General features: G+C 63.6%; 3 protein-coding genes across 7 annotated transcripts; all 3 read left to right on the top strand.

Moving 5' to 3' along the window:
• Window positions 1-725: 725 nt before the first annotated feature.
• Window positions 726-29,060, top strand: LAMB2 (laminin subunit beta 2). Its single transcript, XM_054034074.1, has 34 exons — window positions 726-829; window positions 940-1,017; window positions 2,785-2,954; window positions 3,324-3,459; window positions 4,246-4,319; window positions 4,750-4,938; window positions 6,145-6,208; window positions 6,540-6,742; window positions 7,068-7,188; window positions 8,408-8,596; window positions 8,731-8,910; window positions 9,390-9,502; window positions 10,296-10,375; window positions 10,555-10,690; window positions 11,014-11,169; window positions 11,616-11,743; window positions 11,913-12,033; window positions 12,732-12,924; window positions 14,062-14,205; window positions 14,632-14,863; window positions 16,170-16,333; window positions 18,747-18,971; window positions 19,540-19,757; window positions 22,925-23,021; window positions 23,115-23,487; window positions 23,657-23,841; window positions 24,179-24,420; window positions 24,951-25,154; window positions 25,703-25,847; window positions 26,143-26,350; window positions 26,553-26,694; window positions 27,357-27,533; window positions 28,236-28,395; window positions 28,493-29,060. Exons 2-34 carry the CDS (start codon window positions 990-992, stop codon window positions 28,627-28,629), a joined length of 5,334 nt encoding a protein of 1,777 aa, XP_053890049.1. The 5' UTR covers window positions 726-829; window positions 940-989; the 3' UTR covers window positions 28,630-29,060.
• Window positions 29,061-35,366: 6,306 nt separating this feature from the next.
• On the top strand, window positions 35,367-66,694 carry USP19 (ubiquitin specific peptidase 19). Of its 4 annotated transcripts, none has more exons than XM_054034456.1 (26): window positions 35,367-35,458; window positions 39,471-39,748; window positions 43,298-43,426; window positions 44,425-44,558; window positions 44,882-45,256; window positions 45,990-46,239; window positions 46,535-46,691; window positions 46,790-46,861; window positions 47,424-47,539; window positions 47,885-48,099; window positions 48,796-48,997; window positions 49,083-49,216; window positions 51,621-51,779; window positions 51,855-51,965; window positions 52,269-52,379; window positions 52,562-52,663; window positions 52,915-53,055; window positions 53,938-54,056; window positions 54,157-54,294; window positions 54,621-54,940; window positions 55,628-55,738; window positions 56,261-56,477; window positions 56,754-56,906; window positions 57,453-57,616; window positions 57,700-57,878; window positions 59,528-60,511. In XM_054034456.1, the coding sequence occupies exons 2-26, from the start codon at window positions 39,607-39,609 to the stop codon at window positions 59,750-59,752; spliced, it is 4,176 nt and encodes a 1,391-aa protein (XP_053890431.1). In that variant the 5' UTR covers window positions 35,367-35,458; window positions 39,471-39,606; the 3' UTR covers window positions 59,753-60,511. The 4 variants fall into 4 exon arrangements, with proteins under 4 accessions (XP_053890431.1, XP_053890432.1, XP_053890430.1 ...); XM_054034457.1 differs by having other exon boundaries at window positions 47,891-48,099; XM_054034455.1 differs by lacking the exons at window positions 35,367-35,458; window positions 59,528-60,511 and adding an exon at window positions 65,723-66,694 and having other exon boundaries at window positions 39,509-39,748.
• A 24,863-nt stretch (window positions 66,695-91,557) lies between these two features.
• On the top strand, window positions 91,558-107,589 carry LOC128840533 (G-protein coupled receptor 22-like). 2 transcript variants are annotated; one of them, XM_054034633.1, is made up of 2 exons: window positions 91,558-91,629; window positions 105,739-107,589. In XM_054034633.1, the coding sequence occupies exon 2, from the start codon at window positions 105,752-105,754 to the stop codon at window positions 107,012-107,014; it is 1,263 nt and encodes a 420-aa protein (XP_053890608.1). In that variant the 5' UTR covers window positions 91,558-91,629; window positions 105,739-105,751; the 3' UTR covers window positions 107,015-107,589. The 2 variants fall into 2 exon arrangements, with proteins under 2 accessions (XP_053890608.1, XP_053890607.1); XM_054034632.1 differs by lacking the exon at window positions 91,558-91,629 and adding an exon at window positions 91,636-91,781 and having other exon boundaries at window positions 105,739-107,588.
• The last annotated feature ends 7,036 nt before the right edge of the window (window positions 107,590-114,625 follow it).

Below are 114,625 nucleotides of genomic sequence, written 5' to 3' on the forward strand. Positions count from 1 at the left end.
GCAGCTCCCCTGGGCCCGCGCCCACTGGTTCCCCACGTCTGTGCCCGGCAGCTCCCCTGGGCCCGCGCCCACTGGTTCCCCACGTCTGTGCCCACCGGCTCCCCTGGGCCTGCACCTGCCGGCTGCCCGGGCCTGTGCCCGGCAGCTCCCCACATCTGTGCCTGGCAGCTCCCTGGGGCCGTGCCCGCCGGTTCCCCACATCTATGCCCGGCAGCTTCCCGTGTCTCTGCCCGCCGGCTCCCCGCGTCTGTGCCCACCGGCTCCCCTGGGCCTGCGCCGGCCAGTTCCCCGCGTCCGTGCCCGGCGGCTCCCCGGGGCTGCGCCTGCTGACCAGGGTCGCTGGAGCGATGTGTACGGGGCTGAGCCGGGAAACCAAACTGCAAACCCCGATAGGATGGAAACGCGCCACGCCAGCGGTGCTGCACCCCCAGTTCCAGCACCTGGGCTGGGCTGGGCTCCCTGGGCGGGGCCGGCGGCTGCCTGCAGGGGAACTGTCCCTGCCTGCGCCCCCCCCCCGCCCCACTGCGCCCCCCGCTGCCCCGGGCACCGGGACACACCGCTGCCGGGCCGCACGGGGCCCCTTGGCACGTGCCTGGACAGGCCCTTTCTGAAGCCCCGGGGCCGGGAAGGGAGCAGCCGGGGTCCCGTTTTCCCTTTGGCCCCCCTACGAGGCGCCGCCCCCGGGAGCCCCCGGCCGGCTCCTCCCCTGGCCGCGGCCCCGGATCCCAGCGGCGAATCCGCCCCGCACTTTCCCTCCGGCCGCTCGCCAACTTCGCCAACTTCGGGCCGGGCAGAGCGGGGCCGAGCCGAGCCGAGCCGGGCCGGGCAGGTGAGCGGGGCCGAGCCGGGCAGGGGAGCGGGGCCGGGTGAGCGCATCCCCGGGGGAAGCGGGGATCCGATCCGGCCCGGCCCGGCCCCGCTCACCGGCTTCTCCCGCAGGGTGAAGAGGAGCCTGGGGCGAAGGACGAGCGGGACCCGAGGCTGCCCCGATGAGGCTGTGGGTCTGGCTGCTGGCAGGTGAGTCCCGGGGGGGCACCGGGAGCCAAGGGGCCTTGAGTGATGCCCAGCCTGGCCCCGCCCCGCCCAGATGTGCAGCCTGGCCCCGCCCCGCCCCGCCCCAGATGCGCTGTCTCCTGGGGGGGGGGGGTAGGAAAGCTGTAGGTTGGCTAGAGGGTGGGGGGTTCCTGGAACATCTGGGGCAGGGCAGCTCCTCCCCTGGCCCCTGCCCCTCAGTTGCCCATCCCCCCATCCCCCCAGGTCCTGTGGGCCCCCAGTCCCAGCGGCCCCTGTTCAGATGACACATGCCCTCCCCCCTGTGCACCCGCATGGGGCACCGCCCAGACAGGGGGCAGTGGGGGCTGCGGTGGGGCTACCAGGTGGGGGTCGCGCTGGGTCATTCCCCGCTGGCACTCCTGGGGCTCGTGCTTCATCTTTGGCCTGTCCCCCCGGGGCCTGGCCCCATCCCCTGCAGGGAGCTGAGGGGCGGGGAGGAGCTGCAGGCCTTTGGGGTGAGCCCTGGGCCTGTTCCCTGAGCCGGGACTCCTGGGTCCAGTCCCAGCTGTGCCCTCTGCCTTGCCCCTCTGCCACCACTCCCTTGTTACTCTGTGCCCAGTGCCAGCTGCCAGCCACCCCTCGCCCCCAGTTTGGCCCCCGAGTTCGATAAAGTACCAGAACCCTGCCGGGCTGGCTCTGTGCTGCCCCCTTGCCATGACCTGGGGGGAGGGGTGCATGCTGTGCCCGTGCTGGGGGGCGGTGGGGAGGCCACACCCCAGGGCAGCCGGTTCTCATCTGTCTTTGAAGCTCAGTGGTAGGGGATGGGGCAGGGGAGGGGGCAGGGGAGGGGGCTGGCCGGAGCTGGCTGGGTGCCCAGAACGCAGCCTGCCCTGGAGGTGGGGGGGGCAGGGTGAGCAGCCCCCCAGCCAGAGGGCAGGGAGTGTGCTGGGGCACGGAGGGCCAAGCTCCTCTGCAGCCCTCCCCATGAGCAGTAGCGTCGCAGGTCGGGGAGAAGGGAGCCCGGATTCCTGGGTTCCTGGCTCGGCAACCTCCTGTCCTGGTCCCTCTTCCTGGCTGGGCAGCCGGTGCCCTGCTTGGGGCAGCGCGGTCGGGGCCCTGGGACCCTGGGACGCAGACTCAGGGCCTTGCTGTAGGCAGCAGCCCCCACCCCCAAAGACACCCCTCCCCTGGCTGCCTGCCCGGCTGGGCAAGGACCCGGCTATTTCTAGCTGGCAGCTGTTTCCGCCCCGGCCAGCGGAAGGGGCTCGGCCTGTTCCATTCCTGGCCCTGCCTGAGGGGCAGGGGCAGGTGGCCAAGGGGGGGCTCAGAGCAGCCTGGAGCCAGACCCTCGGCACAGCCCCCACCCCCGTCTGTGTGACCGCCCGCCCCGGCTCCGGCCCTGCTCTGCGCCAGGGAGCCCCAGTTCCTGGGTGATGGCAGAACAAAGGGAAGCAGCGCGGTCCCGGTGCCCATCAGTGCCTGTACCCCCACAGTGCCAGGGCAGCCCCCCTCCGCCCCATGCATACTCCCCACCAGGGCAGCCCCTGTCCCACGCTGGGGCACCGCCCTCCCCCCCGTCCCCAAGCAAAGGCAGCTGGGAGCCCTGGGCTCCCCAGGAAGACGAAGCAGCATGGACCCACTGTCCTCCATGGCTGGCAGGGAGGTGCCCCACTGCCCCAGGACAGGGCACGGACCCCCAGCTCCCTCGCCCGGGGTGGGGTGCAGACCCCGCACTTCCCTGCTGGGGCAACCCAGAGCTGCTCCCCTCTCAGCTCTGACCTCTCTCCACAGTGCTGGGGGGGGGCCTGTGCCAGCACCCCGAGCCCCCGCATGGCTGTTCCATGGGCAGCTGCCACCCAGTCACCGGGGACCTGCTTGTGGGCCGAGCGGAGCGGCTGAAAGCCTCCTCCACATGCGGGCTGCAGGGACCCCAGCCCTACTGCATCGTCAGCCACCTGCAGGTGGGGCGGGGGTACTGTGGGGTGGGGGCACTGCAGGGTGGGGGATGCTGGGGCAAGTAGTGGGGTGGGAGAGGCGGCAGGTGCCAGGCGGCAGGGGGCGCTGGGGCGGGGGGCCTAGGGCAGGCAGTGGGGTGGGGGAGGTGGCGGGTGCCAGGCGGCGGGGGGCGCTGGGGCAGGCAGTGGGGCGGGGGAGGTGGCGGGTGCCAGGCGGCGGGGGGCGCCGGGGGCGGGGGCCTAGGGCAGGCATTGGGGAGGGGGAAGCGGCGCAGGGCACTGTGGGGTGGGGGGCACTGTGGGGCGGGAGGTACTGGGGCAGGCAGTGGGGCAGGTGCCAGGCGGTGGGGGGCACGCTAAGCGGCTCTGTTGCAGGAGGAGAAGAAGTGCTTTGTGTGTGACTCGCGCCGGCCCTACTCCCCCCTGACCAACCCCGTCAGCCACCGCATCGAGAACGCCGTCCCCTCCTTCCTCCCCCACCGCAGGAAGGCCTGGTGGCAGTCGGAGAACGGTGAGCCCCGCCCTGCCCCCAGCCCCCCTGGCTCAGCCCCCCGGCCCCCCAGCCCCATCCCCCAGCCCCACCCCGGCTCAGCCCCCCAGACCATCCCCCAGACCCCCACCCCGGCTCAGCCCCCTGCCCCCTCAGCCCTGTCCCCCAGGCCACCCCACTCTGACTCAGCCCCGCCACTGGCTCAGTGCCCCACCCCCTGCTTGGCTCAGCCCCTCTGCCCCTCAGCCCTGCCCCCAGGCCCTGCCCTGTCACCCGACGTGGCCCCCAGCTCCCTTGCAGAGAGCCCCATTTCCTAGACTGCCTGGCCCGTGTATGTGGGGCTGGGCTCTGCCCGCTCCCTCAGGAGCCCTGACCCGCTCTGCCCCCCTGGGCCAAGCCATCCCCATCCAGCCCCTCGCGGGGCTGGGCCATGGGGTCCCCCCACCGCAGAGACAGGCCAGGCTCCGACTCCATATGGCCCATGTTCCCCTAGCCAGAAGAGGGGCCGGCTGCCAGCATGGGGCCCATGGGGCCGGCTGCAGCGGCCGTGTGGGTCTGGGGGTCCCTGGGGCCCTGTCCTTCCCTTCCCTCCCACGCAGGGAAGTGCTGACTCACTGGCCAGACCCACTCTGGCCTGGCTCTTTGCCGCCGGGCCCCCTGCCAGGCGGAGGCGGCCAAGTCCTTGGCAGCGACCAGGATCCGAGGGGGCCTTGCCCCGGCCCCACAGCAGCACCAGTGCCTGGGACAGATGCCCCCGAGGACACCCCGGGGCCTGACCCCACAAAGCTCACAGCCCCGTCTCCGCAGGCGTGGAGCACGTCAGCATCCGCCTGGACCTGGAGGCCGAGTTCCACTTCACCCACCTCATCATGACCTTCAAGGTGGGTCCCTGTCTGGGGCGAGCCTGGGGCGTCCTGCGGGGCCAGGACACCCTCCTGCGGGCATGGGGCCCCTCGCCCAGACCCGTCCTCCCCGGGACATGGGGGACACGCCATCCTCCTGCGAGCTCCCCGCCCTGTTCCTTTGCATTACCCCATGCCCCACCTCGCCCTCGCCATGCTGGGGGCTCACTGCCCTCCCCTGACACCCTGGGGGCTCACTCCCCTCCCCTGACACCCTGCCTGCGCCATGCTGGAGGCACACAACCCTCCCCCAACACCCTGGGGGCTCACCCCCCTCCCCTGACACCCCGCCCGCGCCATGCTGGGGGCACACACCCCTCTCCCGACACCCTGTGGGCTCACCCCCTCCCCGACGCCCCGCCAGTGCCATGCTGCAGGGCACCCAGCTCCCCCATGTCTCTCCCCCTAGACCTTCCGCCCGGCGGCCATGCTGGTCGAGCGCTCGGCAGATTTCGGCCGCACCTGGCAGGTTTATCGCTACTTCGCCTATGACTGCGCCTCGGCCTTCCCCAGCGCTGCCCCCGCGCCCCTGCGCAGGGTGGACGATGTCATCTGCGAGTCCCGCTACTCGGACATCGAGCCGTCCAGCGAGGGGGAGGTGAGTGGGGGGCCTTGGACGTGGCCCCGCCTGGCCCTGGCCCGTGTCCGGGGGTTGGGCGAATGCTGCGCTGACCGCGAGCCTTTGAGATCCTGCGCGGGGCGTGGACGTTTCCCCGAGAGCGACTGGGCAGAGGCACTGGGGGTCAGTCCTGCTGAGCTCTCGCATGGGAACGAGAAGAGGAGAGGCGGGAAATCAGTGAGTCCCCATCAGGGGTGGGAAATGGGGCTTCCCCCAGCTCTCCTCTGGGGTCCTCCAAGAGAGATGCTGGGGGAAAACCTGGCTCCTGGTGTCAGCTTCATCCCCTCCATGTCCTGGGACCCCAGCTTCGCCATAACGTCACTGGGCCTTCGCCGTCCCGGTCCCGGTCCCGAGGGCCGACCCGATCCCAATCCCAGTCCCAGTCCCGAGGGCCGTCCTGACCAGACAAAAGAGGAAGCCAGAGGACGTCACCTCCACCGGCTCCAGCTCGATCCCAAACAACAAGGGGAAAGGAAACCTGGCCCCACCCGCCCACCCTATGTGTTTTTCTTCACCCACCTTCTGTGTAACCAGATGACAGGTTTCAGAGTAGCAGCCGTGTTAGTCTGTATCCGCAAAAAGAAGAACAGGAGTACTTGTGGCACCTTAGAGACTAACAAATTTAAATTTGTTAGTCTCTAAGGTGCCACAAGTACTCCTGTTCTTCTTTTTGTGTAACCAGAGGCTCCCTGGGGGCCCGGGGAGAGGCCGGTGGAAGCCGGGCTCGGAGCGCCTGGCACTCGGCTGCTCGGTCGTCTGGGCCTGTTTCCCCGCTGGCCCGGGAAGTCAGTAGCCGAACCAGAAGCTGCATTTTCTCCTTGCCGGCCCAGTCTCCCCGTCCCCTCCTGGGCGCTTTGGGGGACGGCTCAGCCCCAACCACGTCCCTTCTCCCCGGGGGAGATGCTCAAACCTGGGAGCTTTTCCTTCCAAACCTCCCAGCTAATGGGCGATGGGCCATGCTGGGCTGGGACTGCTCCCCTGGGGTGCGTCTGGTCCGGGGCCCGAGCCAAGCCAGGGGCTGGGCCAGCCCGTTCCTGGTGTGCCGCTGGCAACGCCGGGCAGCACCCTCGGGCCCCGTGGGGCCCGTGAAATGAGCATGACAGGCCTGTGCCCCACCCCCGCTGAGGGCCCCTGGACTGTCCCGCGGCCGGCACTGGGACTGAGGGGCCTTTCTCCGTGTTTCAGGTCATCTACCGAGTCCTGGACCCAGCCATCCCCATCCGAGACCCCTACAGCCCGGCCATCCAGGGTGAGTCCAGCTCACGTCACGGGTCTGCCCCAGCGGGACGACGCTGGGAGATCCCGGCCCAGATCTCAGAGCACCACGGGCGTGGCCTGGGGGGGGCGGAGGGGGTCCTGGGGTGGGGTGGGGGGATCCTGGGAGTGCGGGAGGTCCTGGGGAGGGGCAGACGGATCCAGCCCCTGGGCCTGTGCTGCTCTGCTCTGTTCGGGGTAATTGCGGCTGCTGCTGCTTTGCACCCTGGGCTCCCGGGGTCCCTCCCCACACCGGGCTCCCCTGGCTGCCCCCTAGGAGATGGGCTGGGTCCCCCCACCCGGCAGTGCGTGATGTCTGCCCCCAGATCTGCTGCGCGTCACCAACCTGCGGGTGAACCTGACCCGGCTGCACACGCTGGGCGACAACCTGCTGGACTCGCGGCGGGAGATCCAGGAGAAGTATTACTACGCCCTCTACGAGCTGGTGCTGCGCGGGAGCTGCTTCTGCTACGGCCACGCCTCCGAGTGCGCGCCCGCCCCCGGCGCCCAGGCCAACGTGGAGGGCATGGTAGGAGCTGCGCTGCCCATCCCCGTGACCTTCCCCCACGCTGGGAACGCCCCGATCCGAGCCCCTTGCTGACGGGCGTGGGCTGGCTTGGCCCGTGGTGGCTGTGGGTCTCGGCCCCCTTCGCAGCTGGCAGGGCGTGGCCCGGCGCGGTGTGGCCCCCTGTGTGCAGAGCGGAGTGTGAGAACTGAACGGGCCTGGAGGCCATGCTCCCCTGGGAGTGTGGCTGGGGCAGCAGGGGCAGCGCTGCGTGCTCTGGGCCCGGGCTGGGCGGAGCTTGGGGCTAGCAGGGCCGTGGCACGGCTCTCACGCCCCGCCCCCTTGGCAGGTGCATGGCAGGTGTGCCTGCAAACACAACACGCAGGGCCTGAACTGCGAGAAGTGCGACAGCTTCTACAATGACCTACCCTGGCGCCCGGCCGAGGGGCGCAGCGCCAATGCCTGCAAGAGTGAGTGCCGGGGGGGCTGGGCTGGGGGCTGGTGGCGTGGTTGGGGGCTGGGCCCGGGGCTGGACGCCGGGAGGCATAGTTGGGGCCCAGGCTGGGGGGGCCGGGCTGGGGGCTGGACAGTGTGGCTGGGGGCAGGGTGGCAGGGCTGGGGGCAGGGCTAGGGGCTGGATGCCAGGAGGCATGGTTGGGGGCTGGGGGCCGGGCGGCGTGGCTGGGGACCGGGCAGCATGGTTGGGGGCTGGGCTTGTGGGGGCATGGCTGGGGGCTGGACAGTGTGGCTGGGGCCAGGTGGCAGGGCTGGGGGCTGGGTCAGGGGATCGGCAGCATGGCCGGGCGGTGTGGCTGGGGTCTGGACAGCGTCGTTGGGGGCCAGGATGGGCACCAGGCTGCGTGGCTGGGGGCCAGGCGGCATGGCTGGGGTCTGGACAGCGTGGTTGGGGGCCAGGATGGGCACCAGGCTGCGTGGCTGGGGGCCAGGCGGCATGGCTGGGGTCTGAACAGCGTGGCTGGGGGCCTGGCGGCGTGGCCAGGGGATGGGCGGCATGGCTGGGATCTGGACAGCGTGGTTGGGGGCCAGGATGGGCACCAGGCAGCGTGGCTGGGGGCCAGGCGGCATGGCTGGGGTCTGAACGGCGTGGCTGGGGTCCGGGCGGCGTGGCCAGGGGATGGGCGGCGTGGCTGGGATCTGGACAGCGTGGTTGGGGGCCAGGATGGGCACCAGGCAGCGTGGCTGGGGGCCAGGCGGCATGGCTGGGGTCTGAACGGCGTGGCTGGGGGCCGGGCGGCGTGGCCAGGGGATGGGCGGCATGGCTGGGATCTGGACAGCGTGGTTGGGGGCCAGGATGGGCACCAGGCAGCGTGGCTGGGGGCCAGGCGGCATGGCTGGGGTCTGAACGGCGTGGCTGGGGTCCGGGCGGCGTGGCCAGGGGATGGGCGGCGTGGCTGGGATCTGGACAGCGTGGTTGGGGGCCAGGATGGGCACCAGGCAGCGTGGCTGGGGGCCAGGCGGCATGGCTGGGGTCTGAACGGCGTGGCTGGGGTCCGGGCGGCGTGGCCAGGGGATGGGCGGCGTGGCTGGGATCTGGACAGCGTGGTTGGGGGCCAGGATGGGCACCAGGCAGCGTGGCTGGGGGCCAGGCGGCATGGCTGGGGTCTGGACGGCGTGGCTGGAGGCCGGGCGGCGTGGCTGGGGTTACCGGACGGCACCGGTGTCTCGTAGGGTGTAACTGTAACCAGCACTCGCGCCGGTGCCACTTCGACATGGCCGTGTACCTGGCCACGGGCAACACCAGCGGGGGCGTCTGTGACGACTGTCAGCACAACACCATGGGCCGCAGCTGCCAGCTCTGCAAACCCTTCTACTACAGGGACCCCAGCCGGGACCTGAGGGACCCCGGGGCCTGCCGAGGTGAGGGGCCCCGGGGCCGTGGGTGGAGAACTGAGCCCTGTCTCGGGTAGGGGGGCAGGGAGGCCTTTCCCGTGGGGGAGGGCAGGGCCTGGGGTGCTGGGCCCGTCTGACTCTGTCTGTTTGGGGCTCCGCAGCCTGTGACTGTGACCCAGTTGGCGCCCTGGACGGTGGGATCTGCGATGCCCACGACGACCCGGCGCTGGGGCTCCTGGCTGGGCAGTGCCGCTGCAAGGAGCACACGCGGGGCCCACGCTGCGACCAGTGCCAGCCGGGGTTCTTCGGGCTCAGCGGGGACAACCCCCAGGGCTGCCAGCGTGGGTATCTCCGGCCACATGGCCAGCTGCCATTCCTGCCTCTGCCAACAGGGGGCGCTCGGGGGAGTTGGGTGGGGTGAGGGCTCTGGGGGGAGCTCCCAGCAGGGGTCTGGGGGGCAGGACATGGGGCTGGCTGTGGGGGGAGTTTACAGCAGGGGGAGGTGGGGCAGGGTGCTGTCTGGGGGGGCTCCCAGCAGGGGGCGCTGGGGGGGTGGGGCAGGGGGCTGTCTGGGGGGGCTCCCAGCAGGGGGCGCTGGGGGGGTGGGGCAGGGGGCTGGCTGGGGGGGCTCCCAGCAGGGGGCGCTGGGAGGAACAGGGCAGGGGGCTGGCTGGGGGGGCTCCCAGCAGAGGGTACTGGGGGGGCAGGACAGGGGGCTGGCTGGGGGGGCTCACAGCAGGGGGCGCTGTGGGGGCAGGGGGGGTGAGGGCTGGGGGGTGGTGCTGGCCAGTGCCACCCTCTCACCCGTTCTCCATGTCAGGCTGCCAGTGCCACCCCCAGGGGACAGTGTCGGATGGGACCCAGTGCGACCCCGTCAGCGGCAACTGCTTCTGCAAGCGCTTGGTGACCGGCCGAAGCTGTGACCAGTGCCTGGTGAGTGCCGGCCTTACGGGCAACGCCGCTCCACGGCTGCTGCCTCAGCTCCCCAGGGTGTGTCACTGGCCGGGGGTGCCTGAGGGCTGCCCCACTGGACCCCCTTCCTGGGGCTTATACACCCTTAACCCACCCCCTAGACACTTGAGTAACACAGGGAAAACTGAGGCACACCCACAGTATTCCGTCACACCAGGGGGCAGGGCCTAGGCTGACTGGGTGGGGTCAGGTGAGTCGGGTTGGGCGGGGCCTGGTGGGTTAGGTGGGTCGGGCCGGGCTGAGTAGGGGTCGGCCTGGGCGGGGCCTGGTGGGTGGGGTGGGGCCGGGCTGGGGTTGGGCAGGTCAGGCTGGGTGGGGCTTGGCCGGTGGGGTGGGGCCGGGCAGGGGTCAGGCTGGGTGGGGCCTGGTGGGTGGGGCGGGGCCGGGCAGGGGTCAGGCTGGGTGGGGCCTGGCGGGTGGGGCGGGGCCGGGCAGGAGTCAGGTGGGTCGGGGCCTGGCGGGTGGGGCGGGGCCGGGCAGGGGTCAGGCTGGGCGGGGTCTGACGGGTTGGGCGGGTCAGGGTGGGTGGGGCCTGGCGGGTGGGGCGGGGCCGGGCAGGTGTCAGGCTGGGTGGGGCCTGGTGGGTGGGGCGGGGCCGGGCAGGGGTCAGGCTGGGTGGGGTCTGACAGGTTGGGCGGGTCAGGTTGGGCGGGGCCTGGGGGTGGGGCGGGGCGGGGCCGGGCAGGAGTCAGGTGGGTCGGGGCCTGGCGGGTGGGTCGGGTGGACCGGTCACTAACGCAGTCTCTGTCCCCAGCCCGAGCACTGGGCTCTCAGCCACGACCTGCTCGGCTGCCGCTCGTGTGACTGTGACGTGGGAGGTGCCCACAACAACCAGTGAGTGGGTGCTGGGCCTGGGGCCCACGGCCTCACCCCGGGCATGAACCTGTGGGGCTGGGGAGCTGCTCACGGGCGGGGCAGGGCCACTCTGCGGGGCTGGGGGGCGGTGGGGGTCACACCCTTATCTGTGGGCAGCGGGGCTTGGCGCTCCCGCTCTGACGCCGCTCTGCTGCCAGGTGTGCCGCCGAGACGGGGCAGTGCCACTGCCGCAGCCACATGGTGGGCCGGACCTGCAGCCAGGTGGAGCCCGGCTTCTACCTCTCCCGCCTGGACCACTGCACCTACGAGGCGGAGGAGGCCCGGCTGCGCCAGGTGAGGGGGCGAGCCCCGGCCTTCTGCAGCCAGCGCACGGGGTGGGGCTGGGCCTGCCCGGGGAGGGCCCCCTGGGGAAGCCTGGGCTGGGGGTGGGGGACGAGCCCCCAGCAGCACCCCAACATCTGGGCCAGGGATCCAGAGCCCTGGGAGCCGTGGGACTGGGACCCCGGCTGCCTCTGAGCCCAGCTCCCAGGCCGGCCTGGGGCCCAGCCCTGCCCCCGGCTGTACCCGCTCAGCAGCCAGCGGGGAGAGCGGGGCCAGGCGGGGCCCCCTGGAGACTGGCGAGAGGAGGGGCCATTCCTGACGGCTCCTTCGCGTAGGGCGTGGTGGTGGAGCGGGCACAGCCCACGGACCGGCCAGCCACGTGGACGGGGGCAGGGTTTGCCCACGTGCCAGAGGGCGGAGCCGTGGAGTTCCTGATCAGCGACGTGCCCGCCTCCATGGAGTACGATGTGGTGATCCGCTATGAGCCCCAGGTTAGCCCCGGGCCAGCGCCCCCCAGCTCCCACCTGGAGCCCCGGGCCACTGCCCCCCCCGCCCTCGGGCTCCCGCCTGCGGCCCCGGGCCACTGCCCCCCCCGCCCTCGGGCTCCCGCCTGCGGCCCCGGGCCACTGCCCCCCCGCCCACGGGCTCTCGCCTGCGGCCCCAGGCCACTCCCCCCACCCCCGCTGCTTGGGCTCCCGCCTGCGGCCCCGGGCCACTGCTCCCCCGTCGGGCTCCTGCCCTGGGCCACTGCTCCCCCGTCGGGCTCCTGCCCTGGGCCACTGCCCCCCCCTCGGGCTCCTGCCCTGGGCCACTGCGCCCCCGCCACCCGTGGGTTCCTGCCTGCAGCCCTGGCTCAGCCCTGCCTCCCCCCGGCTCCTCCCTCCGGCCCGAGGCCCATACCCCCTGCCCGCTCTGACTGGCCTCTCCCGGCTCTCAGCTCCCGGAGCCGTGGGAGGAGGTGAAGCTGTGGGTACTGCGCCCCGGGCCCATCCCCACCGGCAGCCCCTGTGGGAACACCATCCCTGCTGACGACCGGCTGGCCACGGCGCTGCCACCCAGGGCCAGGTGAGCGAGTGGGCGGGGTGCCCGGGGGAGGAGGGGGTGGGGTTGGGGTTGCCCCTGGTGCTGGGGCCAGGCACGGGGGAGGAATTAGCCTGGGGGGTGCTGGAGTGGGGGGTGCGCCCATCCCGGGGCTATGCTGAGGCCAGCTGAGCCGTGGCTCCCATTCCCGCAGGTACGTGCTCCTGCCCCAGCCCGTCTGCCTGGAGCGCGGCGTCCGCTACACCCTGCGCCTGGAGCTCACCCGCTACACGTCCCGCCAGGCGGTGCCCGGTGCCAGTGTCCTGCTCGACTCGGTGAGCCCGCGGAGCTGGGGGGAGGCCAGGCTGGGTCTGGCTGACAGGCCAGGGGGATGGGGCCACAGCGGCTGTGGGTGATGGGGAGGGTGCGGGGCCGCGCTGGAGGGAGGGGAAACGGCCCACACCAGGCCCGGCTGTGTGCCGGTAGGACAGGGCCGTGCAGGGGGAGGGCCAGGCCAGGCCCGGCTGTGTGCCGGTAGGACAGGGCCGTGCAGGGGGGCAGGGGACAGGGCCGTGCCAGGCCCGGCTGTGTGCCGGTAGGACAGGGCCGTGCAGGGGGGCGGGGGACAGGGCCGTGCCAGGCCCGGCTGTGTGCCGGTAGGACAGGGCCGTGCACGGGGGCGGGGGACAGGGCCGTGCCAGGCCTGGGTGTGTGCCGGTAGGACAGGGCCGTGCACGGGGGCGGGGGACAGGGCCGTGCCAGGCCCGGCTGTGTGCCGGTAGGACAGGGCCGTGCAGGGGGAGGGCCAGGCCAGGCCCGGCTGTGTGCCGGTAGGACAGGGCCGTGCACGGGGGCGGGGGACAGGGCCGTGCCAGGCCCGGCTGTGTGCCGGTAGGACAGGGTCGTGCAGAGGGGCGGGGGACAGGGCCGTGCCAGGCCCGGCTGTGTGCCGGTAGGACAGGGCCGTGCAGGGGGAGGGCCAGGCCAGGCCCGGCTGTGTGCCCCAGCGCTGGCTGACCTCTCTTCCCTCCAGCTGGTGCTGGTGCCGCGCTATTCCTCCATGGAGATGTTCATCGCGGGCGACGCAGGTGCCATGGGGCGCAGGGAGGCCTTCGAGCGGTACCGCTGTGATCAGCACGCCTGGGCTGTGGGCAAGGCGCCCACCAGCGACGTGTGCACCAGCCTGCTCACCAGCATGTCGGCCATCATCCACGGGGGAGCGCTGCGTGAGTGCCCCGTCTGCCATGCGCTCCCCGGGCAGCGCCAGCCAGTCCCAGGATGGGAAAGACGCTTGCTGTCTGCTGCCCTGGTTCTGGGGTGGGGGGTGGGGTTTTCAGGTGGTCTATATCGAGGGGGGTCCCCAGTTCCAGACACTGTATTCTGGAGGGTCCCCGGTTACGGGCAATGTATTCTGGGGGGGTCTCCGGGTCTGGGTGGTTGTCACGGAGTCCCCGGGCGATGCTGGAGCTGCTCCCTACGAAGCCGGGCAGGGCTCTGGTGAAGTCTCCTCTCTCGGAGCAGACTGTCCCCAGGGCAAGAAGCTCACACGGCTTCACCTTCCTGGGTCTGACCTTGGAGCATTCAGCATCTTCTGCCCCTCCGTGCGCTTCCCACAGCGAGTCCGCCCAGGCGGGGTCCTGGGGAAGCCAGAGGGTCCTGCCCCCCAACTCCGCAGTCAGACGTGACTCTCAGCCAGCCAGTAAAACAGAGGTTTATTAGATGACAGGAACATGGTCTAAAACAGAGCTTGTAGGTACAGAGAACGGGACCCCTCAGCCGGGTCCATTTTGGGGGCAGTGAGCCAGACACCCCCGTCTGCCCTCACTCCCCATCCCCAGCCAGCCCCAAACTGAAAACTCTCCAGCCCTTCTGCCTCTGGGCTTTTTTCCTTTCCCAGGCCAGGTCATCACCTGATCTCTTTGTTCTCCAGCACCTTCAGTTGGCACCTTTGCAGGGGCAGGGCCCAGGCCATTAGTTGCCAGGAGACAGAGTTGCCGGCCATTCTCTGTCCAGACAGTATCACAGGGGACCTCTAGGGCTCTGCAACAATCACACACCCTGATCCCCCCACCTAGATACTTAAGAAAGGCACAGGGGAAACTGAGGCACCCACACAGTAGTCAGAGAAAACATTATGAACATTCCCACTTTCTCACACTGGTGTATTCTGGGGGGTCCCCAGTTCCAGGCAGTGTATTCTGGGGGGGTCCCCGGTTCCGGGCAGTGTATTCTGGGGGGGTCCCCGGTTCCGGGTGGAGTATTCCAGGGAGGGAGGTGCGCCCGGTGCCTGGGCTGGGATGCCTGTGCAGAAGCTGCCCCCGTCCCTCTGCCCATGGGTCACGTGCTCGTCTGTCTGCCCCCAGCCTGTCTGTGCGACCCCCAGGGCTCGCTGAGCGCTGAGTGCGAGCCCAACGGGGGGCAGTGCCAGTGCAAGGCCAGCGTGACGGGGCGTCGCTGCCACCACTGCTCCCCGGGCACCTTTGGCTTTGGGCCCAGCGGATGCCGAGGTGAGTGACGCCTGCCCCTCCCCCGACAAGGGCGCCCCACCCCCGCCCTGCCCGCCCCTCCCCTGATGAGGGTTCCCCCCCCCCCTCGCCCTGACCACCCCTCCCCAGCCCAGGGCTCCCAACCCTCCCCCTGCCCACCCCTCCCCCAATGGGGGCGCCTCACCATGACCACCCCTCCCCTGACAAGGGCTCCCTGCCTCTCCCCCAACAGGCTTCCCCAGAGGACAGGTCCTAGGCCTTCCCCTCACACCTGTTTGGGGGACTCTGTTCTGGGGTGAGGGTCCCCGGTTCCCAGGAGATGGATTCTACACTGGGGGCATCTCTCCCACCTGCCCTGTACCCCAGTGAGTGCCCTGGGGCTCTGGCCAGGCTGGGTGGGCAGTGCCCGGGCAGTGCCCAGCCCCTCTCACGGCCTCTCCCTTGCAGCCTGCCAGTGCAACAGTGACGGGGCCCTGAGCAGCTTCTGCGACAGCTTCAGTGGGCAGTGCCCCTGCCGGCCGGGCGCCTTTGGGCCCCGCTGCGACCGCTGCCAGCCTGGCTCCTGGGGCTTCCCCCACTGCCAGCCCTGCCAGTGCAATGGGCACTCGGAGGAGTGCGACCCACGGACCGGCAGCTGCCTGCACTGCCGCGACCACACGGATGGCGACAGATGCCAGAGGTGACGGGCCGCGGTGCCAGGGGCTCTCCTGGGGCAGGGGCCACAGTGCTGGCCAGGTTCTCCCAGGATGGGGGCCGTGGTACCAGACGGGTTCTCCTGGGGCAGGGGCTGCGGTACCAGGGAGAACATCCGTTCCCCCCCACCCAATGGGTGGCAGTGCCAAGGGGCTGGTGTCAGGAAGCATGGGGGAGTCAGGGCCCTGCACCCCCACCTCCTGTGATTCACTGGGACTCTCAGCCAGCCGGTAACAGGAGGTTTATTAGACGACAGGAACACAGTCCAAAACAGAGCTTTTAGGTACAGAGAACAGGACCCCTCAGTCCGGTCCATCTTGGGGGACTGGGTGCCTAGACCCCGACCCTGGGTCTCCCTCCATTTCCCAGCCAGCTCCAAACTGAAACCCCCTCCAGCCACGCCATCCGGCTCCTCCTCCAGCCTTTGTCCAGTTTCCTGGGTAGAAGGTGTCACCTGGCCCCAGCCCCCTACCTGGGTTCACATGTTACGTGCTCAGGTATCGTCCTTAGGGTTACCATATGTCCGGTTTTTCCCGGACGTGTCCGGCGGGAATTGCCAAAAAGCCGAACATGTCCGGGAAAAATACCGGCCGGGCACTTCCCCTCCCCGGCTCCAGCTGCTCTGCTCCGGCGGCGCAGGGTCCGGAGGCAAGGGGGCTGCCCGAAGCCCGAGCGCTACCGGCTTCACGGTTTGCCGGGCAGCCTCCAGACCCTGCGCCCCTGGCTGGGCGCTTCCCCTCCCGGGCTCCAGCTGTGCTGGGGAAGCGCCGGCCGGGGGCGCAGGGTCTGGGGGCTGCCCAGCAAACCGTGAAGCCGGTAGCGCTTGGGCCGCCCTTTCCGCGTGGCTGGGAGGGAGGAGGGGGAGTTAGGGCGGGGACTTTGGGGAAGGGGCGGGGTTGGGGCGGGGCCGGGGGAGGGAAAGGGGTGGGGCCAGGGCCTGTGGAGTGTCCTCTTTTTTTATTTTTTAAATATGGTAACCCTAATGGTCCCTCACGGAGAGTCTCCCACCCCCATGCAGCCAGTCCCAGTAAAACTCCCCTGCGACATGGGTCAATCCGCCCCGCGCCCTGCTGCGGAACAGCTGGGCACAGAGTTACACGGACGGTTCATACCCCGGCTGGTGCTGGCTCCGTGGGGCCGGGGCTCTGACTTGTTGAGCGGCAGGAAGGGAGGGTGGGGCGAGGCCACACGGGCCCCCCTCAGGGAAGGGGTGCAGTTGGGTGTCCCCAGGGCTGGGGGGCCTCGTGCTCTCGTCTGGGCTGCCCCCGGGCTCTCACTGCCTCCCCCCACAGATGCGCAGCTGGCCACTACGGGAACCCCACACTGGCCTCGGGGGAGCGTTGCCGGCCCTGCCCCTGCCCCGATGGGCCCGGCAGCGCCCGCCACTTCGCCGCCTCCTGCCGCCAGGACAGCCGCTCCCGCCAGGTGATCTGCAACTGCAACCCCGGCTACACAGGTGAGTGCCCCCCGCTGGCCTCGGGCACCCGCCGGCAGCACCGCTCTGGGGCCTGGAGTGCCAGCCTCTCCCTGCCCGGAGCTGGGCCAAGCCGCTCCCCAACCCCCGTCTGCCCGGCTCCTCCGGCCTGGGGCCCCTGTCTGCCCGGCTCCTCGGCCCTGGGGCCCCCGTCTGCCCGGCTCCTCCAGCCTGGGGCGGCACCAGTGGTGAGCGTGGCTGTGCCAACACCTGGCAATCTGCCCGGCTGCACTGCGGACCCCCAGGGCCGTGGGGCAGCTCAGCCCCCTGCAGGGAGGTGCCGGGCTGGGGGCACTAAGGGGCATAGCCCTGCACAGCCTTTGTCCTCCTGGGCCTACAGCTCAATGCTGCTCTCCCGGCCCTCCCCCGCTTCCTTCCCCTCCCCCGCTTCCTGGCCGTACCCCCTTCCCCTCCCCCGCTTCCTGGCCGTACCCCCTCCCCCGCTTCCTGGCCGTACCCGCTTCCTTCCCCTCCCCCGCTTCCTGGCCGTACCCCCTCCCCCGCTTCCTGGCCATACCCCCTTCCTTCCCCTCCCCCGCTTCCTGGCCGTACCCCCCTTCCCTCCCCTCCTCCACACCGTTGTACCCCATCACAGAGTCCCCGAGCGATGCTCTGGAGCTGCTCCCTACACACCTGGGCAGGGCTCTGGTGAAGTCTCCTCTCTCGGAGCAGACTGTCCCCAGGGCAAGAAGCTCACACGGCTTCACCTTCCTGGGTCTGACCCTAGAGCATCCAGCCTCCCCTGCCCCACCGTGCGCTTCCCGCAGCGAGTCCACTTGGGCGGGGTCCTGGGGCAGCCAGAGGGCCCTGCCCCCCAACTCCGCAGTCAGCCGTGACTCTCAGCCAGTGTAAAACAGAAGGTTTATTAGCCGACAGGATCACAGCGTAGGGCAGAGCTTGTTAGCACAGAAATCAGTGACTTTCAACCAAGACCATCTTTGGGGAAGGGGAGCCCAGAGCCAGGGCTCTGCCTCCCCCTGCGCCCCAAGCGAGCCGAGACCGACTCGCTTCCAGCTGCCTGGCCCTGCCCTGCCCGTTGCGCCTCCTCCGGCCTTTGTCCTGCTTCCCAGGCCAAGAGTCACCTGGTCGCATCCCCCTCCTGGGTCTCAGGTTAGGAAGGGCATCGGCCATCGCCTAGTGCAGGCGGCTGGAGCCGCTTCACGTGCCCTGAGGGCCTCAACAAAACTCACACCCCCAGTTCCCACCACCGAGGCATTGGTGCAGCATGCAGGGAAACTGAGGCACACCCAGTATTAGCACAGGACAGTGAGACTTACATGCAACATAACAAGGTGAATAAACCCCATTTGGTCACACCCCCATCTTCCCGCATGGCTGAGCCCCCTTCTCTGCCCTCCCCCCACTTCCTAGCTGGGCCCCCTTTCCTGCGCTCCTGGCTCCGTACGGTCCCTGGGAGGAGCCCCTCTCAGTGTGCCAGCCCTTCTCGGGGGTTAAGCCTCTGGGCTCCAGCGCCTCCTGGAATCACACCTCTCAGAGCCGTCAGCAGCCTGGCTCTGCCCTGGGCCCCCTCCGGGAGACCACTCCTGCTGGACCCCCCGGCCCCCCAGAAGCAATGCCCCCCGCATCTCTAGCCTGCAGTGACTCTCAGCCAGCGTCACACAGGAGGTTTATTGAGCGTCTGGACCCAGCCCAGGCAGTTCTCAGGGCCCTCGGGCCTGGCCAGTGTCAGCCCCGGCCAGCTGGGTCTGTCCCCATCCCCATGGGCTCCGGCTGCTCCTTGTCCCACATCCAGCCACCCCCTGCTTCCAGACGAGCCCCCATATCCCCTGCCCCACAGCCCCTCCTCCCCCCTTTGTCCCCCCCACTGGAACCGGCCCCTTGCTCCTCAGCCCTCCCACTGGCCAGAGCTGGGGGAGCCTCCCGGGCACCAGTCGCTGGGTCCCCCATCTCCAGGCCATTGTCTGGGATCCTGGCTGCTAGGCAAGGTCACACCTGGTCCCCTGGAACAACAAACCCTTTCCCGCCGCCTCATTACACACGCAGCACACAGGGAAACTGAGGCACACACCATATTCCTGCAAAACACTAAGAGAACCCCCCAATTTGTCACAATCTGTACCCCCTTCTCTGCCGCCCCCCCCATGGCCAGACCCCCTTTCCTTCCCAAGGAAGCCCCGAGACGATACTTTCTCACAGGGATCCTGTTTCTACTTAATGAGGGTATTGCTGGCTTCTCCAGCCCAGCATCTACTAGCTGGTGGCCCTGTGGGGGGCAGGATGGGGGGAGCGCTGCCCAGAGGGGATGCTGGCTGGCCTGGGGGGCACTGCCCAGAAGGGGCGCCGGCCAGGCTGGGGGGTGCTGCCCAGAGGGGGACTGCCAGCCTCTCCAGCCCACAGTGCGGCGTCCCTGGTGCTGACCCCGGCGTTCCCGCAGGTCTGCGCTGCGAGGAGTGTGCCCCTGGTCACTACGGGAACCCCTCGCAGGCCGGCGGGCGCTGCCAGCCCTGCCAGTGCAACGGCAACATTGACCTGCTGGACGCGGCGGCGTGTGAGCGGCGCTCGGGGCGCTGCCTACGCTGCCTGCATCACACGGAGGGGGAGCACTGCCAGCACTGCCAGGCCGGCTACTATGGTGACGCCACCCGCCACAGCTGCCGGCGTGAGTACAGACCGGGCTCGGGCACTGCGGGCACTGGCCTGGGGGGGGGGACACGCCCGGCCTCCCTGGCTCTGCCCAGCCAGTCATAGAATCTCAGGGTTGGAAGAGACCTCAGGAGTCATCTAGTCCAACCCCCTGCTCAAAGCAGGACCAAGCCCCAGACAGATTTTTGCCCCAGACCCCTAAGTGGCCCCCTCAAGGATTGAACTCACAACCCTGGGTTTAGGAGGCCAATGCTCAAACCACTGAGCTATCCCTCCTCCTGGAGCACGCTCGTCACCCTCGCATCTGAGCATCCCGGGGACCGGGTGCACAGTTTCCTCCCCCCACCTCCAGGGACTGGGTGCAGAGACCTCCCCTGCCCCCCCAGGACCAGGTGCACAGTCCCCCCCCCCCCCGGGACCAGGCGCACAGACCCCCCCTCGCCCCCGGGACTGGGTGCACAGTCCTCCCAATGGGTACTGGTGCCAGTGTCATGCAGCTGGGCCCCATCCCATCCCATGCCCTTAGCCAGGATCTCAGCTGGGCCCCCCTTTCCTGCTGATGCCCCTGCTGTCTGGGTTCCCAGGCTGCTCCTGTAACGTCCTGGGCACGGAGCGCAGCAAGTGCAGTGCACAGGATGAATGCCAGTGTGATCGGCGTAGCGGGCAGTGCCAGTGCTTACCCAGCGTCCAGGGGCAGAGCTGTGACCGCTGCGCCCCCAACTTCTGGAACCTGGCCAGCGGGAAGGGCTGTGAGCCCTGTGCCTGCCACCCCCAGCACTCGCTGGGCCCAGCCTGCAACCAGGTGAGAGCCAGCGGGAGGAAGGGGCGAGGGGTGCTGGGCTGGGGTAGGGGCGAGGGGCAGGGCAGGGGCGTGTCATAGCTCCCAGAAGCAGGGCTACGGCCCCAGGTTTTACTCCTGGTGGAATTCTGTGCCATTGCGCATGCATAGAATTTATGTCCCCTGCAGATTTCTTTGCTTCTCGGCAGAAAAATGACTTTCTGATGGGGAAGCAAAGGGAAGCCACAAGAGCAGTCATGTGACCCTTCCCAGCAGTATGTTTTGGGTGCCCAGGGCAGCCAGCAGAGAGGTAAATCACCGTGGGGCAGGGAGCGGGACTGGGGAAGACCCCGCTGGTGGCTCCTACCCTGCACTGGGCTCAGCTGCTAGTCCTGCCTGGGCTGGGGAGGATGGGACTTCCCCTTCCTTGCATGGCATCCGGGGCTGTGTCAGACCCACCCCCAGATTTCTCCCCCGGCTGTAGGAAGCTCTGCCCACTTCCCTCCACCCACCCGCTTCCTGCATCCATTGCGCCTCAGCTGCAGGGGGAGGGATCACTGTACTGGGAGCTGATCCCCCATCCGCCCAACTCCCCTGCCGAGCCTCACCTCCCTGCACCCAGACCTCCCCCCCGATGAGCCACACTCCCCCTGCACCCGGACTACCCCAACGAGCTACCCACACCTGGATCCCCACCCCACTGAGCCCCCCCAGCCAGACCCCCCCCCCACTGAGCCCCAACCACCTTCACCTGGACCCCCCTGCAGAGTCCCATCACCATTGCACCCAGAACCCCCAAACAACCCGGTGTGCATCCAGATCCCCCCGCACCCGGATCCCCCCTGAGCCGCCCGCACCCAGACTGTCCCACACAGAACCCTCTCCCCGCACTCCTGGATCCCCCCCGCTAAGAGCCCGCCTGGCTGCCCACACCGGTGCACCTGGCACGGAGGCGCAGGGCCCTGGGGTGTTTCGGGGCAGGCTGGGTCCTTGCGCAGTGTCACGGGCGGGTGCAGCCTCACCGCGGAGTCCGTGTCCGGGGGGAGCGGCACAGCGATCTCCCACCTCGCTGCAGCCAGGGGCCTGGGCACCCCAGTGCAGGCTGCAGCCGCCACGTTGTAGTTACTTGGCGCAGAATGCCCTCCGGAGTCAGCAGCTTTGGGACCGGCTCTAGGGGCCCCCTGCAGTGGACCAGACCCCCAGGGGTCTCGCTCTCCCTCCAGGGTCAGCCATGTGGCCTCCCCGCCCCCTTACACTGGCGCTCTGGGCTCCAGCCCCTGCTCCGCCCTGCGAGCTCTGCCCAGCGAGTGCCCCTGAGACAGAGCCGGGCAGAGCCCTGCCCACTGCACAGGGACCGATGCCCCTCGCCCAGCGCCTGCAGCAACTCCCCCAGTGCTGTCCCCTGGCGCGGCACAGGGAGTCCTTAGGGCAGCCCAGAGAAGTGAAGGTTGCAGCATCGGCCATCCTGCTCAGCCAGCGCCCAGCCCCTTGGTACAGGCTCTGTCTGTCTGCCCTCCTTCGGCAGAGCCCCGGGGAGAGCCCCGGCTCCTGCCAGCCCCCAGCTCTTCCCCCCCAGTGCTTGATCTCAGCTGGGGATTGTCCAGCCCCCCAGGGGAGGCAGGGAGCTCAGGTCCCTCTGGGGCGTTGCGTGCTCGGTGCCAGCGTCCTGGCGAGTGGAGTCGCCAGTGTTTTCTCAGATGCCCCAGTGACATGGGGAGCAAGCCCCAGACAGCCACATTGCTTCCCCTACCCTGAGAGCAATCAGCCCTTCCCCACCCACTGGGGAGCCAGGCAGCAGCGCGGGGTGTTGCGGAGTGTGGGGGAGTCAGGGCCCTGTACCCCTCTTCCCGAGATTCACTGCGACTCTCAACCAGCCAGTAAAGCAGAAGGTTTATTTAAGGACAGGAACACAGTCTCAAGCAGAGCGTGTAGGTACGACCAGACCCCCTCAATTAGGTCCCTCTGGGAGGTTCAGGGAGCTTAGACCCCAGCTTGGGGTTCCCTGCGTTGCACACCCAGCCCAAACCGAAACTAAACTCCAAGCCCCTCCCGCTGCTCCTCTCCTTTGTTCAGTCTCCCGGGCAGAAGGTGTTAATTCTCCCCACCCCCGTTCCTGGCTCAGGTTACAGCTCAGGTAGCTTCCTTCAAGGGAAGTCCCCCCTCCTCACTGCAATCCCCCTGCAACATTCCCAGGTCAAATCTGCCCTGCTCCCTGCTCCGTCACACGGGGAAACCGAGGCATGGACAGGCCTCATAAAAACATGACCAAATATTCCCACGTTGTCAGAGGGTTTGGGGCAGGGGGGACGGGGCCTGGAATGGGTGAGGGGCTGGTATGATGAAGAGACCTTGGCACCCAGAGGAGGAGGCGAGGTGGTGGGACCCCTAGCTGAAAAGGTCCATCCCCCCCCGCCCCCTGGCTGAGTTGCTGTCACGCACCCGGGCGATGCTCTGGAGCTGCACCCTACGAAGCCGGGCAGGACTCTGGGGGAGTCTCCTCTCTCGGAGCAGACTGTCTCCAGGGCAAGAAGCTCACACGGCTTCACCTTCCTGGGTCTGACCTTGGAGCATCCAGCATCTTCTGCCCCACCGTGCACTTCCCACAGCGAGTCCACCCAGGCGGGGTCCTGGGGAAGCCAGAGGGTCCTGCCCCCCAACTCCGCAGTCAGACGTGACTCTCAGCCAGCCAGTAAAACAGAGGTTTATTAGATGACAGGAACATGGTCTACACAGAGCTTGTAGGTACAACAAACCGGACCCCTCAGCTAGGTCCATTCTGGGGCCCAGCGAGCCAGACACCCACGTCTGTCCTCACTCCCCATCCCCAGCCAGCCCCAAACTGAACCCCCGACCAGCCCCTCCTTTCTGCCCTTTGTCCCTTTCCTGGGCCAGGAGGTCACCTGATTCTTTTGTTCTCCAACACCTTTAGCATCCCCTTGCAGGGGGGAAGGACTCCGGCCATTAGTTGCCAGGAGACAGAGTGTCGGCCCTTTGCTCTGCAACAATTACACCCCCTAGAGACGTCAGAAATGCATAGGGGAAACTGAGGCACCCACGCAGTATTCAGAGGAAACATTAAGAACAGTCCCACTTCATCACAGTTGCCCCTGCCCCTCCACCTACAGGCCTGCCCCCAGGGTGGCACCGACGTGTACTCGCATGCACTGACCATAGCCAGTGTCTGTCTTCAGTTCACAGGGCAGTGCCCGTGCCAGCCGGGCTTCGGGGGCCGCACCTGCGCCGACTGCCAGGAGAACCACTGGGGCGAGCCCAGCCTGCAGTGCCGAGGTGAGTGTGGGGGGCTCCCTGCTGGCCAAGTGCACAAAGCACTGGGGAGAGGTGGGCGATGGTGCCAGGCTGACGTGTCTCTGCTTTCCATAGCCTGTGACTGCGACGCCCACGGGGTCGAGAGCTCCCAGTGCCACCGCGCCACCGGGCACTGCTCCTGCCGCCAGGGGGTGTCGGGCGTCCGCTGCGACCAGTGCGCCCGTGGCTTTTCTGGTGCCTTCCCCGACTGCCAGCCCTGCCACCAGTGCTTTGGGGACTGGGACCGTGTGGTGCAGGACCTGGCTGCCCGCATCCGGGGCCTGGCACTGCGTGTCAAACACATCCAGCAGACGGGCGTCGCAGGCGCCTTCGAGAGGAACTTCCGCCAGCTGGAGGAGAAGCTGGGCACGGCCCGGGCCATCGTGGACGCCCGCAACGCCACCGCGGCGGCTATGACCCAGCTGCTGCGCACCATGGAGGAGCTGCGGTGAGCGGGGGATGCAGGGACGCCGTGGCCATGGGCTGGGCAGGCGAAGGGCCCTGGGGGTGGGGCTGAGCCCCAGGCCAGGCAGAGATCGGCGTCCCGCAGGCGGGGTGGGGAGGGCAGGAGCGAGGCTGGCGCTGTGCCCCAGGGCCTCACCCTGCCCTGCCCACAGGCAGCACATCGGCGAAGCCACGGAGACGCTGACCCAGCTGGAGGGCGAGCTCACCACGGCACAGGACGAGAACTACAACGCCAAGCGCGCCCTGGGCACCCTGGACCGCGGTGCCCGTGGCCTCAACCTCACCCTGCACGACCTGGCACGCCAGCTCCACCTGCTCAAGAACTCCAACTTCCTGGGTGAGCCGGGCCCTGGCAGTGAGCTCTGGGGCTGGCACCACAGGGGCAAGAGTCTCCCTGCGGGCGGCACCGAGGAGCCCCAGGGGTTTGGGGGGAGGCGCCGGGGGCCCCGGAGGTGAGGGCTTTGAGGAGGCAGGAGTCACACTGGGGAACTCTGGGGGGTCTGGCACCAGGGGGCCCTGGGGGCAGAGGCTCTGGGGGGGCTGGCGCTGGAGGGTTCGGGGGGCGCTGGAGCAGGGGGCCCCCGGGACGGAGGCTGTGGGGGGCTGGCGCCAAGGGAGCAGGAGGCTCCCTGCCCCGGGTAGGTGTCTCACGCTGCCCGTCTGCTCCTCCCCAGGTGCCTACGACAGCATCCGCCAGTCCCACGCCCAGTCACGGGCGGCTGCGCATGATGCCAATGCCTCCAGCCTGGCGGTGCCCAGCGCTGTGAGTGACTCAGCTGCCACCCGGCGCCGCTCGGAGCAGCTGATGGCACGGAGGAGAGACGACTTCAACCGCCAGAGCGCGGCCAACCGGCGGGCACTGAGCGAGCTGGCCACCAGGGCCCAGACTCTGCAGCTGCGGGAGATCAACGAGAAGGTGGGGGTGGGCGGGGGCTGAGGGGTGGGGGGACAGCGGGGCAAGGCAGGCGGGGGATGGGGGCTGAGGGGTGGGGGGACAGCGGGGCAAGGCAGGCGGGGGATGGGGGCTGAGGGGTGGGGGGACAGCGGGGCAAGGCAGGCGGGGGATGGGGGCTGAGGGGGGCGGGGGATAGCGGGGCAAGGCAGGCGGGGGATGGGGGCTGAGGGGGGCGGGGGATAGCGGGGCAAGGCAGGCGGGGGATGGGGGCTGAGGGGGGCGGGGGATAGCGGGGCAAGGCAGGCGGGGGATGGGGGCTGAGGGGTGGGGGGACAGCGGGGCAAGGCAGGCGGGGGATGGGGGCTGAGGGGGGCGGGGGATGGGCAATGTGGGCTGGGCAGGGGATGGGGGCTGAGGGGGAAGTGGGGTGGGCGGGGGATGAGGGACACGGGGCAGCAGGGGCAGGGGGCAGCAAGCCCATGGCACAGCAGCTCCAGGCAGCTACCCCCAGCTCCTGGGTTGGCCGGCCCACAGTGCCCTGCTGCCCGCAGGTGTGTGGTGCCCCCGGGGATGCCCCCTGCGCCAGCAGCCCCTGCGGGGGGGCCGGCTGCCGGGACGAGGACGGCAGGCGCCACTGCGGGGGCCTCAACTGCCAGGGGGCAGTGGCCATGGCCAGCAACGCGCGGGAGCGGGCCCGGCACGCCCAGGCCGAGCTGCACCGGGCCATGGGTGAGGTGGAGGAGCTTTTCCACAAGGTACGCAGTGTGGGCGGGGATGGGAGCAGGGGGGACCTGGCACGGAGAGCGACCCAAGGGGCAGGGTGTGGGCTGCAGCTCCCGTCTGTGGGCAGGGGCTGTGGGCAGCGTGTGGCTCCCCCATCTGTGGGCAGTGCCCGTGGGCGGTGCGGGGGTCCCTGTCCCTGGGCAGTGCCTCTGGGCAGTGCGTGGCTCCCCCTTCCGTGGGTAGTGTGGGCACGTGGCTCCCCCGTCCCTGGGCAGTGCCCACGGGCCGCACGTGGCTCCCCCGTCCCTGGGCAGTGCCCACGGGCCGCACGTGGCTCCCCCGTCCCTGGGCAGTGCCCATGGGCCGCACGTGGCTCTCCCATCCCTGGGCAGTGCCCATGGGCACCGTGTGGCTCCCCCATCCGTGGGTAGCGTGGGCACGTGGCTCCCCCGTCCCTGGGCAGTGCCCGGGGGCGGCACATGGCTCCCCCGTCCCTGGGCAGTGCCCGTGGGCAGCGTGTGGCTCCCCCGTCCCTGGGCAGTGCCCGCGGGCGGCGCGTGGCTCTCACGTCTCTGGGCAGGTGGCCGAGGCCAAGGGGAAGGCTGATGCGGCCCGGCTGAGGGCACAGGCGGCGCTGGACAAGGCCAATGAGACCCGGGCGCGGGTGGAGCGCTCCAACATGGCTCTGCGCGAGCTCATCCACCAGATCAAGAGCTTCCTGAGCCGTGAGTGCCGGGCCCCGCCCGCCCCTCCCCTGTGCCAGCGTCCTGGGTACCACGGGGCAGGCTGGGTGTTGGTGTGGGGTGGGGATGGAGGATGGCAGGGCACTGTGTGGGGAGGGGAAGGAATGGGGGGCAGGCACTGTCTGGGGAACAGACCAGTACTCGCAGGCGGTGTCTGTGCTGGGGGCGGTGTCAGCGAGGGCACTGTTTGGGGGTTGGGGTGGGCACTGTGGGGGCGGGGCAGGCACCGCGGGTGTGGGGAAGGGGCGGCAGTGCTGACCCGCTTCCCGCCCTGCAGAGGAGGGGGCCGACCCTGACAGCATTGAGGTGGTGGCCGGGCGGGTGCTGGCGCTTTCCATCCCGGCCTCACCCGACCAGATCCGCCACCTGGCCGAGGATATCAAGGAGCGGGTCAGCAGCCTGGCCAACGTGGATGCCATCCTGGAGCAGACGGCAGGCAATGTGCGCCGGGCGGAGCAGCTGCTGCAGGACGCCCGCAGGGCCAGGTGAGACCACGGGGCGGGGTGCCAGGCTACCCACCGGCGACGCCCACTTCCTGCATAGCCCCCCATGCCTGCAACGACGCTGTGGGGAGCCTGCTGTAATGGGCAGGGGAGGGTGGGCTGGGCTCCGGCCCCAGGGAGGGGCGGCTGGGTGAGCGGTGGGGTGAGCCCAGGGCCCCATGTGCTGCCGTGTGCCCTGGTGCAGGTCGCGGGCTGAGAGCGTGAAGAACGCGGCTGAAGTGGGGAGGCGGGCGTTGGAGGATGCCAGGCGAGCCCAGAGCGCCGCCGAGAGCGCCATCCGCAGCGCCAGCAACGACATCCGCCACACGCAGGGCACCCTGAGCACGGTGAGCACGGGGGGGAGCCTCAGCCGGGCACCCCCAGCCCCACAGGCAGCTCTGTCCTCCCCATGGGCTGAGCCTGCGCACTTCCCTTCCATGGGCCGGGCCCCTGGGGTCACGTGGCCTCCCCACCTTTGAGCCCGAGGCGCCGGGCTGCAGCCCCTGCTGCCCCCTGGAGCTCTGCCCAGCCAGGCCCCTGCTTGGAGCGTCCCCCTGTGCCACACAGCCCGTGCCGGGCTCCAGTCCTGGCGAGCCCAGCTTGGCCTCCTTCCCCGGCTCCCCCGCCCTGCGCTTAGCCCCTCTCCCTGCCGACCCCGCTGGGCTCACAGCTGCTGGCCGAGTCCCCCCTTGCTAGGGCACAGCTGGCCAGGCTGTGGGGCTCCTGGGTCTTTCTCGTCGCTCTGGGTCGGTTCCAGCCAGTTACCTCCCCACAGCTCCTGCCTCCTGCAGTGTCCAGGGGCATTTGAACCCTTCTGCACCACGGGGCAGCGATGCCCAAACCTGCCCGGTACGCCGTCCCCACCAGTATCACGGACAAGCCCCCTCGGTCCGGGCAATGCCAGGGCTGGGCACAGAGCGCTCATCCGATCACAGCCAGCCCGGGCAGCGCTGGGGGGGCCCTGCCAGGGATGGAGGGCTCCCAGCTTGACCTGCTCCCCCCCGGACAGATCCAGCTGCAGGCGGCGAGCACAGAACGCCAGCTGCAGGGCGCCATGGAGCAGGTGGAGCGGCTGGACAGCCAGCTGGGTGCGCTGAAGATGAAACGAGCCAATAACAGCCTGGTGGCCACTCGGGCCCAGGACACGGCCAACACCGCGCACGCCCGGGCCGGGGAAGTCAAGCAGGTGAGTGGGGGCAAAGGAGAGGAAACCCAGCAGCGGGCCCAGGGACTGGGAGAGGGCTTGGCTCTCTGGTCCAGGCCCTGCGGGCTGCAGGTGGGGGAGAGGCCGTGTAAGGCCTGGGGGGAGCTGCGTTGGCGCTGTTTGGGGTCCATGTACGGCTTGCAGGAGGAGGTGCGCTGGCTGTGTCTGGGGGGTCTGTGCTGGCCCTGGGGGGAGCCCCATTGGCCCTCATAAGAATGGCCAGACTGGGTCAGACCAAAGGTCCATCCAGCCCAGTGTCCTGTCTGCCGACAGTGGCCAATGCCAGGTGCTCCAGAGGGAGTGAACCTAACAGGTAACGATCAAGTGATCTCTCTCCTGCCATCCATCTCCATCCTCTGACAAACAGAGGCTAGGGACACCATTCCTTACCTATCCTGGCTAATAGCCATTAATGGACTTAACCTCCATTAATTTATCTCTTTTAAATACTGTTATAGTCCTAGCCTTCACAACCTCCTCAGGTAAGGAGTTCCACAAGTTGACTGGGCGCTGCATGAAGAAGAACTTCCTTGTATTTGTTTTAAACCTGCTGCCTATTAATTTTATTTGGTGACCCCTAGTTCTTGTATTATGGGAACAAGTAAAAAACTTTTCCTTATTCACTTTCTCCACGTCACTCATGACTCGGGTGCCCTCTGACTGGCTGTGTCTGGATGTACACAGCTGGCAGAGGGGCGGCTGGAGGCCGAGTACCAGGCGGCGCAGGAGCTGGTGCAGAGCCAGGCGCGTGGCACGCTGCAGGCCAGGCACCGGGCGGAGCGGCTGCGTGATGAGGCCAAGGCCCTCCTGCGGGATGCTCAGGGCAAGCTGCAGCACCTGACAGGTGAGGAGTGGGGCAGGGGCACTGTGGGAACAGCCATGGGACTGCCCACACCAGGCTCCCAGCAGGGGAGGGCTCACCCTGCATTGTGTCTCCCCAGCGCTGGAGGGGTCGTACCAGGAGAACGAGCGGGTGCTGGAGGAGAAGGCAGCCCAGCTAGACGGGCTAGAGGCCAAGGTGAAGGGCATTGTGGGTGCCATCAACCAGCAGATCCAGATCTACAACACCTGCCAGTGACCCCGAGTGCCCACCGGCCTGTCCCCCCCCATCCCCCGACCCAGCCAGCCCGTCCCCATGTCCAGCCCCCTCTCCATGTCTGCCAGGCCTGGGCTTCCCTGCATGGCTTCGGCCCCCCTGGGAGAGCCCTGCCCCCTCGGCACCGTCACTGCTGGGCTGTGCTCAGGACTCCCTCCTGCACAGCCTCGGGACATCCTGGGCCCCTGCCCTGGGCTGGCACAGTGCCCTTCCCACAGCCCAGGGCGCTGCTGCTGCCTCCAGCCGGGGGCACCAGGACCCTGGCCCAGCGCTAGGCTGGGGGCTGAGGGGGACTCGCACCCTCCACAGCAGGCAGGGCACAAGGTCCACGAGACGAGGTCTTGCAGCCTGTGGTGCTTTGCCCTGGCACATGGCGGGGGCAGCTTGCGTGTGAATAAAGCCCTCGCCTGGCACTCACTGCCTCTCTTTGTGGTTCATGGGCCGGTGACAGACGGTGCAGGACTGCCGTGCCGCTGAGTCCCAGGCAGACGCTGCCCTGGCACGCCCGCAGGGCCAATCCTGCGCCTGGCACACACTGCCCACCTTGCCCCCACCTGCTCTCACGCAAACCAAGGCAGCCGGCAGACTGCGTCCTCCACCACTGCTCCAGGCTGCTCGGAGCTGGACCCGGGCCCGGCCTGGGCACATGTGAGGGGAGGGAACATGGTGGGTTGGAAGCAGAGCTGCCAGCTGTGCACCATGGGGCCACCCGGCCACAGCACTCTGCACACAGCCAGCATGGGCACACGACTGCCCCAGCCGGGGGGCGGCGGGGAGCTGCCTGGCTGTGGGGGAGGGCAGCCCTTATACCCCAGCTCCTCTGGGCCCTTAGATCCTCTCCTAGAATCATAGAATCTCAGGGTTGGAAGGGACCTCAGGAGGTATCTAGTTCAATCCCCTGCTCAAAGCAGGGCCAACCCCAACTAAATCATCCCAGACAGGGCTTTGTCAAGCCGGGCCTTAAAAACCTCTAAGGAAGGAGACTCCACCACCTCCCTACGTAACCCATTCCAGTGCTTCACCACCCTCCTAGTGAAAAAGTTTTTCCTAATATCCAACCTAGACCTCCCGCACTGCAACTTGACACCATTGCTCCTTGTTCTGTCATCTGCCACCACTGAGAACAGTCTAGATCAGTGGTTCCCAAACTTTAACAACCTGTGAACCCCTTTCACTAAAATGTCAAGTCTCGCGAACCCCCTCCTCAAAATGAATATTTCCAGGGATTGTCTCCTTTACCTGAGTATAAATTATAAAAGCAGTGATCTTGGAAATATAAAATTTGTTTTTATGACATGCTTATTACACACTATTTATTATTAATTATTATTTATCATTACAGTATTTTTATTACATTATGAAAACAGCAACACTCTTCCAAGATCTCACTTTCGTAGCTTGTATCACTTTGAATAAGCCTGTTATAAGACAAGGCTCCTATGTTTCATCAAGGAGTATCAGATGTAAAACAGCAGGAAGATATTTAAGAAGTCTATTCAAAGAGTTCCTCCTACACAAGCATTCAGGTCTGGAGCAGTCCAGGCAAACAACTTGTTCTTCATAATAATTTTAATAACAATACTAGTTGCCTATTTAATTTTAAAAACAGCAAAAAATATCCACCTCCCTTTCCATTTCTTATAAGGAGTCTTGAAGTTTAAATCTCCTCAGTGTGATAGATGTGCTTCCTTTGATCTGCTTAGCTCTTGGAAGTCCAAGGGCTCTGGGCTTCTGGCCCCGTGCTGCCTGGGGTCCCTAGGGACAGCTCTGTCCGCCATTAGGGAATTTTTTCCTGAGAACCCCCTGTAACATTTTGTGAACCCCCAGGGGTTCGTGAACCCCAGTTTGGGAACCACTGGTCTAGATCCATCCTCTTTGGAACCCCCCTTCAGGTAGTTGAAAGCAGCTATCAAATCCCCCCTCACTCTTCTCTTCTGCAGACTAAATAATAATGATAATTAATGGAGATATCCTATCTCCTAGGACTGGACGGGACCTTGAAAGGTCATTGAGTCCAGCCACCTGCCTTCACTAGCGGACCCAAGTACTGATTTTGCCCCAGATCCCTAAGTGGCCCCCTCAAGGATTGAATTCACAGCCCTGGGTTTAGCAGGCCAATGCTCAAACTACTGAGCTATCCCTCCCCCTGTTCCCTCAGCCTGTCCTCATAAGTCATGTGCTCCAGCCCCCTCATCATTTTTGTTGCCCTCCGCTGGACTCTTTCCAATTTTTCCACATCCTTCTTGTAGTGTGGGGCCCAAAACTGGACACAGTACTCCAGATGAGGCCTCACCAATGTCGAATAAAGGGGAACGATCATGTCCCTCGATCTGCTGGCAATGCTCCTACTTATACAGCCCAAAATGCCGTTAGCTTTCTTGGCAACAAGGGCACACTGTTGACTCATATCCAGCTTCTCATCCACTATAACCCCTAGGTCCTTTTCTGCAGAACTGCTGCTTAGCCATTCGATCCCTAGTCTTTAGCAGTGCATGGGATTCTTCTGTCCTAAGTGCAGGACTCTGCACTTGTCCTTGTTGAACCTCATCAGGTTTCTTTTGGCCTAATCCTCCAATTTGTCTAGGTCCCTCTGTATCCTGTCCCTACCCTCCAGTGTATCTACCATTCCTCCCAGTTTAGTGTCATCTGCAAACTTGCTGAGAGTGCAGTCCACGCCATCCTCCAGATCATTAATAAAGATATTAAACAAAACCGGCCCCAGGACCGACCCTTGGGGCACTGCGCTTGAAACCGGCTGCCAACTAGATCTGGAGCCATTGATCACTACCCGTTGAGCCCGACGATCTAGCCAGCTTTCTATCCACATAGCACATCCCCTCTGTCCAGCCCCCCGAAGGCCAGATACTCCTGTGTGGCCCTGTGCCAACAAACAACCCTATCATACAGACATGCAGCTCATGAAGCCTGACCCCTGCACAGCACAGGCCACAGAGCCTCACCCACCCCCTCCGGGGCTAGACCCCAGCCTCTGGCTGAGTCACTGACGTCCTCAAATCCTAATTAATGCCTTCCCGTGAGAGAGAGTCCACCACTGCCACTAGTTCAAAACAGCTGCAGGGGAAGGCGAAACTCCCCCAGGGGCTCTGCCAAGCTCACCCAGGGGAAAGTTCCTTCCTGACCCCAGATCTGGTGATTGGTTAGACCAGAGGTGGGCAAACTACGGCCCACGGGCTACATCTGGCCCGCGGGACTGTCCTGCCAGTCCCTGAGCTCCTGGCCCCAAGAGCAACGCTCTGGGCAGTGGGGCTGTGAGCTCCTGGGGCAGCGCAGCTGCAGAGCCTGGCCTGACCCGGTCTCTGTGCTGCATGGTGGTGGTGGTGGCATGGCCTTGCTCCATCCAGGCGGTGCGGCTGTAACGCCGCCAGCCACCAGTGCTCCAGGCAGCGCAGTAAGGGGGCAGAGAGCAGGGGGAGTTGGATAGAGGGCAGGGGAGTTCGGGGTGGTGGTCAGGGGGTGGCGGTGTGGATAGGGGTTGGGGAGGGAAACGGGGTTGAATGGGGTAGAGGTCCTGGGGGGCGGTCAGGAAGGAGGGGGGGTTGGATGGGGCAGCGGGGGGCAGGGGTTCCATGGGCTGTCAGGGAACTGGGGAGTTGGATGGGGCAGGAGTCCCGGGGAGGGGCACAGATAGGAGGTGGGGCCGGGCCACAACCCCCCTCCCCTAACCCGCCCTCCATGCAATTTCCAAAACTCGACGCAGCCTTCAGGCCAAAAAGTTTGCCCGCCCCTGGCTTAGGCCCTGAGCACATGGGCAAGACCCAGCAGCCAGACACCCGGGAGAGAATTCTCTGCAGAGACTCAGAGCCCTCCCCAGCCAGTGTCCTATCTCCGGCCGGCCCGGGGGATCCTTGCTGCTGGCAGTCGCAGATCGGCTATGTGCCATCGGAGGCAGCCCCATCACACCATCCCCTCAAAAACGTATCAAGCTCAGGCTTGAAGCCAGTTAGGTTTTCTGCCCCCTCTGCGCCCCTTGGGGGGCTGCTCCAGAACGTCACTTCTCTGATGGTGTCACGGAGTGTGGGGGAGTCAGGGCCCTGCACCCCCCACTTCCTGCGATTCACCGTGACTCTCAGCCAGCCGGTAACACAGCAGGTTTATTAGACGACAGGAACACAGTCCAAAACAGAGCTTGTAGGTACAGACAACAGGACCCCTCAGTCAGGTCCTTCGGGGGGAGGGGCCCTCCCTCCATTTCCCCAGCCAGCTCCAAACTGAGACTCCCTTCAGCCCCTCCTCTGGCCTTTGTCTCTTTCCCCGGGCCAGGAGGTCACCTGATCTCTTTGTTTTCCCACACCTTCAGCTGGCACCTTGCCAGGGGCAGGGCCCAGGCCATCAGGAGACAGGGTGTCGGCCATTCTCTGTGCAGACAGCATCACACTGGCCCTCTAAGACTCTGCAGTAATCACACCCCCTTATCCCACCACCTAGATACTTAAGAAAGGCACAGGGGAAACTGAGGCACCCACACAGTATTCAGAGAAAACATTAAGAACATCCCCACTTCGTCACAGATGGCTAGAAACCCTCTCCTAATTTCCAGCCGAGACTTTCCCTTAACTGAACTAACTCCTCTCCCTGCCTGGTGTTACCCCTCGGCTGGATTTATACCCAGCGATCAGCTCTCCCTTCGCCTGCGTTTGTCAGGCTAAACAAGCCAAGCTCTTTGAGTCTCCGCTCACGAGGCAGGTTCTCCTGGCAGCCCTGCTCTCACTAGTGTGTCGTTCTGAGCCCAGGGAAGTCGTCTAAAAGATGCACTCACCCTGCTGCCTGCTGCATTGCCCTGCACACCTCGCGCTGTGAGAGCTTGGTGAGGAGCTGAGAACCCTTCCCCATCCCACAGCTACTGCAGCCGCTCAGGTGGGAGCGCGCGCCCACACACACACACACTCTCTCTGATGTGCCTGCATGACCTCAGCATGACACACTAGCATGTCACATTTCCAAGTCGTGTCGCTGGCTGACAGGAATTGCCCCTGCTTCCTCAGCTGCCAGGGACCTGCCCCGGGGGCTAGTATCACATATGCCAAACCCACTGTCAGTGGTTAGCCCTCCGCTCTTCCCGCGGTTAACCACTCTGGTTCCCTGTAGGAGTCGCATTAGCACATTCACTGCTCGGCTTTGGGGGGGACCCCTTGGCCCTTGACTGGGTTCATCTCCCCTGACTTCAGGGCATGGCACCTTGGCAGCCTCTAGCCTGCCCTAACGACGCCGTGGGAGCGGGTCTGAGCTGGAAACTCTGGGTTAGGGGTTCAGTGCTCCGGGACTACTCTGGGGCCTGAGCTGAACTTCCCCAGAGCCCTTTTATCGGCAGACTCCGCCTGCCTGGCTCCTCCCAGTACGTGCTGCCGACTGCCAGGCCCTGCGCTCGAGTGGCTGGCGCTTGGGCTGTGGGCACAGGGCAGGGAGCAGCATGCCCGGCCCTGAACACCAGCTGTCTGCTGCAAGGGCCCAGGACGCAGGGATTTTCCAGCAGGAATTCTTGTGCCGCTCGCTGTCCTCGGACTCCAGGGCACGACCCCAGCTGGGCTCAGGAAGGAGTCCTGCCCCATAGACAGGGTGGGACTTTCGCACCTCTCTCTGCAGCCTCAGGCAGTGGCTGCTGTAGCCGAGTGGGGATGGTCCATCGGGTGGTTCCGGGTCTGTGGGTCAGGGAGTCACAGGCTGTGTGCATTGCCTGGGCTTTCAACCAGCTGACCTGCAGCGTGCTGGCCCCTCCAGCCCCACCATTCCACGAGGCCAGGCCCCATAGCCTGGCCGACACCTGGACAGAGCCTGCAGGTGCCAGCCCTCCCCGGTTCTCCCAGGGCTCCCGCCAGTGCGTTCACCGCCATCAGCCTGCCGCACAGGGCTTTCCCCTGGGCAGGAGCAAGGGGAGCTGCAGGGGCAGGGCCAGGAGCATTCAGTGGGTCACCTGTGATCCCCCAGGCAGCATGGGAAGGGTCTGCCGAAGGCAGAGCCAGAGCGGAGCGAACCCAGGCCCAAGCTGCCCAGCTCTGCTGCGCCCCACATCCTCTCGCTCTCTGTGGGGACCTGTTCTATCCCTGCAGTGAGGCTGGGACCGGCTGGTCCTGTGCCCTCTGCGCCCTACAGGGCATTGGCTGTCCCGTCGTGCAGCGGTAACGTCCCGGCCGGCGGGGCCTCCGCATTCTCCACTGGCACGGATTCCAGCCGCAGCCTCTTGCCAACTCTGCCAGGCGCCGGCCCAGGGACACGCAGCACGGAGCTGGACACAGTGCCCAGGGAAACTGAGGCACGCCCCCACCCCCTGCTACAGCCGGAGCTCTGGCTGAACACACCGCGCTGGGCTGTAGCCGGGGGCTGGAGAGCCAGATGGCCCAGCCGGCCGGCCCCACGGGCTGGGGACCGGGGGGGGCAGGGCAGGCTCCCAGGGTGTCAGAGCGAGAACAGCGGGTCTCCCCTGGCGCTGCCCAGACCCCCCTTCCCCCCGCAGGCCGCCAGCAGCTCGGGGAGCAGCCGCACGTCTCGGCAGCGCCCCACGGGCACCGCCCCCCGGCCCCCCCTGACCTCACGGGCCCCGCCCCCGCTGGGCATCGCCCCCGCTGTAGTCATGGGGACGGCGCTGTCACCGTGATGACGTCACGGGAACTTTATTATGATGGCGTCACTTCCGGGGCCGGCCCCGCTGTCGTCATGTCACCTCGCTCCTCTGTCACGTGGAGCCGAGACCCGGCTTCCGGAAGTGCGTCACGGGCTCGGGCCTGTCTCCTGCTGCGTCCGCCCGCGCGGAACTTCGGCTCGAAACAAAACAACCCGCGGAGCCGCCGGGCGGGGGGTGAGCGCGGGGGGGCCGGGCTCCGTGGGGGGGGGGTCGGAAACTGCTGCGGGGGGGGGCAGATCTCGGCGGGGTGGGTTGGTAGTGCTGCGGGGGGGTTGGGTATCCGCGGAGGGGGGCCGGCAGTGCTGCGGGGGGGAGCAGGTCTCCGTGGGGGGGGCGGGCAGTGCTGCGGGGGGGGGGCAGGTCTCCGTGGGGGGGGCGGGCAGTGCTGCGGGGGGGGGGGCAGGTCTCCGTGGGGGGGGCGGGCAGTGCTGCGGGGGGGGGCAGGTCTCCGTGGGGGGGGGGCGGGCACTGCTACGGGGGGGGGCAGGTCTCCGTGGGGGGGGGGCGGGCACTGCTACGGGGGGGGGCAGGTCTCCGTGGGGGGGGGGCGGGCAGTGCTACGGGGGGGGGCAGGTCTCCGTGGGGGGGGGGCGGGCAGTGCTGCGGGGGGGGGCAGGTCTCCGTGGGGGGGGGCGGGCAGTGCTGCGGGGGGGGGCAGGTCTCCGTGGGGGGGGGGCGGGCAGTGCTGCGGGGGGGGGCAGGTCTCCGTGGGGGGGGCGGGCAGTGCTGCGGGGGGGGGCAGGTCTCCGTGGGGGGGGGGGCGGGCAGTGCTGGGAGAGTTGTGTTGCCCCCGAAGGGCTCCCCTCCCCACCCCCCGGCGCTGCTCCTGTCTCCGGCCCTGGCAGCCGCTGCGCTGGGCCCGCTCCTGCGCCCGGGTCTGGGGGCCCGGGCAGCTGCTGGCCCGTCTCGGAGCCTGTTCCGGCCCCTGCGCAGCGGGTGAGACGGGGGCGGCCTGGCTGCCTGCCTGGAGCCTTGGTCCCCGCGCTCGCCTGTCAGGGCTTTGCTCGGGGTCCAGACGTGGCTGGCAAGGGGCACGGGGGTGGTGCGGACACCCCAACAGCGCATGTGGCTGCGCCCTTACGGGGAGCTGCCTGTTCCTCGGTTGTACCAATAGTGCCTGTGCTTGAAGCGCCGAGGAAAGCAGGAGCCCCTGGGCCCGGCTCTGGGCCATCTGCAGCGGTGGCAGAAGCAGGACGCAGAGCCAGCGGGCTTTGCCCACCCGTGAGGGTAACCTCCTTGGCTCTAATCGCAACAGGCAGCAGCCAGCAGTCAGTGGAGAGAGGAGAGCGAAAGTGATTGGCAAGGGGAGGAGCAGCCGTCTCGGCTACGTCCAAATCCAGACCTGGGAGGAGCGGCCGGAGATGGGGACTGAGGAACACGGCATGGCGGGCTGTCTGGGCCCGAGGGCATTAGGTCAGAGCAGTCAGGCAGCCCCCTGCGGGCTGAACAAGTCCGAAGCAGTGGGGGGCCTAGAGGGGTCTTAGTTGGAGAGTTCTGTCAGCTACAGCCAACTGAAGAGCAAGGCCTGTGTCCCCAAGGGGTGTGGTGCCTGCTGTGACCTGGGGGAGCCCGTGTCCGCAGGCGGGGGCATGGCGTTCTGGTGGCGGAGTCATAGAAGAGACCTGTTGGCTCGCCTAGTCCTTCCCTCTTCCCTGGTGCTCCCCACAGCTCGTTCTCCAGGGCTTTCTTGGGTCCAGCTTGAAGGGACTTGGATGTGGGGTTTTCAGCTACTGCTAGGAGGCAATTCCAGTCTGAGCTTCCTACCTCATAGGTGTGTCTAAGGCACTTATCCCTACGGTCCATAAATGCCAGTGTACAGAAATGGAGCAAAGGGGGCTGGCATCGCGCCAAGGTGTGTCTGAAAAGGATCCTAGAAGCTAGGGGTCAGGCCCAGGCCCCAAAGGTGCATGTTCCATTGTCCAGGGGTCTTCCAGGCAGGCAGCAAAGCGAACACGCTGAGCAAGTGGGAGAGGCAGGCACGGAGCTGGGTGTTGCGCTGCCCTCCCCATAGACCTGCTCCCGACAAGCAGACCCGGCGTAACTCCCTGCAGGTCTGCGTGCACGCTCGGAGCTCCCTGGGAGCACCCTCGCTGAAGGGGTGGCTTGGTGACTTACGTGCCATTGAAATGAAGCCAAACGTGCACATAATAAACTGCCAAACCTGCTGCACTGCTTAGACGAATGTGAGGGTGCAAGTGCCAGTCCTCACGTGGGGGTATGGGCCTTGCTGCGCTTTCTTGCCTCTTCCCTCCTGAGCTGCTGGGGATGCTCCCGGGCCGGGTGGCCATCTGCCCCGCAGGAGGGGAATGCAACGGACTGGTCACTTGGCTGGGACCCAGTCCTGCTCCTTCTGGATTTTTCACATGCAGACCTTGGCCACACGAGGAAAACTGCCAAAAACCACTGCTGAGCCCAGCGCTAGGTGCTGTAGTGTAGACGGGCCTTGTTCAGAGCGGTTCCAGCTGCCATGGGGTTGCAGTGGGACTCCCAGCATTGCTACCTGCCGCAACCACGTGCAAACTCCCTCTCAGGCAGCCGGGTTAGAGTGTTAAAGTAACCTGTGCAGGCACTGCCTGGAGGCAGTATCTTCTGGCTGGGAGCGGCTTGGGCATGGACCTGGCAGTGCACCTCACTCCACCATTAGCTGCCCAGTTCTGCATCCCTTCCTCTCCCTGGGTCAGGGCTTCTGAAGATGGCCAAAGTCTGTGCCTGGGCAGCTGGGAGGGTGGGGGTGTCCTTGGGTTAGAGCCGGGGAGGAGCGCCGTTTGGCAATGTGTGGAGGTGTCACCTGGAGTCAGCACTTGGTGGCCTAGGCATTTCTAGAGCACGAGTGCCCCGGTCACTAGCTGGGCAGTAGGAAGCCTGCAGCCTTTTTGTATTTACCGCCGAGATTGGGCTCCCTGACAGGGCTGTGTACATGTGTGTAACCAGGCGTGTGTGCCAGGAGTGACCAGCAGCTCGCTGCTCCACTGGCGGTGGCAGCTGTTCTCAGGGGCTGCTGCTCTCCCCCCCCGGGCACTGGAGCTGAACCTGCTCCTGACAGCCTGTCCCTGGAGTGGGCCTGTGCTCAGGGCTGGAGAGTGAAAGTGAAATCAGGGTCTGGCGGCCAGAGCCCGGAGAGCCAGGGTGACCTCAGCCAAGTACAGACGGCGGGCAGGGAGTCTGCTGCCCGGGGCGGGCTGTGTACGCTGGCCGAGGTGTCTTGTCAGCGCACCCAGTCGCTGCTCACTGCCGTAACTAAGCAGGGTGTGCCTGGGGTGGGCAGGCTCTCTGTGCATGGGCTGCAGAAGGGGCGAAAGAGACTGGCTCTTGCTGGAGCGAGCGGCTTCCATCCGGCCCAGGAGCAGAACGATTCCTTCCTTCCTTTGCTGTTTTCAGGCATCAGCCCCCAGTACTTGTGGAGCCAGTTTACTTTTAAATGGCCACTCCTGCCACCATGGCCATGTGCCAGGCGGGGCCGCTAAGCCCCCATGGGAGTACTGAAGTAACAGCGCTCACCTCCGGAGACAACTGAGCGCCTAGCCGGCGCTCTGGCAGGCTTCTTTGGGGACCATTATTCCCATGGGGGGGCCAGGCAGCGTTACGCCTGCTCCCCGGGCTTGACAGACTTTGCACACCCGTGCAGCAGAACCCGCTAGCTCCTCTCAGGAGCACTGACAGGCCCACGTTCTCTGGCATCAAGCAGCTGAGTTAGACTTTGTTACTCGGGGTCTGAAGAGCATGGGGCATTTTGTACATCCGAGCCTTGGTGAGGATAAGCCATCCTCTGGCCAGCCTGCTTGCATTGCCCTGGGCAGGCGTCACCGCTGACTGTCTCCATCGCTCTGCCCAGCCCAGGCAGCCCTGTCGCTTCGGGGGCAGGTAAAACCCCCACCTGGGGGTGGGTAAAGTCGGCAGGGGGTCCTGCTCTCCATTGGTGGTGATGCCCTGAGAGCCTAGCCTGGAATGCGACTTTTTCAGCACCTCTGAGTCAGCTGGAAGTCAGCTCTTGGGTCCTGGGTTCTTGGAGCCAGGCCAGGCACTCTGGCACGCTGTTCTGGGGAGTACCCTGGCATCCTTTAGGCCTGGCTGGGCTTTAAGGTCACAGGGCCTCTGTCATGAGCCTGACTCAGAACCTGTTGCCCAGGCCCTTCTCCGGCTAGCCCCACTGCCACCTCCGCTCACTTGTGCGCTCTTGTCTCCCTAGGTCACTTGTTCCTTGCCAGAGAGTTTGCCCACAGAGCGTCGCCAAGATAGCTGGGCCAGGAAGAAAGCGTCGAACCCCTGACCCAGACTCCATCGCTGACCCCGGCGGGCCGTTTGTCTCGTCCAAACGGCTGAAAATGTCCAGCAGCGCCAGTGCCCCAGGCCAGAGGAGAGCGTCCCGGGGGCTGGAGGATGCAACCAACAAGAAGAAGCAGAAGGACCGAGCCAACCAGGAGAGCAAGGAAGGCGAGAGACCCCCTGGCAGCGACCCTAAGAAAGGTAGGGCCCAGGTGCGGCTGTCCCACTGCTCCACCTCTCCGCTCTCCCTGCAGCCGTCTGCTGTAGGATAAGCAAATTCGACTAAGCACTTCCACTCGCCCATGTAACATGCTCCTCTGGGCACAAGTCTCTGAATCCTTCATCTGCTTTTCCAGCTGCCACTTGGCGCCATGTGTGGGCGCAGCTGGAACCTGTCTCTGAGCGAGCCAACCCCCTGAGGCTTGGAGCTGGGCCTTGCCTTGGCCGCCCCTCTTGTAGCAGCAGATTCCTAGGGATGGCCTTCGCGGGGGCGAACTGCTTACCTGCTTGGGCTGCGTCGGAAGCAGGCTTAGCTTCCCCTCACCTGCACTGAGTGTTGCTACGGGATCCGGTCAGGTGAGGCCAGGTGCTCTGCTGGGAGGTGACTCGCTCCATGCTGGGTCAGACCCGGGGCCTGTCTAGCCCGGGATCGCCTGCGCTGACCCTGCACCCCCAATGCAGCGTACCTACAGTATGGGAAGGAAAGCGGACTGGCTCTCCTGGAATAGCTCCCTATGTAGACAAGCCCTAAGGCTGCCAAATGTCCAAGAATCTGCAGCTGCACCGAGTGCAGGCCCACCGGTACTGGCCAGGAAACAGCAGAGCAGTCGAGTGCGCAGAGCAGCCAGCCTGACCCCTCTGCAGGGGACACGCTGACATGGCACTTCAGGTCTGGGCCTGGCGGGTTATGGTGCGTTGTTCCCGCGGTGCAGCCGCGCTGGGATTCGCACAGTAAATCACTAGGATAACCCCTCCTGCCAAAGCCACGCGGGGGGCGGCAGGGAGCTCTGCCCCGTGGGAATCCTCCTCCTCTCCCCAGTATTGCCTAGAGCTGTGCTGGCAGCTGTGTGCCCCCAGGGGACCCCTCGCACAGGCAGTGTGTGTGCATCCTCTCCTTGGCCTTTCCCAATGCCAGCAAATACCCTCCTCTAGTACCGAGTGCCTGGGTGGGCCAGACTTACCGGCGTCCCAGCATGCCCTGAGCATGTGGCACTAGCGGTTTGGTGGTGGTGCAGCATTCACTCTGACTGAGCAATGGGTCGCTCATTACCATGGCGGTAGTTATCTCCCCCAGCTCCATCGCAACCAGGCTGAGATCACCAATGGGGATCCCCGTATCCCTTCCCCGGTATGTCTATGGTTCCTCAGCAGCCGGTGTGCTTTCTGTGCTGCACTGCACTGCATGTCCAGCAACTTCACTGGAGCTGGGGCCCCCCATGCATCAGCGGGGCCTACAGGACTTGCACCTCTCTGAATGGAGAGCTCCTTCTCCTCACCCCTGCAGGGGCCTGGCACAGCAAGGGGCTGTGACTGTCACAGACAGGGTCCCAAGGTGGCTGGAGCGTCATCTTAGAAGCACTCTCAGTCCGGGGTCTGCTGGGGAAGCTCTCTCTGAAATCACTGGGGCGGGCTAGCGGCTGGCTTGCTGGGGTCTCCAGAGGGAATGGGGAATGCTCACAATTCCCTGCCCCATTTGCTAGCTGTCTTGGGCCTGGAAGCAAAACTAATATCCCCGCTGAGAGCGCTTGCAGGCGCCACTAAGCTTGGCACGGCTAGAACGCACCCTGAGTCACTTGGACGCTGCGCCCCATCAGACCTCTGAGTGCAGCAGGGCCCTGCGGGGAGCAGCGAGGGCTGCAGGTGACCGTACAGGGTGTGGGGGGCGGGGACTGACACGGGGGTCATGGAGGAAAGTCAGCGAGCAGGTGCTCAGCGTGCCATGCGGTGTCCGAAGTGGGGAATGTTCAGTGGAGCAGGGAGTTGAATGGCAGTGGTGAGACCACCACTCGAATACTGTCCATTGCTGGGTCCAGGCTTGGAAAGGGCTGTTTCATCAGCAGTTCAGAGGCGAGCTGGTTGGAGGAGTGAGAGAGCTGCCTTGCAGGGCGAGTTAGAGGGCAGCCCTTCAGAGAAGACGTGCTCAGAGTCTGTGCCTAGGTGGGAAGAGTCAGCAGTGTGCTCTTGTTGCCAAGAAGGCTAACGGCATATTGGGCTGTATTAGTAGGAGCATTGCCAGCAGATCGAGGGACGTGATCATTCCCCTCTAGTTGGCATTGGTGAGGCCGCATCTGGAATATTGCGTCCAGTTTGGGGCCCCACACTACAAGAAGGATGTTGATAAATTGAAGAGAGTCCAGCAGAGGGCAATAAAAATGATTAGTTTCAGAGTAGCAGCCGTGTTAGTCTGTATCCGCAAAAAGAACAGGAGTACTTGTGGCACCTTAGAGACTAACAAATTTCTTAGAGCATAAGCTTTCGTGGACTACAGCCCACTTCTTCGGATGCATATAGAATGGAACATACGTTGAGGAGCTATATATACACACATACAGAGAGCATGTCCTACCAACTCTGAGGGCCAATTAAGTAAGAGAAAAAAAACTTTTGAAGTGATAATCAAGATAGCCCAGTACAGACAGTTTGATAAGAAGTGTGAGACTACTTACAAGGGGAGATAGATTCAATGTTTGTAAAGGCTCAGCCATTTCCAGTCCTTATTCAATCCTGAGTTGATTGTGTCTAGTTTACATATCAATTCCAGCTCAGCAGTCTCTCATTGGAGTCTGTTTTTGAAGTTTTTCTGTTGTAATATAGCCACCTGCAGGTCTGTCACTGAATGACCAGACAGGTTAAAGTGTTCTCCCACTGGTTTTTGAGTATTATGATTCCTGAGTCAGATTTGTGTCCATTAATTCTTTTGCGGAGAGACTGTCCGGTTTGGCCAATGTTCCTGACCCAGGAACCTATCCTTGTAACAAAGCCCGATGCCAACTCTGTCCACATATCTATTCAAGTGACATCATCATAGGACCTAATCACATCAGCCATACCATCAGGGGCTCGTTCACCTGATTATCTATCAATGTGATATATGCCATCATGTGCCAGCAATGCCCCTCTGCCATGTACATTGGTGTTCCTGGGTCAGCCCTGGTACCAGTGTTGAGCTGCAGACTGATCCTGTGTGCAGCTGCTCCCCCGGCAGGAGTGCGCTAGCTCCCGTGCCTGGTCTCGGCTCAGGGAGCTCAGGCCCCTGCCCTCGCAGGTCCTGCTCCAGCGCTGCCTCGCTCTGCTCTAGCTGGGCTCCTGTGCAGGGACACCAGCAGGCCTGGCTCAGCTGTGACAGCCACACACAGAGCCTGCGGGAGCCGGGCAGACCTGCTGTACCGCGCTCTCCAGCACAGCCCCCGGCCTGGCCCTCCTGGGGAGCGAGCACTGTGCAGCTGGCATGCGCTGCCTGGGACTGCTAATCAGGGGCTCAGAGCCACCTCCAGCTGCAGTGCGAGCCCGCCTGGGCACCGCGCCGCTACGAAATGGAGCAGCTCGCTCGGGGCGCTGTGCCCCTGGGGCGGGGCCGTAGCCACTCTGCCTGGCCCTGTGCCCCTGGGGCTTCCCAGCTGCGCCCGTTCTCGCCCCCTTCCCCAGGGGCTCCCACTAACCCCTTCCTGGAGCGTGCTGAGTGCCTCTTTGCTCCCCGGAGCCAGAGCTGCCGTTTGGGCCGGGAGTGACGCTGTCCCTCTGCTGTTGCAGACCTGCTGCTGGACTGGAAGCAGAACGCTGACGAGGTCATTGTGAAGCTGAACTTGGGCAGCGGGGCCCTGAAGTTGGAGGAGGTGGATGCTGCGTTCACAGACACCGACTGCGTGGTCAGGCTGCCAGGTAACAGCCGCTCCAGGCAGGCTCATTGCTGGCGCCTGGAGACAGGCGCGCGGAACGCCCCGTCACCGGCTAACGTGGCTGCGCTGGGCCTGTGTCCTCTGCTAACCAGAGCACGCAGTACCAAGCAGGGCAAAAGGGGTGGGGGGCAAGAAGAAAGCCCTAGATAGCCTAGGTAACCCAGAGCAGTGTGTGGAGCTGAGCCACATACTCTGTGCTCCCTGCAGACCCAACCCCCTCTGGCCTGCCCCGGAGCCACCAGCCTAGAGGGTGCCGCTGGGAACAGCTAGCTGGAGCGCGCTGACGGGAGAGGCAGCTCTCAGCAGAGCCCTTCTGTAGCCACGCGGGTTGGGTCAGGGCCTAATGGAGACTAGTTCCTGGTACCTGCCTGGCCTGTCGGGGACACCCTCTCTGCACAGGAGATGACAGACCCTCTAGGCTAGTCCCAAACAAAGAGCTGAAACCTTGAGTGGGTCTGGGGCCCCTCCCCACGCGTCCCCAGCCAGAAAGGAAGCAGCTGAACAGGGAGATTTGGGGTATGATCCCGAAGGGAAGAAGTGGTGCTGGGCTTAGCAGCAGGCTGGCAGAGAATGGTGAGTTGTAGGCCCCTCAGACCCAGGGAAGCACGTTGCGGAGCGTGACCAGAGGCGGCATACGGCACTGTCGGAAGATGGTGCAGCCCAGCGGCTGGAATTCCCCCCATGCATGGCAGTGGCAGACGCTGTCAGGGCTGCGGGGGAGCAGGCAACGTGGAGATGGACTGTCGGGGTGAGAGCCACGCAGCCCCTCTGCAAAGGCAGCGCTGGGCCGGCCGGCGGCAAAGGGGAGCCGACTCGCTGCTGCAGCACCTTTGGCAGAGTCCCTGGCAGGAGGCGCTGAAGGCCTGAGCTCTGTCCGGAGCCCCCTTTGGAGGCCCGGGGCCCCGCTGAGCAGAGTCCCTTCGCGCTGCAGCAGCCTGCCTGTGCCTGCCCCAGCTGTGAGGGCCCCATTTGTGCCCACAGATGGCCGCCAGTGGAGTGGGCAGTTCTACGGGGAGATTGAGAGCTCCTGCAGCAAAGTCCAGGGCAAGAAGGGCAACTTCCTGCAGCTGGTGCTTCAGAAGAAGATCCCCCTGCACACCTGGGCTTCGCTCCTGGTAAGGCCGTGGCAGGCCCTGGCCACGCCCCCCTGAACCCGCTGCAGGGCCCGCTGGAGATGAGGGGAGAGGGAGCTGAGCTCCCTGGGGCTGGGGAGAGGATGGTGGGCACTGCGGGCGTCTGAGCGTCCCGCTGGACGGAGGGTCTGGCTGCCGCTGCCTTGGCCCGGGGCGGTGGGAGGCTAGCCATGCCTCTGCCAATGGCGTGGAGCTGCACCCGCCTTGCTGCTCGCGGGGTCCGTGCCCATGGCTGGGGGAGGGCCCCGTTCGGCCCAGGGCCCCGGCTGCATAGCCGTCCCAACGGGCCCCGTTACCTTTCCCAGAAGAAGCGGAAGGACGGATCCAAGGAGCTAGCCAAGGGGGCCATGAGCCAGAACGGGAAGGAGCAGCCCCCGCCTGCACAGGCCGCCCCCGAGGAGCCGGCGAGGAGCAAGCGGGAGTTCCCGAACTCGAAGCGAGCTCCAGGGAGGGGCGAGGCCCCAGAAGGGAAGAGCCCGGCCAGCCCCAGGCTGCAAAGCGGGCCCAGTGCCAAGCGGGCCGGGTACCTCAAGGTGGCTCTGATGGAGGAGGAGCCAAATACCGGGGTCCCTGGGGGCTTGGAGCCTGGCAAGGGACCCAGCGGGAGAGGGGGCAGCCGGCAGAACGGCCGAGCAGCCCACGGCGATGCTGCCACGGACCTGACCCCGCCTCTGGTGAAGGTAAGCGGGGGGCACTGGGGAGCCTGCTGCCCCCATCACAGGCGTTGTCCTGCCCCATCCCCTCTCCCGGGGTCGGGAACCCCTCGTTCAGGGTGAGGCCGGGGGTCCCAGTCTCCCAGCGGTGCTCCTTGGAGCTCCCCTGCAGGCTGGGCTGGGGCGTGGAAGCGGGCAGGCCCGGCCCTGCCACAGCCTCAGATGTTGGGCTGCTCGCTTGAGCCCCCAGCTCAGGTTCTCCGTCTGGGCTGGGGTGGGTGCCCTGGGGTGGGGGCCGTGAGGAGCTGGATCACAGCAGTCTGTTTGCTGGCTGGCTTACCAGGCTCGCACCCTGGGGTGGGGGCTGTGAGGGGCTGGATCACAGCAGTCTGTTGGCTGGCTGGCTTACCAGGCTCGCACCCTGGGGCTCAGGAACTCCAGAGCCCAGCATCCACCTGGCTCTGGTCTCTGGGCAGAGGGAAGGTGCCTGCACAGCAGGAGCAGAACTCCTCCCCCGCTCCTGGCGCAGCACTCTGGCCCTTGGCAGCTCAGCCCAGGGTCCCTTCTGCGCCCCAGGAAACCCTGCGCGGGGGGGCAGGGCAGGTGGGGAACGGAGGGGGTTCCCCTCGCTTGGCAGGGGCTAGGGCCGAGCTGGGAGCCTGGCCATTCAGGGCCTTAGAGCAGAGCTATGGCTGGAGGGGGGCCGGCCCCAGCTCCAGGGGGACCCCCCATGTCTCACCTTCCCCCTCTGCACGTGAAGGCCGAAGAGCTGCAGAAGGAGCCCGTGCTTGTGGGGATGCAGCCGCTCGCTGCCCCTTCGGAGAGCTTTCCCCAGCACATGGCGCCCTGCCTGGAGAAGAGACCCCTGCAGCCGGCCGCCTCCCAGTGCCCGCCAGCCCTTGGTGATGGCCCTGAGGCCACCCTGGCCCCCACCCCTCCTCCGCTGGGCCGAGACGCTGAGAAGAGAGACTGGTCCAAAGAGGATGTTGCCCTGGAAGCAGCAGCGGATGGTAAGTGTAGAGGGGGAGGGAACCAGAGCACTAGGCCGTGGCTCCCCAGGCCCCTCCGGTTATTGGGAGCCTGCTCTGTTCCTTGCCGGCCGGCGGCGTGGGAACCAAGGGCGCCTGGCTCCCTGGGGGGCGGTGCTGCCGTCTCAGCGAACGGGAGCCTGGGCCCAGAGCAGCCCACAGAGCTGACTCAGGCAGGCTCCTGTCAGTCCTGGGGCCCGTCTGCCTGCGGCGCTGGTGGCGGGGGGCTCCCAGGGCACAGCTGCCTCGCACCCCACCTGGCCTTGTCCTGTCCTAGAGCCAGAGCCCATCGTGAGCCTGAGCTTGGTGAAGAACGACTCCTACGAGAAGGGGAGTGATTCAGTGGTGGTGCACGTCTACGTGAAGGAGATCCACAGGGAGACCTCCAAGGTGCTGTTCCGGGAGCAGGACTTCACGCTGGTGTTCCGGACCAGGTACTGCCCAGCGCCGGGCCTGGCCGCGCCCTGCGGGGGCTGCAGCATGCCAGGTGCTCCCCCACGTGCCCTCTGATCACCTTCTCCTCTCCTTGCAGTGACGTCAACTTCCTGCGACTGCACCCCAGCTGCGGCCCCCACACGGTGTTTAGGTGGCAGGTGAAACTCAGGTACCAGGCGCTGGCCCCGCAGTACCCTGCTGCTCCTGGTCTCCTCCAGGCAGGCACAGATCGGCCTCGTGGCAGGAGCACAGGACTGGGGCGGGACTCTTGTGGTCCATCCCCACTGCCCCTGGCCTTGTGCAAGCAATGCCCCTTTGGGCGTCAAGGGGCAGAGAGCTCCTGCCCCGGATGGCACTGCGCAAGGCAGCTCCGTCTGCGCTGATCCGAAGCAGGGCCGGCAGGGCAGACAGCGCCCGGCTGGCTGCGCTTGCTGCCCTGGTACGTGCTGCCCTCCGCCGAGGTGCAAGCTGCCTGGCGTGCGCTCCCAGGTTGGGGAGCCAGGGGACCAGGCAGAGCCTAGACCATGCTGGACACAACACACCAGACCCCCCACCCCTCCGACGCACGAGGCTGGGCGGATCAGTGGTGTTGCGCTGGCAGGAGGCTGGCCCAGCCCAGAGCGCTTCCACGCTGCCGACCCCCTACCCTGCAAGAGGTCCCAGCTGCATCGGAGCCCAGCGAGGGCCCTGCCTCATGTCTGCCAGCCCTGAGCCTGCTCTCCTGTCCCCAGGAACCTCATTGAGCCGGATCAGTGCACGTACAACTTCACCGTCTCCCGCATCAACATCTGCCTGAAGAAACGCCACAGCCAGCGCTGGGGGGGGCTGGAAGCCCCAGCTGCACGAGGTCTGCTCCTTGGCTTCCCCTCGCCTTAGCTCTACGCATGCCCCCCGCCCAGGGGGAGCTCAGTTCCCGTCTCTGATAGGGGAGGGCAGACGTTGCCCACGTACAGCGCAGGCTGGGGGAGGGAGCTTGGGTATGGGGCCAGGGGAGCCTGGGGGTCCTCCAGGCTTTGGGAGCGGGGCCCGGGCGTGGGGGGGTGGCCTGCAGGCTTTGGGGGCAGAGGAGCTCAGGCGTGGGAGGGCCCTGCCGGCTTTGGGGGCGGGGGAGAGCTTGGGGATGGGAGCGTGAGCTGCTCTGCCCATGCCCACACCGCTGCTAACCGCAAGCCCACCTGTCCCCCTTTTTAAGGTGCAGTGGGTGGTGCGAAGGTTGCCATGCCAACAGCCCCTACCCCTCTGGATAAGAGCCAGCCGGGCAGTAACCAGCACCCCCTGTCCAGTAAGGAGGAGGTTCGGGCAGGGGAGAAGGAGAAGCCCAGAGCAGAGGACGGTGGCTTGGAGGGCGTCACGGCCCGGACGGCCACAGAGCACGTCACAGTGAAGCAGGAACCGCATGTCCCCTCGGTGAGCACTTTCACGCTGGCGTGAGCAGGCGAGATTTGCGAGGGCCCAGACACCAGAGTGATGCACTCAGCCCCTTCACTGCCAGCGCTGAGGGGAGGGCACAGCTCCCGGCACCTGCAGACCCTCCCACAGCACCTTCCGCTCGGAAAGGAATTGTTCCTGCCTGCAAGGCGCTGTGGGGGCAGGGCAGGGCACTGCCAGCAGGGGGCGCTGTGGGGGCGGGGCAGGGTGCTGGCTGGGGGGCTCCCAGCAGGGGGCGCTGTGGGGGCAGGGCGCTGGCTGTGGGGGGAACTGCCAGCAGGGGGTGCTGTGGGGGTGGGGCAGGGCGCTGGCTGTGGGGGGAGCTCCCAGCAGGGGGTGCTGTGGGGGCAGGGCGCTGGGTGTGGGGGGAACTGCCAGCAGGGGGCGCTGTGGGGGCGGGGCAGGGCGCTGGCTGTGGGGGGAGCTCCCAGCAGGGGGCACTGGGGGGGGCGGAGCAGGGCGCTGGCTGTGGGGGGAGCTCCCAGCAGGGGGCACTGGGGGGGCGGGGCAGGGTGCTGGCTGTGGGGGGAGCTCCCAGCAGGGAGCACTGGGGGGGGGCGGAGCAGGGCGCTGGCTGTGGGAGGAGCTCCCAACTGCTCCGGCCTGCTCCAGCCGAGCTCCTTGCAGCGAGGGGCCCCCGCTCAGACCTGTCCCTCTCTCCCTCGGCCGTGGCAGCCCAAGCCGATGTGCATGGTGCCGCCAATGACGCACAGCCCGGTGAGCAGCGAGAGCGTGGAGGAGGACGAGGAGGAGGAGGAGAAGAAGAAGGTGTGTCTGCCGGGCTTCACGGGGCTGGTGAATCTGGGGAACACCTGCTTCATGAACAGCGTCATTCAGTCCCTGTCCAACACGCGGGAGCTGCGGGACTATTTCCACGGTGAGTGGGGGGCGGTGGCTGTGCCCTGGGGCTGGGGTGCTGCTGTGAGGGACCCGGCTCACCCTGTCCTGCGTGTCTCCTGCAGATCGCTCCTTCGAGGCTGAGATCAACTACACCAACCCGCTGGGCACGGGAGGGCGCCTGGCCATCGGCTTCGCTGTGCTCCTGCGGGCGCTCTGGAAGGGCACCCACCACGCCTTCCAGCCCTCCAAGCTGAAGGTGAGGAGGGAGCCCCAGGCTTGGTGGGGTCACAGCCTAGTGCCAGTTCAGAGGGGCTCCCGGGAAATGGACCGTCAGACTAGCTGGGGTTCCCTCTTTGCGGTGGGGGCCGGTTTGGCGGCTGAGGGCAGTAATAGATGGAGAATGCTGCAAGGCCATGCGAAAAGGCAGGGCTCCAACTCTCTGTAGCTGGGGAGTCTACGGGCAGGTGTTCCCCAGTGGGGCCTGCTGGGAACGGTTCTTGGCCCTTCGCTAGGTAACATTTTTATCGGTGACCTGCAAGAAAACCTCAAATCATCACGGATGAAGTTTGCCGATGGCCCGAAAATTGGGGGAGTGATAAGTAATGCAGAGGGCAGGTGTAATGATGCAGTTCTGGTGGGACCCAACTGAGAGTGCCAGTTCAGGACAAATCACTTAAAACAGGGCAGTTACAGCCCTAGGCTGGGGTTTTTCTACCTCTAAGGCAAACCAAACCAGCCAGACTAAGAGGACTTTGGTCTCACCCCACTGGCTAACCACAAGTCACACAAGCAATTCCCTTAGACACTCCAGTTTCCCAGTATCCCCACCAGTGCCACTCGTTATGGGGACAAATGGTTATGAAAACCAATACCCCAGTAAAAGAAAAAAGGTTCTCCTGATCCCAAAGGATCAAGCCCCAAACCCAGGTCAATGTGCAAATCAGATCTTACCCACAAATCACGCTGTTGCCAATCCTTTAGAATCTAACATCTAAAAGTTTATTCATAAAAGGAAAAAAGATAGAGATGAGAGCTAGAATTGGTTAAATGGAATCAATTCCATACAGTAATGGCACAGTTTTTGGTTCAGGCTTGTAGTAGTGATGAAATAAACTGCAGGTTCAAATCAGGTCTCTGGAATACATCCCCAGCTGGGATGGGTCCTCAGTCCTTTGTTCAGAGCTTCTGTTTGTAACAAAGCCTCTCCAGAGGTATGAAGCAGGATTGAAGACAAGATGGAGATGAGGCATCAGCCTTTTATAGTCTTTTCCAGGTGTAAGAACACCTCTTTGTCCTTACTGTGGAAAATTACAGCAAAATGGAGTCTGGAGTCACATGGGCCAGTCCCTGCATACTTTGCTGAGTTACAAGGCGTATTTGCCTTCTCTCCATGGGTCAATTGTATAGCTGATGGTCCTTAATGGGCCATCAAGCAGGCTAGGCAGAGCTAACACCAGTTTGTCTGGGATGTCACCCAGAAGCATAGCATAAGTTTGAAATACAGACAATGTAGAGCCAATATTCATAACTTCAACTACAAAATTGATACACACATATAGACAGCATAATCATAACCAGCAAACCATAACCTTGTCTTAGACACCTCATTTGACCCCCTTTATGCAAGATTTGGTGCCACTACAGGACTTTGGTTGCAGCCATGTTCTATATGGTCCCAGTTCAAATCAGTAACGTGACAGCAGGTCAGTGCTCCAAAGCGATCTGGGTCGCTTGGTAAATGGGGCACAAGCAAACGACAGGTTTTAATACAGCTAAACGTAAATGTCTCCAGCTGGGAACAGTGTCGGCCACTGGGGGGCTCTGTCCCAGGAAACCGCGACTCTGCAAAGGACTTGGGGTCATGGGGGACAATCAGCTTTACGTGAGCTCCCCCGTGACCCTGTGGCCAGTAGAGCTAATGCGTCCTGGGCTGTGTAACTAAAGGAACCTCGAGCTGGAGTAGGGGGAGGTTCTGTTACCTCTGGACTTGGCCTGGGTGTGACCACTGCGGGAATCCTGGGTCCAGTTCTGTGCCCGCAAGGCCAGGAGGACATTGATAAATGGCAGAGGGCTCAGAGCAGAGCCAGGAGATGATGAAAGGGTTAGAAACCTGCCTTGCAGTCACAGGGGCGAGGGGCTCAGTCTGGTAAGCATCCCACGAGCCAGCCCGGGGCGAGGGAGCCCAGCCTGTCCCTGCCCCACGGGAACAGATCATGGGCGATGGGCTGTTGGCTCCGGCAGCGAAGGGGAACCCGGCCCTGGGGCTGGAAGCTGCTGCCAGGCAGACAGGGAATGAGGCGAGTTTGGACGGGGAGGGTTTCCTGGGGCAGGGCCCGTGGGGGATTCTCCATCCCTGGCCATGGTTCAGTGGGGAGTGGGTGTTTGCCAACAGCTCTGCTCGAGGGGCTCCAGGGGGCAGGTCTCTGCCTCGCTGGGCACAGGGCCAGACATGGGGATCACGATGGTCCCTGCTGGCCTGGGGATCTCAGGATCCAGGAATGCCCGGCTAGCTGGGGCTGCCACTGGGCTTTCCCTCTGGCCCTGGACTGCTCTGCTGCGTCCTGGGGTAGCCCTGAGCCCGGGCACAGAACTGGCGCTGGCAGCTCTAGCCAGCCTGGTGGTGCTGAGGGGCCAGCGCTCGTCACCGTTCCTGCCCACAGGCAATCGTGGCCAGCAAAGCCAGCCAGTTCACGGGCTACGCCCAGCACGACGCCCAGGAGTTCATGGCCTTTCTTCTCGATGGCCTGCACGAGGACCTGAACCGCATCCAGAACAAGCCCTACACGGAGACGGTGGACTCGGACGGGCGGCCCGACGAGGTGAGTGCAGCCGCCCAGGGGGTGGGCGCTGCCTTGGCCAGCGGGGCCAGACGCTGACCTCTCCCCTCCCCTCAGGTGGTGGCAGAGGAGGCCTGGCAGCGGCACAAGATGAGGAACGACTCCTTCATTGTGGACCTCTTTCAGGGCCAGTACAAGTCCAAGCTGGTGTGCCCGGTGTGCGCCAAGGTAGGGGCCGGGGCCCAGCCAGCAGGCGTCTGTCTGTGGGGCAGTGGACACAGCCTGCTCGCTGCAGGGTCACCGGGCCGGCCACGGTGCCTGCTCCCTCAGCCACGCTGGAGGCCTGCCATGCCAGCAGGGGTACCCGGGGGCTCCTCCATCACTCCTCCTCCCGCCCCAGTGCCCGGCTGTCGCCACTTCCTCTGACCCCAGGGCCTCTGCCTGCTCCTCCGCCCCTGGCCATCTGAGCCTTCCAGCCCAGGGCCCCGGGGGCTCTGCCCCGGGCTGATTGTTCTGTCCTGTGCACTGCAGGTATCCATCACGTTTGACCCCTTCCTCTACCTGCCGGTGCCCCTGCCCCAGAAGCAGAAGGTGCTGACTGTCTATTACTTTGCTAAGGAGCCGCACAAGAAACCTGTCAAGGTAAGACAAGCCCTCCTGCCATGCGGCTTCGCTCCTGGCCAGCTGGGATGCTGGGGGCTCTCTCGGGGGCCCTTTCCGGGAGCCCACCGTTAACCGAGGTGCCGCGGCTCCCGGCTGGGCTCGTGGGAGGGAGGCGAGCGGGGCCGGGCGTGACCTGGCTGACGGCCCTCTCTCCTCGGCAGTTCCTCATCAGCATCAGCAAGGAGAACTCCAGCGCTGCGGAGGTGCTGGACTCGGTGGCCCACAGCATGCGCGTGAAGCCAGAGAACCTGCGCTTGGCAGAGGTGAGTGCAGCGGGGGTTGGCTCAGGCCACCGTCTGTCCAGTCCCCCGCCCCGCAGAGCTTTGGGGCTGCCCTGGTGCACACGGGGCAGCTGGAGCCTGGCGGTGTGGCCGGGGGAGCGCAGACCTCTCCGCATGCTCGGGAGCCAGGGCGTCCCCTCCAAGGGGCACCGAGAGGGGAGGGCCGGCCCGTATGCCAGCAGGTGGGCCAGGCAGCCTGCGGACAGAGCCTCACTCCGTTGCTTCCCCGGCAGGTGATCAAGAACCGCTTCCACCGCATGTTCCCGCCGTCCCAGTCGCTGGACACAGTCTCCCCCACAGACTTGCTCCTCTGCTTCGAGGTGCTGTCCCCGGAGCTGGCCAAGGAGCAGGTGGTGGTGCTGCAGGTCCAGCAGGTACGTAGGCTGGGGGACTGGTCCCTTCTGCCGCAGGCTCTGGGCAGTGCCAGCTGGGAGGACAAGGCCAATGCCCAGCTGCCCGACTAAAGGGATCACTTGCCCAGAGGATGGGGCTTGCTGTGAGCCCAAGGGCTGCTCCTCACGCAGCACCCCCACTTCTCAAGAGCAGCCGCCAGCGGCCTTTCTCCTGGGCAGTGATGGGGCGGGAGGGGCACAAAGCAGCAGCCCGTCCGGGGTTGGTGTCCTGAGTAGCCTCTGAGGAGAAACCATCTGGGGGGAGGAGCAAGGTGAGCTCCCCCCACCTTCTGTGGGGCTCAGGCACCAGCCCAGCCCCCATCTCCTCCTCCAGGGCTTCCTTTGTCCAGGGGCTTGCTGTGAACGTGATATTAACAAACATGCAGGTATCCCGTTTTTAACTTTACTTCAGAACTGTGGGACAGACAGCCACCTCTTGCCAAACAGGCAAAAGAACGTGCCGAACCCCGTTTCTGTGTTTGTTCTGTTCCGGTCCAGTCAGAGTAGATACACCTCACCGGTGCGTTGTTTTTATTACTGAGTCTGCAAGAACCTGACAGAAATGCCTTGCCATGATTTGGACGCGTAGATGTGCACAGTGATTGTTTTCCTAAAGTTTATGAAGTCTTTTAGGGGAAAGTGTCAGTGCAGCCCCCAGTAAAAGTTGGTACCCACACTCTGAGGCCACCAAAACCTGTTGTGAGAAGCCCTGCACTACACCTCCCAGTCTGTGGTTCCCCAGGGCTGGGCGGGGGCCGCAGTGTATGCTGGGACCTGTCACCTCCCTGGCCCACACCGCGGGGACGGTGCTGCAAGGATCCTGCCCTGTGTGCCAGCATGCCGCTGGGTAATCTTCTCCCTCAGCGTCCCCAGGTGCCCAGCATCCCCATCAGCAAGTGCGCGGCCTGCCAGAAGAAGCAGCAGTCAGAAGACGAGAAGCTGAAGCGCTGCACTAGGTGCTACCGAGTGGGCTACTGCAATGTGTGAGTTGGCGCATGCGGCCAGAGGGGCGGGCAGGGGGTGGGGGCACTGGCTTGTCTGGGGGCAGGGCCCTCGAGAGACCCACTGGTCTGTGTGTTACAGGGGGTGTCAGAAAACGCACTGGCCAGATCACAAAGCCCTGTGCCGCCCCGAGAACATCGGCTTCCCCTTCCTCATCAGTGTGCCGGAGTCGCGCCTCACCTACTCCCGCCTGGCCCAGCTCCTGGAGGGCTACGCGAGGTAAGGGCACCGCGGGGGCACCGGCTGGGCAGCTCCCCGCACAGTCGCCTCTGCACCAGGTTCTTGGGCCAGGCCGCTCACTGAACTCTCCCTGGCAGAGAGGTGGGGGAGGGGAGGGGCAGCCTCCGAAGCGCGGGGGTCTGTGTGGCCATTGGCGTCTCCGGCTGACAATCTGCTCAAAGGGCTCTCCGTGCTCGCGGAGGGGGGCTCCGGCACCTTCCGGGGCTCGGCCTGGAGCGAGCTGTGCGTGTGCTCTTCTGGGCTCGGCTGCTCTGTTCGCAGGCGCCTTTTGCGGCCCCGGCTCTGACGGCTCTTCCCTCCGCAAGGTACTCGGTCAGCGTGTTCCAGCCTCCTTTCCAGCTGGGCCCGCAGCCCCTGCTCCCTGAGAAGCTGGACCTGCCTGTGAGGAGTAGCTGTGCGGCTGCCGCCCCTGCCCCAGAGGCGGGGGATGGGGACAGGGCCCCTCACCGGCCGGAGCCCCAGCTATCTGCCCCAGAGCTGCACCCGGAGCTGGGGGAGGCCAGCGCAGTGCCCAGGAGTTCCACGCTCAGCTCGGCTTCGGGCTGCTCTGAGCGCTCCCTGGAGGCGCAGGGCGAGGGCTCCTGGGAGAAGGAGCCGTCCTACGAGCGAGGCCCCAAGCCTGAAGGTAGGAGCCCTAGGGCTGCTCGGCATCCCCGGCCCCACTGCCTTCCTGGCACTGGCCAGCGCAACCCCGCCAGCCCCTCCAGTGCCCGGGCTCGCCGGCTCCGTGCGAGGGGACGCCCCAGAGCTCCCCAGGCAGGGCCGGCTCCAGGGTTTTGGCCGCCCCAAGCAGCCAAACAAAAAAAGCCGCGATCGCGATCTGTGGCGGCAATTTGGTGGGAGGTCCTTTGCTCCGAGCAGGAGTGAGGGACCGTCCACCGAACAGCTGCCGCCCCTCTCCGAAGTGGCCGCCCCAAGCACCTGCTTGGTGAGCTGGTGCCTGGAGCCGGCCCTGCGCCCAGGGCATCCTGTCTGCCAGGGCGGACGTCAGGCAGCACTGCCGGCAGAGCCCCTCGCCTTCCCATCCCGCTGCTCTGCCCCAACCACCTGTCACTCGACCCTGCCGCAGGACAGCCTGGGAGCAAAGGGAAACGCCTCCTAACCCAGCTCCCCAGCCTGGCCCACCAGGCAATGGCGGTGATGATCTGCCCTGGCGGAAGGAGCGCTTGGTACCCACAGTCCCCCCAGGTTGGCAGAACTGCTCCCCTCCAGACAGCCCCCTGGAAGTGCCCCGTGTGCCCGCAGAGGCTCCTGCAGCAAGGGGGCCCTGCCGCTGGGCACTCCCTGAGTGGCTGCCTTTGCCTGTCCCCAGCTGCCATCCCCGGATACCAGCATGCGCCCGACACGCTCAGTGCCCACACCACCCAGTTCTACATCAACAAGATCGACGGAGCCAGCCGAGAGCAAAAGCTGGAGGAGAAAGGTGAGCCCGGCCCTCACAGCCCCGCTAACCAGCTGGCCTGGGCTGTTCGGCTGGGGAACCTCCCCGGAGGTGCCCTCACCCCGCCTGTTGGCTGGTTAACAGTGCGCTCCTTGAGCCCCCAGCGCAGGCGGGGCGGAGCTCCCGTCCACAGGGCAGAGGTCAGCACCCATGCACGGGGGAGGAAACACAGAGCTGCAGCCCGGATGCCTTGGTTCTTGTCCCGGCTGGCACGCACTCTTCAGGTTCTGCCCCGGCTGCAGGCCCTGAGGCCATATGCACCCCATGGCACCTGGGTCCTGGGCACAGCCAGGCTGCACGGGTTTGACTGGGAGCCCAGCTGGGCTGGCGGCCCCTCCCTTCCCTGGGGCAGCTCTGGCTGGCAGCCAGCCGTGGCTAATTTCCAGCCGGGGGGAGGAGAGCCTGATGCCAGGTCAGCTCTCCCCCTTCCCCGCCACTGGTTGGGCCCTGGGGCGCGGGGGGAAGGGAGCAAGGGGCTGGTGTCTGAGCCCCTGGCCGTTGCAGGCGATGCCCCGCTGGAGCTGACGGACGACTGCTCCCTGGCCCTGGTGTGGAAGAACAACGAGCGCCTCAAGGAGTTTGTGCTGGTGGAGTCCAAGGAGCTGGAGTGCGTGGAGGACCCGGGCTCGGCCAGCGAGGCAGCCAGGGCCGGCCACTTCACACTGGGCCAGTGCCTCAACCTCTTCACTAAGCCGGAAGTGCTGGCGCCCGAGGAAGCGTGGTGAGGAGGGGCCGGCTTTGCTGCGGGGTCCCTGCTTGCCCTGGGGCGGGGGAGGCTGGTGACGGGCTCTGAGCCGTGGGCAGCGTCTCCCCCAGGGGCTCCGGCTGGGGCAGCAGCGTGGGGAGGGCAGTGACTCCACATGCCGTGGGGCTGTGCTGCTGGCCACCCCTTCGCTCACAGCTCCGCTGGCGGGGGGAGGCGTCCAGGCACCCCCCAGGGGCTCTCTGGGGAGGGTCGGGGGGCCCAGCTGCAGCGTAACCGGCCGTGCCTCCCCAGGTACTGCCCCAAGTGCAAGCAGCATCGCGAGGCCTCCAAGCAGCTCCTGCTGTGGCGCCTGCCCAACGTACTCATCATTCAGCTCAAGCGCTTCTCCTTCCGCAGCTTCATCTGGAGGGACAAGATCAACGACATGGTGGAGTTCCCGGTCCGGTGAGCCGGCCACGCCCAGCCCTGGGGCCTCTGGCCCCGGGCACTTCCCCTGCTCAGCCCCAGACCCCGCCTCCCCAGGAGCACCCAGGCTTGGGCGGGCCGGGGGCCGAGCTGGGGGCAGGCCGGGGACCGGAGCAGGGGCTCATGGTTCCCTTGTCTCCCCAGGAGCATTGAGGCTTGGGTGGGCTGGGGGCCGAGCTGGGGGGCCGGAGGCGGGGGCAGGCCAGGGACAGGAGCGGCGGCTCATGGTTCCCTTGTCGCCCCAGGAGCGTTGAGGCTTGGGCGGGCTAGGGGCCGAGCTGGGGGGGCCAGAGGCGGGGGCAGGCCGGGGACAGGAGAGGCGGCTCATGGTTCCCTTGTCCCCCCAGGAGCACTGAGGCTTGGGCGGGCTGGGGGTTGGCAGGCTGGGGGCCTGGTCAGAGGCAGAAGGCAGGCTGGGGTGGGCCGGGGGTTGGCGGGCCAGAGGCGGAGGGCGGACTGGGGGCGGGCCGGGAGCTGGCAGGCCGGGGACAGGAGCGGCGGCTCATGGTTCCCTTGTCTCCCCAGGAGCCTGGACTTGAGCAAGTTCTGCATTGGGCAGAAGGAGGAGCAGCAGCAGCCCATGTACGACCTGTATGCGGTAATCAATCACTACGGCGGGATGATTGGCGGGCACTACACGGCCTACGCCCGGCTGCCCAGCGACAAGAACAGCCAGCGCAGCGACGTGGGTGAGGAGCCGGGCTGGGGCTGCGCCCTGTCCAGGCCGGAGCTGTGCGGGCCGGGCGCTGACCCCGCTCTCCTCTCCCCACAGGCTGGAGGCTCTTCGACGACAGCACGGTGACCACCGTGGACGAGAGTCAGGTGGTGACGAGATACGCGTACGTCCTCTTCTACCGCCGGCGGAACTCTCCCGTGGAGAGACCCCCGCAGGGGCGCCCCCCGGAGCACCGGCCAGACATGGCTGCCGCCGCCGAGCCAGCCGCCAGCCAGGTGAGAGCTGTGGTTCCTGTGTGCTGGCTGGAGCAGTGCGGGTCGCCTGCCCGTCTGCTGGGGCTCCGGGCAGCCGCTCGCCCAGCGGGAGGCTGTGGTGAAGACAGCCGGGCTTTGAGGGAGAATGGGGGGTGCAGCCACAGGCTGGGGCTCGGCGTGGGGTGCCAGTGGGCAGGCACCATGGTCCAAGGGGTCCGGGACGAGTGAAGCCGCGTCGTGAGAGGAGCTGGGGATCCTGAGGGGTGGGGCAGGCGAGGGGGCAGCAGGGCCCTTCCTTCCTCAGGGCTGCACTGCGGGGAGCCAGAAGGCCCCTGTGAGAGTTACGGAGCCTGAATCCCTGGTGACCCCAGTGAGGGGTCGCCCTGAGCGAGCAGCTGGGATGCCGAGGTGGCACCTAGCTGTGGAGAGGGCTCAGCCGGCAGTCCCGGCAGCGGGGCAGGAGGTGGAGGAGCCTGCAAGGAACCCTGAAAACAGCCGGGGAGAAGCCAGCCTGCCTAGTGCAGTGCTGGGGATACAGGGCTACGCGCCCCTGGAGGGGCAGCCGGTGCTGCGGCTCTTCGCGTGGCCCCAGGTTCCCCTTCCTGGCCTGTTCACCACTGCTCAGAGACCCGCCGGCCCCGTGTCACCCCGCTGGCCTGCCAGGAGATGGCGCCACTCAGCCAGGTTGCCGGCCACCTGCTCTTGCTGCCCCCTTGCCCGGCATGGTCTCGGAGGGGTGCTTTCCAGATACTCGCTTGGCTTGGCGCCCCGCTGGCTCCTTGCCTGGTTCCTCGCCCAGCTGGGTCTAGCTCACCTCAGCTCCTCGCATGGGGCTCCATGGTCGGGGCCTGGAGCGGCTGCTGCAGGCGGGAGTCCGGCTGGCTGCGTGGCTCCTGTCCCGGAGCACCGAGGGCCCTGTGCTGAGCAGGCCCAGATCTGTGGGCGCAGCAGCGGCTAAGGAGGGGAACTCACCCAGTCTCTGTGGATCAGCGACGGCCAGGGACCCTCTCGCCAGCTGGAGGCAGGGCAGGAGAGCAGTGCGAGGTGCCCGCTGGCGCTGCCTGCAGGGGGCGGCATGCAGCTGCTCGGATTCCCATCTGCAAGCAGCAGGAGGCGCCAGGCTGCTCCCCCAGGTCACCGCCGCCATCCTGGGCACTCGGTGCCCACCTGTAGAAACTGAACTGTGACTGGCTGCTCCAAGCTCTCCTGTGGCTGCAATTGGCCATCCCTGGGAATAATCCTCCTGTGATTGGCTGCTGTCTGACTGATTCTTGGTTCCCACCTCAAAGCTGGGCTCTGACTGGCTGTCGTCTGACTGATCCACTTGTATTTGGCAAATCTGGGCTGTGATTGGCTGGCGCCTGTGCCCCGCGCTCCTGGAGCCACTGGTCTAGGATTACGCAGTCACTGCTGGGTGCTGGGAGTGGCCATCCTGCAAAGCCAGCCTCGACTGGTCGCCGGCCTGGCTCCTCGGCTCACCCCGAGCCCGTCTCTGCCTGCTGCTGGAGCCCAGCGCGGGGCCCGCTGGCTGCCTGGATCACAGGCTGCGAGTGCTGGGGGCCTGGGAGGCTGGCTGGCCGCTCCATGGCCACGCTGCGCCCGGTGGGGGATGCGAGGCGGGTTGCTCGGTATGTTCTCCCCAAGTGCTGACGCAGGTTTCCACATCGCAGGCTTCTCTGATCTGGCAGGAACTGGAGGCCGAAGATGAGCCCGAGGCTGGCAGGAGGCATGCCAGGACTCCCTGCCGGCCCCGCGGCCAGACGGCGAGCCAGGCTGCCCGGCAGCACCCTGACGAAGGCTGCCTCCGCTACGTTGTGCTGGGCACCATGGCCGCCATTGTGGCACTCTTCCTCAACGTCTTCTACCCCCTCGTCTCCCAGAGCCGCTGGAGATAGGCGCTGGCAGGGCAGCGGCTAGCCCGGCCCTGCACAGTTCCAGCCCCCTGGTGAGGGCTGCTCTGTGCCCAGGGCATTGGGACACCTCGCCAAGGAGGTGCTGGAGTGACTAGGCCTGCTCGTGACCACGGAGCCCTCGCCGGGCAGCCTTCCTTGCAAGATCCCACTCTGCAGTACGCTCGACCCGGCTCCTGGGGAGCAGGGACTCTCCAGGCTGCAGCCCTCCGGCAGCACGTGCTCTGGGGTGCAAGTAGCCGGAATGGCAGACCAGCGGAGCGCGGCTGGGGCTGCGCCTCCCTGCGTGGGTCCCCTCTACTGCAGAGCGATCTCCCGCTGAGCCGAGCGCTCCCTCGTGCTAGCCGTGGGCTCTGCTCCTGGCACGCTGGCGTGGTGCTGCCTCCGGCCCCATCACACAGAGTCATTTGGGCTCATGCCCGCTGGACTTGGCTGCCTCCCTGACGATTGGCCTGCTGGCTGTGGCCTCGTGACTAATAGTCCCCAGTGTGCAGCGGTTCTGCCTGCTCTGCCCCGCCTCGCCCCTCCGCTCTCCCCCGTGTGCCGGCCGGGAGTCCCACGGTCCAGCTGAGTCCAGAACGAGCTGGTGGGAGGTGGGGGCCAGTCTCCCTGCGCCTGCCTGGGGACAGGCCCGTGGGAAAGCACGCCCAGCGCTGGGCCCAGGGAGTTCCTGCCAGGACAGCAGCAAAGGGCCCTCGTTGTGTACTGTATGGACCATATGAATAAACTGGGCTGTTCCAGCCATGCGGTGCCCGTCTTCTTTCTCTGCGCCAGGGAATGACGCGCCAGGGGCCGAGGAAACAGGCACCAGACCCCCCATCTCTGCCGTAGTCGCGCCACTGTGTGCCGCACTCTGCTCAGCCGTCCTTGGGCTGCTCCTCACGCCCGTGCCGCTGCCCAGCCTGTGGGGGAGCCTGCGCTCACGACTCTGCCAGGAGCCCGCTGGCCCCGCTTCTCATGCCGAACGCTCCCCCACTCCAAGCGAGCCCGAGAGCTGCACGGCAGAGCCAGCCCAGGCAGGTGGGGAACTGGGGCTCCGAGCCTGCGTGCGCTGGGCTGGAGGGCAGAGAAGCCCTGCTAACGCTGCAGAGCTGTGGGCTGAGCTAGGAGGAGTTTGATGTGCAGAGTGGCGCTGTGGGACAGAGGCGGGACACTCAGCGTGGCTCGGGGTGCATGGATCTGTCCAGATTTCTGCACTGTGCCCCTAACCCTAACCCCCAGGCAAGTCGTCTGGTGTAGGGTGAGGCGGCCCCTACGGCAAAGACCTGGCCATCACCTACCTGCGAATGCAGCCCCGCGGCCCCAGAGTAGAGCCCAGTCGGCCGAGCCCCCCACCCAGACTGCCTGTGCGCAGCCCCTGCTGACAGAGGTGAGCGAGCCCCGGAGCATCTGGAGCGAGATGGGGGCGCAGCACACAGCAGGTCTGGCCTGGGACGGGCCATGCCCTTGGCGCTTGGTTGGCTTTGCAGCCTTGGCTCCGCACTGCAATGTGGCTCCCTCGCCAGGCTGGGGCTTTGCCTTCCGCGCTGTTGGCAGTCCAGACACAACACGGGGTGCCTGGCAGTGTGTGCTGCTTGTGGCCTTGGCTGGCTGGGTGGGGAACACGGGGCTCTGGAGTCTGTGAGGGAGACCCCTGCCAGCCGAGGAACGCTGCACCGGCTTCTCAGGGTTTCTGGATTCCGGCCCAGTGCTGAGCCATGGTTTCTCTGTCCTCACGAGGAGGAGGAGGCAGGGCTGGGGCAAGTCTCCGCCCTGGCACCCGCTCCTCTGGGTCTCGGGCCTGGTCAGTACAGGTTCGAAGGACCTGCCATAGGGGGAAGCAACATGTCTGCATCAGTAGGAGCTGTAGGGTCTTGCTCTTGGCCTGTGGCTTTGGCTGATCCCCACCCAGCTCCGCTAGAAAAGAGAGGGAGGGCCCTGCAAGCTAGTGCCGGGCGGCCCTGTGGCAGGGAAACTGGTGCTGGCACTGCCCACGTGGCTCCATGTGCAGCTGCCAGCAAGCCGAGGGGCAGGCTGGAGACCGTGCTCACACCGTGGCGTGGCCGAGAGAGACAGACGCCCGCGCTGGGCCTCTGCACTCTTGCCCTAGCCAAAGGAGTGAGGTCCTGGCAGCAGAGATGGCTGGAGCCCCCATCACATAGCTCAGCAGGGTCTAGCATGCTGCTTCCCCCCATGCCCGAGCCTGCCCCCGTCCGGCCAAAGCAGATCCTGCCCCTCCCTTGGGGGTCTCACGAAGCAGGCCGTGGTGATGGGATCCTGGCCAAGCTTCTGTGGGGATGTCACAGCAGGCTGGAGAAACCCATGAGCAGGCAGGAGCCGCCTACATCTGATCCCATGAGCCTCCCGGGAGTCGCCCCCCAGGCAGCCCTGAAGAAGCACAAGGGGACGCGGCCCTAGCGGGGTGCTCTGGATCACGGGGGGCAGCCATCTGTCAGAATCCAAGGCCGCAAGGGACCATTGTGATCATCTTGTCCGATCGCCGAGAGCAGATCCCTGAGGAAAACGTCCAGGCTTCAATGCTGAAGTTCCAGGGGTGGAGAATCCACCCTAACAACCCCTGGGAACCTGTCCCAACAGTTACTTCCCCTCCCTTGTTTCCCGTCGGACTTTGTCTAGCTTGAACTGCCAGCCCCAGGATTGTGTTAGACCTTCCTCTGCCAGAGCCAACAGCCCATCGCCCACGATCTGTTCCCGTGGGGCAGGGACCGGCTGGGCTCCCTCGCCCCAGGCCGGCTCATGGGGGAACTAACCAGACTGAGCCCTTCGCCCCTGTCACTGCAAGGCAGGTTTCTAACCCTTTCATCATCTCCCGGCTCTGCTCTGAGCTCTCTGCCATTTATCAAGTTTCAGAGTAACAGCCGTGTTAGTCTGTATCCGCAAAAAGAAGAACAGGAGTACTTGTGGCACCTTAGAGACTAACAAATTTATTAGAGCATAAGCTTTTGTGGACTACAGCCCACTTCTTCGGATGCATATAGAATGGAACATATATATATATCTCCTCATTATATGTTCCATTCTATATGCATCCGAAGAAGTGGGCTGTAGTCCACGAAAGCTTATGCTCTAATAAATTTGTTAGTCTCTAAGGTGCCACAAGTACTCCTGTTCTTCTTTCTGCCATTTATCAACGTCCTCCTGGCCTTGTGGGCACAGACCTGGACCCAGGACTCCCCAGCGGGCACACCCGGGCCAGATACTGAGGCAAAATCCGATCTCTGCTCCTCCTCCAGATTCCCTCTTTATACATCTCAGGATCACATTCGCCCGTTTGGCCACAGCGTCCTGTTCGGAGCTTATGCTCCGTGATTATCCACCACGACCCCCAAATCCTGTTCAGAGGCCCTGTTCCCAGGACAGAACCCCCGGCCTGAGAGTACGGCCGACACTCGCTGTTCCTAGATGGATACATTTACCTTTCGCTATAGTCAAATTGATATTGTCTGGTTGAGCCCAGTTTGCTCTGTATCACTGACTTTTTCTCATTATTTGCCACTGCCCCAATGTTTGTCATCTGCAGACTTCCAGTGATTTTGTTTTCTTCCAGGACATTGACAAAAATGTTAACTAGCGAAGGGCCAAGAACCGCTCCCTGCAGGACCCCACCGGAAACACCGATGGTTCCCCACATGCAGTTCCACGTTGAGACCTATCAGTGAGCCAGCTTTCAATCCATGTAATGTGGGCCATGATAACTCTGTAGCATTCTAGTCTGTTGATGAAAATGTCGTGCAAGGCCAAGTCACATATCTTCCCGAAGTCTGTACATCAGCACTATTGCCTTGATCCATCAAACTTGTAATCTCATCAGAAAATCAAGTTAGTTTGACAGGATGTTTTCTACAAACCCATATTGACTGGCATTAATTACACAATCCCCCTTTAGTTCTGCATTAACCGAGTCCTGTATCAGCCGCTCCGTTATCTTGCCAGGATCGATGTCAGGCTGACAGGCCTATAATTACCCAAGTCATCCCATTTACCCTTTTTAAAAATTGTTACACCATTAGCTTTCTTCCAGTCATCTGGAACTTCCCCAGTGCTCCAGGACTTCTAGAAAATCAGCATTAACTGTCCAGCAAGCTCGTCAGCCAGCTCTTTTAAAACACTTGGGTGCAAGTTGTCTGGACCTGCTGATTTTAAAATGTCTGACCTTAGTAACTTCTGTTCAACGTCCTCCAGAGATACTAGTTTGTGGGCAGTAGCAGTATGTCTTGACGAAGCAAAGGTTGTAAAGGACTCCGAGAGCAGGGTGTGAAACGCCCTCAGAAGATGCTTTGCGATAATATCGAAGATATTACCAAGCCGGCTGGTGGTTGCTTGGCTCAGCAGGGGGGGACCTGCCGCGTGCTGAAAGTTTTCTTGGGAATGTGATCCATGATGCCGTCACTTACGCTGACCGTGCTAAAGGGAAGACGGTGACGGCCGTGGACGTGGTTTATGCTCTGAAATGACTGTGTCGTACTTTCTGCGGATTCAGTGACTAAGCCTTTCTCCTGCTTTACCTTTAAAACCAAACCAGATGGAGAGAGGAGTGGCATGGGAGGAGGAGGTGGAGACTGTGTTCATGGTGTTTTCTACCAAACACCGAGCAGAGATATTGATACGCCTCCTCTCCCTTTTCTGCGTGTTTATTGCGAATTCTACCATGTCCCTCTAGTAACACACCAGGACCATTGTCAGGATTCCTTTGGTCCTAATGCACTTCAACTCCTCCTTATTGTCCTTAACTCTGCTGGCCATAGATTTCTCCTTGTGTCCCCTGACTTCCCTTACCAAGTTTCCACAGTTCCGAGCTTCTGATTTATATTCATTACCTTCACCTGCCCCTTTCTTCCATTTGTTGTGTAGGTTTTTTAAATTTATATCCTAGAAAGAGTTGCCTTCACTTCCCGTCTGAACGAGGTTGGCGTCTTAACCAATGCAGCCTCCTTCCTTGCGTTGGCTTTTTGAGCGGCCAGGCCAGTGCTGAGAAACCGTTGCCGATGATCGGTCACGTTTCTTCCTCCTGGCTGCTTGGCTCAGATGTGGTTGCAGCTTTGTGACCTTGGTCCTTTTAAAGCACTATGTGTCTGTCTCCTGGAGTGGGACTTGCCCCTCAGTTAACGTGAATGCTGTGCTCAGGGGTCAGTCCCCCTTTCTCTGGCCAGGCCCGGCCTAATGGCGGATTCCCACGGGTTGGATACAACGCTTGGAGTGAGGAAATTGCCCTCTCATGCTGGCGTGGCTGTTCCGAGGGCGCCCCCTGCCGGTGGCGTGCTGCCATGACGGCTGTGCCCCCGAGCCCCTCCGCCTTGTAGGGTGCCCCCCCCCCCCGGGCTCTTCCTTGAACACCCTCCTGCTGCAGGGCTGGCTGGCTGGCTCCTCAGCCCGGGTCCCACCCCCTCCTGGGAGCGCGGGGCTGGCCTGGCCTGGCCAGGAACAACCCTCCCGTTGTCGGCTCAGGCTCCCTGGAGCGGTGCAGGGAGGCGTGGCTGCAGCTTGAGCTGGACAGGGCTGCCCGGTCTGTGCCTGTAGCGTGAGCCTGGCCCTGGCGCCAGCTGGGCATCCGGGCACAGCTGCCCTGCTGCAGACAAGGCAGCCCCCCCGCCCGCGGCCAGGGGGCTCTGCTGCTCGCTCAGGCAGTGGAAGGTGCCGGGAGGTGCTGCTGGCTCTGGGGCCCTCGGCGTTGCTGCTGCCTCCTTGCCATGTTCTTGGGACGCCTGCTGCGGCGCGAGGCGGCTGCTGTCGGCACTCAGGGCTTGCTGCCCCGGCCTGCCGTCTACGGGGGGGGGGGGGGGGTGTACACTCACTCACTCACACTCTCTCTCTCTCTCTCTGCTGGGGCCCTCACCCTGCTCAGTAACACTGCTGCCCGGAGGGGTGGGGGGAGGATAGGAGCTCGTCTGGGCCTGGCCGTGCACCATGGGCGTGAAGGGAGGGCTGCCCCTGCTGACCTCCTTGTTCTGTTTGCAGGGCATGAACCCCATGTCGTTCGGCTCCAGCGTCGCCCCCGAAGGAGGCCCCCCGTTGTCCCCTGCCGGGCTCCCGGATCGCTTTGTCGGCCCCGCAGAGTGCCCCGCCCCCTCCTACAGCAACATGGAGGAAGTCGACTGAGACGTAGCTGGCTGCTGGCGGGGGTGGATGTGCAAAGGCCGGTTCTGTGGCTTCCCCTATCCTGCCCTTTGCTGGGGGTCCCTGCCTGGCCCTTCAAAGCACTTTCCTCTCAGCCCCTGCACGCTGCCCTGCTGGGTAACGGTTTCATTGGCTGCCAGGCAGGGCTAGGAGAGCCCAGGGCTGCATGGACTGTGGGGGCCTGGGGCAGCTCGCTGGGGCTCACCTGGCCCCAACCCTCCATCAGCCTGTGGCCCAAATAGGGACAGAACCTGCTGCTCCTTTGCAGGGCTGGGGCTGGGGTTCCTCCCTGCCCCCAGGGCCTGGCAGGTCCCTGCCATGGTAGTTGGGGTGGGTGTGGGGTAGCCTGGGCCCAGGGGCTGGGCTGCTGGCCAGGGGCCCAGGCAGGGCCTGCCTAGGGTGGCGTTGCCCGCTCCTTGTATTGCTGTTGCCAGCATCCCCGTGGTGCCCATGCAGCAGTGGGAGCCTGGCACGGGGGGTCGCAGCCCGGCTCTGTTCAGCATTCTGCCGCTCAGGCTGGGCCGGCGGAGAGGGAGGCAGGTGCCTCTGTGAACGGGCGCTAGAGCCAGCGGCTGGGCACAGGCCCTGGCCCTGAGCCAGCAGCCCCTCCCCGGGGCGTGGGCCCCCTCCCCATTCTCCGGTGCATTGGCGCGTTCTCTGGAATCTTGTTCTCTGGCCCTTGGCCCCCGACTGCTGCTGTCTCCCCCGATTCTCCCTGGGCGGAGCCGCTGCCCCCTCCCGCCAGCCGCTGCTCCCCCTCACTTTGTATAAAGTTGGTGTTTGTCTTGAGTCATTAAATTCTACTGAACTCTGCCCGGGGCTGTGGGGCCCGTGTGTGGGGTGCTGGGCCTGGCTGCCCCATGGGGGGTGCTGCCCTGGGCCTCTGCCCACCTGGAATTGCAGTGAAATGCCCTCGCTTGCAGCAGCGGGCCAGGCCTGAGTCGGGCAGCAGAGTGCCATCCCTGAGGGTGTGGGGGGCAGAGAGAGAGCCCTGCAGAGCCACGGTGCCCATTTCCACAGGGCTCTAGGCATCAGCCGGGGTGGGGATAGGGTGGGGCTGGGCTAGAGGGTGCAGGGCAGGTGGGGTGGGGGTAGGACAGGGCAGGAGGGATTGGGCTAGTGGGGGATGGGCAGGAGGAGTGGGGGCAGGGTTGGGCTAGCAGGGGCGGCAGGGTAGGAGGAGTGGGGCCAGGGCTGGGCTAGCGGGGGCTGGGCTAGCAGGGTAGGAGGAGTGGGGGCTGGGCTAGCAGGCACTTGCCCCACACACTTTCGCAGTTCTGCAGCCGGTGGGGGTGGTGCCAGTGGGCCGTGCGGCTGCAGCAGCTGCTGGGACTTGGGGCCCAGGACCCCCATTCGCGGGGCTGGGAGCAGCGATGGCTGCTGCGGGGTGCGGCACCAGCCCCCCACGTGCAAACCGAGCCAGCCCTGCCCCAGGAGGTTCCGGCTCAGCTTTGAGTGCTTCGTGGATTGTTTGAGCCCCCGGCCAGCCCCAGGGAAGGGGGGCAGGATCCTGGGGGCAGGTCAGGGGCTGCGGCCCCTTCCATGAGTAGCTGGGGCGGCTGGAAGGGCCGTGCACCCTGCGAGCAGCCCCAAGGCAGGGACAGGCTGGTCTGGCGCCCATCACCTTGGCCTCGGGCCCAGCTCCACCTCACCAGCCCTGAGGCGGAGGCACTCAGGATTCACCGAGTCACGCTGGGGACAGGGCAGGAAAAGGGGGTCCCCTCCTAGTCACTTGGGGGGGCAGGCTGGGGTGTGGTGTCCCTTCCAAGCCCCCCTGTGTAAATCCCCCCACCCCGGCTCCGCTCCCTGCCGAGGGGGCCTGTCAGGGCAGTGCTCCAGACCCCCGTGGGCTGGCCACACGCAGGCCCCTGGCACCCCCAGCTGGCCGGGGCAAGGCGTCCCTCTGCGGGCGGGGCTGTGTATGAATTCAGGGGCTGCCTGCTGGGTGGGGTGGGGGGTTGCCGGACTGTGTCCTGCCCAGGGCCGTGGGTGCTCACAGGGCACCGAGCCAGCTGTCACCACCCCCTTGGGGCCCTGGGCCCCATCAACAGTCCCATCCCCGACACCTGTGCCACAACGCAGGGGTGAGGGAGCAGGCAGGGGCCCCCACTGCTCACCAGCTATGGTGCCCGTCACCATGGGCCCTAACCCTGCTTTGCTTCTACGCTCCGGCCCCCAGCCCTGACCCAGAGCCTGGTGCAGCCTGAGCCCCTGTGGGGCACCGGAGCTGCTGACCAGAATGCTGCTCAGTGTGGGGCTGGACACCACGGGCACCTGCCTCCTCGCCCCGCCCCACAGAGAAGCTGTGAGCTGACTTGGGCGCCAGCCTAGGACTGGGAGCAGCAGATTTCCCTCCTCCCCCCAAACGTGCTGGAGGGGCTGGGGGGGAGCACAATGCACCTCTGTCCATTCCCTGCTGGAGCTGTGCCCTGGGCATGTGTTCTTATTGCACCTGGGGGGCAGGGGGAGCTGGGGGCTCCTCAGGTACCTCATATTGGTCCCCCATCCAGAAGGAAGTCCCTGGGTCCCTGCAGTGTTTGCACTCCACCCCGCCGAGCTCCCCTGCAAACCTGGCCCCACATGTGACTCTAATCCTCACAGAGCCCCCGTGTCCTCACGCACCGCCCGAACCCTTCCGCAGGAAGGGAACTGTGACGGAGCAGGGAGCAGGGCAGATTTGACCTGGGAATGTTGCAGGGGGGTTGCAGTGGGGATGTGGGACTTCCCTTGAAGGAAGCTACCTGAGCTGTAACCTGAGCCAGGAACGGGGGTGGGGAGAATTAACACCTTCTGCCCGGGAGACTGAACAAAGGAGAGGAGCAGCGGGAGGAGTTGGGAGTTTAGTTTTGGTTGGGGCTGGGTGGTGCAACGCAGGGAACCCCAAGCTGGGGTCTAAGCTCCCTGAACCTCCCAGAGGGACCTAATTGAGGGGGTCTGGTCGTACCTACACGCTCTGCTTGAGACGGTGTTCCTGTCCTTAAATAATCCTTCTGCTTTACTGGCTGGTTGAGAGTCGCAGTGAATCTCGGGAAGAGGGGTGCAGGGCCCTAACTCCCCCACACTCCGCAACAACTGGTGGCAGCGGCGGGATCTACTGCACCCCGTGGACGGCGCTTCCTGCAGTAAGTGACTGGGGAGCAGTAAAACGAAGGGGGATTGACGGGGACCAGGCCTGCTGAAGAGTGGGAGAGAGACGGTTATTACCCCTGGGAGTGTGTGACCAGCGAGAAGGACTTTTGCAGTAACAGGGTCCCCCGGGGGGATCGCAGCGAGTGGTCCCAGGGGCGGAGGAGTCTGCAGCTCGACCCTGGCAGAGAGGCGGTGACCTCGAGAAGGGCTGGCACACTAGGGGTCCCCCTGGGAACTGTGGGGAGCTGTGAGCACACAGGCCGGTGAGTGGCCAGCAGGAAGATGTATGCCAAGCGGCTTAAGAGCGACCTGGTGGAGCTGTGCAAGCAGAGGCGGCTGCGCATTGGGAGGCTCACCAAAGAACAGCTCATTGCCCGGCTGGAGGCGGAAGATCGCGCGAATGAACTGATCCCTGTGTCTCAGGGAAGCAGCCTAGCAAATGCAGCGCAGGCACCAGTGTCTGTCCCAGCTGGGAGTGGTCAGCCGGCTGCTGAGGGCTTCCCAAGACCCCTCCTTCCTATGCCTAGGGGAAGGGTGGGGAGGAGCCCAGCAAATACCGAAGGCGCCGTGGCCCCCCCGGCCAGCAGGGGACCCTCCCGGCTAAGCTCGCCGGCCAGCAGAGGATCCTCCCGGCGACGTTCGGCATCCGTGGAGCGGAATTGGCTGGAATGGGAGAAAGAGCTAAAACTGAGAGAGCTGGAGGATCGTGAACAACAGAGACAGCATGAACGGGAGGAGAAAGAGAGACAGAGACAGCATGAAGAGAGACAGTGTCAGCATGACCTGGAACTGGCGAGATTGAAGGGCAGCGAACCCCCGGCTGCGGTGAGTGAGGGGGGACCCAGGACTGCACGGAGCTTTGATAAGTGCATCATGGCCCCATACAAGGAGGGGGAGGACATGGATGACTTCCTGGAGGCCTTTGAGACGGCCTGCGAGCTGCACCGGGTTGATCCCGCGGACAGACTCCGGGTCCTTACCCCCTTACTGGACCCCAAAGCCGTGGCATTGTACCGCCAACTGGGAGAGGCAGAGAAAGGGGACTACGAACTATTCAAAAAGGCCCTGCTACGAGAGTTTGGGCTGACTCCTGAGATGTACCGGGAAAGGTTCCGGAGTCAGGATAAAACCCCTGAGATCTCATATCTGCAACTAGCCGTCCGCATGGAAAGATACGCCAGCAAGTGGGCTGGTGGGGCCCAGACGAAGGAGGACCTGATTAAACTGCTGGTACTGGAGCAACTGTATGAGCGGTGCCCATCCGACCTGAGGCTGTGGTTGGTGGACAGAAAGCCAGAGAACCCGCGACACGCCGGGCAGCTGGCTGATGAGTTTGTAAAGAGCCGGTCAGGGGGTGGCAGGGAGGAGCCCCAAAGGAACAGGCCCGCCGCGATGCAGAGAGAGAGTCACCCTGGGACCTCCCAAAGGGGGAATATGGGGAATCCCCTCCCACGGGGAATGCCCAGCATCAGGGACAACCGACCAGCTCGAGGGGACCCACGGGACCTGAGCTGCTATTACTGCGGCCGAAGAGGCCACGTTCGGGCCCAGTGCCCCAAGCTCAAGGACAGACTGAGCAGACCGAACCCGCACCGGGTTAACTTGGTAGAGGCCCAGACGGACGAGGGGCAGGCTTCCCACGCAAGAGGGGCTGGCAGCTTATCAACTGCTCAAGAGAGAGAAGGGCCCCCGGCCAGCTTCTCTGGGGGGCCAGATGCTCCGGATTCAAAGTTCTCCGTTTACAGGGTTGGCGCAGGGCTGTCCCTGCGGAGCAAGTGCCTTGTTCCCCTGGAGGTGGATGGGAAGAAAGTTTATGGATACTGGGACACGGGCGCAGAGGTGACACTGGCCCGGCCCGAGGTGGTGGCCCCAGATCGGGTGGTGCCCAACACCTTCCTGACCCTGACCGGGGTGGGCGGGACCCCATTCAAGGTTCCCGTAGCGAGGGTACACCTGAAATGGGGGGCCAAGGAGGGCCCCAAGGACGTGGGAGTGCACCACCATTTGCCCACTGAGGTGTTGATGGGGGGGGACCTAGAGGACTGGCCAAGCAGCCCCCAGACCGCCTTAGTCGTGACCCGTAGCCAGAGCCGGCGAGGGGCACTACGCCCTGACCTTGGGAAGGATGTCCCACCGGAGGCACCGAACCCTTCCCGGGTGGGGAGGGAACACCCAAGGACAGGCCGCGGGGTGGCTGGGGCTTCCGACCCAGCCGACGAGAGGGAGCAGGTCCCCATCCCTTCCCCAGCCGCCGAGTTCCAGGCCGAGTTGCAGAAGGACCCCTCCCTGCGGAAGCTAAGGGGCCTGGCTGACCTCAGTGTGGTACAGACCATGAGGAGAGGATGCAAGGAGAGGTTCCTGTGGGAGAAGGGGTTCCTGTACCGAGAGTGGGCTCCCCCGGGGGAAGTGGAGTCGTGGGGGATCAGGAGGCAGCTGGTGGTTCCCCAGAAGTTTCGCCACAAGCTACTGTACCTGGCCCATGACATCCCTCTCGCAGGGCACCAGGGGATCCGGCGCACCAGGCAGAGGCTGCTACAGAACTTTTACTGGCCCGGGGTCTTCACCAACGTCCGGCAGTACTGCCGATCCTGTGACCCCTGCCAGAGGGTGGGGAAGGCCCGGGACAAGGGGAAGGCAGCATTGAGACCTTTGCCCATCATAGAGGAGCCTTTCCAGAAGGTGGCCATGGACATAGTGGGACCTCTCAGCAAGACGACCCGGTCTGGGAAGAAATACATCCTGGTGGTGGTAGATTTCGCCACCCGCTACCCCGAGGCAGTGCCCTTATCGTCCATTGAAGCAGACACTGTGGCGGATGCGCTGCTGACCATTTTCAGCCGAGTGGGGTTCCCCAAGGAAGTCTTGACGGACCAAGGGTCCAACTTCATGTCGGCCCTACTCCGGTGCTTGTGGGAGAGATGTGGGGTCCGGCACAACTGGGCCTCAGCATATCACCCCCAATCCAACGGGCTGGTGGAGAGGTTCAATGGGACGCTAAAAATGATGCTGAAAACATTTATGAATCAGCACCCGCAGGACTGGGACAAGTACTTACCTCACCTGCTGTTTGCGTACAGGGAGGTACCCCAGGAGTCTACCGGGTTTTCGCCTTTCGAACTGCTATATGGAAGGCGGGTAAGGGGGCCCCTGGACCTGATGAGAGACGAATGGGAGGGGAAGGCCACTCCTGACGGAGAGTCGGTGGTGGAGTATGTCCTGACCTTCCAGGAACGACTTGCCGAGCTCATGGGTCTGGCCAGGGAGAATCTGGCCAGAGCCCAGAGGAAGCAGAAGGTCTGGTATGACCGCACAGCACGGGCCCGCGCCTTCGCCACTGGGGATCAGGTGATGGTCCTCATCCCCGTGAGGAAAAACAAACTCCAGGCCGCCTGGGAAGGGCCCTTCAAGGTTGTCAAGCAACTAAACGAGGTAAACTATGTGGTGGAGCTGTCGAACCGGGCACACCACCACCGGGTGTACCATGTGAATATGATGAAGCCATATTATGACAGGGGGAATATGGTGTTGGCCGTGTGTGGACAGTGGGAGGGGCAGGGAGATGACCCTTTAGTAGATCTATTCCCTGGGACAAGAGTTGGCTTCCCCCTGGAAGCAATTCCCCTCTCTGATCGGCTAACCCCTGCCCAGCGAGCTGAGATCGGAGGGGTGCTGCATCTGTACCAGCAGCTGTTTTCCAACCAGCCTGGACGCACTAATCTGACTGTCCACCGGGTGCAGACAGGATCGCACCCGCCTATAAAATGCTCCCCCTTCCGAGCCACAGGGAAAACTGCTCAGGACCTGGAAAGAGAGGTCAATGACATGCTGGCTTTGGGGGTGATCCAGCCGTCTTCCAGCCCTTGGGCCTCGCTGGTGGTGCTGGTCCCCAAAAAGGACGGGTCGATCCGGTTCTGTGTGGACTATCGGAAGCTCAATGCCATCACTGTAGCCGATGCCTACCCCATGCCCAGGCCGGACGAGCTCCTAGACAAGCTGGGAGGTGCTCGGTACCTTACCACCATGGATCTTACAAAGGGCTATTGGCAAGTGCCGCTGGATGCAGATGCCAGGCTGAAATCGGCCTTTGTCACCCCTCTGGGGCTCTATGAGTTCCTGACCCTGCCCTTCGGCCTCAAGGGAGCGCCGGCCACCTTCCAGCGCCTGGTGGATCAGCTACTGAGGGGGATGGAGAGTTTTGCCGTGGCGTATATCGATGACATCTGTGTCTTTAGCCAGACCTGGGAGGACCACATATCCCAGGTTAGACAAGTGCTGGACCGACTCCAGAAGGCTGGGCTGACCGTAAAACCGGAGAAGTGCAAGGTGGGGATGGCTGAGGTATCCTACCTAGGCCACCGGGTGGGAAGCGGCTGCCTAAAGCCGGAACCAGCCAAAGTGGAGGTGATCAGAGACTGGCCCGCTTCTCAAACCAAAAAGCAGGTCCAAGCCTTTATTGGGATGGCAGGGTACTATCGGAGGTTCGTGCCCCACTTTAGCGCCATAGCCGCCCTCATCACTGAGCTGTGCAAGAAGGGGAAGCCAGACAAAGTGGTCTGGACCGAGGAGTGCCAGGAGGCTCTCCGGGCGCTGAAGGAGGCTCTGGTCAGTGGCCCAGTTCTGGCAAACCCAGACTTTGACAAGCCCTTTATGGTGTTCACCGACGCCTCAGACACAGGACTGGGGGCAGTGTTAATGCAGGAGGATGAAAAGGGGGAGAGACACCCCATCGTGTACCTGAGCAAGAAGTTGCTACCCCGGGAGCAGAACTATGCGGCCATCGAGAAGGAATGCCTGGCCATGGTGTGGGCCCTCAAGAAACTAGAGCCATATCTCTTTGGGCGTCACTTCACCGTGCACACCGACCACTCTCCCCTGACCTGGCTGCACCAGATGAAAGGAGCCAACGCCAAGCTCCTGAGATGGAGCCTGCTCCTGCAGGATTATGACATGGACGTGGTCCATGTGAAGGGACGTGACAACCTGATAGCGGACGCATTGTCCTGGAGAGGGAGCCCTGAACTTCCCCAGGTCACTGGTCAGAGTGACCCCGCTCAGTTCAGTCTCGAAGGGGGGAGAGATGTGACGGAGCAGGGAGCAGGGCAGATTTGACCTGGGAATGTTGCAGGGGGGTTGCAGTGGGGATGTGGGACTTCCCTTGAAGGAAGCTACCTGAGCTGTAACCTGAGCCAGGAACGGGGGTGGGGAGAATTAACACCTTCTGCCCGGGAGACTGAACAAAGGAGAGGAGCAGCGGGAGGAGTTGGGAGTTTAGTTTCGGTTGGGGCTGGGTGGTGCAACGCAGGGAACCCCAAGCTGGGGTCTAAGCTCCCTGAACCTCCCAGAGGGACCTAATTGAGGGGTGTCACGGAGTATTGGGGGACTCAGGGCCCTGCACCCCCGGCTTCCTGCGATTCACCATGACTCTCAGCCAGCCAGTAAAGCAGAAGGTTTATTTGGATGACAGGAATACAGTCCAAGACAGGTCTTGCAGGCACAGACAACAGGGACCCCCTCAGTTAGGTCCATCTTGGGGTCCCCGGGCATTCCAGCCCAGCCCCCCTTGGGAGGTCAGAGCCATCTCTGCCCCCCAGCCCTCTCTCCCTGCCTGCTTTCAGCCCTCTCCTTTCAGCGACCCCTCCCACAGCCTTTGTTCAGTTTCCCGGGCTAAGGAGTCGCCTCCCCTTCAACCCCTTCCTGGGTTCTCATGTTACACACTCAGGTATGCGCCCTCGGGCGCCCTCGGGCAGATCCCATCCTGCAATGCAGACTATCCCAGAACACTCCCCTGTCAGCATTCACAGACCACCGTGAGAACAGGCCCAGTTCGTCACATCTCTCCCCCCTTCGAGACCGAACTGAGCAGGGTCACTTTAGCCAGTGACCCGGGGAAGTTCGAACCTACCCCCGTTCCCATGGATGCCCCCGCATCCCTCCCATTCCTTGGTGAGAATTACACCAGGCCCCTCCAGTTTCACGCCCCCCCTTAGGTCGGGGGTGCTTGATGGCACTCGCAGTTCGCATGTGGGAAGGTTTATGCGGCCTGCGCCCTTTTCCCACCCCCATACCTCTGGGGTTCCAACTGGGCTGTGGTCTTCTCCCAGCGCTCCAGTCTGGAGGTCTGTGCTTTGGGCTCTCTTGGTTCAGAGCCGCCCTTTTAACCTTGGCCACCCTCTGGAAAGGATCCTTTATGCTGGGCAAGGGTCCTAAAGCTGTTTTCCCCTTGTCCCAGGCCTTCCTCCCCCTCTGACAGGGGTCACAGGATCCGCAGTACTGTCGGACAGTAACAAAGACCCCAGGCCAGTAAAAGCTCCGTAGCAGCCTCTGCTGGGTACGCCAGGTTCCCTGGTGCCCTGCGAGGGGAATGTCATGGGCCCGGCACAGCAGCTGGCGGCGATACTTCTGGGGTACCACCAGCTGCCTCCTGATCCCCCCTGACTTCATTTCCCCTGGGGGAGCCCATTCTCGGTACAGGAACTCCTTCTCCCACAGGAACCTTTTCCGGCCACCTCGTCCCATGGTCTGTACCGCATTGAGGTCGGCTAGGTCCCTTATTTTCCGCAAGGAGGGGTCTCTCTGTAACTCGGCCTGGAACTCAGCAGCTGGGACAGGGATGGCCACCTGCTCTTCCTCGCCCGCTGGGCCTGAAGCTGCAGCCTCCCTGAGCCGTGTCCCTGGGCGTTCCCTCCCCACCAGGTTAGGGTCCTGCGCCTCAGGCAAGGCACCCCCCCCAAGGCCAGGGCGCAGTGCCCCTCGCCGGCTCTGACTGCGGGTCACAACCAGTGCCTTTTGGGGGTTGCTTGGCCAGTTCTCCAGGTCCCCCCCCATCAATACCTCAGTGGGCAAATACGGGTGTACCCCCACATCCTTGGGGCCCTCCTTGGCCCCCCACTTCAGGTGTACCCTTGCCACGGGTACTTTGACTGGTGTTCCGCCCACCCCCGTCAGGGTCAGGTAGGTGTTGGGCACCACCTGATCTGGGGCCACCACCTCGGGCCGGGCCAGCGTCACCTCTGCGCCCGTATCCCAGTATCCATTGACCTTCCTCCCATCCACCTCCAGGGGAACAAGGTACTCTCTCCGGAGGGACAGCCCCGCGCCTACCATATAAACCAAAAACCCTGAGTCTGGAGCATCCAGCCCCCTAGAGGAGCTGGCCTGGAGCTCTCCTCCCTCCTTAGCAGGTGGTACTCTGCCAGCCCCTCTTCCCTGGGAATGCTGCCTTTCGCCGGGCTGGGTCTCTACCCAGTTAACCCTCTGTGGGTTCGGTCTGCTCAGTCTGTCCCTGAGCCTAGGGCACTGGGCCCGTATGTGGCCCTTTTGGCCACAGTGGTAGCAGCCCATGTCCCATGGGTCCCCTTGAGTAGGTCGGATGGTCCTGATGCCGGATGCTCCCCTCTGATGGGTTTTTTCTGTATTTTCCCATGGGGAGGTCCCATGGTGACTCTCTCTCTGTGTTGTGGTGGGACTGTTCCTTTGGGACTCCTCCCTTTTATCTCCTGACCGGCTCTTTACAAACTCATCAGCCAGCTGCCCGGCGTGTCGCGGGTTCTCTGGCTTTCTGTCCACCAACCACAGCCTCAGGTCGGATGGGCACCGGTCATACAGTTGCTCCAGTACCAGCAGTTTAATCAGGTCTTCCTTCGTCTGGGCCCCACCAGCCCACTTGCTGGCGTATCTCTCCATGCGGGCGGCTAGTTGCAGATATGAGATCTCAGGGGTTTTATCTTGACTCCGGAACCTTTCCCGGTACATCTCAGGAGTCAGCCCAAACTCTCGTAGCAGGGCCCTTTTGAATAGTTCGTAGTCCCCTTTCTCTGCCTCTCCCAGTTGGCGGTACAATGCCACGGATTTGGGGTCCAGTAAGGGGGTAAGGACCCGGAGTCTGTCCGCGGGGTCCACACGGTGCAGCTCGCAGGCCGTCTCAAAGGCCTCCAGGAAGTCATCCATGTCCTCCCCCTCCTTGTATGGGGCCATGATGCACTTATCAAAGCTCCGTGCAGTCCTGGGTCCCCCCTCACTCACCGCAGCCGGGGGTTCGCTGCCCTTCAATCTCGCCAGTTCCAGGTCATGCTGACGCTGTCTCTCATTCTCCTGTCTCTGTCTCTCATTCTCCTCCCGTTCCTGCTGACGCTGTCTCTCTTCACACTGATGCTGTCTCTCTTTCTCCTCCCGTTCACGCTGATGCTGTCTCTCTTCACGCTGATGCTGTCTCTCTTTCTCCTCCCGTTCACGCTGATGCTGTCTCTCTTTCTCCTCCCGTTCATGCTGTCTCTGTCTCTCTTTCTCCTCCCGTTCATGCTGTCTCTGTTGTTCACGATCCTCCAGCTCTCTCAGTTTTAGCTCTTTCTCCCATTCCAGCCAATTCCGCTCCCCGGATGCCGAACGCCGCCGGGAGGATCCTCTGCTGGCCGGTGGGCTTCGCCGGGGGGACCCCCTGCTGGCCGGGGGGTTCACGGCGCCTTCGGTATTTGCTGGGCTCCTCCCCACCCTTCTCCTAGGCATAGGAAGGAGGGGTCTCGGGAAGCCCTCAGCAGCCGGCTGACCACTCCCAGCTGGGACAGACACTGGTGCCTGCGCTGCGTTTGCCAGGCTGCTTCCCTGAGACACAGGGATCAGTTCATTCGCGCGATCTTCCGCCTCCAGCTGGGCAATTAGCTGTTCTTTGGTGAGCCTCCCAATGCGCAGCCGCCTCTGCTTGCATAGCTCCACCAGGTCGCTCTTAAGCCGCTTGGCATACATCTTCCTGCTGGCCACTCACCGGCCTGTGTGCTCACAGCTCCCCACAGTTCCCAGGGGGCCCCCTAGTGTGCCAGCCCTTCTCGAGGTCACCACCTCTCTGCCAGGGTCGAGCTGCAGACTCCTCCGCCCCTGGGACCACTCGCTGCGATCCCCCCGGGGGACCCTGTTACTGCAAAAGTCCTTCTCGCTGGTCACACACTCCCAGGGGTAATAACCGTCTCTCTCTCACTCTTCAGCACGCCTGGTCCCCGTCAATCCCCCTTCGTTTTACTGCTCCCCAGTCACTTACTGCAGGAAGCGCCGTCCACGGGGTGCAGTAGATCCCGCCGCTGCCACCAGTTGTCACGGAGTATTGGGGGACTCAGGGCCCTGCACCCCTGGCTTCCTGCGATTCACCATGACTCTCAGCCAGCCAGTAAAGCAGAAGGTTTATTTGGATGACAGGAATACAGTCCAAGACAGGTCTTGCAGGCACAGACAACAGGGACCCCCTCAGTTAGGTCCATCTTGGGGTCCCCGGGCATTCCAGCCCAGCCCCCCTTGGGAGGTCAGAGCCATCTCTGCCCCCCAGCCCTCTCTCCCTGCCTGCTTTCAGCCCTCTCCTTTCAGCGACCCCTCCCACAGCCTTTGTTCAGTTTCCCGGGCTAAGGAGTCGCCTCCCCTTCAACCCCTTCCTGGGTTCTCATGTTACACACTCAGGTATGCGCCCTCGGGCGCCCTCGGGCAGATCCCATCCTGCAATGCAGACTATCCCAGAACACTCCCCTGTCAGCATTCACAGACCACCGTGAGAACAGGCCCAGTTCGTCACAAGGGGGTCTGGTCGTACCTACACGCTCTGCTTGAGACTGTGTTCCTGTCCTTAAATAAGCCTTCTGCTTTACTGGCTGGTTGAGAGTCGCAGTGAATCTCGGGAAGAGGGGTGCAGGGCCCTAACTCCCCCACACTCCGCAACAGGAACTGAGGCACAGCGACTGGCCCACAGTCACAGGAGTCATGGAGGAGCATCTACCATGTCTTAGGTCTGGATCCTAGCCCCTGAGCCAGCCTTCCCCTCGCCCCGCCACCTGTGTGCTCAGGCCTGCAGGAGTGAAATCAGGAAGGCCAAATCACACTTGGAGTTGCAGCTAGCAAGAGATGTTAAGAGTAACAAGAAGGGTTTCTTCAGGTATTTTAGCAACAAGAAGAAAGTCAAGGAAAGTGTGGGCCCCTTACTGAATGAGGGAGGCAACCTAGTGACCGAGGATGTGGAAAAAGCTAATGTACTCCATCAGGGCCGGCTCTGGCTTTTTTGCCACCCTAGGCAAAAAAGCCACCCGCTGCCCTCTCCCCCCCCTCCCCTCCCCCCCAGTGCGGCAGGGGAGGGTGCCGAGCTCAGCAACGGGCCCACAATCCCTGACCGGCCAGAATGCCGGGGGGAGGGTGGCAAGCCCCTGGCGGCCAGATGCCGGAGGGAGGGCGGCGAGCCCGCCGCGGCTCTCTGCTCTCCCCGACCGTCCGGAGCACCGGGGGGAGAGTGGCGAGCCCAGTCGCGGCCCCGCTCTCGGGCCGGAGCGCCGTGCCGCGCCGCCCCCCTCCAGGCGCCGCCCCAAGCACATGCTTGGTGGGCTGGTACCTGGAGCCAGCCCTGTACTCAATGGGTTTTTTACCTTTGTCTTCACAAAGAAGGTCAGCTCCCAGACCTGCACTGGGCAGCACAGCATGGGGAGGAGGTGACGAGCCCTCTGTGGAGAAAGAAGTGGTTCAGGACTATTTAGAAAAGCTGGACGAGCACAAGTCCATGGGGCCGGAGGCGCTGCATCTGAGGATGCTAAAGGAGTTGGCGGATGTGATTGCAGAACCATTGGCCACTATATTTGAAAACTCATGGTGACTGGGGGAGGTCCCGGATGACTGGAAAAAGGCTAATGTAGTGCCCATCTTTAAAAAAGGGAGGAAGGAGGATCCGGAGAACTACAGGCCAGTCAGCCTCACCTCAGTCCCTGGAAAAATCATGGAGCAGGTCCTCAAGGAATCAATTATGAAGCACTTAGAGGAGAGGAAAGTGATCAGGAACAGTCAGCATGGATTCACCAAGGGCAAGTCATGCCTCACTAACCTAATTGCCTTCTATGCCGAGATAACTGGGTCTGTGGATGAGGGGAAAGCAGTGGATATGTTATTCCTTGACTTTAGCAAAGCTTTTGATACAGTCTCCCACAGTATTCTTGCCAGCAAGTTAAAGAAGTATGGGCTGGATGAATGGACTGTAAGGTGGCTAGAAAGCTGGCTAGATCATCGGGCTCAACGGGTAGTGATCAACGGCTCCATGTCTAGTTGGCAGCCGGTTTCAAGTGGAGTGCCCCAGGGGGTTGGTCCTGGGGGCGGTTTTGTTCAATATCTTCATTAATGATCTGGAGGATGGCATGGACTGCACCCTCAGCAAGTTTGCAGATGACACTAAACTGGGAGGAGTGGTAGATACGCTGGAGGGTAGGGACAGGATACAGAGGGACCTAGACAAATTAGAGGATTGGGCCAAAAGAAATCTGATGAGGTTCAACAAGGACAAGTGCAGAGTCCTGCACTTAGGACGGAAGAATCCCATGCACTGCTACAGACTAGGGACCGAATGGCTAGGCAGCAGTTCTGCAGAAAAGGACCTAGGGGTCACAGCGGACGAGAAGCTGGATATGAGTCAACAGTGTGCTCTTGTTGCCAAGAAGGCTAACAGCATTTTGGGCTGTATAAGTAGGGGCATTGCCAGCAGATCGAGGAACGTGATCGTTCCCCTTTATTCGACATTGGTGAGGCCTCATCTGGAGCATGGTGTCCAGTTCTGGGCCCCACACTACAAGAAGGATGTGGAAAAATTGGAAAGAGTCCAGCGGAGGGCAACAAAAATTATTAGGGAGCTGGAGCACATGAGTTATGAGGAGAGGCTGAGGAAACTGGGATTGTTTAGTCTGCAGAAGAGAAGAATGAGGGGGGATTTGATAGCTGCTTTCAACTACCTGAAGGGGGGTTCCAAAGAGGATGGAGCTCGGCTGGTCTCAGTGGTGGCAGATGACAGAACAAGGAGCAATGGTCTCAAGTTGCAGTGGGGGAAGTCCAGGTTGGATATTAGGAAAAACTTATTCACTAGGAGGCTGGTGAAGCACTGGAATGGGTTACCTAGGGAGGTGGTGGAATCTCCTTCCTTAGAGGTTTTTAATGCCCGGCTTGACAAAGCCCTGGCTGGGATGATTTAGTTGGGAATTGGTCCTGCTTTGAGCAGGGGTTGGACTAGATACCTCCTGAGGTCCCTTCCAACCCTGATAGTCTCTGATTCTGTGACACACGCTCAGCAGCACGAGGCTGCCCCAGTCATTACATGGGAATCCCACGGAGAGCCAGGGGCTGCAGGGAGCAGTGGAGATGTTGGAAGCCATTAGGGGGCGTCCCTGGCAGTCACCACTGACCCTAAGGCCCCACAGCCATGCTGGGGACCTGTGCTGCAGGGAGCGGGGCTCAGCAGGGGGTGTTCTCCCCTGGCATCAGGGCTGGCCCCAGGGCAGCACTAGGGGGTGCTGTGGGTCAGGGAGAGGGGTGGGGACTCAGCAGGGGGTGCTGTGGGGCAGGGAGAGGGGTGGGGGCTCAGCAGGGGGTGCTGTGGGGCAGGGAGACGGGTGGGGACTCAGCAGGGGGTGCTGTGGGGCAGGGGGCTCTGTAGGGGGCACTGGCCCCGCCCATGCACAGCCTCTTCCCATGCACTGCGTCCACTGGCTCGCGTCAGACACGCAGTGGAACGAGGCTGTTTCAATAGGCCTTGTGGGACAACGCCAAGCATGACCTGGCCCGAGTGCGGCCACAGGGTCTTGTTACGAGTATGGCAGGACCCCGCCCCTGCACGTGCCCACCAGCCCCAGCCACTCACTCGCCGCAGGCCCCAGTGCAGCCTGGGCCCGGCCGATTCCCCTGTAAGGGGCCGGGGTGCAGGTGGGCTGGCGGCACAGGGAGCAGGGGTTGGAGGTTCAATGAGGAAGAGTTGGAGTCAACGTCAGGCTGGGGCTGGAGGCAGGGCCCGGCTGGAATCGGGGTCAGAGGCTGGAGCCACCACAGGCCCGAAGTCTGTGCAGGTCCCAGACAACGTCCTGGGGCCGCTCCAGGCCAGTCAGCGGGCCCCCGGGTACTGCCACGCCGGGTCTCTGGGCTGGCACGTCCTGCAGCGCCTGCTCTCCCTGGGGCTGCCGGTGGCACCTGGGCAGGGTCCCCTTATCCTCTGGGCCACTGCCCCTCTCGAGGTTACTAGCCAAAGACGGCAAGTGACCCGACCGGTCAGAGCCCCCCGCATTCCCCTCTGAGCCCGTGTGCCAGCAGCCCAGCTTGCCTGGGGGAACTGGACAGCACCCAGGAAGCCCCCCCCCGAGCCGCCCTGAGTCCAGCCCTTCACGGCTGGCCAGGTACAGTGACTAGGGAGATGTCTCGGAGAGCGTATGGACAGGTGCAGGGACTATGCCAGCTCACCCGAGCTACAGCCAGGCACACGGCAGAGCCCAAACAAGCCACACTGGGCACCTACCTTCAGGAGACCCTAGACAAGGGCTTGAGTCAAAGCACCAGGCCCAGGGCCAGCTCTGGCAAAAAAGCCTCCTGCCGCCCCCCCGGCGGGGAGCGCAGCAGGGGAGGGCGGCGAGCCCGGCCGCAGCCCCGTTCTCCCCGACCGGCTGGAGTGCCGGGAGGAGGGCGGAGAGCCCGGCCAGAGCCCCGCTCTCCCCGAGCGCCGCCCCCCTCCAGGTGCTGCCCCAAGCACATGCTTGGTAGGCTGGTGCCTGGAGCCGGCCCTGACCAGGCCTCAGCGTTTAGAAAACAAATGGAAAGCTCCAACTACGTGTTGACTATCAGCCCTGAATCCAGTCATGATTAGAAACCAATTCCCGTTACCCTAACCCCCGAGTGACTGGACTGCGTGCGTGCCGCCTGGGTATACACAACGCTAGACCCCGGGGGCATGTGTAACCCCCCCACACCTCCTGGGGTGGGGCTCTGTCCCGTCTAGTGGCACCGAGACCACTTAGAGAGAGAGAAAATGAGTCTGCTCTGCACCCGTAGCTAACAGCCAGCTGGCTTTGACCTCGTGCGGTAGAGGCCCATGTGCTAAGCTCCGGCGATCCCAGGTTTGCTCCCGCCTGCCGACGACCGGGCTCCGTCGGCGTTACACAGGCAACCACCGAGAAGCTAGTGCTGGAGACGAATGGGACCTTTTGAACGTGTTACAGTCACTTTGATGAGCGCTTGATGCCCGTGGGGTTGACAAATGTGCCTGCGACTTTCCAACAGTGCAGCCCTGACGTTCTCTGGGGCTTTCGGCACCAATTCACGGCGCTGGCCTGGCTGCCAGACTGAGGTTTCTGGAGAACGCGTCTGGTCCGGCTCTGCCGACGCGCCACTGTCCGACGCTAGAAACGTGCCTCTGATAAGGCCTCCAGAGCATTCCTGGGGTTCATGGCGTTGAATAACCCCGCAGCGGGAAAGGCCTCGAGTGGGTGGCCCCAATAGATGTTCTTGAGCCTCCATTGGGGGTTCATCCTGATGGTCTCCGAGCGGAGCCCCCCCCCCACTGCCCTGCCAAAGCACCAGGCTCCCAGCAGGCTCTGGAGCAAATAAAAGCTCCCAATTACCGTCCCCCCCTATGGCCACCCGGAGCCCTCACAAGCCTTGGCAGCGGCTGGGTGCTCAGCGTGGGGCCACCTCGGCGGCCCTCAGCACGTGCTGCTCCATGCCCTGTTCAGTCCAGGACACCCCACCCCACCCCGATAACAATTAGTAAATGTTGGCCAACAAGCTCCTGGTAATAAAACCACCTCCAAAGAGCCACGTCACTATGGAGACAGGCCGGCCGCCCAGGCAGCTGGACACCCCCGTGAGCACCGTGAATATGGGCACAGGGCCAACGCCTCAACCAATGACAGCACTGGGGGGTTCTTCTTTCTGTGCTTCGATTTCAGACCCCTCTGTGACGAAGTGGGGTTTTATTCATCTTACTGTCCTATACAAAGATGGTGTGTGCCTCAGTTTCCCTGTGTGCACCATACTGCAGGGGTGGGAATTGGGGGGGTGAGTTTGTTGAGGCCCTCGGGGGAGGTGAGGCTGCCCAGCTATTTGCACCTGTGTGATGTTATTGACATAAACTGGGACCATATAGATCATTGTTGCAACCAAGGTCCTGTAGTGGCACCAAATCTTGTATAAAGGGGGTCAAATGGGGTGTCTAGAACAAGGTTATGGTTTACTGGTTAGGATTATGCTGTCTATATGTGTGTATCAGTTTTGTAGTTGAAGTTATGAATATTGGCTCTATACTGTCTGTATGGCAAACTTATGCTATGCTTCTGGGTGACATCCCAGACAAGCTGAGATTAGCTCTGCCTAGCCTGCTTGATGGCCCATTAAGGACCATCAGCTATACAATGGACCCATTGAGAGAAGGCAGATAAGCCTTGTGACTCAGCAAAGTATGCAGGGACTGGCCCATGTGACTCCAGACTCCATTTTGCTGTAATTTTCCACAGTAAGAACAAAGAGGTGTTCTTACACCTGGAAAAGACTATATAAGGCTGATGCCTCATCTCCATCTTGTCTTCAATCCTGCTTCATACCTCTGGAGGAACTTTGCTACAAGCTGAAGCTTTGAACAAAGGACTGAGGACCCATCCCAGCGGGGGATGTATTCCAGAGACTTGATTTGAACCTGCAGTTTATTCCATCGCTGCTGCAAGCCTGAACCAAGAACTTTGCCATTACTGTATGTAATTGATTCCATTTAACCAATCCTAACTCTCATCTCTATCTTTTTCCTTTTATGAATAAACCTTTAGATTTTAGATTCTAAAGGATTGGCAGCAGCGTGATTTGTGGGTAAGATCTGATTTGTATATTGACCTGGGTCTGGGGCTTGGTCCTTTGGGATCAGGAGAACCTTTTTCTTTTACTGGGGTATCGGTTTTTATAACCATTTGTCCCCATAACGAGTGGCACTGGTGGTAATACTGGGAAACTGGAGTGTCTAAGGAGATTGCTTGTGAGACTTGTGGTTAGCCAGGGGGGTGAGACCGAAGTCCTCCTAGTCTGGCTGGTTTGGTTTGCCTTAGAGGTGGAAAAAACCCCAGCCTTGGGCTGTAACTGCCCTATTTGAGCAATTTGTCCTGAGTTGGCACTCTCAGTTGGGTTCCGCCAGAACCGCATCGTCACAACCTGTCACCGGAGACCGAGGAGGCGGATGTGACCAGGCCCAGGAAACGAGACAAAGGCCAGAGGAGGGGCTGGAGAGTTTCAGTTTGGAGCTGGCTGGGGAAACGGAGAGAGGCCCAGAACTGGGGTCTGGGCTCCCTGCCCCCCAAGATGGACCTGACTGAGGGGTCCTGTTCTCTGTACCTGCAAGACCTGTCTTGGACTGTGTTCCTGTCCACTAATAAACCTGCTGTTTTACAGGCTGGCTGAGAGTCACGGGGAATTGCAAGAAGTGGGGGGAGGGGCAGGGCCCTGTGGCTGCCCCAGGAGCCCCGCCCAGGTGGACTCGCTGTGGGAAGCGCACGGTGGGGCAGGGGAGGCTGGGTGCTCCAAGCTCAGACCCAGGAAGGTGAAGCCGTGTGAGCTCCTTGCCCTGGGGACAGTCTGCTCCGAGAGAGGAGACTCCCCCAGAGCCCTGCCCGGCTTCGTAGGGAGCACCTCCAGAACATCGCCCGGGGTCTCCGTGACACCCTCCATTACCCAGGAACCAACACCAGCCCAGCCGATGCTTAAGGGAGAATGTTACACCCTGACAGAGTGAGAATATTGTGTATGATGACTGTGTGTGCCTCAGTTTCCCCTCTGTGCTGCATGGTTAACTGGGCGTGGGGTGGGGGTTGTTTATGCTCTGCAGAGACCCAGGTGTGACTGTCATCTGGGGTCTGGACCCAGACAATGGCCTGGCCATTCTGTACCTAGCAACTAAGGAGCAGGGGGCCCCCCCTGCAGGAAGCCAGCCAGCTGTGAGGATGAAGGAGGATGGCCGGGGGCCCACGTTTGCCTGGTCACAGGAACAAGAGACGGAGGAGCAGCCCTTGGGGGTTGTTGCGAGGGCTGCTGGAAGCAGGGCTCTGCTGCGCTGGGCTGAGTGGGGGGTCAGAGGGCTCTGGGTGAGGTCTGACCCGGAAGGACTTTGCTGTAACTCTCTGTGCTAAGCTAAGGCCTGGCCCAGACATCTACTAACGCTCCTGCCGTCCCAGCGCCAGCTGAGTCACTGCAGAGTCAGGACTTTGGGGCGCATGGCTCCCTTGGGGGTGCAAGTCTCCCCAGGTGTCCAATCCAGGTGGAGTCGTGGCAGGGAGCTCCCGGCGTGACCCAGGGGTGCTGAAGGCTCCAGGAGGCGGTGAAGCCGAGGGACTGACCCCAGGAGAGGGTGACCCTGACGGGGGCTGACACACTGACGGGCCCCGAGCCATGCGAGAGCACCCAACCGGCGGATCTAAAGGACTCAAACCCTAAAACCTCCTGCGAACTCAAGCCTCCAAACGCTCGGCCTGGCTCCCTGCCAGATCTGCTCCCCGTCACGCTCAGCTGCGCAGGAAGCCATAAGTCCATAGGGGCTGGGGGGCTGCCGCACCCCCGGCTTGCAGGGGTTCCCATCTGAGCCAGTGTTTGCAGTTTGGCTGGGTGGCTCTCAGCCCCCCTGTATACATTGCTCCAGTCCCCTGCGTAAGTGAGGAGCCCCAAGACGTCTGGACAGGGAAACTGCCTCAAAGGGTGTAAACGTTCCCCCGGCCCGAGGCGTGCAGCCCTACAGGTCTGTCGCAGGCCTCGCCTCCCGTCTGGGGGCCTCGCAGGCAGCCCCCAGCACAGCCGACACAGAGCCACACACACAAACCGCTGAGCCTTAGCACCGAGTGCGGGGAGCTCCCCCAGCTCTGGGAGCAGGGCCCGCCCCACGGCACACTGCATCCCGGCACTGGCCGCCCTCCCGCCAGGAACGCCCCCCCGGCTCTGCCCAAACCATGAAGCCGCCTCCATGCAGCGTTGCCGACCGAGTCTCCGGCGCATCTCCCACGTCAGGCGAGATGCTCTCCAGATCTTGGGCATCCGCTCTGCCCCTCCTCCGCCTGCCACCCTCGGACTAACGGGCGAGTGACAAGAACTGGCCCGACCCTGGAGCCATGTCCCCAGTGCTCCATCAACCCCTCCCGCCTGGCCCCAGGCCGCGCCCGCAGCCACGGGGCAAAGCCCGGCTTGTTCCAATGATGGGTCCACCCACATGTTACCCAGAGCTACCCCCAGCACCCACAGCCCAGCAGCCCTGGACCGGACCCAACAGACGGCTGCACGGCTCTCGACGAAACACCTGCCCCCAAACCGGCCGTCTCATCACTGGCTGGCTCCTACCGCCTTCCCCAGCAAATCAGCCCCCCTGAGCTCGCTGCACCCCGTTCTCTCTGAGTGCACCCCACTTTCCATAACTCACTCTGGGCCCCTTCACTGGCCCCCAGCCCTGCTCGCTCCAGGCCCCCCACAGCCCAGATGCTGTCATCAAATAGAAAAGTATTATGCCATTAACACAATAAGGCACCAGAGGGGCTGATGACCCCCCCCCTGCCCTTCTCCCCCCTCCCCCCGCCCCCCCAGCATCCCTTCTCCTTCCCTGTGTTTACATGCAGCCCCAGGCATGTTGTGTCCGGCTGGGTTGTAAATGTCTCCGCAGCACAGCGAGCTGTCGATTATATTTGCTTGTGACGTGCCAGGCAGGCCTCTGGGTCTGGGCAAACATTACTCACGGGGTGCGTGCGCTCACAGGTGCACACACACATCGCCATGCTCATGCACACACAGAGAAATGCACACCGCCCAGGTGCACACTCGCACACACAGGTGCACACTGGCAACCTGCCATGCAGGAGCTCACACACACAGACACACAGGTGCACACTCGCACATCAAATACACTCACACATACACCTCCATGCACACTCACACACACACAGAAATGCAACTTGCATGCTGCAAGTAAACACGTGCACAGGCGTGACACACCTGTTGGGGACAGGTACATGTGCATGATGCTGTGACGAAGTGGGGGATTTTCTTGTTTTCAGTGGGGTTTCAATGGTTTGCATGCGGAGGGGGTGGGACTCAGTTTCTCTGGGTGTTACTGGTTTAATGAGGTGACCTGAGATCCCGACCCCAGAGACCCAGCCCAGGAGACACAGCCAGTTCTGGCCAGTGGGCGGACAATGGGCTGCAGAGTGAGGACCCAGTGACCTAACCAGCCGGTTCCAGCCAGAGGACAGAAGCGAGGAGAGGAGGCCCCGGTTTACAACCCTGTTTACCTGGAGAGAAGACAATGGACAGAGGTGGGGCTTGGGGATCTCAGATGCCCAGCTGGGAGCAGGGGGGCTCTGGGCTGGAGAGGGGGAGCAGGCAGAGCCCACCTGGATGCAGGGGAGACTGGGATGTGCTGGGCTGAGGGAGGCCAGGCCTGAGGCCCTGAGAGAGTTTCCTGTGCTGTGTTCAACTCTCAATAAACCCTCCTGTTTCATGCTGGCTGAGAGTCACTCCGGTCTAGAGAACAGGGTGGCATCAACCCCTTCGGGGGTGGAGGCCCCGGGGGTCCAGAGCGAGTGGACTCCCTGAGGGGGCCCACGGCAGAGACAGATGTGCTGAGGCTCAGAGAGGTGCAGCTCCAGGAGGTGGAGGGGCCTGACCCCGAGAGAGAGTGGACCCCCGAGAAGGGCTGTCGCACTGAAAGGGGCCAAGAGTTGGCACGATCTGTGAGTCCGTGACAGATGCCAGAAGGGGCACACTCACCTGCCACAAGCAGGCAGCACACGCCCAGTTCTGCACATTCTCCAGTGCACAGTGAAGGTGTGCACACTTGCCATCAGCTCTGGCTGGGGAGATTGGTGACCCTGCTGCAGCACGGCCCAGGGATCGGGCCCGGTCTGCGCACTTGGTTAGAGCCAGCGGGGACGGTGCACTCCATATGCTTATGAGTGTGAATATGATGTAACTGGAATATGCTTCTGTGACCCAGCAGGGAGCGGGGCGGATTGATCTAGGAATGTCGTCTAGTTTTACTGGGACTGTCTGCACGGGGATGGGAGAGCAGGGGATGATTTTACTTGAGAGTTACCTGAGCTTGTAACCTGAGCCAGGAGGGGGGAGGTGCCAGGTGACACCTTTGCCAGGAAACTGGACAAAGGGAGGGGAGGAGCTGGGGGGAAGGGGGAGAGAGATGGCTAGAAGGGGTTTGTTTTTCAGTTTTAGGCTGGGTGGGGAATCGTAGGGAACCCCAAAGCTGGGGTCTAAGCTCCCTAACCCCCCCAGAAGGACTTGACTGAGGGGTTGTGGTTGTACCTACATGCTGTCGGAGAATAACAGAGTTCTCAGTCTTTTGGTCGGGTACAGCAAAGTCAGATACTTTATTCTCTCAAGCAATTGCGTAGAGGGAGAGAGTGCACTAGGACACAGGGTCTCCCCCTCCGAGGCAGCTCTCTCTACAGGTAAACAACTACAGCAAGCATGTATACCTTTTGTTACAGACAATGAAAAGCAACAGCTGCATTTTGTTTATACATAGGTCATCCTGATATCTTATTTTTCTCACTTATTTAAACTCTAGTCTACCATGTTGGCTACACATTATCTACACAAGGTCGCAACAACTTCTCACACAGTTCTTTCCCACTCGCCTCACACAATCCTCACTTCTACAAATCTCGCGTTATTAGGGTTTCAGTTAGCCTGACTCTTGCTAACAAAGACAGTTTGCATCTGAAATTCCCTTCCAATTCCTGTCAGGCCTTGCTCTGCTTCCACAACGCTCTGCTTGGGACTGTGTTCCTGTCGTCTAATAAACCTTCTGTGTTACCGGCTGGCTGAGAGTCCCGGGGAATCGCAGGAAGTGGGGGGTGCAGGGCCCTGACTTCCCCCCACTTTGTGACAGCTTCTTGCAAAAGGTCTCTTGTAAGGTATCATTACAAAGCTTATAATCTGCTGAGTGTGATCATCCGATTTGTATAAATGCATTCTTGTATCTGAAACTAGAAATATGAAATATAACTCTGAGGTCCTATTGTAATGATGCAAAGTGAGGGCCATTAATGGTGGTTTAGAATCTTGATGTCTCTCATCAACTAGGACAATTGGTTGTAAATGGTTGTTTACTTGCAAGCCTTCCTGTGAGTCAGGCTGGGAGGAATGAAGGCTTGGGGTCTCACAGGACATGTGACCATGTCACCTGGTACTGGAATCCATCTTAAACCTGGTGCTTTTCCATTCAGAAGGAGGGATGGGGACCCAAAGAGACAAAAGATTCCCACCTTGTGCCAAAGCTATATAAGTGGGTGGAACAGAACAAAGGAGGTTCCAGTCATGAGAAATCCCCTAGTTACCACCTGAATTGGAACAAGGGCTGTACCAGGGGAAAGGATCGGGCCCAGACTAGAAGGAGGCTGGTCTGTGAAAGAAGCTTATTGGAACATCTCTGAGGGTGAGATTTTATCTGTAATCAGTTTCGTACTGTATTAGGCCTAGACTTGCTTGTTTTGTTTTGCTTGGTAACTTACTTCATAACTTATTATTTGGAACCACTTAAATCCTACTTTTTATATTTAATAAAATCACTTTTGTTTATTAATTAACCCAGAGTAATTGATTAATACCTGGGGGAGCAAACAGCTTTGCATATCTCGCTATCAGTGATATAGAGGGCGAACAATTTATGAGTTTACCTTGTATAAGCTTTATACAGAGTATAACTGATTCATTTGGGGTTGGACCCCATTGGGAGCTGGGTGTCTGGGTGCTGGAGACAGGAGCACTTCTTAAGCCAGTTTCAGTTGAGCCTGCAGCTTTGGGGACATGGTTCACATACTGGGTCTGTGTTGCAGCAGGCTGATGTGTCTGGCTCAACAAGGCAGGGTTCTGGAGGCCCAAGCCGGCAGGGAAAAGGGGCTCAGAGGTAGTCTCAGCACATCAGGTGACAGTCCCAAGGGAGTTTCTGTGACCCAACCCATCACACCAGCGGCTCAGCCCCAGTGACTGGGGCCGGAGGGGGAGTCGGGGCCAACTCGGGGAACCCTCAGGGCAGGTGCTGAGGTGCCTGGAGCAGGCACAGCCTCCTGCCTGCCATGGCAATGGTGAGGCCGATGCCCCAGCCGGGCCGTGCTCCGCAGGAAAGGAGCAGCCAGGGTCTCTGCTCACCCCAATGCATTGCGGGGGGGGGGTTGCTTTCCCTGCAGCTCTGGCCTTGGCCCTGTCAATGCCTCCCCCCGCCCCCGGCTAGCTCACTGCCCTCCCCCATGCACTGGGTGCCCTAGGAGCCAACCCTCCCCAGAGCCTGCCATACTGCCTGGCCCGGGCCTTGGGGCAGGAGAAGCCACTGGCTATTCCAGCTGTGCAGCCTGGGGGATGGGCACTGGGAGCGAGCTGTCCAGATGTGCAGCAGTAGGGGAGGGGCGCTGGGAGCGAGCTGTCCAGATGTGCAGCAGTAGGGGAGGGGCGCAGGGAGCGGGCTGTCCAGATGTGCAGCAGTAGGGGAGGGGTGCTAGGAGTGGAGTGTCCAGATGTGAAGCAGTAGGGGAGGGGCGCAGGGAGCGGGCTGTCCAGATGTGAAGCAGTAGGGGAGGGGCGCTGGGAGCGGGCTGTCCAGATGTGCAGCAGGGGTGTATCCTGCCCAGGGTTCCCAGCGGGTCTGGGCCAGATGTGCAGCCCGAGCCAGTCCAGCTGTTGAGGGCGCGGGCCCGGCCGTTCCAGGTGTGAAGCTGGGGGAGGCGCGCAGAGCGCGTGCTCGGGGATTCCAGATGTGCCGGGGGCGCGCAGCGCGGCCACGAGCCCGGCCCGGCGGGGAGCGGCGGGCGCTGCGGACCCGGTGGGGAGGAGCCGGACGGGTGAGTGGCGGGGGCGGGGGCTGGTCCCTGAGTCCCGGGGGGACCTCGCTGCTGCGAGCCGAGCCGTGACTTCCCCCCGCCGGCTTCACTGGCCCGGTCCGAGCCCGGCCCCCAGCGGAGCCCCCGCGACCTTGGAGCGGCCTCGGCACCAGGTGAGCGGGGGCAGGGGCCTGCGAGACCCGGCCAGGACTCCTGGGTTCTCTCCCGGCTTGGGCGGGCTGGGGGCCAGGACTCCTGGGTTCTCTCCCGGCTTGGGGGGGCTGGGGGCCAGGACTCCTGGGTTCTTTCGCGGGCTGGGGGCCAGGACTCCTGGGTTCTCTCCCCGGCTCTGGGAGGGGAGTGGGGGGGGGGCAGAGCAGGGGGGCTGGGGGCCAGGACTCCTGGGTTCTCTCCCCGGCTCTGGGAGGGGGAGGGGGGCAGAGCAGGGGGGCTGGGAGCCAGAACTCCTGGGTTCTCTCCCTAGCTCCGGGAGGGAGCTGGGGGGCAGAGCAGGGGGGCTGGGAACCAGGACGCCTGGGTTCTCGGGGCTGGGGGGCAGAGCAGGGGGACTGGGAGCCAGGACGCCTGGGTTCTCGGGGCTGGGGGGGAGAGCAGGGGGACTGGGAGCCAGAACTCCTGGGTTCTCTCCCCGGCTCCGGGAGGCCAGTGTGGGGTTGAGCTGTTTGGTCTGGGGCAGATCTGTGCTGGGTTTGGACCATGCCCAGCACAGTGTGGGCCTGGGCCCTGGGTGGTACAGTAACAATCCCAGCCGAGGGGCTGGCCTGGGGTCCCTCCTCAGAGTCAGTGCCCGAGAGCCCTGGGCAGGTCAGTCCCCGATCTGTTAAATGCAAACGCACCCTTCCCCCACCGCACTGCCAGGCGGAACGGGCGCAGGGCCAGTCTGCGGGGGGATGGTTGATGCCAGGCCAGCACCTGACGGGCAGGGCCGGTGAGGGGGGGAAGCTGGTACAAATTACCAGGGCCCAGCGGTCCGGAAGGGAGCCCGGAGCCCGGCTTCCCCGCCCTCTCGTCGGCCCTGTTTAGCCAGTCCGCCCTTGCTGGGGCGCCCGAAAAATTTTTTCACCGGGGCCCGAACCCGCTCTCGGCAGCCCTGCTGACAGGCGGGGTATGGATGATGCGGGGTTGGCGGCTGGCGGGCGGGGGATGGATGATGCCGGGCCGGTGGTTGGCAAGTGGGGTATGGATGATGCGGGGCCAGCACGGGGGGATGGATGATGCCGGGCCGGCGGTTGACGGGGGCGTGGGGGAGCACCCAGGCGTCAGTCTGTCCCTGCGAGCTGGGCTAGATTCGTGTTGGTTCCATGTGGCCGGGTTGCAGTGGGGTCGCCCCAGCCACAGGCTGGAATGAAACCTTTGTGTAGAGTTGCCGGGGCTGGGAAGTGCTTTGGGGCCAGACCCACCCCTTGGCCACCAGCCTGTGTTGGGATCTGTGTGGAGGGTCCTTCGGCCCCGGCCACCAGCCCCAGGGTCTGGAGTTTAAACGTTACTGGTAAGAGCCAACCGGGGTCGGGTTCCTGTAGCTCCCCCACCCCAGGGTGCAGGACTCTGGCTCCAGGAGCCGTTGGAGCCGGACCATCTCCCCTTTGATCTCCCCAGTGCTCTGTGCTCATGGAGGGATTCAATTTGCAAACCTGGCTTGGAATTGGCTGCTGCTGCAGTGGGGTTTCCAGCCCTGATTCCCGTCTCTCCCGGCACGGCTCACAAGGGGTCTGTCTGCCCTCTGGCACCTTGACTAGCCTGCACCGAGGTCTGCCGGCTGGGACACTGGCTGTGGTCCAGATCTGCCTGGGACATGGGGCGTGCAGGGCAGATTGGGGCCCCTGTCAGAGGCACAGAGCCCCTCTGCCATCTCCTGCACCACTGGGAGCTGAATCTCTCCTCGCCCCGGCTGTCCCCAGGAGATGCGGAGTGGTTCTGCGAATGTGTGATTAGCCCATCGGGAGTCAAACGCACCTCGACCAGACAGGGCCACGTCCCAGCTTCCCTCAGCTCAGGGTCCCTGCTGGCCTGTGCTGGGGTGCTGAGGGGTCAGACCTGGATCTCCCGTGGGGCTGCTGTGTCTGGGCCTGCCCCACTCAGCCCGTTACCCTGCAGCCCCTTGTAACAAACTGCACCTGTGTGTTCGGGGGACTGGGCCCCGAGTGCAGCCTGGCCCTAGCGCGGCGGGAGCCGGGCGCTAATGGGATTAGCTGTGGCGGGAGCGGGGTGCTGGGGCCTGGGCACTCACTCCCTGGGACCAGGGACCTTCTCCAGTCACCTCCTCCTGGTGGGTCTCTGAGCGTTAATTACCCACCAATTCCTCTGTCAGCCCCCAGCCCCGGGTTCCCTCCCGCACAGCCGCTGGGCAGGAAGCAAAGCACCGTCCGGGATTCCCTCGTATAGTAGCAGGCGGCTGCTCGGTCTGTCAGCACCGTCCCCCTGGCGTGTCACCGCACCATGGCGCAGGGAGCCGGCGGCACAAGGGGTGAACGTACTAACCTGGAAAACCAGAGCTTGCTGCCATCTGGGAACAGGTGACAGGTGTCTGCTCTGCCAACTGTCCCACCACAGCGCTGCCGGTGCCCCTCACTCCCGACCCGCAGCCCCTGCCAGCCCAGCCCTGCCCCCCCCAGCTCTGCCGGTGCCCCTCACTCCCGACCCGCAGCCCCTGCCAGCCCAGCCCTGCCCCCCCCCAGCTCTGCCGGTGCCCCTCACTCCCGACCCGCAGCCCCAGCCAGCCCAGCTCTGCCCCCCCCCCCCAGCTCTGCCGGTGCCCCTCACTCCCGACCCGCAGCCCCAGCTCTCTCAGCTCCCCACAGCGCTTGGTCCTGGGCAGCTCCTGAGCAGAGGCCGCTGGTCTAGCCAAACCGAGGAGCTTTTGTGGCTGGATTTGAAATAAGGACGGGGCTGAGCTCCGTGTGATGGGAGGTGTCCCTGCCCCCCATTTCCTGCGATTCCCCGGGACTCTCAGCCAGCCAGTAACACAGCAGGTTTATTAGACGACAGGAACAGTCCCAAGCAGGGCTTGTAGGTACAACCAGGTCCCTCTGGGGGCGCAAGAAGCTTAGACCCCAGTCCTGGGTCTCCATCCCGTTTCCCCAGCCAGCCCCAAACTGAAACCCCCTCCAGCCGTCTCACACCCCGCCCCCCCTCGTTCCTCCTCCAGCCTTTGTCCAGTTTCCCGGGCAGTAGGAGTCACCTGGCCCCAGCCCCCTACCTGGGTTCTCATGTTACGTGCTCAGGTATCGTCCCTCCAGGAGAGTCTCCCACCCCCAGTGCAGCCAGTCCCAGTAAAACTCCCCTGCGACATCCCCAGGTCAATCCGCCCCATGCCTGCTGCGGCACCCGGCCTCTCGCAGGTTCGTTACTGCACCGCTCCGGCCCCGGGTAGCATCTCGGAGCTGGCGTGGGAGCTGCCTGGCCCAGCCCCTTGGCAGCGGGGTGGGGGACCGGGCTCTACCCAAGCCAGGCAGGGCTGGGGCCTGGTCCTGGCGTCTCCGGCCCGAGGTCACACTGAGTCTGTTACATGCGCTCTCCTCTGGGGCGTCAAATGAGCCGTGGTCACGCCCGGGCTGAGCGTGGGTCGGGCCCTGCCCACGCGGAGCAGAGGAAAGACCCCAGTGACCTCCCACTCCAGTGGCTGGGCCCAGGGTTTACACCTCAGACTAGGCCTGTCCATGGCTCTGCCTGGCTTACGAGACCGGGTGGTGCCCGGTGGGCAGAGCCGGGCCTGGGACTCCTGGTTTCTCTTGCCAGCGCTGCCCCTGGCTCTTGTGCCAGCCGTTGGCCTATGGAGCGGAGCTTCCCCAGGTATAAATGGGCTTGATCCCGGCCCCTCAGCTGGGGGGAGGCCGGGCTGGGGGGTGGCTGGTGGGAGGCCGGACTGGGGGAGGCTGGGGTGGTTCCGGGCTGCGGGGGGCAGGGGAGCTGGCTGGGGGGAGGCCGGGCTGGTTCTGGGCTGGGGGCAGTAGTGTAGCTAGCGGGGGGCAGGGGAGCTGGCCATGGGGAGGCCGGGCTGGTTCCGGGCTGCGGGGGGCAGGGGAGCTGGCCGTGGGGAGGCCGGGCTGGTTCCGGGCTGGGGGCAGTAGCGTAGCTAGCGGGGTACATTTTCCCCAAAGCTGCGCCTTTCCAAAAGCGGCTGGAGGAGCGAGGGGGGGCGCAGGCTGGTTTCGCTGCACTCGGAGCTTTGGCTGAGGGAGCGGGATTTGGCGCTCCAGCCGGGAGAGCAGGTCTGGGGGTTTCGCTGTGCTCCGCCCGGGGTTCTGGATGGAGGAGAGGGTCCGGGGGTCTCGCGGTGTTCCAGCCGGCGCTGCAACCGGGGCGGGGAGCGGGGTCCGGCGCTGCGGCCGGGAGAGTGGGTCCAGGGGTTTCGCTCCATTCCTCCCAGGGCTCCGGCCGAGGGGGGGGGGGGTGGCATGCGGCCCGAAGCACAGCCGGCAGCCGTGGCCAGAGGAGCGGGGGGGGGGGGGCGCAAGCTGGTGGCCGGCAGCCATGGGGGGGCTTCCCCCCCTCCCGCCGCGGCCTGTCAGCGCGACCCCCCCCCACAGCCAGGCTCCGCCAGCAGCCTCGGGCAGGGCAGCGCCCCCGGGCTGAGCGGGCGAGCCGAGTTGCAGCTCACTCGGACTGCGCCTGGCGGGGCTCGCTGCCTTCTGCCCCCACCCCCAAGGGGTAGCGCCAGCCCTGAGCCTGGGCTGGCGCTGCTCGTGGCGAGCCCCTCTGAGGCAGTGACAGTGGGGTTTGTTCTCTGCTGCTGGCTGGGCTGGGCCTAGTGGCCAGCACCCCGGAAAGAAGCAGCGGAAGGGCAGGCAGCAGACTCCCAGGCTCTCCCGGTCCCAGGGGCAGCTCCAGCCCCCTCTGCACAGAGAGCCCCAGGGTCCCCAGCCCACGGCACTCCCATCCCCATGTACCCCTCCCATGTACCCCGGGCCCCTGCCTTTCCCTCCCCTTCACCTCCCCTCGTACCCCCGTCCTCTGCCACCCTCCCTACATCCTCCCCTCACGTCAAACCCCGTCCCCTCCCTCCACATCCTCCCCTTCACCTCCCCTTCCTCTGCCATCCTTCCTACATCCTCCCCTCCACCTCCCCTCGTACCCCCGTCCTCTACCACCCTCCCTCCACCTCCCCTCACGTCAAACCCCCTGTCCCCTCCCTCCACATCCTCCCCTTCACCTCCCCTCGTACCCCCTTCCTCTGCCATCCTCCCTACATCCTCCCCTCCACCTCCCCTCCAGTCGAACCCCCGTCCCCCTCCCTCCACATCCTCCCCTTCACCTCCCCTCGTACCCCCATCCTCTGCCACTCTCCCTACATCCTCCCCTCACGTCAAACCCCGTCCCCTCCCTCCACATCCTCCCTTCGTATCCCCGTCCTCTACCACCCTCCCTACATCTTCCCCTCCACCTCCCCTCAAGTCAAACCCCCTGTTCCCCTCCCTCCACATCCTCCCTTCGTACCCCCGTCCTCTACCACCCTCCCTACATCCTCCCCTCCACCTCCCCAGGGAAGCTGGCCGGGGGGAGGCTGAGCTGGCTAGTGGGGAGGCTGGGGTGGGCGGGGGAGCTGGCCGGGGGGAGGCTGGGTTGGGCTGGGCTGGTGGGTGGCCGGGGGGAGGCTGGTTCTGGAGTGGGGGGTGGCTGGGGGAGCTGGCCGGGGAGAGGTGAAGCTTGCTGTGCTCTGTGACGCTGGGGGGCTCTCCAGCCCCCGTCCCACGGGCTGCGGCCTGGCCCGGCTCCGGCCGTGTGGCTGGGGATCAGCCTGGGGCATTCGTAGCTGGAACGGGCCCAGGAGTTGCTTTGGGATCAGGGCCAAGTCCTTGAACTGTCAGCAGATGAATGGTGCAGGGCGCCCCCCCACCCCTCCCGCGGTGATCGTCACGGCTCCTGCCGGCGCCACAAGCTGGGGGGAGGGGGCGCGTCTGGCAGAGCCGGGGGCTCAGGCCCCAGTGTGACCTGCAGAGCACCCGGATAATGCATGTTCCCGCAAACGGTAAAGGAGGGGTCTGGGCCCAGCTCTGCCGGTGCCCCTCACTCCTGACCCGCAGCCCCCTGCTAGCCAAACCCTGGGCTCCCCCCCGCTCTGCCGGTGCCCCTCCCTCCCGAACTGCCCCCCCCCGGCTCTGCCGGTGCCCCTCCCTCCCGACCTGCCCCCCCCCCCGCTCTGCCGGTGCCCCTCCCTCCCGACCTGCCCCCCTCCCCAGCTCTGCCGGTGCCCCTCCCTCCCGACCCACAGCCCCTGCTAGCCCAGCCTGGGGCGCGTGGTCACGCATGGTTCTGCTGCCCCCAGCCTTGGAGCAGGGCTGGTCGGTGGCTTGCCCAAGCTGCACGGGTTCCTGGGACGTGGTCGAGAGGCTCCAGGTCGGGAAGTCGCTGCTCTGGGGCTGTGCGTTCAGGGTTACTGGGGGGCTGTTTCCCAGCTGGTTTGTCCTGGACTCAGCGCGGGGGCCACCCCCCCGGCTGGCTAACAAACTCCTGCAGTCTGGGATAGAAGCTAACGAAGAGACGGGAAGCCTGTGGCTGGAGCAATGTAATTACAGCCGCTCGGTCTCCGCTGCCCAGAGGCAGGTCGATAGCTGCGGTGCTGGTGGGTCTCCGGCGCCAGGCAGAAGGTGACTGGGAACGGCTCTTGGCTGCACACTCCTCCCGGTGCCCTTCCTGCCCCTGCACTGGCTGGGAGGGGGCGTCTGGTGCTCCGCCCTGGCATCGGCCCCACGGCCTCATGCAATGCAAAGCCATGGCAGACATCTCTGCTCCCACAGGAGCGGGCAGTGGCTCTGTCGGACCCCGGCCGGGCGGGAGCTGCCCCGGGTGGGGTCCGGCTCAGAGCCAAGGCCTGTCTCTGGCAGTGGCAGCACCGGCCGCTGCAGGGAAGGTGCAGCAGATGAGGGGGGAGCTGCCCGGCGCTGGGTCTCCGCGGAGCACTGGCTTGAGCCCTGAAGTTGGAGGTTTGTGCCTGAGCTGGTAGAACTGCTGCCCATGGCCTGTCCCTTTGGGAATCCCGTTACGTCTGGCATGTGGCAGCGGGTTCCCCAGGCAGCGGGCCTCTCTCCCACCTGGCATTTCACTACGCGACCCCTTGCCCTGTGCTGGGGGCTGGGAGAGCAGCTGTTCCCGCTGTCCCTGCTCTGTCCAGTTCCTAGGCTCCCATCACCGCCTCGTCCCCTTTCCACGGGCATCCCGCCAGCCAGCTGTTCGCAGGAGAGATGTCCCAGCCCCTCGCGTCCTGCCCACCTCTGAGCCCCTCCTGAGACAGGCTGAGCCGGCCTGCCCACAGGGTCCCCAGCGCTCTGTGCTGCAGTGTCCCCCACACTGAGCCCCCCCAGCCCTGCCCACTCCCTGCCCCGCTCCCCCAAGCCCCTGCCCCACTCCCCCCAACCCTCCCTGCTCCCTCCCCCGAGCCCCTGCCCCACTCCCCCCAAACCCTCCCTGCCCCGCTCTCCCCCGCCGAGCCCCCCCTCGGAGCCGCCAGCCTCTGGGGGCCCCGTGCCATGCCCAGCACAGCCTGTCTGACATGGGCTGAGCCCGGCGGCCGCCGTGAGCAGCCTGGCTGTGAGCAAGGGCCACAGGCCGTCCCCTGGGGCCAGGTGGGTCCCTGAGCCAGCAGGCTCTGAGAATGGCCTGCCCTGGGGACACCCCCCAGCTGGGAGCAGGGGGGACCAGCCGTGAAGGGAGGTGGCAGGTGAAACTCCCCAGACAGAGGCTGTCAGGCTGGAGGTCCCGGCTCAGGACACACTGGGGGTGAATGACCAGCCTGGGCCGGTGCCAGGGGCTGCATTCGGCTCTGCCCAGCCCTTTGCCTGGTGGCACCAGCTGGGTAGATGGGAGCCCCACGGAGCTGCCCTGCCTGTCTGCGTCTCCTCCCGAGCCCCTGCTGCGCAGCAGGCCCTGTCCTGGCTGCGTGGTACTGAGGGGTCCCCCATGTGCAACGGGAGTCTCAGGGCCCAGCGCCGGCTCCCCCAAGAGTGTGTCAGTTGGTTCCATGCGGCGCAGCACTGGGCAGCAGCCCCCCGGGAACGGCCTCGCGGCGCGCAGGGACCGCAGGGCAGATTCACACAGAATTCGCTCAAAGGCCCCGGGCACACGGACCAGGCTGAATGGCTGCGGCCCCTGGGAGCTGGCACCACACGCGCTGGCCGGGCCGCAGCCACAGTGATGGGCTGTCATCGAGCCAGGCTCCGTGCGCTGGAACCCCTCAGGGCCCTCGCCAGCGGGGCTCTCCTCGGGGCGCACTCTGCTAGGGGAAGCCTCCTGCGACCGACCGCAGCGCAATCAGCCCCTGTTCTCGCCGTGCGCCCCAACTCCGCCGGCCGACGTGACTCTCAGCCAGCCGGGGAAACAGGAACCCAGTGTGGGGCAGAGCTCGTTAGCACAGAAATCCGTGACTTTCAGCCAAGTCCATCTTGGGGGGAGGGGAGCCCAGAGCCTTGGAGCCCTTTTCCCCCCTGAGTGGCCACCAGCCAAGCCTCCGTCCCCCTCTGGCCTTTCTCTCTTTCCCAGGCCTGGGGGGCAGGGAGGGGGCTGCCGAGGGGGGCAGGCTGCTTTGAACGTGCTGGGTTCTAGATAGAAGCTGCGTGTGGCTCCCAGGTGTGGCTGCGCCCGGGGGGGAGGAGGGGGCCGTGGCAGTCACCCCAGAGGCTGGCAGCACGCGTCAGGCAGTGGCTGAGTTGCTGGCACGTGACCCTGTTCTGGTGACATGCCAAGTGGGCTGGGCAGCTGCTCCATCGAGCCCCAGGCCAGCAGGACCCAGTGTGACCCCTAGTCTGACCCCGGCCAGCAGAAGGCAGTGCCCTGCCCCCGTTAGCACCATCCGCTCCCTCGAACCATGGCCCGGCCTGGAGACCCCGCCGCGGCCTCTGGAAACTGGCCCAGCGTTAATTCCCCGCCCCGTCCAAACGCCTGTCTGTCTCGAGCGCTGCCCCTCTGCGCGATTTCCCACGGCCCCACTTTGGGGGCCATCTGCAAACTCTACTGGTGACGAGTTGCTGTTTTCTTCCAGGTCATTGGTACAAATGTTAAATAGCGAAGGGCCAAGCCCCGACCCTGTAGGACCCCCCTGGCACAGCCCCATGACGATTCCCCATTTCCAATTCCATGTTGAGACCTAGCAGTGAGACGGCTTCTAATCCGTGTAATGTGGGCCACGGTCGGTCATTGTATATTGTTCTAATCTTGGGAACAAAACGACACGCAGCACCCGTCAGAGGCTTTGCAGAAATCTAATTATACTGTCACCACCGTTCCCTGCAGCCGCACGCTTGTCAGCTCATCAGTCTGACGCCATCTGTTTTCCATAAGCCCATGTTGATTTGCATTAATTACATCACCCTCCTTTAATTCTTTATTAATGGAGTTCTGTATCAGCTGCCCCATTACCTTGCCTGGGATTAACGGCAGGCTGACAGGCCTGTAATTACCCTGGTCGTCCCTTTCTAACAACGGGCACAACAGGAGCTTGCTGACGGTCTGGAACTTCCCCAGGGCTCCAGGACTTGTCAGAAATTAGCATTAACACCTCAGTGAGCTCCTCAGCCAGCTCTTTGAAAACTCTTACATCCAAGTTATCTGAACCAGCTGATTTCAAAATGTCTGACTTTAGCAGCTCCTGTTGAACATCCTCCAGAGATGCTAGTGGAGTGGAAAGAGAGAGATCACCAATACGGCTGCCAGGATCCTTTTAGTCCTAATATACTTAAACAACTCTTATTGTCCTTAACTCTGCTGGCCGTAGACTTCGCCGCGTGTCCCTTGGCTTCCCTTATCTATTTTCAACAAGTCCCATCTTCTGACTTGTATTCTTTGCTGCCCCCTTCCCTCTCTTCCCGTGCTTAGATATGATTCTTTTATTTTTACAGCTGCCTTGAGTTCCTGTCTAAGCCAGGTTGGTTTGGTAACCACCGCAGCCGCCTTCCTCAGTTGTGGGATTGAGGCTTTGGGGGCATTGAGTGCGGGGTTCTTGAACGATTCCCAATGAGCATTCCCGTTTTCCTGTTACATTCTTCCCAGCTGAGTTGGCTCGTAATGATTTCCAGCTCTGTGGAATTGGCCCTATTAAAGCACCGAGTGTGAATCCATGTTACTGGGTGTCACGGAGTATTGGGGGACTCAGGGCCCTGCACCCCCGGCTTCCTGCGATTCACCATGACTCTCAGCCAGCCAGTAGAGCAGAAGGTTTATTTGGATGACAGGAATACAGTCCAAGACAGGTCTTGCAGGCACAGACAACAGGGCCCCCCCTCAGTTAGGTCCAGCTTGGGGTCCCAGGGCATGCCAGCCCACCCCCCTTTGGGGGGTCAGAGCCATCTCTGCCTCCCAGCCATCTCTCCAGCCTCCTTCCAGCCTGCTTCCAGCACTCTGCCTCCAGCGACCCCTCCCACAGCCTTTGTTCAGTTTCCCCGGGCCCCGGAGTCACCTGACCTCCAATCCCCTCCTGGGTTCTCATGTTACAAGCTCAGGTATGTTCCCTTGGGCCAACTCCCATCCCCCGATGCAGACCATCCTAGTCACACTCCCCTGTCAGCATTCCCACACCCCAGCAAGAACAGTCCCAGTTCGTCACACTGGGCTGGACTTTGTTCTGCTCCACATTCGAAATGGGATCAAGCCCTGAGCACTTGTCCCAAAGCTCTGCCATGGGCCCCTCTGTGTCTGTCAGGACAAGGTCTAAGGCAGAGCCCAGTGTCGGCTGCACGTGCCGAGTCAGGAGATTGTCACTCGAATGGAGGTTTGAGCCCTGGCAGCGGGAGCCCCAGAGCATGTCCCTCCCGTCGAAGGGCCCCGGGATCGCCCAGATTTGTCCCACACCAAGACGGCCTGTTCCTGTGTGATCCTGCTGGTGCTTGAGCTGCTCGGACAGGGGGCTGGAAACCCCATCGAAAATACTCCAGGCTGTGATGACCCCCCCTAAAAAGCGACCCCCCCCACACTTCCACGCTGCTGCTGGCAGAGCTGGGCACCCGGCAGCCACTGCCACATGCACGACCCCCCTACACAAGCCTTGCAACCCCCTGTGTGAGAAACCCTCTGCTGGGACACGGGGCCATGAGCCCCCCCCAGAGTTGTCGGTGACTCAGGCCCAGCAGTGGTGTTTGGCACAGAGCCCCCCGCCCCCCTTGGCCCCTCCGTCCTTCCTGAACAGGTTACAGCCTGTGCCCCTCACTCCCGACCCGCAGCCCCCTGCTACCCCCCTCACTCCCGACCCGCAGCCCCCTGCTACCCCCCCCCCTCCCGACCCACAGCCCCCTGCTATTCCAGCCCTGAGACCTTATCAAGGAGATTTCCTTGAACCTTGGTAATAGTCAGCCAGGCAGCTGATTAAAATTCCTTCCCCTGCAAAGACACGGCCCCATCCCACCTCCCCTCCCTTCTCCCTGACAAGCGGATGCTGCTTGTGGGCTGGGTCTGCCAGGTCGTGCCCATGCGCCCTAGGCTGAGGGAGCCCTGGGCAGTGGCAGCCCCCCCCCCCTCGGGCAGAGGGAGCAGGTCTCCCTGGCTCCCCCGTAGGCTTCGTGTTCCTGCCTCCTTGCTTATCTCCCAAGAACGCGGATGGAAGAGTCCAACCTGGAGCTGGAGAGCTGCCCCCCTTCACCCCCATGTGTCCCCAGCACCCCCATGCCCTGCACCCCCTGTGTCCCCAGCACCCCCCTGCCCTGGCACCCTGTGTCCCCAGCACCCCCTGTGTCCCCAGCACCCCCATGCCCTGGCACCCTGTGTCCCCAGCACCCCCATGCCCTGCACCCCCTGTGTCCCCAGCACCCCCCTGCCCTGGCACCCTGTGTCCCCAGGACCCCCTGTGTCCCCAGCACCCCCATGCCCAGGGGCAGCGGGCACAGCCTGGCAGCGGCAGAGCAAGGACCCTTGGCTTGGCAGCTGGAGGCTGGGGGTGCAGCCCTGGCAGTACCCGCAGCAGCTGTGCCGCTCCTTGCCTCCCGCCCAGTGACCTGCTAAGGTCACCCAGCAGCTGCTCTCGCTGGAACCAGCCTGGCAAGGAGCCGGGACCAGGGGCTGAGTTCAGCTGGCAGGAGGTGGCAGCCCAGGAGTAGCCTGGCACGGTGCCCGCCTGGCCCTGGGAAGAGGCAGCAGCTGGTTGAGGGCGGCCACGCGGTAAAGGCTCCAACGAGCAGGGAGCTGCTGCTTTCAGTGACTGATGGAGCCGGGTTCCCCCCCCAGTGAGCCTGAGGGAAGTTCTTTGCCGGGTGCGGCGCAGGCCCCGGGGTGGTGCCAGGGCTGAGGGGTCGGCGCGCCAGGTGCCGGCGCTAAGCAATGGCTACTGGGCAGCTCTGCCATGGTCTGTAGGTGGGAAGTGACGCCCCAGGACACATCTCCACAACACAAACCCGGGGCCCAGATGGTTGTGATGACAGCCCCTTGAGGCTGGGTGAGCAGGGGCTGCGGGTCGGGAGTGAGGGGCACTGGCAGAGCTGGGGGGACAGGGCTGGGCTAGCAGGGACTGCGGGTCGGGAGTGAGGGGCACTGGCAGAGCTGCGGGGGGCAGGGCTGGGCTGGTGGGGGCTGCAGGTTGGGAGTGGGGGCACTGGCAGAGCTGGGGGGACAGGGCTGGGCTAGCAGGGACTGCGGGTCGGGAATGAGGGGCACTGGCAGAGCTGCGGGGGGCAGGGCTGGGCTGGTGGGGGCTGCAGGTTGGGAGTGGGGGCACTGGCAGAGCTGCGGGGGGCAGGGCTGGGCTGGCAGGGACTGCGGGTCGGGAGTGAGGGGCACCGGCAGAGCTGGGGGGAGGCTGGGCTGGCAGGGGCTGCGGGTCGGGAGTGAGGGGCACCGGCAGAGCTGGGGGGAGGCTGGGCTGGCAGGGGCTGCGGGTCGGGAGTGAGGGGCACCGGCAGAGCTGGGGGGAGGCTGGGCTGGCAGGGGCTGCGGGTCGGGAGTGAGGGGCACCGGCAGGGCTGGGCTAGCAGGGGCTGTGGGTCGGGAGTGAGGGGCACTGGCAGGGCTGGGGGGGCAGGGCTGGGCTGGCAGGGACTGTGGGTTGGGATTGAGGGGCACTGGCAGAGCTGGGGGGGCAGGGCTGGGCTGGCAGGGGCTGTTGGTCGGGATTGAGGGGCACCGGCAGAGCTGGGGGGAGGCTGGGCTGGCAGGGGCTGTGGGTTGGGAGTGAGGGGCACTGGCAGAGCTGGGGGGGGCAGGGCTGGGCTGGCAGGGACTGTGGGTCGGGAGTGAGGGGCACTGGCAGAGCTGGGGGGGCAGGGCTGGGCTGGTGGGGGCTGCAGGTTGGGAGTGGGGGCACTGGCAGAGCTGGGGGGGCAGGGCTGGGCTGGTGGGGGCTGCAGGTTGGGAGTGGGGGCACTGGCAGAGCTGTGGGGGTCAGGGCTGTGCTGGCGGGGACTGCGGGTTGGGAGTGAGGGGCAGAGCGGGGTGGGGCAGGGCTGGGCTGGCAGGGACTGCGGGTTGGGAGTGAGGGGCAGAGCGGGGTGGGGCAGGGCTGGGCTGGCGGGGGCTGCAGATTGGGAGTGATGGGCAGAGCTGGGGGGGTCAGGGCTGGGCTGGCGGGACTGTGGGTTGGGAGTGAGGGGCAGAGCGGGGTGGGGCAGGGCTGGGCTGGCGGGGGCTGCAGGTTGGGAGTGAGGGGCACCATCAGTGCTGGGTGGCAGGGCTGGGCTGGCGGGGACTGCGGGTTGGGAGTGAGGGGCAGAGCGGGGTGGGGCAGGGCTGGGCTGGCGGGGACTGCGGGTTGGGAGTGAGGGGCACTGGGGGCGCAGGGGGCTGCGGGTTGGGAGTGAGGGGCACTGGGGGCGCAGGGGGCTGCGGGTTGGGAGTGAGGGGCACTGGGGGAGAAGCATTCCCAGCCCTGCCTGTTCTCAGGGTTACTGCGGTGGCTGCATTCGCAGCTGGAGGGGACCCGGCAGTGGGAGCCCGTGGGGCCCAGAGGGGATGGCAGAGCCTGTCTGGGCAGCTCGGCCCCCCAAGGAGATTTCCCTGCTGCTGTGGGGCAGGGAGCCCTGACTGCTCTGCAGGGCCCCGTCCCCACGGGCTCAGGCCAGAGAGAGTGGCGCGATGGGGGGTTCAGGGTGGAGGGGGCTGGTCCAGGAGCCGGGCTGGGTGCGGCTGGTGTCAGGCGCTGTCTGCCTGCCGCAGCTGCTGGAGGCCCGGGGGAGCTGATGCCCTGTCTCCTTTGCTCTGCAGGGTGCAGCCCGACATGGAGAGCGCCATCTACGACACCCTCCTGGAGCCCACGGACGGGGCCGGCGCCGACGCCGGCGGGTACCTGCCCTACCCGCTGGGCTTCCAGGTCTCGCTCAGCAGCTTCCTGCTGCTGGAGATCGTGCTGGGCTGCAGCGGCAACCTGGCGGTGCTGGTGCTGTACTGCTCGCAGCCCGGCCTGGTGGACTCGGTCAGCACCGTGGTGACCATGAACCTGCACGTGCTGGACACGCTGGTGTGCCTGGTGTGCGCGCCCCTGACCGTCGCCGTGCTGCTGCTGGCGCCAGAGCACAACGGCCCGCTGCTGGGCTGCTTCCACGAGGCCTGCGTCACCTTCGGCAGCGTGGCCACCGCCGCCAACGTGCTGGTCGTCAGCCTGGACCGGTACGACATCTCCGTGCGGCCGGGCCGCCGGGCGCTGACGCCCAGCCGCGCCGCCCTGCTGCTGGCCGCCGTCTGGCTGCTCTCTCTGCTCGGCTTCTTCCTGCCCTTCCTGGAGCTGGAGATCCTGCGGGGCCCCCGCCCGGCGCTCTGCCTCTGCGTCCCCGGGCCCCAGGCCGAGCCGGCCACGTGCTACCACCTGCTGCTACAGATCCCGGCCTTTGCCGCCACCGGGGCCGTCATGCTGCTGACCTACGCCCGGGTCCTGCGGGCCCTCAACATCCGCCTGAGCGGGCGCCGCTCCCGCAGCCAGCGCCGCCACAGCAAGCGCCGGAAGCGCCGGAAAGGGGCGGAGCCGGGTGCCAGCGTGGGAGAGGCCCAAAGGCCGGTGCCGGCGGCGCCGGCGCTGCCCCCCCAGCCCATGCGGGTGCAGGCCTCGGTCTCAGTGATCGTGGCGCTCCGGCGGGCCGTCAGGCGGCACCGCGACCGCCGGGAGCGCCAGAAACGGGTCTTCAGGATGTCGCTCATCATCGTCTCCACCTTCCTGGTGTGCTGGGCGCCCATCTCCATCGCCAACCTGCTGGTCTTGTGCCTGGGGCCCGGGCGCCTGCTGCTCCAGCTCCGCCTCTGCTTCCTGGCCCTGGCCTATGGCACCACCGTCTTCCACCCGCTGCTCTACGCCTTCGCCCGCCAGAAGCTGCGCGCCGCGCTCCGCAGCAAGCTGAAGAAGCGGGTGGGGTCGGCGCTGCAGGTGGACCCCGTGCCCGGGGGCACCGTCATACACAACTCCTGGGTGGAGCCCCACAAGGGGCGCCGGGCCCGGCCCACGGGCAGCACGGGGGCACAGCGCTGCCCCACCCAGGGGCTGAGGGAGTGAGTAGCTGGCACACGCCGGGGCCTGGCTGAGCGCAGCCGGCAGGACACAGACTGCACCACGCTCACTGGCCAGGCCAGGCCAGGCAGCTCCGCTCCGGGGCGCCGGGGAGAAGCTGGGCCCGTCGCACCCGCCCTGGCCGACCGGAGGGGTCCCGCCCAGCTCCCAGCAGCCAACTCCGTGACCCGGCCTGAGCTCCCCGCAGACCAGCACCGGGACGTCCACACTGGCCCAGGCGCATTGCCAGGCTGGGTCCTGGCTGGGGGCTGGGCCCCCTGGAACTGCCAAGGGCCCTGTGCAACCCCCGCGTCGGGAACGGCTCCTCCGGCTCCCGCCACCGGGCCCCGGGCCTGGGCGCCCCAAGCTGGCTCCACGCTGGGCGAGGGGAGGGGCCCGGCTGGTGCTGACTGAGGGGCCGAAGGAGAAGGGGGCGGGAGACCCTGGGGCCCTGGGGCCTCTCCCAGGGCAGGGCCCTCCCCCTCCAGTGACTGGGGCTGGCTGAGCCGGCCCATAACAGTATTTCCACCCTCATCATCGCGGGTGGGGGGGATCTGGGGGGGGACAGCTCTGTGTATCCATGGGGGGGCAGTTCTTTGTGTAAGAGGCGGGCTTGGGGATCTACATATCCATGGGGGGGGTCTGTGTGTCGGCAGGATGTCGGGGGGGAGGGCTCTGTGCATGGGGGGGGCTGGGTGTTGGGGGGGTCTGTGCATCTGGGGGGGGTCTGTGTGTTCCTGGGTCCCTGACTCCCTGTTCTTTGCTGTTCTCCCAGCTCTGTGTCCAGCCCCTCGCCCGGCTCCCCAAGGACCCCCCAGCCGAGACGCTGCCCCCCCCGTTCTCTGTAAATATCCCCCGTGACCTCCCCCAAACTCTCTCCTGCCAATCTCAATAAAGATGAAACTCTTCAAGCGGCCGCGCCTGTCTCTGGTTCTTGGGGTGGGCAGCGCGACCCCCCCCCCGGCGCAGTGCACCCCGCAAACCACAAGGGGGGGCAGGTGGCTGTTTTCCTGGGGGGGTGTCTCCTGCTTCCTCGGGAGCCCCCCCTTTGCTGCTTCTGAGGCCAGGGGTTAACTCTCCCCCTCCCCATAGAGGGAGCTGAGTGGGGTGGGGGAGCCCTGGGCAGCCCCCTCCCCACTCGTACAGTGGTGGGGCTCATCCCCCCGCTTCGCTGGTGCCCCTCAATCCCGACCGCAGCCCCTGCTCTCCCCGAGCTTTGCGTGAGGCGATGGGGCCGATGGTCCTGTGCCAAGTGCCCCCGGACCCGAGCTCTGCCCTTACCCACGCCCTGCTCCCCGGCCCGCTGCCCACAGGGACTGTGCCCAGAGGGCTCCGCAGGGCGAGGCTCTGGACGGGGGCAGGTGAGAGCTGCCAGGGCTGGGCCGGCAGGAGCAGCCCCGGCCTGGTGAGCGGTCGCTTGCTGTGTTCAGCGCCCCCGAGCCAGCCTGGTGGTTCTCCGCGGCCTGCTGGGTCCCCCCTGGGCTGGCGGGGCCCGGAGGGGCGGGAGCCGGTGCCATGGCTGCTGCAGGCGCCCGCTCCTGGGGCTGCGGCGGGGGGCGGGCAGGGAGCTCTGCCCCAGGCCGAGGTCTGGCTCCTGAGGTGTCCTGCCTGGGGCGGGCAGAGTCGCACTGGCCCGCTCAGGAGCCTTGCAGCCGCTAGTGCCACCAGCGCCCCTGCCGGAAGGTGCCAGGGCTGCCGGGGGCAGCAGCGAGGTCCATGTGTCACCCTGCCGCGCCATGCGCGGGTGCAGCAGCTGGGGACTCACCTGGCGCGCGTGGGGGGGTGGTCTGGCAGAGATGGCACCTGCGCATAGGGTGACCAGATGTCCCGAGTTGATCGGGACAGTCCCGATATTTGGGGCTTTGTTTTATACAGGCACCTATTTCCCCCCACCCCGTCTCCCGATTGTTCACACTTGCTGTCCAGTCACCCTGCCTGTGCAGATGGGAGTTTAGCTGATTGTTTCCTGCTGTCTCTCCAAGTCTCTCACTTCTTCTTGACCATCTGGACATTTGTGATGCTTTCACACTCCCCCTTAACCGTGCACATGTCATTTACTCACCCCAAACAATTGTCCAGAGGATTTCAGACAGGAGTCCATTATCGAAAGGGTTCTATGGTTACTAAAGGGATTACAAAACAACCTTACACAACTTTGTTTGCAATGCAGAGAAGAAACAAGACCTTCTAGCAACTACTGTAATGAAAACTTCTCCTAAAACCAAAGGTGACCAGAATCAGCCATAAGGACCGTTCTGGTCTGTTCCTGCGTTATCATCAGTTCAGACACAGCAGCCTGACTGATGCGTTTTTTCCAGCAACCCAGGGTGGTTCCTTCCTGCTATCCAGTCAGGGTGGCCGGCAGAACACAATCAAATCATCTCCTACAGCAATACATTTAATACATGCTACAGTCTTATCTTATTATTCTTTAGCCTTCATTTTAAATGATACAAAATACAAACACAAAATCCTACTACCACATGTCCCCCTTTTGACCCCTCAAGAACAATTCCCGTGTGGGTCATATTTTATACAATTGTTTCATAGCAATCTACTGAGAGACAATTTGAGCTTGTGGTTGTAATTTAACAAACATTCTTTTTGTCCAACAGCACATACAACACATTCCTAGCAAGCAAACACAGGACAATATTAACACAACTAGTAATGGGTGAAACATAATAGACAATGTGCCCTTAGAGTTCGGGACCAGCCTGTAAAACGTCGTACCAGTGTAGGCTGTCAGCTCTTTTTCAGACACAGCCATTTTTAGCCTGTCTCCATTGGCATGTACTATTTGAATGACGCGCTTCCTATATCCCTCCGTGTCTCTTGCAAAAATGGAGTCACCTTGTTTCTGACAACAAGTGATCAGTTAGATGGCGCCAATCCAGGCCAAGGGTAACAGAGAAATTAACCGGGGTGGTGGTTATAGTGTTCTCTGCTTCTTCTAACTTTGGTACATAGCATGCGTGATTGCTAGTATCTAATACCCGGGCATTCCATCTACATTCATCCACTGGGGGTTGGCTGATACTTGCATCCTCCCAAAATACTGGTTCCCAGGAGGTAACACATACACATTGTCCGTTGTAGAAAACACTCGTCACATTTTCTAGTTCGTCTCATTCACGTGTTCCCAAGGATGTGGCCTTGCTGCATGGTGCTGTGGTGACAGGTAGGGACAAGCACACCCATTTCTGAGGGCTCCACTCCGTACACCCTCGGGTGTCCAATCATTTCTCCCCTTTCCCAGCCACCGACCCATAACCCGGGGTAGCCGAAAGGATCCCATGGTCAGTTTTGGGAGCAGGCTCACTTCCCATGTTTCTGTCTCCCCTGACTGTTGGTGAGCAATTTTAACAATAATTTCACCTAATACCAAATCAGGCTTAACCATGCTGGAAACATACTGCATCCATTCATGTTTGTAGTGTCGAACAAGGACCTCTCCCATTGTTTGAAAAGATGCGTTAATACCCGAACATTCCCAGATATTACCCAAAACATTCGTGTTGCAGTGCTGCTAAACGAAGAACTTGCATCTCAGTACATCCTATGGCCAAGGCAGTTTTATTCCCTAACTCTACTTGTTGTTTATACAGCAGCCAGGAGGTGGCGTTTAGCCACCGCCACATATTCCATGTTGCTTTTAGGTTTCCCAGAAATAGTTGTACCAAATCCACCATATTATCTGCCTGCCTGTGAATGAGACTAGCTTGCAGTTGTGACAAGGAACTTAATTTATTCTTAATTACCTCCAGGACTACAGTATTCATAATCCCTGCTCCAAAACCAGTCCCTCCTACTATGGTGTGTGCTATCTGAGGATGTTTCCCTGTTAACGGACTGGCATTCCTTGACCTCCGCCCGTCTGCAACATTTCTTTTACCCCTTCTACAATATACACGGCACATGTCCTGGGAAACATGCACATTTCTTCCATAGTTTAACTTCTATAACGTTATATTAGCCAGATCCATTTTTACATCAGGTGTAACTGGTCTTGGGTTTTGTTGTGCTCACCCCTTATCAAAGCGACAGTGTGATTACACGGAGCCGCCTAAGGCTCAGTGTTTGTAACCTTGATTCTCTGTGCACCTCACCCCGGCTCTGGCTCCAGAGGGGCACTGTCCTTTTTTTTTAATTTCTTATTCTTTTACTACAGCTATTTTGGTACCAAAAAAAAAAGAAAAAATAGAAATCCAGAATCTCTCCCCATCCTCCTGGGTTTGACTGCCCCGCTGCAGCCATGACTTTGGTCTATAAAACGATATTGAACGTTATAAAGCATTGAGGTACTTTAAGGGTTAAATGAGAAATCCTCAAGCCAAACAACGCGAGTTACCTGTGTCTGGCAAGCAGTGTCTGTCAGTTTTGCAACTTTGAATGAAAGCTTCCAATGGCTGTTAGTGGCACTATTTACAAACCAAACCAATTCATCTTCAACCTGCAAGCCAGGAGTGTTGAGTTAGGTCCTTAAAACCGCACATATTTACACAATATATTTACACACAGATTATTTTTTCTTAGCATCCCTGACACTGCTCTGTGGCTACACGGCTGTACATAGGTTACATTCCCTTTATACATTTGAGGCAGTTAAGTTCCAACAGAAACAAACCCCTTATATTCCTTTAGCAAATGTGACTAAATTGTCCATAGTCAAACGATTTCAATCAGATTGTCTCTTTGCCTAGATTATTTGCAGACATTCCTTTGGTAGGGTTACCATATTTAAAACATAAAAAAAGAGGACACTCCACGGGCCCTAGCCCCGCCCCTTTCCCAACCCGGACCGCCCCTTTCCCACCCCCGGCCCAGCCCCAACTCCACCCTTTCCCCACCCCTTCCCCAAAGTCCCCGCCCTAACTCCCCCTCCTCCCTCCCAGCCACGCAAAAAGGGCTGCCCGAGCGCTACCGGCTTTACAGTTTGCCGGGCAGCCTCTGGACCCTGCGCCCCCGGCCGGGCACTTCTCCTCCCCGGCTCCAGCTGCTCTGCGAAGCACGGGGGCTGCCCGAAGTCAGTAGCACTCGGGCAGCCCGGCTCTTAAACAGAGCCGAAGAGTCAGGGGAGGAGCAGAGCTGCCGCGGGAGGGGAAGTACCCGGCCGGCATTTTCCCCGACATGTTCGGCTTTTTGGCAATTCCCCCCGGATGGGGGTTTGATTGCCGAAAAGCCGGACATGTCCGGGAAAAACCGGACGTATGGTAACCCTACCTTTGGGAAAGGGCCCGTTTTCCCTTCAGGACGGCTGCAAAGAAACCAAGAATTCTTCCTAGAACACTTTTCCTTTTGAACATTTTTACAATGTTCAACTGCTTAATTGCCCCCAGCCTCTGCAGAGTGAACATCTCACTCTCTTTCCTTCAATCACTCGCTTAGCTCCCAAAATGACACCGTCAGTAGCTCAGATTTCACCATTGCAAGTACTGTCCCAGGGATCTGAAATCCCCTTCCTCCTGCCACTCCGCCCCTCAGGGCTCCCAGCCTGGTTTCCAATCTCTTTCTCTGTTGCCTGCCTGCTTGTCTGGGACCGATCCTGTTTCCCCGCTGAACCGCCCCGTCCCATGGGCACAGACTTTGTTCCACTACCCATTTAGCAAGGAGGGTGGGCTCCTCAACTAGCCCCCACACCTCCTGGTCCCTTTCCTTAAACATTTCTTTCAAAATTGTGAAGTCACCACAATATCACTCACAAATCCCCCTATACTGCCAAACTCCTACATCCTGCAGCTTTTGGCTTAACAGCGCAAAGTCTTTCAAAGGAGGAATCGTTGGAACAAAGTATCATCTTTGGATTGTTTCCTTTTAAACATTTCCTACACAGGTGCTACCACTATTGGCCACACTCCTACATCCTTCAGGGTGAGAGCTTACAGAAAACCGACTCCCTATGCCCACGTTTGTGCTGAGATTGCAAAACACAAAAGTCTCTACCCACTAAAAACTCTGCCTGGCAGAGCTGGGGGGGGACGGACGCTAAGCCCCTACCTTTTGGGCTCAATCCTGCTATGACCGAGGGTATATTCACCTGTGCAATTTTTCCCCAAAAGATGGGTAGGAGCGAGGACTGTAACCCTCCCCCTTATGGCCTGGCACCTCCACGACCGGGGGTGTGCACACCTGAATGAGCCATCACTTTGTACCTTGTAGCACTATTAGCAGTGTGTTCAACAGTCACAGTGCATGTCTTCCCCTTTCGCAATTCTCCACCAGGCAGCAGCAGCAGCAAGTCAGCAAACTGAGAAAGCATATAAAGGACAAAACTTAACCGGTATGTACAAATATTTGAGAAAGAAGGTTCTATTTTCAGATATGGGCGCAGAGTGTGGTTCCATGGGTCAAAGCAGTTGGGAACCTGCACAGTTGGGAACCGCGCCCTGTTTTTTATCCTGGCTCTGAGAGGAGATTGGGGGTAGTTACCTGCTCTTGTAGAACCTGAATTTGTTTCCCCAGTGTCTGTTGCTTTTGTGTGCATGCCAAATGGGTGGCGGGAGTGCCCTTTTTTGCTGCTGTTTTGGAGCAACTCCATGTGTGAATGCATTAATTCTAGGTGTTAGCCTGCTTCATTTTGGTTTTTTACTTTGAATTTTTTTTTATTCACTTCCCTGCGATAGAGTCGCAGCTCCTGTCTCCTAATGTGCTCTGTGAACTGTTCCATTTTTTCCTTCATTTGATTTACCAATTCAGTGAAAGTATTGTGTGCTACTCTTTCCTTCTGTGCACTTACTTGTCCCGTTCTGACAGGCACCAGTCTAGGTCCCGGTTTAGGTTGTACCAGAACCTGGCTTTTATCATAAGGTGGTGGTTGCACTGCAGTGGACCCCATTTCATCTTTTAATTTTACTAGGGCCACCTTTTTCCACTTCTGTCCCCATTCTTCAGGCACAGGGGAGCTCCCTGAAGCCTGCTGTTCACCCCCAATATTTACAACAGGGGACAGCACATGAATTTGTTGTAGGTTCCTTGCAGCTGTTTCCAGTGTTTCACTCTGGTCCTGTGCTGGTTGTCTCTGGGCTGCTTGCCACCCTGCAAGGGCGGTGGGAGCATTCCTGGGCTGTGTAGCTTCTTTTAACTCTTTCTTTGTTACTGTTACTTGCCCTGCCAAATTTGTGGTGTGCTGTTTTAACCATCTCACTGCCCTAGGCATTAGTTGCAGAATTCTTGCTTTTTTACTTTTATTTTTTAGAGCCTCGGTTTCTACCATCGCTCTACATATGCCAGTCCATGTTTCCCCACTTTTTTTAAATTCATACGGACCCCCCTTACTGGCAATCCAGCTGATCCTCGAGTTATCAAACTCTGTGGGGATATAAAGGGAGGGGATAAGGGGGTTCCCTAGCTCGAGGTTTTCTGCCATGTTAGATCGCGGTTCCTACAGCGGACAGCTCGCTTACTCACCAGATCAGTGGTCGGGGTCACCAGTGTTGTCAGACGCTCCCGGTGTGGTGCTCTGCCCTGTTCAATGTTGATATCAATTGGCTGCGTGTGTGTGTTCCCTCTGTGTGCTGCCCCGGCTCTGCGCAGATCGCTGACACAGCAGACCCCGAGAGAACCCCAGTGACCACAGACTCTAGTAAGGTACGAAGGCACCCGGCCCGGTTTATTGCC

This window comes from Malaclemys terrapin, chromosome 7, assembly GCF_027887155.1.
Source record: "Malaclemys terrapin pileata isolate rMalTer1 chromosome 7, rMalTer1.hap1, whole genome shotgun sequence".
NCBI lineage: Eukaryota > Metazoa > Chordata > Testudines > Emydidae > Malaclemys > Malaclemys terrapin.

Excerpts from the sequence above, each read along its gene's own strand:
- LAMB2 (XM_054034074.1), top strand. The coding sequence starts at position 990 with ATGAGGCTGTGGGTCTGGCTGCTGGCAG. Across the intron at positions 10,376-10,554 it reads GGAGGTGCCCACAACAACCA|GTGTGCCGCCGAGACGGGGC; the intron begins GTGAGTGGGTGC and ends CTCTGCTGCCAG. Across the intron at positions 23,488-23,656 it reads CGCACCATGGAGGAGCTGCG|GCAGCACATCGGCGAAGCCA; the intron begins GTGAGCGGGGGA and ends CCCTGCCCACAG.
- USP19 (XM_054034456.1), top strand. The coding sequence starts at position 39,607 with ATGTCCAGCAGCGCCAGTGCCCCAGGCCAGAGGAGAGCGTCCCGGGGG. Across the intron at positions 43,427-44,424 it reads CTGCGTGGTCAGGCTGCCAG|ATGGCCGCCAGTGGAGTGGG; the intron begins GTAACAGCCGCT and ends TTGTGCCCACAG. Across the intron at positions 48,100-48,795 it reads AGGAACCGCATGTCCCCTCG|CCCAAGCCGATGTGCATGGT; the intron begins GTGAGCACTTTC and ends CGGCCGTGGCAG.
- LOC128840533 (XM_054034633.1), top strand. The coding sequence starts at position 105,752 with ATGGAGAGCGCCATCTACGACACCCTCCTGGAGCCCACGGACGGGGCC.